Source organism: Schistocerca serialis, chromosome 9, assembly GCF_023864345.2.
Source record: "Schistocerca serialis cubense isolate TAMUIC-IGC-003099 chromosome 9, iqSchSeri2.2, whole genome shotgun sequence".
In the NCBI taxonomy this organism is placed as follows: Eukaryota; Metazoa; Arthropoda; class Insecta; order Orthoptera; family Acrididae; genus Schistocerca; species Schistocerca serialis.
This window is the reverse complement of record NC_064646.1, coordinates 349,559,942-349,694,290: the sequence shown is the minus strand read 5'-3', so window position 1 is coordinate 349,694,290 and position 134,349 is coordinate 349,559,942. Positions and strand designations below refer to the sequence as shown.

General features: G+C 40.3%; 1 protein-coding gene across 5 annotated transcripts; it reads right to left on the bottom strand.

The window, feature by feature from the left end:
• Nucleotides 1-20,750: 20,750 nt before the first annotated feature.
• LOC126418677 (testin) lies at nt 20,751-119,419 on the bottom strand. 5 transcript variants are annotated; one of them, XM_050085565.1, is made up of 15 exons: nt 119,296-119,419; nt 119,031-119,203; nt 118,828-118,916; nt 107,117-107,235; nt 97,772-97,869; nt 83,560-83,714; nt 71,864-71,924; nt 67,461-67,809; nt 67,177-67,386; nt 66,863-67,093; nt 66,147-66,785; nt 51,266-51,723; nt 50,221-50,325; nt 30,952-31,110; nt 20,751-22,726 (listed from the first exon to the last, which is right to left on the bottom strand). In XM_050085565.1, the coding sequence occupies exons 2-15, from the start codon at nt 119,091-119,093 to the stop codon at nt 22,532-22,534; spliced, it is 2,931 nt and encodes a 976-aa protein (XP_049941522.1). In that variant the 5' UTR covers nt 119,094-119,203; nt 119,296-119,419; the 3' UTR covers nt 20,751-22,531. The 5 variants fall into 5 exon arrangements, with proteins under 5 accessions (XP_049941522.1, XP_049941521.1, XP_049941524.1 ...); XM_050085564.1 differs by having other exon boundaries at nt 119,292-119,326; XM_050085567.1 differs by having other exon boundaries at nt 66,147-66,782; nt 119,292-119,326.
• Between the last annotated feature and the right edge of the window lie 14,930 nt (nt 119,420-134,349).

The following is a 134,349-nucleotide window of genomic DNA, read 5'->3' as shown; positions in this document are numbered from 1 at the left end:
CTGGAAACCACGATCTTGATTTTCATCATTGTAAAATCGAGGACATTAATTGGATTCCAAATTACTGTGAAACTGGAAGGAAAAAAAGGTAGTATTAGCAGGCATGTCTTACGAAAATATTAATTCAGCTTTATCTGTGTTGTCAATACTTACCAATACTGCAAAAAGCTATTTATAATTTGTAATAGATGTTACTTGAGTGGCTAATTCGAGAGAATAGTAACTGTGTACTGTAGTGTCAAACTATCAATGAACGGTAACCTGAAACGTCCGTTACAAATTACGATTATGGTTGTGTCATGTTTCCTGTTTACAAATTACCGCCGACCTCGGCTACGTGTGTGACCAGTTGCGCATGCGCAGTTGATGCTCATTTCTACCACCGCCAGGCGCGCTATGAATTTGGCAATTTTCAGCTATTTTTTTAATACTTACAGTGTCTCTTAGCAGCTAAAATTTTGACAGAGCATCTTCTCGTTGTCTTCTTCATGTGTCAAAACTTTTAGGGTAGGTTTCGGCATGTCTTATTGGACCATTCCGTTATTAGTCTGTAGTTTATGACTAATGTCACAACATGTTCTTTACATTTACATAAATGACGTTTACAATTGAAAAATAAATTCTAATTTTGATTTAAAAGTGATATTCGTTACAATAAACAAAAATGATGTAAATTTTGACATTAATATTATTCCTTGTTTATCAATTTGAATTAAAAATCCTTTGCAATAATAAATTTTGACATGAAATATTGTTTTTACTTTATCAAACTGAATTAAAAATCCTTTGCAATGATAAAAAGAAGAAACGATAATATATTAAAATGTTTCAGTTATATTTTTCAAAATCTTCAACTAAATATTTTTTTACAACATGACTTTCACACAAATTAGCGTTAATGTGGTATAGTGTTCTCAGTACTTGATTAGTAAGCATGTAAATGTATGATTAGTATGTGTTTTATTAGTTTAGTAGTGTATGCATTCTGCTGTCCACACTGCCACAGTTAGCTGAAATTAATAAGATGCATTGTTTAATCCCCTTTTTTGATATCCACCAATCATTTCAAGGATGTTGCTGCACTCAATGATGTGGTGGAAATATATTTTTATCACAAAACAACTGTGTCAAAGATGTACATGAATTTTCTGAAAGTAAGCCTTTTCAGTTTGTAGCTTCGATAATCATTCTCCAGCCCCATTTGATGATCGCCCTGTGTTCCTTGAATAATCTGAATAACCTGCGCTTGCACACAATGCATCGAATCTCTCGGCAAACAACACAAAACGTAGCTCTTGCACATATGGTAAACCCCCCTTCTTCTACATAAAATGGTCTTCTATGTCTATCTGACAGGGAGAAGGAATCAGAAAAACAAACAAGTTGCACTGACTTATCCAAGGAACACCAAACACGAAATATGCCAACCATTAAGTTGCGCAGCCATTTTCCTCTGTCGCAAGCACAAAATTTCCAGATGTGCAATGCTTCCTGACACCTTTCTTTGAAGATTTCATTGTTTTGAATGTTTATTACACATCTTTCTCTTCAATACGTGATGTTGTTCCACACCATTCTACAAGATGCATAACTGTTAGTACGTTGCTTCAGTTAATGCATCAAATATTGTGTTGGCAGTGTGTCTTGTTTATCATGATAATGTAAATATGACTACTTGCTAATTTTCTGGTTCTGTTTGTGGTTCTTATAGGTGACATTTCCACTTTGTTCTCAGATATCTTTTGCTACAAACGAACACTTTACTACATATCAACGCTGTCTTGAAAGAGATTATTGAACAGTTACTTTGACACTAATGTTTACTTTTTTTGTTTCTTTGTGATGTTGCAAATAACTTTTCTTTACATCCTACCCTATTCTAAAATTTACAAACCCTACACTACGAATACAATTTATTACTTCTATACATATCATTCTGTGAATACCTTTACGTGGCTTACATAGTGTACCGTCAAGGATTGTCTTGATTTAATCCTTTCTAACTCGACTGAGTTAAGAGATATGTGCTGCATGATGAGAAAAAATGTTCAGACATAAAAAAGTGAGGGTAGAACTCACAAAAATTCTGAAAATGAAATATTGGTTAAGGCAAATGCACGTTATTTATTCTATTCTTAAGAGTTTATTGCACATTGCACAAAACTAGTAACATCTAATTTTTATAATACTGAGCACCTTGTTGTCTTTAACTTGGTATCTACAAAATTGGGTCGATAGAACTAAGACCTAGACTTGATCAGAGGATTTCTGTTTTTGCAAGATCTTGGCAGAGGGATGCCGTTATGTAACATTGGGTAGTCATGGTTTTATTATGTTGATGCTGCGATCTGACTCGTGCTGCTATAGTTTACCCACCTTAGACATTACATAAAAGTTATTTAATTGATTCTAACTAATAAATGTTCTTAAATAACCTATTCAGCATCAGTGGAGTAGAGACTAATGCTAGTCAAGTGAGAATAGTAGGATGCCATCAAGACATTTATTGAAGTAATCAAGCAAATTGCAAAACAAGATCTCTAGAGTTACAGCATTTGATTAATCTGAATGGTTAGACTAAATTTAAAACTGGCATGACACCTATCTTCTATGCAAAAATCGCGCCCCCATTTTCATGACAGGAATGCTTAAATGGTTGACACTGTTTAGCCTCTTTGTTATTAGGAACTAAAGCTAGATTGACACATGCTGAAGTCTCGCCACAGCTAGTGGCACACCTCAGTTGCATAGCAGTTACATGTGTGAATTCCCAGTTTTTAAAGGGGCAAGTTAAGAGACAAACTTTTGCCTTGCCACAAAAAGTTCACTTTGGTTGCACCATCACTGCTATGTCACAGTTATCAGGGTGTAATTGCTTCTGTATGCCATTCGATTGCAGTGTTTTATTTTATTTTATTTCTGAAAACAGTGAAAGCAATAGTTGATAGGTACACTCCTAGAACTACAACAACAGCAACCTATGTTTCATTTTCTGCAGAAATGCATGTGTGTGTGTGTGTGTGTGTGTGTGTGTGTGTGTGTGTGTGTGTGTGTGTGTGTGTGTGTGTGCAATATCTGCAAAACAATGACGTATCCCACAGTCCAGATTTTTGAATAAGTCATCTTCACCATCATCATCGCCTTGGACAGTTTACAACCTCTGGCCAGGTCCATTTGGAACATAAGGCTCTCCATCTTCTTCTTTCAGGAATCTGTCTCTTGGTCTTCCTCTTGGTCTCTTTCCTTCCAGTTTCTTCTCGTGCATCCTCCTGGGTATCCTCTTCTCCTGCATTCGCTTAACATGCCCGTACCATCTCAGCTTTGATTTCTCTATCTCCTCCTGTAATGGTTCCACCTTCATTAACTCTCTGATCCTCTCATTTCTTAACCTGTCTATCTTTGTCGCTCCAATACTGTTCTTCAAGAATTTCATCTCACTAACTTGTAGCCTACTTTGCATTTCTCTCTTCCTTTCGTAACCCAGGTTTCAGGTGCATATGTCAGGATCGGAACATAATATGACCGGTACATAACCTTTTTAATGATTTGGTGTACATCCTTGCTCCATATCAGGCTTCTGACACTCTTCCGAAATGCTTCTGCTTTTCTCCCCCTCTAATTCATTTCTCTGTCGTTTTTTTCCATCTTCCTGTATCAGGCTTTCCATCTTCCTGCATCAGGCTTCCTAGGTACTTGAAACTCTCCACTCACCTCATCCGTTCCCCACCAATTGTTATTCCAGTTGTTCCTCTCTCCTTCGTCTTATTTTGATAAGCATCTCACTCTTACTTATACTAAATTTCATCCCCTATTTTTGTACTGTTCATCCCCATGTGTCCAACTGCTCTTGTACCTTCTCCTCGTTATTCTCCCAGGTCATCTGCAAACACTATAGCTTTGATCTTTCCATTATCAATTACTTGTGCTACGGTACTCATTTTATGACCCATCACTACAATGAAGGGTAATGGTGAAAGTGCACTCCCCTGCCTCAAGCCATTCTTCTGTTCAATCCAAGCTGATCTCTCTCCTCCCACTTTCACACAGTTCACACTTCCATGGTACATTTCCCTTATCCTCCATATAATGTGTCAGATTGTTGAATAAATAAAGAAGCTTAATATATTTAACCAAAAAGGCGAATCGAATAAACTTCGCAATTTTGAGACCAAGCATTGTGTAAATCGTGGATTATACCGAGGAAATTAGTTCAAGAGTGTGATACAGCAGCTCTGACACTAAATATTTGTTGTTCAAAACGTCTGTATCAACGAATATAATAAGATTTTAAAAACTTGAATGAGATTATCACTCTGCAGCGGAGTATGCGCTGGGATGAAACTTCCTGGCAGATTAAAAATGTGTGCCGGACCGAAACTCGAACTCGGGAGCTTTGTCTTTCATGGACAAGTGTTCTACCATCTGAGCAACCCAAGCACAACTCACGACCCGTCCCTACAGCTTCAATTCCACCAGCACCTCGTCTCCTATCTTCTAAAATCTTGTCTGCCGATGATATTTACATCCCAGCTGTTGGTTACTTTGCCAATGTAGACAGCATATTCGTCTCTAAGTATTGTCTCTTTTATAAATATGTTTGTTTGCCCTGATTTATCCCTGTGCGAAATCTATTTTTGGATCCAACATTTAGATTTCGTCTTCCTTGTATTTAACTTCTGTCACAGCTCTAAGGCCATAACCTGCACTATAACATTCATATCTTACTATATCGTTTCAATTCATGCCATACTGAAAGCTGTCCAACCCTGCAGAATTTGTGACATCCTGTGTTAACGGTAGCTCACGATGCCACCACAGCAAGACACAAGCTGTGGCCCCACGTTAGACGCATGTGTGAATTCGGCTCTTATTTCCTCAACCAAAAATAGATTCCTGTCCAAAGATGTAGCTCGACAGTGCAGTCACCCAACGAGAACGAAATTATCACGAACCCATAAAAACGTTCGGCGCGAATTCAGTGGAAACTAACTTCTGACATTTGCGTGTCAGTAGGTGATGGAGAAAAAAATATTCAGCATGAAACAGCTGGGAGTTTCAAAAGCCATAAATCATATCAGTCCGGCAAAACGTGAAACTTTTTGTGCTGGCACTGTTCATCCCCACAAAGCCATGATTCACCTTGACTTTTAATATTTAGTTTTCGTTAATGTTGTAATGTGGAATTAACTGAATCTGTGGATATAACGTCTATGGCAGCACAAGCACTGTGCACAGTGAAATACAAAACGGTTATTCATATTATCAGAAGACCAAGAATCGCCATGAAATTTTATATGTGTAGGCCTAATATGATTTTGTATTGTGAAAATCATCAAAACCTTGGATATAGATTGGTTGCAGTGTACCATGTGTTTTTTTGCTTAATTCATACTGAAACTTTGGAATTTGTGGCCTCTGTGTGGCCATGATGAATATACAAAAAAGCTATTGATAAAAAATTGTAGATAGACAGTTAATTACAGCTGGTGTTGAAAAATTGTGTTGTTAATGTTAGAAATTACCAGGTATTAGGTAAGTAATACCAATCTATTACTTAACACAATTCCGACAACAGTACACTATGATTTAATTTGATTTATTGACCCATCTTTAAGGATTTTCGATACAGTTGATGTAATCATTTTACATAGCTATATACATTTTACATAGCTACATACCAAGTCATACATTTTTAACTTGTTCAAGGACACACTGTAATCATTAAATATAAATGCATCATGCAGAATGATAAAAGGAGAAACAGTGTATGTAGCACAGTACACATGCTGAGAAAAACATTTTAACAATATAAATTAGATATGCTTGATACATGTTAATGAATAAATATAAATACATTACACAAATAAAACGCAATAGTATGATACAATAGCTCACATAATATAGTGGTCATATTGTTTAAGACACCCTTTTGTAATATACAGTGATACACTGTGTGCTGAGGTAGTAACATATTAAATAATTATATCCCTATGTAAAGTGTAACTACGAGGGCAGTTCAATAAGTAGTGCAACACATTTTTTTTGTGAAACAGGGGTTGTTTTATTCAGCATTGAAATACACCAGGTTATTCCCCAATCTTTTAGCTACACAACACTATTTTTCAACGTAATCTCCATTCAATGCTACGGTCTTACGCCACCTTGAAATGAGGGCCTGTATGCCTGCACGGTACCATTCCACTGGTCGATGTCGGAGCCAACGTCGTACTGCATCAATAACTTCTTCATCATCCGCGTAATGCCTCCCACGGATTGCGTCCTTCATTGGGCCAAACATATGGAAATCCGACGGTGCGAGATCGGGGCTGTAGGGTGCATGAGGAAGAACAGTCCACTGAAGTTTTGTGAGCTCCTCTCGGGTGCGAAGACTTGTGTGAGGTCTTGCGTTGTCATGAAGAAGGAGAAGTTCGTTCAGATTTTTGTGCCTATGAACACGCTGAAGTCGTTTCTTCAATTTCTGAAGAGTAGCACAATACACTTCAGAGTTGATCGTTTGACCATGGGGAAGGACATCGAACAGAATAACCCCTTCAGCGTCCCAGAAGACTGTAACCATGACTTTACCGGCTGAGGGTATGGCTTTAAACTTTTTCTTGGTAGGGGAGTGGGTGTGGCGCCACTCCATTGATTGCCGTTTCGTTTCAGGTTCGAAGTGATGAACCCATGTTTCATCGCCTGTAACAATCTTTGACAAGAAATTGTCACCCTCAGCCACATGACGAGCAAGCAATTCCGCACAGATGGTTCTCCTTTGCTCTTTATGGTGTTCGGTTAGACAACAAGGGACCCAGCGGGAACAAACCTTTGAATATCCCAACTGGTGAACAATTGTGACAGCACTACCAACAGAGATGTCAAGTTGAGCACTGAGTTGTTTGATGGTGATCCGTCGATCATCTCGAACGAGTGTGTTTGCACGCTCCGCCATTGCAGGAGTCACAGCTGTGCACGGCTGGCCCGCACGCGGGAGATCAGACAGTCTTGCTTGACCTTGCGGCGATGATGACACACGCTTTGCCCAACGACTCACGGTGCTTTTGTCCACTGCCAGATCACCGTAGACATTCTGCAAGCGCTTATGAATATCTGAGATGCCCTGGTTTTCCGCCAAAAGAAACTCGATCACTGCCCGTTGTTTGCAACGCACATCCATTACAGACGCCATTTTAACAGCTCCGTACATCGCTGCCACCTGTCGGAAGTCAATGAAACTATACGAGACGAAGCGGGAATGTTTGAAAATATTCCACAAGAAATTTCCGGTTTTTTCAACCAAAATTGGCTGAGAAAAAAAATGTGTTGCATTACTTATTGAACTGCCCTCGTATTTTGTGATTCCTTAAGTGCAGTGACTGGGATATCCATCATGTGCCTTTTAACATATGTCCCAGTTGTGAATAGACTCTCATAGTTTCTGGCTGTCTTCGTTTACCTGGATATGTACTAAGCAACTGAGAATAAACAGTAATGCAACCATCAGTATTTTGAGCTCTTTAAAGTATTCTGTACATGATAAATGGTTTCTTCCATCAGCAATGCACCTAATGGCCTTTTTCTGCCAAATGAAAATTTATTTTTCTTCACAGTAGTTGCCTCATAACAGCACTGCATTGTCAGATGTCTGTGAAAAAAGCACACTAGTCTTAAGTTGGATTAGCAGATAGATGATTTGCGCAAAACTTTACATACATAGTTAGTGTGAGTTTCCCAAGTTAATCTTGGGTCAAGACGAATGCCAAGAAGCTTAACTGAGCACTACAGTTGTTATGCAGACAGAAAGTAATATTTTCAGTTTTAGAGTGGTTATTTTGTAATTCATTATCTCTGAAACATATGCTGGATATTCTGAGTTGTTTTGCACTTTTCTGCTTGACTGTGTTGAAGGCACCATCAACTGTAAGAAAGATGTCGTCTGCATATAGCAGCAACTTATGTGGTATCTTATTGAACAAATCATTTATATAAATTATGAAATGCATGGAAGATGGTGGAACACCTCATGTTACACTCAGAGTGTCTGATCTGGTTTTGTTAAAATGTAAAATTTGTCCTCTCTCACTGAGATAAGATGTAATCAGAGACAGAACTTCGCCTTTAAAAGCATAAGATAGACCTTTTTTAATAGAATTGTGTGGTTGACAGAGTCGAAAGCTTTACTCATGTCTAGAAGTGTGAAATAGAAAATTTGGATTCGAATGCAGACAAAGGGAAAGAAACAATATTTTCCACTGCTTTCACAGTTGATATGCCAAGTATGAATCTATATTAAGAATCACTAAGAATGCTCTTGGCAGATAGATGTTTATGGATGTGGAGTTGTGTACAGTGCTCTAGAATGGGTACTAGAGAAATTGGTGGATGATTACTTGAACATCATCAATCTCTTTTTTTGTGTAGTGGTGTGACCACTGCCATTTTTAAATATACTGGGACACAACCACTAGTAAATACCCATTTTACAAGTAAACGTCTTCTATTTTTTGTTTTAACTGCAAAATGAGATAAACCATAAATGTCTTCTGCTTTTGAGCTGCCTTATTTTTCCATTGATTTCATGGTATCACTTAAATGAACCTCTTTCCACTTACATGAAGAAGAAATGTGTTCAGAATATTGTAGGAAAAAGATATCATCCTTTAGATCCAGTTCATATCTATTATTTGACTCAGTTGCAGCAGACGAACTGACGTCACAATCATTAACAAAATGAATTAATCTAGCGTGATATTAACATTACTGTTATCACTTTCATAATGTTTGCTTCCTCCTAGTATGGTGTTTACAACATTCCAAGCAGCTTTACATTAGTGGTGGGACTTACTAATGTAAGTATCATTTGCTAACCTGATTTCTGATCTGTATTTACTCTTTAACTCAATGTAACTAGCTTTGTCTGCATCTTAATCTTTATATTTATCATAGCAAATCATAACTAATATCCTAAGCCTCTGCAGAATAAGTGTGAACCACTTGAATGTAGAGTCGTGTTTTCAGGACGTTGCAGTATTTTTTTTCAGAACCTTTTGGGTAGCAGGTCTTAAAAACGTCTGTGAGCACATTGATAAAAACTGCAAACGCACCCTCAACATCTCACTTTCAAGCAGGGTGTCATACCATCTGATCATCTGCAAATGTATCCTGTAGTTGTCAATATTTGTATCATACATTAGCCTAATGTGCTTTGCTTTGACGCAGTGGTGACCAGTGGAGATAGTGCACTCAACAGGCGTGATCAGCTTATCGACAGTCAAGGAGGTTCGCATGCTAGCCACTTGGAGCACTGCCTCACATGCTTATTCCTTGCTACAGGAGTAGAGCATTCTTCGGACTTGATCTACATTATAGTTAAAAATTATTTGTCTCTTGTTGTTTGTGTTAAAGTTAGGATGTTCATTACATTTGAGACTCAATAAATGTTAATCTCTTTTTATTTACGTTTATTTCTATGGTAAGTGCACTTGTAGCCCTACAAGGCTCAGCTTCAGTGTTGATGCAGACATGATACATGGTCAAGGACTACAATTTTTTACAGAAGATATCGCCTCGCATCTCTAAAATGACAGATAATGACTCACACATCACGTCAAGACTGCCTGTGAGGTTCCCGCTGTTTTGGCCTACCAATCCTGCGTTCTGGTATGCGCAAGCTGAAGCAAATTTCTTATCTTCAGGAAAAACAATGGAATCATCAAAATTCGCGCTTGTGGTCAGCCGGTTCGATCATCGATTCACAGTGGAGATGCAGGACCTTATACCGACACCGCTGACAGTAGATGTGTACTTGAAGTCGAAGTCAGAACTCACATGCCGAGTGTCCGCTTCTTGAGAGGAGAGAGTACAAGTGATAATGCAGGAAGACATAGATGACAAGTTCCTAGGCCACTTACAGAGCAAGGTTAACGCACACACGGTGCTGGCCACATTGGTATGCACATTATGGAGCAGCAGGCACCAGCACAAGTTACAGGATGATCCCATCACCAACTGAAATGGCTTTAGATGATGTGGCTGCCCTGACTGATCGCATTCATGATCCCACTGTGCCCGCTTCCAGTTCTGACTTGGCAGTTGTGTGCAACAGTGTTTCGGCAGGGATGAAACCTGATTGTGACAGACTGTCAAGAAAGGTGACAACGCTTGAACAACAGTTGAATGATGACTTGTTAAACAGGACTGATGCTCTGGGTAAACAACTGAATGAACTTCTCGCCGATCGCGACGCTAAAAGCAAAATCCGACGTTGCTCAGGGAGCCCTTCCACATCCCACACTTCTCGCCGCGATGATAATATATAGCAGGTACCATCAGCGGTTCACCGACTAAGCTCACAAGTACAACCTCACATTCGAATATGTGAGCCTCAAGCAGAAGCCGATGCCTCTACTTGTGCCTCTACCCGCCTATTTCTGACGGACCACAAGTCAGGGAGGAGGTTTGTAATTGATGTGGGCTCCGACTCAAGTATTATGCCGCATGACAAGAAGCATGAGTACCACCAGTCCACTAGCTTCAAGTTGTTGGCAGCCAAAAGCTTGTGGACTTTCGTTGTTGCCGACATGGAGGATAATTGGAGAAGATCTGCTGGTCCGCTACCACCTGCTACTGGACATCAGGACGTTTTACAGGATGCTGTCACCAGGCTGACGACGGCCGGGTATTGTCGTCACACCGCCAGCTGCGACGTCAAGCTTATCCAGACAACAGAAGCTTATCCAGGCAGCAGAAGACCTGATCACCAGTCTAATCAGCCAGTTTTCTAAAATCACAAGGTCTCTGGGAGCCGCACAGCACATACGTCACGATACTATCTTTTACATTAACACCACAGCAGTCCCCCCCCCCCCCCCCTCCCCCAGTTTCGTGTATGCCCCCGCTGTTGGCGCCTGACAGGTATGCTGTAACAAAACCCAACTTCAAAATGGCTCTGAGCACTATGGGACTTAACTTCTGAGGTCATCAGTCCCCTTGAACTTAGAACAACTTAAGCCTAGCTAACCTTAGGACATCACACACATCCATGCCCGAGGCAGGATTCGAACCTGCGACCGTAGCGGTCGCGCAGTTCCAGACTGTAGCGCCTAGAACCGCTCGGCCACCCCGGCCGGCAAACCCGAGTTCGATACATCCATCCAACAGCGGCTTGTCGTCAACTCTGCACTTGGTACCCAGAAAGAACAGTGTGTAGTGGCCAATGCGGAGATTCAGTTTCTAGTTAGTAAATATACCAAACAGGTTTACGCAGAAATGTGGGAGAGGTTCGTCCAATTTCATGCATAGTACACTGTGATACTTTTACTGAAAAGTGGTGATATAGTAGACGAAATTTACCAAACATTGTTTCATTTTCACATGTTAAAAATACGTATTTGTCTGAATCACAGTTTCAAAGAATTAAGCGCGTAATTAAAAAATCGGAAAGTATGGGACTTACCAGGAGCTCTGTGGATAGTTGGGTTGCTGTAATCTCTGTGCAAAAACTTTAAAAATATCTGCTACCAATTTTTCAGGGAAATCTTAATGTTTCCCGTCTAATTCACGTCCGTTTTCGCCTTGATACGGGATTTCATGTTGTGCGGTTTCTTCATTATCTGCCCGTCCGTTATTTCTTTCCCGAAATTAACCATATAACGGTGTTGTATTTCTTTAATATAATCCGCTTTCTCTCTTCTTGCGGCCGGAGTTTGTGATTTACTGATGATTGCGGGGCAATCTTTAATAATGTTGACAAAGGCTAATTCTGAGTCTTCCATTTCGGCACAGAAATAACTTGAGAAAACTTTCGCTAACATACAACACACGGGTCTAGTGCAGCAGGGGATACAACCCGTCGGCTTTGAACAATGATGTCATTCCTTAGTCATAGATCGTAATGTCTTCACTTCGAGGCATAGATAATAAAGCAGTTCTGTGTTCTAATAAGCTTTTGCTGTTATGTTTCAATTTCGTTTTTTTACTGATTGCTTAATAAAGTAGGATCAGTTTATTCTATCTCGTGAGATTTTTTTTTTAAAAGCCAAAAAACACTTATCAGCTACTGAAGGCAGCTGCAACACTAGAAGAATCGCTTCTCGGCTTTTGACAAGATATTGCTTAATAAAGTAGGATCAGTTTATTCTATCTCGTGAGATTTTTTAAAAAAAAACCAAAAAAACACTATTGCTTATTAAAGTAGGATCAGTTTATTCTATCTCGTGAAATATTTTTAAAAAAACCAAAAAACACTTATTAGCTACTGAAGGGAGCTACAACACTAAGAAGAATCGCTTCTCGGTTTTTGACAAGATATTGCTTAATAAAGTAGGATCAGTTTATTCTATCTCGTGAGATTTTTTTTAAAAAAAGCCAAAAAGACACTATTGCTTAATAAAATAGGATCAGTTTATTCTATCTCGTGAGATTTTTTTTTTAAAAAGCCAAAAAAACACTATTGCTTAATAAAGTAGCATCAGTTTCTTCTATCTCGTGAAATTTTTTTTTTAAAAAGCCAAAAAACACTTATTAGCTACTGAAGGGAGCTACAACACTAAGAAGAATCGCTTCTCGGTTTGTGACAAGATATTGCTTAATAAAGTAGGATCAGTTTATTCTATCTCGTGAAATTTTTTTTAAAAAAGCCAAAAAAACACTATTGCTTAATAAAGTAGGATCAGTTTATTCTATCTCGTGAGATTTTTTTTTAAAGCCAAAAAAACACTATTGCTTAATAAAGTAGGATCAGTTTATTCTATCTCGTGAGATTTTTTTTTAAAGCCAAAAAACACTTATTAGGTACTGAAGGGAGCTGCTTAATAAAGTAGGATCAGTTTATTCTATCTCGTGAGATTTTTTTTAAAAAAGTCAAAAAACACCTATTACGTACTGAAGGGAGCTACAACATTAAGAACAATCGCTTCTCGGCTTTTGACAAGATATTGCTTAATAAAGTAGGATCAGTTTATTCTATCTCGTGAGATTTTTTTTTTTAAAAAGTCAAAAAACACTTATGCTTCTGACAAGATCAATGTTTATCTCTCTCGCATTCCTTTGTTTCTCAACATTCTCCTCAGCTCTTTCATCTCTGTAATACATCCTCTCTGGCGACTTGTGACGTCATTGTTCAAAGCCGACGGGTTGTATCCCCTGCTCCACTAGTCCCCAACACACGCAAACGAAACTGAGAACCAAAGATGTTGGATTTTAATCTCTTTGCTGAGAACATGGCTGAGAACTTACTCAGTAAGGAGGGGAGGTAGAGAGAAAGTACTCCAGGGTCAGAGATTATGCTTCCTAGTTTTTATTCATACTTCGACCATAGATACAATATCTATGGTCGAAGTATTCATACGAAACTGAGAACTTTCTTTGAGAACGTTCTTTTGCTCTGAGTATCAACTCTGGAGAATGTTCTCGTTTTTATTCATACAACCCATTGGCTGACTGCAATTTGCAGCAAATATCTTTGGAATTTGATGCATTTTAGGTTGGGGAAACAAAAAACTCGTGTAGCAACTAGGGCTGTTGATAGAATATCAATATCTTTTCTAAAATGTGTCGATATCTATCGGCGATAATTTTATCCCCAATACATCGATATCGAAACGGTAATTTCAAGTGCTGACATTTTAGTTTTATATTATATTTTCTCCCAGTTTTGGTAAATATAAGAAATTGTACTAGAACATAACTTTGCGTCAACTGAGTGAAAGCGTCTTACTGCTTTTTGAGCTTTCATTACGTCCAGTATTTTTCTTTGATTGTGTGAATCACTGGGGGGGGGGGATGGAATGACAAGATTTCCAGTGTGAAGAAATAGCATATCAGTTGCGTTAAAAAACAATTTGTAACAAATACTGTGCTATTTCTTCACATCGACAATCTTCAAAACAGTTGCTGAAATTGATGAACAAAAATCTAAATGACAAGATTGGTCTTTGCGGTGGACGGAGAAATGGTAACGTAATCGGCGCTACCAACAGAAAAAGCAGCGTTTAACGCAATTTTGACACTACAACTGCTAGGCAGCTGGCGTTTGTAGAACTGAAAAAAAACAAGGAAGTCGACATGAAATGTTCTGAATAAATCTGATACATGACGAAACCGAATGACAGACCCATCGGACGCCTTTTATTGTGCCACTCAAATGCTCTTACCATTGTTGGCAAACTGAATATCGTTAAGCGTGAATGTGCGTTGTTGTCCTTTCAATTTTTGCTCTAAGGGAGTATAATCAGTCTGTTAGCTTGTTGATGAACAGCATATCTAATAATAAATCCATACATAAATACACAACCCTAATGCCAGCAGTATATTAACAATATTGTTATATTAACATTATTGTTATAGGTCGGTACGTTGATATTTTTTCCTTCGATATATCGATACCTTTTTCGATATACAGAGGACTGATAATTGTATTGTTTTTAAATTTTGATATATTTGATTCCCAATAATAATTTTAAAATAGCATACAGTCCTTGTAGAAACCTCCACTGGCACTTACAACAGAGAACTCAGAGAACAATCTAGTGAAACTAAAAAATTTATCATTATGGTTCCGTATTTCTCAAGCCGTGGCGTGTATATCACTATAAATGATCTATTGGAGAGCACATTTAGCGCGCTGATATACGTGCAGATGTGAATTTAATTGGAAAGAGCAAGTGTCGTTGCGTCTGCAAACTCCTACATTCGAAGTTACTCAAGTACAGAGTCCATTCACTAATCAAGACATTCGGCTTGTACTGTTGACAGGCACCGACACTTGACTCAAGTGCAAGGTCGTAAGTGAGAACTTCTGAATGCTTAAGGCTCCACGGACAAGCACAGATTTAGCTCTCTGCTTACAGAGAAACAAATTGATCTGCTTCAAGTGACACCAGAGGTTGTAGAGAGTTTCAGGGAGAGCGTAAGGGAACAAATGCCAGGAATGGGGGAAAGAAATACAGTAGAAGAAGAATGGGTAGCTTTGAGGGATGAAGTAGTGAAGGCAGCAGGATCAAGTAGGTAAAAATACGAGAGCTAGTAGAAATCCTTGGGTAACAGAAGAAATATTGAATTTAATTGATGAAAGGAGCAAATATAAGAATGCAGTAAATGAAGCAGGCAAAAAGGAATACAAACGTCTCAAAATTGAGATCGACAGGAAGTGCCAAATGGCTAAGCAGGGATGGCTAGAGGATAAATTTAAGGATGTAGAGGCTTATCTCACTCGGAGTAAGATAGATACTGCCTACAGGAAAATTAAAGAGACGTTTGCAGAAAAGAGAACCACTTGTATGAATGTCAAGAGCTCAGATGGAAACCGAGTTCCAAGCAAATAAGGGAAAGCAGAAAGGTGGAAGAAGTATATAGAGGGTCTATACAAGGGCGATGTACTTGAGGACAAAATTATGGAAATGGAGGAGGATGAAGATGAAATGGGAGATATGATACTGCGTGAAGAGTTTGACAGAGCACTGAAAGACTCAAGTCGAAACTAGGCCCCGGGAGTAGGCAACATTCCATTAGAACTACTGACGGCCTTGGGAGAGCCAGTCCTGGCAAAACACTACCATCTGGTGAGCAAGATGTATGAGACAGGCGAAATTCCCTCAGACTTCAAGAAGAATACAATAATTCCAATCCCAAAGAAAGCAGGTGTTGACAGTTGTGAAAATTACCGAACTATCAGTTTAATAAGTCACGGCTGCAAAATACTAACACGAATTCTTTACAGATGAATGGAAAAACTAGTAGAAGACGACCTTGGGGAAGATCAGTTTGGATTCCGTAGAAATATGGAACACGTGAGGCAATACTGACCCTACGGCGTATGTTAGAAGCTAGATTAAGGAAAGGCAAACCTACGTTTCCAGCATTTGTAGATTTATAGAAAGCTTTTGACAATGTTGACTGGAATACTCTCTTTCAAATTCTGAAGGTGGCAGGGGTAAAATATAGGGAGCGAAAGGCTATTTACAATTTGTATAGAAACCAAATGGCAGTTATAAGAGTCGAGGGGCATGAAAGGGAAGCAGTGGTTGGGAAGGGAGTGAGACAGGGTTGTAGCCTCTCCCCAATGTTATTCAATCTGTATATTCAGCAAGCAGTAAAGGAAACAAAATAAAGATTCGGAGCAGGTATTAAAATCCATGGAGAAGAAATAAAAACATTGAGGTTCGCCGATGACATTGTAATTCTGTGAGAGACAGCAAAGGACTTGGAAGAGCAGTAGAACGGAATGGACAGTGTCTTGAAATGAGGATATAAGATGAACATCAACAAAAGCAAAATGAGGATAATGGAATGTAGTCGAATTAAGTCGGGTGATGTTGAGGGTATTAGATTAGGAAATGAGACAAAGTAGTAAAGGAGTTTTGCTATTTGGGGAGCAAAATAACTGATGATGGTCGAAGTAGAGAGGATATAAAATGTAGACTGGCAATGGGAAGGAAAGCGTTTCTGAAGAACAGAAATTTGATAACATTGAGTATTGATTTAAGTGTCAGGAAGTCGTATCTGAAAGTATTTGTATGGAGTGTAGCCACGTATGGAAGTGAAACATGGACGATAAATAGTTTAGACAAGAAGAGAATAGAAGCTTTCGAAATGTGGTGCTACAGAAGAATGCTGAAGATTAGATGGGTAGATCACATAACTAATGAGGAGGTGTTGAATAGGATTGGGGAGAAGAGAAGTTTGTGGCACAACTTGACTAGAAGAAGGGATCGGTTGGTAGGACATGTTCTGAGGCATCAAGGGATCACCAATTTAGTATTGGAGGGCAGCGTGGAGTGTAAAAATCGTAGAGGGAGACCAAGAGATGAATACACCAGGCAGATTCAGAAGGATGTGGGTTGCAGTAGGTACTGGGAGATGAAGCAGCTTGCGCAGGATAGAGTAGCATGGAGAGCTGCATCAACCCAGTCTCAGGACCTTCTGCCTTGATATTAGAAATCCTCGGTTCACTAATGTGGACTCTCGACTCAGCCAATGATGGTCTTCGTTACAACCTGATTTCCTCCCATTCTTTCTAGATAGGAAACGACTAGCCATCCCTGAGCAGCTCATGTAAAAAGCTCCTCAAACAGTTTAGAGTGATGTCTGCATGAAGGATTTTGCCAGTCACAGTGCCTCCTTATAACAGTGTCAGGAAAGTGCTATGTGTTGTGTGCGGGAAGAATTCTCAACCATTGATTCCCAAGCCCCTGTGTGGCAACAGGAGACACATTCTGACAAAGTGGAAAACAACTGCAGGCAATTAATGATAGATGGCTCTTTACTGCCTCCTATCAACTTTTGCCCGGGCCCCTGATAACAGAAGGTTGCACTTACTGGACTGTTCCACAGGATAGCTTTGTGGCCAGTTGTAAAATTTCTATCCTTTGCCTGCTGAGAAAAAAAAAAAAGAAACTCCAACTCGCCCCCAACTTGCTCGAAGTGCTTCGCTTCCTTGAGCCTGGAGCCCCTCTCACTATACTAGGCAGCACAAAAATTACTTTTGTAAAGCATGCTGTACTACAGTTGCCAGTGCGAAGCTGTCCAGTATCTACCAGTACAGTTAATAAACTGATAACCTTACCAAACATTTGAAACCAAATGATACAAATATGTTAATGTAATCAACCAAATTAATTGTTGTAATTGATTATGTAAGGAAGCAAAATACTGCTCCCTCACAATACGTGAAACTGATTGCTCTAACACTCCAGTGAGGTTCGTTGAAAATTGCTTTTACATTGATATGTCACAATACATCTTCCACATGTCATCTTTGCCTATACCGTAGGGTATGCCATTTTGATGTAAGCAAATGTCAGTGTGAGGAGTGAGTCAAATTGCAGCTAATGACGGAGCAGAAAAGGGCTCTTCAGGCACAGCATATTGTGATTTGGGCAATGCGATTTCTCTGTCAGGTGACTGGACTTTGGTATTCTGCTTGGGGTTGCGTATCCAAGAATAAGTTTTTATCTTGGCGGCTCCAGACGATACAAGGCAGCTGGAGATATTCCTGCTGTGGAAATCTGCAGCTGCCGTGCCTTGGTTAAGAGGGAAGCAAGTGTCTTAGAACTACGCAGAGGTACCTTACTTTTGTTCAGTGAATTTGAGGACAGCTTGAGATTCACAAAATGTTTCTTTCTACCGTCTTTCCTAGTGCCTCGCTGTCTGTTTACGTACCTTACCTGCTTTTAAGAGTATTATAACCCTAAAAATACCAGATCAGTCTTCCTGCTTGCTTAAGCCCTCATCGTGGGTACGTTGAGTGCGAGTTCAAGCCTGCATGTGTTTACATCATGTGTTTATACCAGTGTAACTTTGTAATTTTCTGCAATTAAGATACTGTGTTTTTACCTTCTTGTATGTGATATCTTTGTGGACTTGCTAGTTAACTTGTTAATTCAAGAAAAAAAAATCATGCCAGTTTCTTGGTATTTAAGGTACTTTCTGCTAATGTAGTTGAAGTTCAATTGCCAAGCATGTGCATCCATTCAAATCTTGTTGATTTTCCATCCAGCATGGTGGCCCCTTGCTACCATTAAACCATTGGGTGTTGTTTTGAAACTGAATTGCAGTTGGCGGTTATATCTTATCATCTCCTTGTAAAGATTTACGTGTGTGTTCTGTAGTAAAGCCCGACTGTTTTTCTTGCTATTAATACTGGAGGGCTTGGTTTCTGCCACTTTATTGATATGTGGGTGTGTAATTAAAATTGTAGCCATAATTTGTTCAGTTCCATGATTGAAGGGTTAAACATCATTTATGATTAGATTACTTGTTGAAATTGATCATTTTTATTGCCAGTTATTACTAGCAGTTACTCGTGCCATCCACAGAATTGCCTTGATTATCTGGGAGGCATCTCATTAAAGCTGAGTAACTACCTGTTGGCAGTTGGTTGAATTCTGAGGTCTCAAGTTGCGCTGCCTCTTGATCAACAGTATTCGCATGGCCAAAAAATTTACTTGATGGAACATTGTACCCATCTCTGTTTTTTTAAAAATTACATATTTTTTAAATGTGTGTGTGTGTGTGTGTGTGTGTGTGTGTGTGTGTGTGTGTCCTTTTTGGGGAACTGAATGTAAATTTTAAGGTCATTTTTAGTAAGTTTTCATTTCTTTGGTCAGTAAAAATAAATGTCATGTGACAAGGGCCTCCCATCGGGTAGACCGTTCACCAGGTGCAAATCTTTCGATTTGGCACCACTTTGGCAAGTTACGCGTCGATGGGGATGAAATGATGATGATTAGGACAACACAACACCCAGTTCCTGAGAACAGAAAATCTCCGACCCAGCCGGAAATCGAACCCGGGACCTTAGGTCTGACATTCTGTCGCACTAACCACTCAGCTACCAGGGGGGCAGGACGTTGGTCAGTAATGTTTTGTAAATCAGTAAACAGACTCTCAGAAAATATGACAAGGTGGATTGCCAAATTGTTTTAACACAAATTCTCGTTTAGCTGCTGTTTGAACTATAGATACTGTATTAAATTTTTGCATTGTTGTTCTGTCACATAAACATGTCCAAAAAAATTTTCTATGTCATAATGTTTACAAGGTATCTCATTATAGGAATTGAAACTTAGTGATAAGCGATTAACTCTCAAGGAACTGCCACAAATTTCTTTGTCCCTGTGATGTGGGTTGTTGAAAGTATTTGCTTCCATAACAGTAATACTTACGTGCAAGGCTCATTTGTTGTCTTTGAACATACATATTTTCATAACCATATATAACATTTTGGGTTTCCCATGTTTTGAATGGTACAGTGCGTGCCAGTGTAATAGTGTATTGAAGTCTTATTTGAATACAAAGTAAACACTGCAGTACATGTTCAGGGATGTGCACATTTATGAAATTTGATCACTGCTGAGACTTGTTACTGTTCTTAAAGTGTTTTTTAATTAACTGTTGAAAGCTTACACATAAATTTTTCTTAATTAGTTGAACTGATCTTCTAAGCATACATTGTTCAATAAATATTTGGTCATGAATGATTTTCAATCCTTACTTGGTCCTACTCCTCCCCTCCCTAGACAACCCCACGCAGTAGCTGTTTACCCACAATTTCTCTCCGTTAAGAATGACATGACATGCAATCTCAACAGAAAATGCAAGACAGCTGAACAATTACAAAACTGTTTGATTGAGCGAAATGTGATTTCTGGACATTCAATAGCACAGTTATTAACAACTAGACTGAACATTAATATAAAGTATCTCATAAATAGTATAAAATTGTGTGGTGGTGGTGGTGGTGGTTAGTGTTTAACGTCCCGTCGCCAACGAGGTCATTAGAGACGGAGCGCAAGCTCGGGTTAGGGAAGGATTGGGAAGGAAATCGGCCGTGCCCTTTCAAAGGAACCATCTCGGCATTCGCCTGAAACGATTTAGGGAAATCACGGAAAACCTAAATCAGGATGGCCGGAGACGGGATTGAACCGTCGTCCTCCCGAATGCGAGTCCAGTGTGCTAACCACTGCGCCACGTCGCTCGGTAAAAAATTGTGTCTCTCACAATATTACTATGATGACATCGTCTATACTACAGAATATTTCTGCAACACTGTACTACTAGCAGATGATGCAGACAGTTCACCCAAGGTTAATGATCCTACAAGGTGCACATTACCAAGTGTCTCCACTCAAAATATACTTCTGACATCATGAAATAAAGTAACAAAACCAGCCCTGTCTGACAAAACTATTCTCATTAACATGATGAATAAATTTCATGAACCATATTACATTTAAAAAATGAATCTGAAGTAGTATACTTCATCATTTAAATTTATTTCCAAAAAAAGGGTATATCAATATTTTGTGACATAAAATAGGAATGTAAATACATACTCTAAAATCTGAAATGCTTAAAAATGCATATAAAATATTAATCACTTATAAAAGTTCTAAAATTTACTCTTGTTTATCTTGAACAACAGTCTACAGTAGAACAACCTCACGCAAAATATAGGCTTATATATATAAAGTAACTAACAGTCTTTAATCTTAGTGAATTATACTTTTTGATTTTTAATACTATATTTCCTGAATTTGTGAAATCTTCTGAAAATTTAATTCACAGGAAGGAGATTGACAACTGACAATAGCTAAAACAAGTGAACACAAAAACATTCACAGTAATTCCCAATATTCAATCACAAATAAAATGATATGAGAGCAACGATGTTTAACAGTAAATGATGTAAAATTTTCTCTAGTCTTTACAAAGATGATTATCTTGGCCAGGCACACTGTGATATTCCTTAAGAAATACCCTAAAATGCCATCAAATTTACAATCTGTAAAGTATTTCTGTTTCTGAATACATTTAATTACTATGGCACCATATTTCAAGTAGAAATAAATGCATGACTGGGATAAGAAATAATACTGCAAAGCTGCTGCATGTACCTACAATACATGAAAAAGTTACCTCAACATATCACCTTTTATAAAACATCAGGCTGAGGAATACCATACTGAAAAATGAATCTAATGATCAATAACCCAACCCACAGAAAATAAGATGAATGTATGAGCACAATTATCAACTCACTAATTTTACAGTCTGCATAAATCATTTCTGCACTATGTTGAACAGACTGTTTTCTGCATAAAAAAGGCACATCATAATATTTTGCATAAGATATGCTCACATATTACAATGGCCATTGACAATCATTACTTACAGTTACACTAACACTTTGTCACAAACATCAGTGATATTAAAATGTATGTAAAAAGTATAGAAATCTGTCATTTCATAGGCTTCAAAATTAATTTTCACAGCCAAGGTACACTGCAGAAAATACTTTTAAGACAACATGTAAAAATACCTGTTAAGCATGTAGATGCAGATATTAAGTGTAAAGTTGATATAAAAACATAGATTTCTCTTCAATGATTAGTCAGACTGTTTTACAGGGACACAGTAAGAAGCAAATTAGGCCACTGAAAAATGTTGTGGACGAGTTCACACTGTTCATATCAAATGCAGTGTATCTAAACCTGTGTTAGGTGGCATCACACTAAGTACGAAAAGTACCTTATGAATGTTTCTTATCAAGAGAAAATAAGTTACAGTGAAAACGATTACTGTGTCGCACCTTTTTGAAACATACACTGTAAACCGAATGCATCACACTTGACTCTCATTCTCCTATTATTGTACACACAATACTCTGAATACTCATGACATTATCACTTAAGACTGTAATGAGTTAAACGTTGCTTCCTTAAAACAATACAATTTTGTCACAATTAATAAAATCAACAAATTATTGGAGAGAGAAAGCAAAATGAATAAACTGTGTTATTCACTTCATTATTCTCTTCTTTTTACTACTGTAGAAATGACTCCAAATGCACTATGCTTCTTTTCAAATGCTTGAATTATATGTCAAACATTTCCTAAATATAAATCTCATAACCAAGATGTGGTTGAATGGAAAATAAATGAATAACATATGGCACATATACCAAGTATTCTCCTTGGCTACATCCAATATACCCAAATGTAATACATAATTATGATTACATTTCATACAGTTCTATAAGATACCAGATGCCAAAACACACTCCTTGCTACAAAATGGCTGATTTTTCTTCACAGCAAAACGTCCTCCCAGAAGAGATTTATGGCATGAGAAGCAACTGAAACAGTCACCTGACACATGCCAGTGAAGCTCATTCCAACTAACTCTTTGGTCACTGGCACCAATTTTTTTTCCACATGCATGACAACTCTGTGAAACAAGTAAATTATTGTTATTAGTGTGAACAAAGATTTCAAACTGATTTAGCATAAAGAGAACGCATCATCAAACTAATGCTATGCATTGAAAATCAATGTTAAGGTACTACTCCAACAATTGTGAAAAGAACAAATTATTCCTAGGTAGCTATGTCTAACATCAAAATCAACTGAGCTCCAGCACTCTTAAAGTACTTGACTTTTGGTGATCTAGGTGTGAGAAAGAATAATGTTCTGTGGGTACACTGACTTCGAACTCACTGAACATGGTACACACAAGTTATTGTGACACTGTTCTCATTCCTTATGAGCATCTTTTCAGGGGTGCGTTTGCCCCGACTTCATTTTTATGGGTGACCATGTGAGGCCACATCAAACACAAGGGGAGGAGTTCTTGGAATGAGAGGATATTCAGTTAATGGGTTGGCCTGCCCGTTCCCTTGATTTAAATCGCATCAAGCGCATAAGTAGTATGTTAAAAACAAAGATGATGTGACTTACCATACGAAAGCGCTGGCAGGTCGATAGAAACACAAACAGACACATACATACACACAAGATTCTAGCTTTCGCAACCAATGGTTGCTTCGTCAGGAAAGAGGGAAGGAGAGAGAAAGACAAAAGAATGCGGCTTTTAAGGGAGAGGGTAAGGAGTCATTCCAATCCCGGAAGCGGAAAGACTTACCGCTTCCGGGATTGGAATGACTCCTTACCCTCTCCCTTAAAAGCCGCATCCTTTTTGTCTTTCCCTCTCCTTCCCTCTTTCCTGACGAAGCAACCATTGGTTGCGAAAGCTAGAATTTTGTGTATATGTATGTGTGTGTTTGTGTTTCTATCGACCTGCCAGCGCTTTCGTATGGTAAGTCACATCATCTTTGTTTTTAAATATATTTTTCCCACGTGGAATGTTTCCCTACTATATTCATATCATTAAGTAGTATGTTAATAAGACATACTGTGGCATGTCCACGTGCACCAATGACCATTCAGCAGTTGTAAACTGCACTGGAGGAGAAATGAAATACCCTGCCACAAGAACTCCTTACCCATCTTGTGGCCAGCATGGCAGCATGTTGAAGAGGATGCACTGACATTTGTGCCTATTAGGAACCATACCCTTCCTTTTATAACATCCAAAGGACCATCAAAAATCACAGTGACACCAATGTAATTACCTGCATTGTCTTTGAATAAAAGTGTTATTTCTGTTTGTCTCACTGTGTATTTGCTTCTGTCACATTCTGTACTATAGCAGTTCTTTCAATGTATGATGCAAGTTTCATCCAGGTGCATTACTTGGCAGTGACACATCATGCGAAAGTTACTTTCATCCTTAAGTTTTGCACACCATGGTATATATTCACAGTTTAAATGAAAAATTGAGTTCTGAAAGAAACATTTCTTTCTGTTTACAAACAATATTCCACATTAAAAACATGGTATCTTATTCACACAGTATCCTTATACAAACAATGATTCATGCATACCCCAAATTTAGTTGAAATTGTTCCAGATGTTCCTGAGTTACACTTTTATGTCACCCTTTTTCACTCCCACCCTTCGCCATAGGAGCGCTAGTGATGTCTAGTGCCATAGTAACTTATTTTTTCCAGATACGCTGATATGTTGCTGTCTTTGCATCCCCAAAACTGCCCCACTCCTAGAGGTAAAATGTCGTCAGTACTGTGATCAATGAGCATAGCAAAACTGGAAGCTATAGATTTGATACTAATATCAGTCATCATTTATAATTTTAATGTCTGGGCCTCTCAGTCTTCAGCACTTGGGGTGGTAAGGGTACATTAACTTCACAGTACTTTTACACAAATAACACAACTGATGAGTCAAGCACAAAATGTAGTTGAAACTATTCCAGGTTCCTGATTTATGGTTCTACATAATCCCCTTTCTGCCTGCACCCTTATATGAGACACGTAGTAGTTCTACTCATATTGCTTCACTTCAGATAGCACCAAAGTATACCAGTTGGTGGGAGGAGATGTGGTATATAAACACACACACACACACACACACACACACACACACACACACACACACACACACACTCTCTCTCTCTCTCTCTCTCTCTTCCCCTTCTCTCTGTCCGTCTTCCCCTCCTCCATCACTCTATCACCACCGTTCCCCATCTCTGTCCATGTCCTCCTCCCACCATTTCTTGGTTTCTTTCCCCCTCCCTCCTCTCTCTGTCCAACTCCTCCCCCTCCCTTTTCAACCTGCCCACTACCCTCTTCCGTCTTCCATCTGCCTCCTACACCTGCCCCCCCCCCTCCTCCCTCTCTCTATCCATCTTCTTTTCTCCTCTCTCGACCCATCTCCTACTCACCTCTACCCCTGTCCTCCTCCTTCTCCACCCCCCTCCTTCCTTTCCACATGCCATTCAACAATCTACCTACTTCCTCTGACCATTTTCTCCCCCTCCCCTATGTACATGACCTCCTCTCATTCTTTCTGTACATCTCCTTCTTCCCCCTCTCTCTGTCCAGCTCCTCCTCCTCCTCCTCCTCCTCCTCTTCTCTCCATCCATCTCCTCCTCCCCCATCTCTGTGTCTGTCTCCTCCTCCCCCATCTCTGTGTCCATCTTCTCCTCACCCTGTGTCCGTCTTCTCCTCACCCCCCTCTCTGTCTATCCATTTATTTCTCCTACCTCTCTTTGTACAGTACCTATGACACTCACCTCAGTGGGAACTAGGTGATTCTTGCCCCAACAAGGCTTCTTTCCTGAAAGTAAGAGTTATGTGTACCAAGTTTGGTTGAAAGCAATCCAGTGATTTAGGAGGAGATGTATATATGATGTAGATCCTACTTTTGAGCTAGCATCTATTAGTTCATAATGAATATGTATATTTCTCTGCTACCACAATAATTCTATGCTTTACTTGCCCTGCACTGCTATGCTCACTTTGTTGGAGGACAGAAGGCTATTCAAAAATTAAATAGAAACTAGAGTCCTTCAAATATTCTGCTTATTTAGTGAATACATAAATTTTATGCAAGCCTTTGTTTTCTATTATCAGATGTAAGAATGAGTGATTAAAAAATCTCATAACTATGTAACATTTTCATTGTGTGTGTGTGTGTGTGTGTGTGTGTGTGTGTGTGTGTGTGTGTGTACTCCCACACGATAAGTAAACGTTTTTATCTGTTTTACCTGTAATTCAGTCAAAATGACCAGTGCTGTCAGTAAAATGTACTTGTCAGAGAGGCTCCTGAAGTGAATTTCAGGCAATAACAAGCTGTGTTGTAGTGATCTAACATAAAAAAATTCAAAGGGCCATTGGTATATTCTTTGAAGTGTAAAGTCATATGCAACATACATGACATTTGGGATATTTTTGTTTGTATGTTTCAGCGGTAGACATCGGTTTGCCATTTATTTCCTCTGGGAGACAGTAAATTTGCTGAAAGATGATGTTCACTTTTCTAATACATTTGTCTGTACCTAGGTCAATCATGCCAAAATATACAGTGTTCCATAATACAAGAAAATTTCATTCCGTATGGGTCCCTAGCATATCACTATTACAGTCAAGAACAATCTTTACAAGCACTGTCACAAAACCATGTGGATGTAGTGTTGTCATTGTTAGTCAAATATTGGGCATTAAGGTAACACTCCCTATTCCAGAAAGAGCTTAGGCATTAAGCTAACACCCCTATTCCCACATCATAGAATGAATTGCTACTTGTATTATTACGTGAAGAGAGAGAACAACCAAATACAAATATCAAGACTTCGAAATCAAAATTAACAAGAAATGTCAGCACCAAATAAATGTGTTCTACATGTTAACACTATGAATGGCCACTTCACAGCCCATGCCATTTGTATCTTTCCAAACAACAGTTTCTGTCCACCGCCTACCCACACTCATGCTCATAAATTAAGGATAATGCTGATACATGGTGAAACAATGATCTGGTGGGTGGTTTGTAGGTTTAAATCACCTTGGGGTATGACCATGCGGTGCATTTGACCTGCGGTCATCGCACAGTGGCACTGGCAGCAGTCCACATTCACAGAGGTGTGTTGGTGCTTGTCAGAGTACGGTGCAGCGAGTAAGTGTGCAGATGTTTTCAGATGTGCTAATGGTGACTGTGTGTTGAAAATGGCTCAAAGAACACATATTGATGACGTTATGAAGAGCAGAATACTAGGGCGACTGGAGGCTGGTCAACCACAGCAGGTCATAGCACGTGCCCTCTGTGTGGCACAAAGTGTGATCTCAAGATTATGGCAATGATTCCAGCAGACAGGAAACGTGTCCACGCACTACAGCACGGGACGTCCACAGTGTACAACACCACAAGAGGACCGATATCTCACCAACAGTGCCCGCAGATGGCCATGGAGTACTGCAGGTGGCCTTGCTCGGGACCTTATCGCAGTCACTGAAACTGAACAGACATGGTTTATTCACCCAGAGACCTACAAGGTGCATTCCACTGACCTCTGGTCACAGGAGAGCCCGTAAAGCCTTGTGTCAAGAACACAGTACATGGTCATTTGAACAGTGGTCACAGGTTATGTTCACGGACGGGTCCAGGTATAGTCTGAACAGCGATTCTCGCCAGGTTTTCATCTGGCGTGAACCAAGAACCAGATACCAACCCTCAATGTCCTTGAAAGGGACCTGTATAGAGGTCGTGGTTTGATGGTGTGGGGTGGGATTATGATTAGTGCACGTACACCCCTGCATATCTTTGATGGAGAAACTGTAACAGGTCAGGCGTATCGGGACGCCATTTTGCACCAGTATGTCCGCCTTTTCAGGGGTGCAATGGGTCTCACCTTCCCCCTGACGGATGATAACGCACGGCCCCTCTGAGCTGCCATCGTGAAGAAGTACATTGAAACAGAAGATATCAGGAAAATGGAGTGGCCTGCTTGTTTTCCAGACCTAAACCCCATCGAGCATGTCTGGGATGCTCTCGGTTGACGTATCGCTGCACGTCTTCAAACCCCTACGACAATTCAGGAGCTACGACAGGCACTGGTGCAAGAATGGGAGGCTATACCCCAGCAGCTGCTCGACCACCTGATTCAGAGTATGTCAACCCATTGTGCGGCCTGTGTACATGTGCATGGTGATCATATACCATATTGATATCGGGGTACATGTGCAGGAAACAGTGGTGTTTTGTAGCACATGCAGTTTCGGGATCGTTTCCTCAACTTATCACCAATACTGTGGACTTACAGACCTGTGCCGTGTGTAGCGCCATGTGCCTATGCTATTGGCACCAGTTTTGTGTAGTGCCACATTGTGTGGCACCACATTCTGCAATTATCCTTAATTTATGAGCATGAGTGTATATCTCCTTGCCTACTACCAGTCCAACCTCTAACATGCTTTCTACTCCCTTTGGTTCATCTGCACAGTGTTGCCCTTTTACTGTCCCCCCTTCCCCCCTCACCCCCTTAGTTCCCAACACAGAACTCCCAATGGTACACCTAGCAGTCCACCATCCCATGGATCATCGCTGCACCTTCTTCTCCCACCCTTACCCAGCTAGTCCTCTCTGCCCTCCCTCCCCCATGGTTCTTCTGAAACCCCAATGCCCATGCCAGTTAAGAACGCTAATTGCCGCAGTGGCGCTGCAGTCCACAGAACCAACGGTGGCTGCGAATGTGTAAGCACTGTGTGTGTGTGTGTGTGTGTGTGTGTGTGTGTGTGTGTGTGTGTGTTTTGCTCCATCCAATAAAAGGTTTGTCCGATAGCTAAAATCTAAGTCAACATTTAAATATGCGTCTGCTATTCAACACCTATGTGGTAATTAGCAATCCATACTAATATTCATACTGTTATTTCGTCACAAACTTTCCATTCTTTGTCATACATTTTAAGCTTGACATTCAATTTTTTCCACAAACACTGTATGTACATTTGAAATATAAGTATCCAAATGATTATTATAATGTTAAAAAGGAGTGTGCTATTGTATGAAATGAAAACCACACATGAGAAAGCTATAAAATTACCAGGAGACAGAGTGGCTCATCAGAGCTCACCACCGGGAGGTGATATTACTGTACTGCCACCACACACATTTAAAAGTGAATAACCATTCCTCGCTTTTGGAACTAATAGTTCCTTTCTCAATGAGGAAATAGGAATACGATGGAAGGTTAGAAAGAAGGGCAGATCATTTGGACCCAAGGATGAGGAGCACCCACCTGTATTGAGGATAGCAAAAATGAAGGGGGAAGTGCTGTACCCGGACATGTAGCACACCAATTTAACAGGACACTCTAGCAGGTTGCCAAAGTACTGGGCTGGTGATGCTATACCTTTGAGAATGTAACAAACATTCCTGAATGACAGTATTAACACCAGCATGTATCCACAGGCATCTCTGGCAGCTTCCGCTGAAACCAGCAGTGCCTGCTTAGCCAACAGATCGCACCCATATTGCCAATAGGAGGCATGGCAATAATGACACTACTTGTGACCACAATGTCACATATCCACAAGTAGTGTACACCATATTCCTCTGCCAGCACAGCATTTAGGACACTGTATGGGCACAGCATGGAAATTCAGACACCAAAACCGATCTGGTGGATTCAGCCATCAAACCAAGATGCAGTTCTTCCAGCTGTCAAACCACAACTGAGTTCAAGTTGCCAATACTGGATGACTTTGCCTGCACCATCACTAAAAGGAACCAGCTGGACAACAACAAGCTTCCGCCTCACTGACCTGGGCCCCCGTGGACAACAGCATCCACACTTGGTCTCTTTAACAGTTCGCTGACATTATTCTGGGCACTACAGCCTTCATAGAGTCTATAAGCAGCCACTTGTTCTACAATGAGCCATGTTTACTGACCTCAACATCACAGGACCCAGGGAGCACGACTTTAGTGTTCACCAGTTCATTGACTTTTGTGGTCATATTTATGGACAGCCTGATTTTGTTCATCTGAACTTCGAATTTGTTCTGTTCAAACTCTACACTAACAGTGTGACTACTTGTCATTAAATTCTAGAAACAATTGTTCAGAATAAAGTGATTCTTGTTTTACATCTATTTCAAGCCTTTTTGTACTGAGGGAGCTTGTGGAAAGACACTTCAGGAGATACCAAAGAGAGCTGGAGGTCAGTGGAGGTACTCACTGTTCCAGTTTCAGTCAAGAGAGGATATAAGGATAGAGTGAAAAATAAAGATGGACAGAGGAAGAGCTATGAGTACTGCAGTTAAGAACTAAGTACAAAGCAGAAAAGGAAACAGGGACAAATCAGAGAGAGTGGGGAGGGGATGGCGGTAGGGAGGAAACCTGGATATTTTCTTTATTCCTTTTTCATCTTCTTCCCCCCACGTGGATGCAAGATCCCTCTTCCCCACCCCCATCAACACACACATGCACAACTAATTTCACTACTAATTTATCTTCCAATATCCATATTCATTCTCTATCCTTGTGTTACCACTGGGATGAAGTGGGAAAGTGCTTACCAACACACTGCCTTTGGCTCCAGCTCTCTCTTACTCATTCCCATTAATAATTGTTTTCCCTTGATCTCAGTGTAAGTGGGTCCCTCTCATCCTGGGGGCTCCGTGATATGGTCCTCCACTCTAACCTTCCCCAATCTATCCTCTTTTCTCCCTGATGAAGGAACTAATAGTTCTGAAAGCTAGAAATAATTATTTCTCTTAAATTTTATATACTGACAGTACTGGTATTTCATCCCATGGCAGTAAGAATTGCTGTATGCAATGTTAAGAAGTATGAACATCAAATCAAATTTCAGCACAGGAGTGAAAAGCCTAGATTCTATAGAAAAAGAAAACAGTGTTTAAACTGTGGAATGTTAATGTGAGACTGAATACTGAATAAAACAGCTGAAGTGAACAAAGATGTAGGATTTGGAAGGTAGGGAGATCATACTGCAGCAAGAGGATTGTGTCATGTAAAGTAGGATTTATGTCAAAAGGAAGTCAGGGCGAAGGGTTGTACACAGAAACCAGGAATTGATGATGATTTTGGTGGTGGTGGTGGTGACTACAAAATGACATGAGATAGTCATAATGGAGAATGATTTTATAATTAATGTAGTATATTTTAGAACTAAGACCCCAGTTATTCCACATAATAATGTTAACCAACTCTGAGATTTGATAGTTGGTGATGTTTCTGAAAGTATCTTGCAATAAAAAACTAATTTACAATATACAACAAGGTTTTATGTCTTACCTTTCCATATTTTTCTTGGAAACAATCAAGACACACTGGTTGACCATCTACTGGAACATATTTCATGCCTCCGAGGGGAATGTCACATTCATAGCAACAGAAATGTTTTACATGGAAAGCCTGTCCCTCTGCCATTGTGTATTCATTGACAAATATCAGCTGAAACACAAATGCAAATTAATACAACTATAATGCCACAGTGATTGTAATTATAATGCTTAAGTCAACAAACAGAAATAACAAATGCTGACTTCATATTCAAAAACTAAAAAACACTCCTAGGGTGTGATACTAAAAACCAATGAATGAAGGGGAGAGGTTAGAGCTAAACATCATGTTGATGGCATTGTCATTAGAGATGAAACACAAGCATGTAATGGACAAGGATGGGTTAAAGAAGCTGGAAGCATCAATTTCAAACAAACCATCCTGTCATTCATCTTCGACAGTCTAGGAAACCTAAATACCATACTGCTCAGTAAGGCATGAAGGACGATGTACACACAAACCCCCGAGCATTCACGTAAAATTTTCATTCATTTAGTTTAATCTTCCTCTTATGAGCTCTGCTCAATTGTAATATGTTAAATTGCATGCAGTGATGTCAATGTTGCACAAAATTTAAACAATGGAAAATCCAGGGTGGAATGTAACAATATTAGGGAAAGGAAAGTTGCTCCTCATCATATAGCACAGATGCTGAATCGCAGATAGGCACAACAAAAAGACTCACAAATCAGCTTTCAGCCAGTATGGCCTTCGTCAAAAATAGACGACACACACACACACACACACACACACACACACACACACACACACACACACACACACACACACACACACATTATCTTGTTTTGTTCTACAGGAATTTTTGTACTGTTTCACATCTCTTACTAAAATTACAGTATTTTGTAATGGCGTCAGTACCTCTATTGAAGAATGCCAACCAAGAAATCTGACATTTGTTCAAAAGCATAATTTTTGACAACAATTTACATGCTTAACTTTATCTTTAATCTGGATCTTTCTATGTATTACCAGTCCAAAATTGTGTCCGATTAGGCGTAATTTGTATGTTGCTGTTTGCAAGCTTGTTCTCAGTGCTTCACATAATAATCATATCACCAGCAGTGGTTATCATCGTATCAGTGTTAAGATGCAATGTTTCTGTTATTGTGTTTCTACTCCCTCAAAATGTCATCCATGTCAATATTAAAATGTTGTATGGGATGCACAGTAACCTCGTCTTACTTCTTTGTTGTAAATTCTCTGTTAGCTGACCATTCGCATCTTAAATTATCAATGTGCTATGATGTGAGATTTTTAAGTGCTGCAAACAGATATCTGGCATAATTTTTCTTTTCTATTCTTGTGCAAAGTTTAGTTCTTTTAACTGTACCAAAAGCATTTTTCCATTTCTTCTTATTATTGTTAATCAACAACTGCAACATTGGATGCATTAATGTTTATGTACTAAACATTCCAAAACAAAGCAAGGCAGTCATCAACCTGAAGACTGGTCTGAATTCCTCTACTAAGCATGCTTCTACTGGATGGGGGGTATGCCCTTGCCTTCCTTCAAGTTTGGAACTGACTTACTCCGTCTCTTATAGGGGTCCTACAGTTTAGTGTGGATTTGGAAACTCAAAATTTTTCACATTAATGAACTTCATCAGAGGTGAAAGAAGTGATATGTCACAGGTAAAAAAAAACCTAGTACTGACCAGCAATCAAACTCAAGATCTTTCCATCCACAGTCCTGCACTTCACCATTGAGCCGTTATGATTCCAAAGTAACAACTGCATTTAAGCACAATTTTATTACTCTAAATTCCATCTATTCTTCGACAATTTAACTCTTTGTCATTGTGTTCAGTGTAGTTTTTAAACCTGTAGCGCACAATGTGCAGATACTGTTTGCGGAAAGGGTTGATTCTTTCTCCTTTTTGAAAACAGAGACTACTTATGTTTTCCTGGACTTACGGAACTCCATGGGTGCAGCACATTTGTATGAGGAGAAAACCCACAAGTCCAGTTGCTTTGGATTTTCAGCTTTTCTTACAACTTCTTCCAATTATTTCATGGATACTTCATGGATATAAAATGTACTTGTCATTGGGAACTTTTATTCTGCTACTTTATAGTCCAGCAAAAGCTTTTCACAATAGTTAATGCATTCTTCAACTTTGATACAATTCAATTTCATTCATTCTTATCGTGTTGCATTCATACAACATTTTCATGGCCTTATATCCTACCCTCTCCACTCTTCAAGTATACTAGAAGTCCAACGTTCACTCAGTGTGCTTGCCAGGGGCCTTGTCCAGGATGTGGAAGAGGCTCTTCCAGCAGCTATTGAGAGTGCGGGGTGCAGCCAGCTCCAAACTGTTGCACATGTCGGCACCAAAAATGCGTCATTGGGGCTCCGAGGAAATCCTTGGGTCCTTTGACGGATGGCTAAATTGGCGAAGGCAGCCTCCATCTCTCGAGAAGTGGAAGCCAAGCTGATGACTTGCATCATCGTACCCTGGGTGGACCGGGGTCCTCTGGTTTCGAGTTGAGTGGAGAATCTACACCAGAGGCTATGTCGACTCTGTGATGAAAATGGTTGTAGATTTCTCGACCTACATTATGCAGTGGAAGGTTGTAGGACACCCCCGATAGATCAGGGGTGCACTACACAAAGGAAGCAGCTACATGGGTAGCACAGTACTCATGGTGTGCACATGGGTTTTTTTTTTTTTTTTTTTTTTTTTTTTTTAAAAAAGATTAAGTTCCTCTGCACGGGAAACAAACCGTTGGCCTGAAAAATTACTAGTTCATGACAATGATGTGTGTGTGCCAACTGTAAAAATTATTAGTTCGCCTAAACAGGTCATTCCAAAGGATTTAAATATGTTAAATCTCATGCTAGTAAATTGTCTAAGAGTGTGTAGCAAGATCCCCGAGTTACTATCCAAAATAAACGGTAGTAATGCCAATACTGTATTAGGTACTGAAAGCTGGTTGAAACCAGACATAAATAGCAGTCAAATTTTGAACTCTGATTGCACAATGTTTAAGGAGGATAGGACTGATGCTATGGAAGGTAGTGTGCTCATTGCAGTTAAAAGCTGTTTAAACGCAGTTGAGATTGATACTGAGTCAGAATGTGAAATAATTTGGATAAAGCTGTCAATCAGAGAAGAAGTGACCATTGTATTGGGATATTTTTATAGACCACCAGCATCCACAACAAATGTCACAGAACATTTCAGGGAAAGTCTTGAGTACACAGGAAATAAATATCCAAGTTGTCCATTAGTTATAAGTGGAGACTTTAATCTGGCATCCATTGACTCGGAAAATTACATGTTTATCACAGGGGGCAGAGGCAAAGTCTTGTGTGAAGTTATTCTAGGAGTGCTCTCAACATAAAACCTTGAGCAATTGGTTATAACAGCAACTCGAAATGGGAACATGTTAGATATCTTGGTGACAAACAGACCTGATCTTCTGGAGGAAGTTAATCTAGAAGAAAGTATTAGCGACCATAATGTCATTGTGGCTTCTATGTCAGTGGAAGTCGGGAGGGGGGAGATAGAGTTTTCTTGTTTGGCAAAGCAAATAAAAGTGTCATTAATGAATATCTTCATAGTCATTCATAGTCGGCTCCAAGCATTCACCGTGAGACACAAAGATATTCAGCATCTTTGGCCGGAATTTAAAGGTATTGTCCACCATGTGCTAGAGTAATATGTGCCTAGCAAGAATATAGGAGGGAAAGGATCCACCTTGGTTCAACACACATATTACGAAGTTGCTGAGAAAGTGGAGAATTTTGCACAGTCTTTTAATCATAGTCACTGTCCTGCTGAAAAACAGAAATTATGCAAAATGAAGGCAGCTGTCAAAAGGTCACAGAGATATTCTTTTAACGAATTTGAAAGCAATCTTTTACCTGCAGATTCCAAAAATAACCCCAAAAAATTTTGGTCGTACGTAAAATCTATGAACGCCACAAATAATTCAATACCTTCTCTTGCTGACAGTATGGATAATGCAACAGATGATGATAAACAGAAGGCTGAAATTCTAAACCTAGCTTTCAAAAACTTATTTACAGCAGAGGACAGCAGCACCATTCCCCCTTTCAATTGTCGAACAAACGCAAGGATGGCTGACATAGTGTTTAGTGTACCTGGGATTGTAAAACAGTTAAGATCCTTAGATGACAGGAAGGCATCTGGCCCAGATTGTATCCCCATAAGATTTTATATCGACTATGGTACAAATATAGCATCATTCTTGTCCATCATCTATCAGAGATCATTGGAACAGCAGAAAGTTCCACGGGACTGGAAAAACGCCCAGGTCAGAGCAATCTATAAAAAGGGCAGAAAATCGCATGCACATAACGACTTTTCTAGACTCTGAGAAGCTAATCTGCAGAAACCAGCATGGTTTTAGGAAACAGCACTCATGCAAGACACAGCTGGTCCTCTTTGTGCATGATATACAACAAGCTCTAGATACCGGCTCCCAGGCTGATATGCAATATTTCTCGACTTTTGAAAGGCATTCGACTCAGTTCCGCACTGTCGCTTGCTCCAGAAAGTGCACGCTTACAGTCTATCTGATGACAAATGAGGTTGGATAGAAAGTTTCCTAAGAGACAGAGAGCAGTATGTCATCCTGAATGGGGTGACTTCAACAGACACAAGAGTAACTTCAGGTGTGCCCCAGGGCAAGATAAAAGGTCCACTGCTTTTTACGATTTACATAAACAATCTGGTTGATTGTACTGACAGTGGCATTAGACTGTTTGCTGATGATGCTGTAGTCTACAGGGAAGTAGTGAAGTTGTGAACAAATCAATGAGGATTTGCTGAAAATAAAAGCGTGGTGTAACGACTGGCAGCTATCTCTCAATATTAGTAAGTGTAACGTACTGCATATAACAAGGCAAAAATCCCCATTAATGTACGAGTACAGAATAAATGCCCAGTCTTTGGGAGCAGTAACATCCGTCAAGTGTCTGGGTGTGACTATTTGAAATTATCTCAAATGGAACGATCAGATTACACAAGTAACGGGCAAGACAAACTCTAGATTGTGGTTTATTGGTAGAGTCCTGAAACGATGCAGTCCTTCAACAAAGGAAATTGCTTACAATACTTTAGTTTGTCCAGTCTTAGAGTATTGTTCACCTGTATGGGAACCTCACCAGTTGGGTCTCATTCAAGAGATTGAGAAGGTCCGAAGAAGAGCGGGTAAGACTCACGACTGGTACATTTAGCCATTGCGAGAGTGTTACAAATCTCATAGAAAGTTTGAAGTGGGACACACTTGCAGATAGATGACACGCTAAACGGAGGGGGCTGCTCGCTAAATTCCAAAATCCGATCTTTGCCGAGGATGTAGAGCATATATTATTACCACCAGCTTTCAAATCGTGCAACAATCACCATTCAAAGATAAAGAAAATTAAAGCTCGTACTGAGGCATTCAGACCGACAGTCGTTTCTTCCTCACGTGATCCACAAGTGGAACAGAGGGGGGAAATATGACTTTGGCGTGATAGTACCCTCCGCCACACACTGCTTGGTGGCTAGCGGAGTATAGATGTAGATATCACATGGTCCAGTCACATTATTGGGACTGTGCTGAAGTAAGCTGTTGCCAGCACACCAGTTGGCAGAGATGTAGCAAGAAGATCGATAGAAGGCACTGGATCAAGCATGCCTATCAGGAGAGAGGCCACAGATAGGCTTGCGAGCAACACACCACCAACACCCTCTTGATCATAAGTATTTAGATCCCCGCCACAGACCAGAGAGCCCAGTCTCAGTCTGTCACTACTTCAGTCCGTCTCACACTCCAGTTTGGCACCTGTCATTCATCGCATAGCAGGGCCTGTACTTCACCAGCGGTGAGGCTGTGGACTGTTAGTGAAGAGTTTGTACCACAATACATGGACTCAAAGTTAAGTACTTTGTGTAAATAAAGAACCCTGTCAATACGCGTGTGCAGTTGTGTTGTAGAAAGAGGATACCGACCACCAGACAACATCCTCTCCCTTGATCCCTATGGTACAGGACTCTACAGTGGCATTAAGGATACAACAGTGTCAACGAGAACACTAAAGAGGTGACGAGGATGGGATTCAGTGCAGATCAAAGATAATCAACTTGGCTGAAGATTTTGCTTGCTTCTCTTATGTTTTAGCTTGCAGAGGTTTCTAATTGCTAATTTGTTGTTGTGTTCTTGCATGTATTCCAGGAGGGGAGCCGCAAAACTAATTAAATTTCTCTTTTCAGAGGCTTTGCTTCCTTTTTTGACAAAGTATTTGGATACCCCATCCCTGAGCCTCAGCCACAGACAGCCAGTGTGATGGATCTAACAAATTTCAGAACCAACAAATTGCTGCCTTACTGATGACAGTACAACTACTGGCTGCACAAGCCATGTCATCTGCACAACCAACCAACCAGCCAGCCCAAAAAGTACCGCTGACTAGCATACCAGTGTTCTGGCAATTTAACGACACAGAAGAGGAATAGTTTGAACACTTGATTCAGTTCCAAGCACATTGTCAAGTTCATCATGTTGAAGGTACTGTAAAGTTACAATACCTCCTTTCTATTGCAGGGTCCCCAGTGTTCTGGTTAATACAAAAACTATTTCCAACCGCGTCCCCTGATGAACTCATCTATGACGAAATAATCACTGCTTTAACTCAATATTATGACCAGCAAGTCCATGTAGCTGCAGCCAGACAGTTTCTTTGCTTGCAGAAAAAGCTGGAACAGACATACTGACAGTGGTACACGAATAACATTCAGTGTCCCAGATAATAGAAAACGGGAATGAATCTTAAAGTACTCTGATCCACCACTTCCCCAAGTACTGCAAATATTAGAGTAATATGGTTCGTGTGCCACAGCGGCCGATAAGTTTGATTAGGCCCTGATTTGTTGGGTCAAGTCGCCCCTTGCATGTGACTGCCCCAAACAGACATAACAAGTGTGTACACAGCCGTGTAGGCAGCCACATAGACATGTAAACAAGCCTGTGAATTTTGTGAAGTCTTGCCCTAGATGTTTTGCTAGCCATAAAAGACAGGACTGCCCATCACGTAATGCAAGGGGTCACACGTGACGAAAAGGCGGCCATGTCCAAGTAGTTTGTTTGCAACAACACAAAAATGCCAATTCTGCCTGCTCCCAGAAAAAAATACAGGCTCATGCATATGGAGTGAATGCTGTGTTTTCAAAACCTGTAACAGGTTTTGACAAAAGTAAGATTAAGGTTGTTTCTACTCATTGCTCTAGTGCTGTGCAACGACGTCCTAACAAACTATTTGTCTCATTACGAATTGCTGGCCCTCATGTGAACTTTCAGTTAGACAGAGGTGCCCCAGTAACTTTGCTTAATCATGCCACGTCTGTTTAAGTCTAGAAAGCACTTCACTGCTTACAATAGACAGGAAATTCTAGTGCTTGGACGTTGTAGTTTGCCCATCACTTACAAATCTCACACTAGGATGGTGAATTTTACTGTTTTGAAATCAAGAGACAGTGAGACCATATTCAGTTTAGATGCCTTTGAATTGCTTGGCCTTAGCATCAAAGACAATGTACTTTCAGTAGCGGCCTGAGCAACAAAAGACAGTGTTGCTAGCAAGCTAGCGACACTGTCTTGCTTAAAGAATTTCCTGAAATATTGTCAGAAGGAATGGGAAAACCTAATAACTTTGTAGCACATGTTACATTGAAAGACAATGCACAGCCTAAGTTTTTCCAGGCCTGCCCTGTTCCAATAGCTTTAAGAGAGAAAGTAGCCAGTGAATTGAAAGAATTACAATATAATGGTTTAATTGCTTCCATTCAAGCTAGTCAATGGGCAAGTCCTCTCGTTTTGTTGCGCAAGTCTTCTGGTAGCATTCATTCAGATTTGTGTTTATTAAGTCTAAAGTCAACCCCACAGACAATAGTTGACACTTATCCATTACCACGCCGTGAGGAATTCATGGACAGGCTTGATGCGGGACATTACTTTTCTAAAGATAGATTTGCATGAGGCCTACTTGCAAATTCCATTGGATGAAGAATCACAGAAAGTGTCTGTTGTAAATACGCACTTAGGACTGTTCACGTATTTGCATTTGCCCTTCGGCAGTGCTTCCACACCTGCCATTTTTCAACTTTATTTGGAACAGCTGACAGCAAAAGTGCCATTTTGTCCAAACTACCTTGATGATATTGTTGTCTCACGTTTGTACACCAGAAGAACATATTGCCAATTTGCATACTCTCTTGAGTGTTGTCAGAAGCAGGACTCAAGTGTCATCTCAAAAAGTGTGACTTTTTTCAAACAGAACTACAGTACTTAGGTCATGCGATAAACGGTTATGATGTGCATCCCCTCCAGTCTCATTTGCTTGCAATCTGTGACCTGCCTGTTCCTCGCAATGAGTCTGAACTGCAGTCGATACTAGGAAAGATAACGTACTACATTCGGTTCATACCAAAAGCTGCTCAGATCATGGCTTCATTGTATTGCTTGCATCACAAAAATATACCTTTTGTGTGGACTGAGAACTGTCAAGATGCATTTGAGAAACTCAAAAATGCTTTGCTTAGTGACAGATGTTTACCGCATTTTGACCCTGCCAAGCCAGTAGTTTTACAAGTCGACGCTTCGTCCGACGGAATCGGCACTGTGCTTTCACACAGAATTGGTGCACAAGACAGACCTATTGCTTTTGCCTGAAAGTTGTTAAACTCAGTGCAATTATTCTCAAATTGAAAAAGAAGCTCTCGGTACTGTGTATGGAGTAATGAAATTCCATCAGTATTTGTGTGGTCACAAGTTCTACTTAGTGATAAATCACAAGCTTTTGCAGTCCTTGTTTCATCCATCATAGCCGGTTCCTATATGCACTCCTAAAAAATTGTGATGTTGGCCTTTATTGCTTTCACAGTATCAGTATGAAATTGTATACCGACCTATGGCAAAGCATGGCAATGCAGAAACCATATCTCAGCTTCAGATTGGCCCAGCCTCTGATTCTGATGCATCTTGTTGCCAAATCGATGTGCAGGACTCTGGATTGCTGGAATCTTTTCTCATGCAGTACAGAAAAATAGCACAGGCCATGGAAGCAGACCCAAATCTGAAGATTTTATTGCATTACATTCACAATCTTGGCTTCCTTCATTGAACAGTATACAGAACTCAGTTGTGTGCTGATATTTTGCACATCAGCACAACCTTTCAGTTCAACAGAATGTGACTATTTTAAAATGACAGTGGAGAGTTGCATGTGCTTATTCCCTAAGTGTTGCAAAAGGATGTGTTGTGAGTGTTGCTCCACCAAGGAATTGTTTGCACTAAACAGTTTGTGCAACGGCACTGTAATTGGCAGGGCGTGGATGCCCACATTGAACAGATGACGGCACAGTGTCACACATGCGCGGGCAACCAATCTGCTCCGCCACAGACATTTGAAGCTTGGCCTAAGACTCAATCGCCATGGCAAATAGTGCACACTGACTTTGCTGGATCATTTTGGAACACTCGTTGGCTCATAGTGGCAGATTCTATTAGCAAGTTTCCATTTGCAGTGCCTATGAACTCTACTACATCATGTGGCAATTTCCGAAATCGTTAAGTGTGTGGACTGTATGCATGCCACCATGGTTACAGAATACCGTGCATGCCAAAATAATGCTATCCAAAACTGGCACCAAGGCAACTCTAGTGCACCACAGACCATAGACGACACGAGTGAACAAAGGCTGTGGAGATGTAGTGCACCACAGACCATAGACGACACGAGTGAACAAAGGCTGTGGAGATGTGTATACGCAAATAGATGTGCAACTGCTGAGCAACTGACAGCCCAGGTGAATCTAGGGGCTACCAACAGTGTCTTCTCAATGATCATTCAGCAAATGATGTTGCGTATAGGCTTTTGCACAACTATGAGTCTACCCATGAAGATCATGTCCATCTCTACATGCAGTTTGTTTTTCCTTGGCACAACGGCATGTACCATCAGGACAAAGCAACATGAAACAAAGCTAGCAGTATGTGTTTGAGTGGTTCAAAGGGGGCCAGGAGGAGTTTACCGTACTCTGTTGACCACTCAACCCCCAGATTTAAACCCGATTGAGAATCTGTGGGTCAACCTCAGTCATACTGTTTGCACCATGGATACTCAACTGAGAAACCTAGCTTAGCTGGCCACAACAATGAGTCAGCATGGCTTCACATCTCTGTCAGTACCCCCCAGGCCCTCACTGACTGTGTTCCTGCACATCCGCACTACAAAAGGTGGTTATTCAGGCTTTTTGAAACTTGGCCACATTAATGGGACCAGGCCGTGTGTCATTTGTTTTATTTCCGTTTTACTTACAAGCCTGCCTTTGATTCTTGTTGAGTTTGACATAAAGTGCTTTGAGCCACTTCTTGCTTTTCTGGTGTGGCTTGATGACTCTGCGATAAGTCCCAGACTAGGAATGTAAAGGTCCAGGGTTTCAGCTCCAGTCAGTCTTAAGATCGTTTCTGTTACTTATCACTTCTCTCACTTCTGGCAACTGTTTCTTAATGTAAAAAGTGTCAAGTTGTGCCTTGGTTTGGAGACCATTTGAAACTGTAGATCCCTCTATGACTGAGTAAGTTCCAAGGTTGGGGGAAACCAAGAGTATACCACCTCCAACAGTAAAGCACCACAGTAATGGAACAAGCCTTTGGGTTGAGGATGTAATGCGCCAAAATTCGTTTGTCTTTTGTCATGAGCAGGGTTGATTTTCAGGTGCAAATTTCAGATGAAAAAAGAAAAGGAAAAGATGCACAAATAAAGTAAAAGGGGGAACAAAAAGTGCTGGCTTATTCTACTAATTCAGTGATTTCTCTTTCTTCTATTCTACTATTGAATTACAAACAAGTACATCAAATTTCCACTCATCAAAAGTAGCAAAAAACACTAAGCTGTTGTACTTCAAGACATTAAGCATCTCTACATTTTTGAATGTAAGTCTGTTTCTATTAGGAGATAGAATGTCTTTGTAGATGTTAAAGCTTCTTCCCACATCCACAGAAAGCAGTGGGGCAAACCTTGTATTCACTTGGAATGACAACTCTACAGATGTGGCGAATTCCTCAATGTCTGGATTCTTCTGAAGACTACATTCACGTTTGTCTTTGGCATAGCCATCTAACTGCTCCCCCACAGAAGTAATAATATCCCATTGATTTCTCTTTTCCAGACCTTGTTCTTCTAATTGTATAATAGTTGCAGTCAGGTACTTGTAACTATGGACATGGTATAGTTCTCTCTGCAAATTATGTATTTTCTCTGGTAACAGAAGTTGCTGTGCCTTGGACATAGCACCTGGGTTGGCTGGAGTCAAAGAAAACATAAACACACTAATTATGTCAAAATTCTCACACAACATACCAGCACACTCAATCCAAGATCCCCAACAAGCAATGATCAGGAAATCTGAAAGCGGCAGGCCAGTGGTATCCCCGTAGGAAACAACACGATTTGGAGCTTTCCGTAGAATCTTTTTCAGGGAAGAGATGAACTGATTTGCGATGTTGTATTCTTCCTTATGGATTCACAACCCCTATGAAGGGCATGAACCAAGCATGTCACATGCTTCAATTTAGGAAATAAAGGTTTCAATTGGTTAACAGATGACCCATAACCACAAGCAGTAGTTTTCTGAACTCGATACCATTAGGCCAGAGTTTCTGGCAGAAGTCCACAATTGATTGCATCACTGTACTGGCATTGGCTTTCTGCAGCTCATACATTTTTTTTTTTTAACAAGATGGGCTTAACTTACTCCCCTGCTAAGGAAAAAACCAAAAATATTCAAAACATTCTATTGAGTATATGGTTTCATCCACAATGCTTCCCACATCATATTCAGACACTTTCTTCTTGTTTCTTTATATGGTTTCTTGGTAAGCAGAGTCCATGTAGTTTTTTCTTAAAGTATTGTCATAAGGCATTGACAGCTTTGTATATTTTTCAAGAAATCTATTGACGGCTGGGTAGTTCACTTTACTGAGTGGAATTCCTGTTTGTGTACGAACCGCACACAAATCAATGTTTAATTCCTGCAAATTTTGGCTTTTTGAGGCACTCTGTTGAAATGAATTTTGTAATAGAAGTTGCTGATTTGTTTGCTTGAAGAGCCTTATTCACTTGACACCTAGAGCTGGAAATGTGTTGTTTGATGCAATCTCGCTGGTGTTTTTCATCTAATAAAATTCCTGGATCGCAAATAGTACATCGCACAACAGTTCCACCAGTGTCTATGAAATTTTGTTTGAATTCCTGACCCGGAACAATAAATTGGGCTCTGGACACCTTTGGCATGGCAAAATCGAGTAGTACACTCATTTAGTAATGTAAAAAAAAGAGAGAAGAAGAAGCTAACACCAGCTCACTTGCTAACTCAATGTGCCTGTCATACATCACTCTTGCACCCACTCGCTCACTTGCTGTCCACACTCTCTTTTGTAATACTGCAACAATTCCCAGAATATTCTCATTCATCTGTCTCTGCGATTTCTAGTAGCTTCTACCAGAGCCCTGTCTCAATTCCTGGAACTATGTAGGTGCGGTTACTGCTGTCCCTGTGTAATCAGACTCTGCCTATATGTGAACAGATGAGGTCTCCCCAGTAACAAACTCACATTCGTGAACAGCAGGCTACTGGTTCTGGTGGGGTAGACTCACTCATTGTCAATTGCATTACTGTGGGCCACTTTATAGCGGTGAAGCATGAAAAAGAGGTTTTGTCAAGCACAGAATTATTTTCCATTGTTGCAGGTGTGCTCTTGGGCTAGACTCACTCATTGTCAATTGCGTTACTGTGGGCCACTTTATAGCGGTAAAGCAAGAAAAAGAGGTTTTGCCGAGCACAGAATTATTTTCCATTGTTGCAGGTGTGCTCTTAACTCCTGTACAGCATTTACTGAAGGAGGTAGGGTTACTATTCACATGTACAAAGCAAGGTGAGGAGACTTTAATTAAAGTTAAATATTTTAAATTGATTAGAAATCTCGTACAATAAATTGGAATGAAACTTCGAAGAAAATGGAGAATTATGGGCATTGTTGGGAGAAAAAGGGATAGAGGTCTCAACAAAGGGAAAAAGGTGCATTTGGTTGGTAAAACCTTAAATGATCATAACCCAATCACTAGCTGATAACAAATCAAACGCAATTTTGTGGATGTGTAAAGCGTGATATTTGGATCGGCATTAGTTCCAACTAGTTCCAGCTTGTAGTTATGGTCCTGCACAGAAGCATTTCGATGGAGAGTGATTTCTGTTTTCATGGTGTAGAAAGGATGTGTTGATTTGCATTACGTATATGTGTGATACTTAAGACCAGATTCTTGTTGTAGTTGACACTATATTATTAGTATTTCTTTCTTTTCTCAGACGTTATGTCTGGTCAAAAATGGAAAGTGGTGTGGACCTTGATAAAGCGTGACTTCCTTTTAACTGTACAGTATATGTTATATTGCATTTAGGAACTTTCGGATAATTGAACATGCATCAATAATTACGGATTTCTGTAGTTGTATATATAAGTTTGGATGTAGCTGTATTGCATTGATGTACTGGTGGATATTGTGTGGTATGACTCCTGTAGTTGATAGTATAATCGGTATAATGTCAACTTTATCCTGATGCCACATGTCCTTGACTTCCTCAGCCAGTTGGATGTATTTTTCAATTTTTTCTCCTGTTTTCTTTTGTATATTTGTTGTATTGGGTATGGATATTTCGATTAGTTGTGTTAATTTCTTCTTTTTATTGGTGTGTATGATGTCAGGTTTGTTATGTGGTGTTGTTTTATCTGTTATAATGGTTCTGTTCCAGTATAATTTGTATTCATCATTCTCCAGTACATTTTGTGGTGCATACTTGTATGTGGGAACGTGTTGTTTTATAAGTTTTGTTGTAAGGCAAGCTGTTGATGTATTATTTTTGCTACATTGTCATGTCTTCTGGGGTATTCTGTATTTGCTAGTATTGTACATCCGCTTGTGATGTGATCTACTGTTTCTATTTGTTGTTTGCAAAGTCTGCATTTATCTGTTGTGGTATTGGGATCTTTAATAATATGCTTGCTGTAATATCTGGTGTTTATGGTTTGATCCTGTATTGCAATCATGAATCCTTCCGTCTCACTGTATATATTGCCTTTTCTTAGCCATGTGTTGGATGCGCCTCGATCGATGTGTGGCTGTGTTAGATGATACGGGTGCTTGCCATGTAGTGTTTTCTTTTTCCAATTTACTTTCTTCGTATCTGTTGATGTTATGTGATCTAAAGGGTCGTAGAGGTGGTTATGAAATTGTAGTTGTGTAGCCGAAGTATTTATATGAGTGATTGCTTTGTGTATTTTGCTAGTTTCTGCTCGTTCTATAAAGAATTTTCTTAAATTGTCTACCTGTCCATAATGTAGGGTTTTTTATGTTGATAAATCCCCTTCCTCCTTCCTTTCTGCTTAATGAGAATCTTTCTGTTGCTGAATGTATGTGATGTATTCTATATTTGTGGCATTGTGATCGTGTAAGTGTGTTCAGTGCTTCTAGGTCTGTGTTACTCCATTTCACTACTCCAAATGAGTAGGTCAATATTGGTATAGCATAAGTATTTATAGCTTTTGTCTTGTTTCTTGCTGTCAATTCTGTTTTCAGTATTTTTGTTAGTCTTTGTCTATATTTTTCATTTAGTTTTTCTTTAATATTTGTATTATCTATTCCTATTTTTGGAAAATGAGCAACTACTATATAAAAATCAACATGGATTCTGCAAACAGAGATCCTGCGAAACGGAGCTCGCTCTGTTCCTCCATGAGATCTACAGCGGAGTGGACAAAAGCACTCAGGTTGATGCCGTATTCCTTGATTTCAGTAAGGCATTTGACACCGTCCCGCATTGCTGTCTAATGAAAAAAAAAGTGAGCTTATGGAGTATCAGAGCAGACCTGCGATTGGTTCAAGACTTTCTTGCAGATAGAACTCAACACGTCACTCATAACGGAACTAAATCGACAGATGTAAAGGTAATACCCGGAGTACCACAGGGAAGTGTGATAGGACCGTTGCTATTTACATGATATATAAACGAAACAGTACAAATCATTGGATGCTCTTTAAGGCTATTCACAGATGATTCAGCTGTCTACACCAAAGTAGCAATGCCAGAAGATAGTGAGAATTTGTAGAACGACCTGCAGAGAATTGACGAATGGTCCAGGCTCTGGCAGTTGACCCTGAACGTAAACAAATGCAACATATTGTGCATACATAGGAAAAGAAATCCGCTACTGTACAGCTACACTATTGATGACAAACAGCTGGAGACAGCATCTGCCATAAAATATCTGGCATAACTATCCAGAACGACCTTAAGTGGAATGACCATATAATACAGATAGTGGGAAAAGCACACACCAGACTCAGATTCATCATAAGAGTTTTAAGGAAATGTAACTCATACATGAAAGAAGTGGCTTATAAGGCACTTGGTCACCTGATTCTTGAGTAATTTTCACCTATTTGGGATTCCTATCAGGTGGGACTGATAGAGGAGATAGAGAAGATCCAATGAAGAATGGTGAGTTTCGTCACGGGATTGTTTAGCTGGCGAGAGAGCCTTACGGAGATGCTAAACAAACTCCACTGGCAGACGTTATAAGATAGGCGCTGTGCATCACGGAGATATTTACTACTGAAATTTGGGGACAGCACTTTTCAGGAGTTGGATAACATACTACTGCCCCGCACATACATCTCGCGTATTGACCACGAGGAGAAAATTCCAGAAATTAGAGCCAATACAGAGGCTTACCAACAATCATTCTTCCCACGCACTATTCATGACTGAAACAGTGTTGGAGGGATCAGAGAGTGGTGCCGAAAGTGCCCTCCGCCACACACCATTAGGTGGCGTGCGGAGTATGACATAGATGTAGATGTTGATGTCATTAACTGGATAGTTTACTTCTTTTGGTACATATATTTAATTCCACATCCATCTTGCAATTAGGCTTTGAGGGCATTTCTCTCTTTTTGATCACATCAGGTGCTAGTTTTTTCCTATCATTTGAGGAGTGACACCTTCATTGAATAAATATTGTTCACAATGGCATATAATCGTAGACAAATGCAATAAAACCTGCAGAGGATCAACATTTGGTGCAGCACAAACAAATTTAATCTATGACGTGTAAAACAATAAAGATCCATTATTGTATCATTGCACCATCGGCAGTCAATCGATGGGAACAGCCAAAACTGCAAATTTCTAAAGAGAATTCTACCAGAGCAGCTTAAGGTGGGATGATCACACAAAACCAGATGCAGCAAAAGTAGACATGAGTCTGCAATTCATTGGAAGAATCCTAATGTAATTCACCCACAAACGAGGTAACCAACAACACAATGGTATGACCAATTACTGTTTTCCTACTATAAAATGTGAATAAGGAATAACATAAACCAACCAGAATAAGAGGATATGGGGAGTATTACATTGTCAGCAGAGAAGCAACAGCAGCTTGAATTGGCCAGGAGAGTTCTGTGACTTCAAACGTGGATTAGTCATTGGATGTCACCTGAGCAACAAACCCACCAGACACATTTCAACTCTTCTACAACTACCCAAGTCGACTGTCGGTGATATGTTTATGAAGCACAAATGTAAAGGAACAACCACAGTTGAACCAAGACTAGACAGATCTCATTTACTGACAGACATGGGCCATCGAATATTGTGGAAGGTGGTAGTAAAATATCACACAAAATCAACACAATGAATCACTCATGAGATACAAAGTGCTACTGGCAGTACAGTTAGTGACTCTGCACATGAACTTAAAATTAATGGGATGCAATGGTCGAGCAGCTCTTCATAAGCCACACATTTCTACACTCAGTGCTAAGTGACTATTGAGGTGGTGTAAAAAGAGTGATGCCACTGGGTAGTGGGCGACTGGAAACCAGTCACTTGGGAGTGATGAATCGTACTAGACCCTGTGACAATCCAATGTAAAGGTTTGGATTTGCGAATGCCTGGAAAACTTTACCTGTCATCATGTGAACAGTGATGTAAAGGGAAGGTGCTGTTACAGTATGGGTTTACCTTCATGGTTAGTATGTGGTCCTCTCACAATATTGTGCTTAAAAAAACACAAAATGCAGACGGATACGACCAAATTTTACAGTATAGTGTACTGTGTACAGTAGAGGAATAGTCTGCTGATGATGACTGACTGTACTGGTATGACAATGTGCCCTGTCAGAAAGTAGCATCTCTGAGGCAATGGTTTGTGGACAACAACATTATAGAAATGGACTAGCCAGCCCATGGTCACAAACTGAACCCAACAGAACAACTTTGGAACGAGTTACATAGCCAATTTCATTCCAGACTCCAGCATCTAACATTACTATCTTCTCTGGTTTTGGCTCTTGTGGAAGAATGGGATCCCATTCCACAACAGACAATCAGACACCTCACTGAAAGTTTCCCCAACAGAGTTCAAGCTGTCACAGAGGTGAAGGGTTGGACACACCCTTGGATCAATCTTCAGTAGTAGGGGTCTGTCTGCAGCTCATGGTCTTGCGGTAGCATTCTCGCTTCCCATGCACGGGGTCCCGGCTTCGATTCCTGGCGGGGTCAGGGATTTTCCTTGCCTCGAGATGACTGGGTGTTGTGTCATCTTCATCATCATCATTCATCCCCATTATGATTGGAGAAAGGCAACGGCAAACCACCTCCATTAGGACCTTGTCTAGTCGGCGGTGCGCGTCTCCCGCATCGTCCCCTACGCTCCTCGGAGTATGGGCCCTCATCATCATCATCATCATCATCATCATCATCATCATCATCATCTGTAGGGCCCCAAATACTTTGGATCTAATAAACCATTTAGCAACACGATATGGTCTCTTAATCATGAGAAGCAGTGAGTAGGTTACACAAACAGAACTACGGCAAATGCTAGACCATTACTTTTGTAACCTATGAGGGGAAATCACGTAGCTTATGATACTCTTACTGGATTGATTCTTGCTTGTAACTCATCAGTCTGGGATCCTTATTATGGAAGATTTATAGAGGGAAGATTTATGGAGAAGTCACAAAAAAAAGTTGTATGTGTCAGTGGGCTTGTGGAGCATCATTGAGGTACTCCAATGGCACCAGTGACATTCCAAGAAGAATCACAGTTCCTCCCACATATATCGAAAAAAATGACAATACAGTAAAATCAGAGAAGTTTGAACTTACACAGAGGCTAAAGATAGTCTTCGTTTCTATGCACCATTCACAAATGGAACAGAAAAGGAGAAAAATGATGGTAGCACATAAGGTACCTTCTACCATACACCATACGACGGCTTGCAGAGTACATATTTTACGCAACAATGATTTGTATTCCCATCCATGCCACAGCATATGTCATATACTGTGGATGACAAGTAGGCACAGTTCTTCACTGCTCCTCAGACTATGCAATGAGCACAGTTTTGAGATGAAATACAAGCACTCAGTTGTGTACTGCCGTTTGTGGCCTTCAGATCACATCATCTGATACAGTGTGTTGACTATTGCTTGTTTCGGAGTTCTCTCTCTTTCAGTATTCACTCTGAACTGATCTTGAACACTTGTGGAGACAGTGTTGTTGTCTTTTGATCTGTGTTTCTAACTAATCATTCAATACATGAACTTACTTACATTACTGATCGTCTAGAACTACTGTTCATTTCATGGCTTAGTGCACCACAGTGTGCCAAGTGATGCAGAACGCCAAGGAGGATATAAAGTATAAATGTATATGTAGAGCAGTTTACAATGTAAGCTAATATTTTGCAATAATTTACAGCTTTATAACTTAGTTTATATTGCTTGGGCTTAAAAAAAAAAAAAAAAAAAAAAAAAAAAAAAAAAAAAAATCTCAGAATACCATTTCAGCTTCCAGTTCCCCCAAGTTTACTGTGCATATTTCTCCAGTACAATGAGAACTGGTAATAAGAGCAATGCAAAAAACAGTTTGTAGTACTGTAACATAAGCAAACTTTTGTCTCAGTATTATGTAAATCACAGCAATATGCTGGAGGGGAGATACACTGGTTAACATAAGCAGGCAGGCAGGCAGGCAGGCAGGCAGAATAATGAGACAACATAATATATTGTGGTAGTTGTCTACTGGTGTTTAACTAGAACTGCTGATCAAGCTTACTTCATCACAGGCAAAGCATCGAGGAATCTTCAGGAGCTCTGCATAATGACGGCCACAGTAAACTTGTCCCTTATTGAAGAAGTAAATGAGGTCCACCAGAAGCTCCTGAAACAGACAGTAGTTTCTGAATGCTAAAAATGATGGTGACAAAATTTTAAAAATTAATCTTAATCAAATGAATGTGACTATTTAAAACAGAAAACTATCAAGATTTGGTTTTTTAAAGCCTTTTTTATCAAAGCACTGTTGATATTAATTTGTGTAGACACGTGATTTGTCCTCTTTTACAATGACTTCAAATGCACATCTAAAATTGTTCCACTTGAAGTTCCTTGCAACCCAGAACTGAAGTTTTCAATATTTCACTTTCATAAAGTTGAAGAGTGAATCGTTTCCTGAGCTGCAAGGAGAGGTAGTCTACAGTGGGTGCAAGGTCACGGCTGCAAGGAGGTTGGGGCATATACAAAAGATTCCCACCTTAAGTACTAAAATGTATGGACAAGGTAAGCATCCACTGTTGAAAATCAAAATAACTCTAATCTCATCTTTACATATTGTCACTGTTAGTTTGATACGAAAATGCAACCATCAGAATTTTGGCTTCAGTAAGTTTGAGTGATACCACTGCACAGACTGCTGTTTAAGACTCCGGGCTCCATAACTATTCCATGATCTTCTGCAGTGACTAATTCATTTGTGGTAGTACTGTTTATTTTTACAGTCATTTTGATTTACTGTCACACAAAAAGCTATTCCTAACAGATGATCAGTGCAGTCTACTGCACACATGCAAGCTGACCCTAGCAGCCAGTTAAATTTTTCAGCCAATCAGCCACTACTTATAATGCATGCCTTGTACCTCACACTAAATCCTGACCGCATGGTCCAATTGTGCTTATATACTGCTGTCACTGATCACCTTCAAGCTGTATTACTTAAAATAAAGGACAATTGGATGGTGTGTTGCATAAAAACAAAAAAAGTTGCTGAAAACGAATAAATTACATTTCTGCAAGAGCATGAAAATCAGAAAATCAGCTCTTACCTTGCAAGTAGTGCAGACAAAGCAGGACGGGTGCCATGCTACATCTTGTCCTGCTCGGTCAGCGAACACAGCTACGTCACCAGCCTGAATTGCACCTTTGCACTCCTTGCAATTAAACTGTGGCTGCTGCACAGCTGGGGTATCATCAGTTTTCATTTCTGCCATGTGACTTGACAACTCTCCAAGTTCCGCATCATGTCTGTGCTGCTGCATTGCTAGAGCTGACTTAGGCAGTGCATCAGTAGGAACACCTTCAGAAAAGACAGTCTCTCCGTGAGGACCCAATGAAGAATAAATGGAACTCTTGGCTGGAAGGGCTTCTGGCATTCCAAAAGGATCATGCCCAGTACCAACAGTGTCAGCAAACCTTCCTTTCTGTTGCCTATGGGCATCATCATGTGATTCACCTGGAATATGCTTTGTTGGAACTGTCTTCCCAGGTGACAAGTTGTGGACTCCTGTCAAAGGTAGAACAGTTTTGTGAGGATAAGTGACTATCAAGATCCACATTTATATCCAAGTTCTGCATGTCATTGCACTTGATTTATAAGAACATGAGGTTCTAAGAAGCTTAGGTTGCAAAAAACACACAAAACAGGATGAATACCAAGACTACTTACTTACTTAATTATTCTACAGTTTAACTGTGTAGAGTAGACAATGAACCAATACTTTTAGTGCTGCATACATTTCTTATACTAAAACACAATAATTTTTCAGCTGGAAATAATAATATCTAATTTGTATTATTGAGTACATATGTAACAAGCATGAGTACATATAACAAGCATCAAAGGTTTTTTTTTTACACGCCCTCATGGATCGGGACTAGGGCTCAGTCAGATAATATTTTACTGATGATTTGAGTTCATTCTGGTCCATTATTACTTTTGTGTGTCTCAGTAGTGTATCATGCAGTTTTTGCTAGGCTGGGGTAAACCTCTTTAGAATAGTGCTGTATTTGTCCACTGAACATGTAAATTATTTGTATTCATTACAAGAATGCGAGGATTACTACTGTTCAGTTTTCCTTTTATAATAATTACATAATCTAATATGTGCATACAGACTGCATGTTACTCTTCCATTTACTTTTAACATTAACCTAATTACCTTTTTCTGTGCTCTGAAATATTTTGGGCTTGCTCTGAAGTTGCCCCAAAATACTATCCCATATTTCAATACCGAGTGAGCATGTCAAATATAGTTCTGACTATTATATGAGATGTAATTTCTTAGAATTTTGGAGTTTGTTGAACATCCCTATAATGTTCTTGTGCAGACTAAATGATCCCATAATGCAACGCACCACTCTTCATCACATCTTCTCTATTTAATCTATTAATCCCACATGGTAAGGGCCGCAGACTGATAAACAATAATCATGAGGCAGTCAAATGAGAGTTTTTTAAGCCCTTTCTTTCATGGATGAAATATATTTCCTTAAGCTACTCCCAATGAATTTCAGTCTAGCATCTGATTTTCCTATTAATTGTTTTATGTGGCCATTTCACAGCAGGTCCTTTCAGTAGTAACTCCTAGGTATTTTACAATCATTTGTTTTTCCAGTGATTTGCAATTAATAGTGTAACCACGCAGTAATTAATCTATTTTGGCTACTTACATAAATTTATTTACATTCAGGGTCAACAGCCCATTCCTGCACCAATTGTTGACCCTCTGCAGGTCTTCCTGCATTTTGCTACTATCTTCTGGTGTTGCAATCTTGTTATAGACAATAGCATCATCTACAAATAGTCTCATGGAGCCTCCAATGCCATTCACCAGACCATTAATATAAATTGTAAATAGTTATAGATCTTCAACACTCCATTAGGGTAGTCACAAGATTACTTTTGCACGTTTTGGTTAATTCCATTAAGAATGACGTGGTGAGTTAAATCTACAAGGAAGTCTTGAATACAATTTGGCTTGCTACTCAATGAGCTCATATTTTATTCGTTAAATGACAGTGTGGAATTGTAGTGAATGTATTCCATTAAGTCAAGGAAAATGACATCAACTAGTCTAAGGCACTTCGGGTCTCATGGACAAACAGAGAAAGCTGAGTTTCACAAGACCTATATTTGAGGAGGCTATATTGATTTTTGTAGAGATTTTTGTTCTCCAAGAACATCATAATGAATGAGTGTAAAACATGTCACATAATTCTATGACAATGGTATCAGTGATAGAGGATTATAATTATGCAGAACTGTCTGATGATTCTTCTTGAAAACAGAAATGGCTTGCACTTTTTTCCAGTCAGTAGGTACACTCTGTCACTCCAGCAGCCTGTTAGAAGGTTTGTGAGTTCTTTCACACTATCTCTGGAGAACCTCACAGGAGTCTCATCCAGTCCAGTTGGCTTTTCACTGCTGAGCAGTTGCTTTTCTTTTCTGTGATTGCTTATCTCAACAACTGTCATTTTGATATTTGTGTGATGATTGAAAGGGGAAATGATATTCTGTGGTGAAACAATTTCTGAAGACTAAATTTACTACTGTGGCCTTCTCCTGTAATCTTCTGTTTTGGTCCCAGTATGGTCACCCAGAAACTAAATAGACGATTTTGATCTGCTTGCCAATTTTACATAAGAATAACACCTATTAGGACTTTTAGTCAATTAGTTTGGCAAAATTTTACTTGTAAATTCATTAAATACTTCTTGCATTACACCCCTCATGCTCATTTTGGCTTCAGTCAGTTCCTGCTTGTCCACTAGGTTTTGACTTCACTTAAATCAGAGATGAACCTCACTTTGCTTTTGCAGAAACTTTCTAACCTGACTATTGAACCAAAGTGGGTCTAAGCCATCTCTCACAACCTTGTTGGCACATACTTGGCTGAGGCATGTTTTACAATGATTCAGAGTTTCATCTATTTGTCATCCACACCTTTATTCTCAGAGCTGAATATTTCATGATGACTACTTAGATACTCTGCAGTTTGTATCGTGTCACTAATGCTACCAAAAAAATTTTCCTAGTGTTTTTTAAACATTCCTTGTAATACCTATAATAATTGATGCTATCACAGCCTTATGATCGCCGATTTCCTCATTGACATTAATAAGATTCAATAGGTTCGGCCTGTTAGTTACTAGGAGGTCTAGGACAGTGTCCTCACATGCTGGTTCTTTAACTATCTGCTCGACGTAATTTTCAGATGAGACATTCAGAAATATTTTACTCAAATCCATTTCTCTGACACCACTTTCATTTCCTGACTCTCCCTTTCTACACCAGACAACCTGATTCCTCCCACTACTAAAACAGCACACGATAATAAAACTTATTTGTGATTTCTCCAAGACGTCTCTGAAGTGCTCTGCCACTACAACTCCTGACACAGGGGGTCAACTAAAGCATGCATTATATTCTTTTACCCACCTTTAATGTAACGCTTTACCCGCATTATTTCACATTTAAAATCTGTAATAACCTCATTATATACTACTGAGTTCTTTATGGCATTAAACATGCTACCACCACCACTTGTGTCTAGCCTACCCTTCCATAAATTAAAATCTTCACTGCTGCACACTTCTATTCCTAGTAATGTGTGGGCATTATTATCTTTAATAAGCAAGACTAATTATGAAACTTTACCATGTCTACTTTTGCAGTATACCAATAATAAATTAACATTCTCTCTTTTCGATCTACAAGATGAAGAATTCTCCTTTCAGAGTAATCTGGCTATTCTATCTTTGAATGTGACTGGCATTTTACAATTTCCCCTAAGAAGGGGTACCTCTAACCCAAAAACCCTCATGTGCAAGCCATACATACCCTGCTATCCGAGCAACCACTTCCTTTGTGTGATACTCTTGTGACCTGCCAATGTGGACACTACAATTCTTCCCTCAATAGCGGAAATCAAGAATAGCACTTTTGAAATCACTGCAGAACCATCTGAGCCTCTGGGTATGATGATGGAAATGATGAGCTGTGCTTCCACTCCACATATGATGCTAGATTCAGAGATTGTAAAGTTCTGTTAACTGCATGTCAAGTAGCATTGTTTGCTACAAATCTTCATGAAAAATAATAATGTACAGGAAAAATAACTTCATTTCTACAGATGTAGGTAACTTTTGTTTTTGAAAAGTATCACTGTAATCAATTAACTATTAAGCTACTAGCAGCATACATACAGTAAAACTGAGGAAGTTCCCCGTTTTTAAAATTTTTGTTGAGCTGCTGCATTCCAATTCCAGCCACACACTGATGTTGCAGTTTGGGACAGTAATATTTTTCAGGAACAATTGTAATTTAACTTTCTTGCCTTTTCTTTCTCTGTATGTCACCATCTTCCACTGATATACAGGGTGATTATAATTTAAGTTAAACTATCAAAACACTGTAGAAATAACACCACTTGTCAGAATGACGTCAAATTGCAACGGAGTATTATCGGAGAAGAGGGAAAATGTAAGGCAGAAGAAAAAAGATAGTGTGAAAATTGATCAACAGACGGCGCTGTATGTGTCAGAATATGTAAATGAAAACACCTGTCATGCGCACGACACATGGCTTTTCCTTCTTTCACGTCTGCGACGTTCGCCATGACTGTCTCAATGCAGGATCACACTCTGCTTGTAAAGTTGTATTACAAGAATGATGACTGTGCATACGTTGCTCTGCATGAGTACCGAACACTTAAGGGTTTGAAAAAAGCCGTTCGTCCGATGACTGCTATGGGTCTGGAGAAAATGATTCGGAAATTTGAAAAGACAGGTTCTTTTGGTGTGCAACCTGGTAGATGAAGGAAACAAATTGATTCGACATCAATGGAAGCAGTGGTCACAGCAAGGAAGGAGGAGATGAGTGGTGGTGGTGTGCAAATGTGTAGTGCACGGAGAACTGCCCGAACACTGGACATACCCGTGCGAGCATGGTGCATAAAATCATACGAAACATCCTTCTTTGCTATCTATTCAAAGTTAACCATGTGCATGAGTTGTTTCCTGCTGACCTGCTAGCATGGGAGACCTTTGCTTCAGAATCTCTTGCTCGGATGGAAGAGGACAATGATTGGCCGTGGAAGATTTTGTGGACAGATGAAGCCCACTTCCATCTGACAGGATATGTCAATACACAGAATTGTCAAATATGGGCAATGGAAAATCCACACGCAAATCAACCAGTACCACTTAATCCTGAAAAGGTCACTGTGTAGTGCGGGCTTACGGCATCATTTGTCATAGGGCCATATTTTTTCGAAGAGACAGGTGCTTCCGGTCCTGTTACCTGTACTGTCCCTCGTAAGTGCTACGAGTGTCTTTTGAGCACACGTCATTCCAGCTCTCCAACAGTGTGGATGTGTGGATGGGATCATTTTTATGCAAGATGCTCCACCTCCGCACACTGCAAATCCAGTTAAGCAGCTGCTGAAGTGCCATTTCGGAAATGCTACAATCATCAGCTGCCATTTCCCTAAAGCCTGGCCATCCCAATCACCTGATCTTAATCCGTGTGACTCCTGGCTGTGGGGCTATCTGAAATATGTAGTGTTCAGTGTTCCGAATGCAAACTTAGCTGCACTGAAGGCATGCACTGTGCAACACATTCTGAATGTGAACCCAGAAACACTTTGATCAGTTGTGGAACACACTGTTTCTCATTTTCAACTCATTGCAGAAGATGGTGGACAGCATACTGAAAATGTTTTGTACCAGTCACATGGAAATTAATAATCTGATTTGATTTTTTATGCGTTTTTGACCTCAGAACAAATAAAAACCGATGTGATTGATGCTTTTTATGCAGTTTTTGGACTAAGGACAATTAAAAACCAATGTGAGTGATACTTTTTGTGCGGTTTTTGGCTTCAGGACAATTAAAAACTGATTTTTGCCATCCAATGTGATATGACCTTGCTGTGGTGGATGGGCTTACGTAATTAACAGTATCACACCTGTACACCCATGCACACTGAGTAGGCCTAGTACAGTTTGTTAAACGTCAAACGTACACCTTCGGCATTGTTGTATGATTCATTGGTCATTTGAAGTCGACGACTATTAAATTATGATGCTTACAGCGCCATCTATTGCTATATTTTGTAACTATTTATTTTTCTTGTGCCATACATTTCCCCACTTCTCCAATAATATTCTGTTGCAATTTGACGTCATTATGACCAATGGTGTTATTTATACAGTGGTTTGAAAGTTTAACTTTAATTATAATCATCCCGTACATTTGCAGATTTTGGTTTGTGCATAATTGTCGGAAACAACAGATATGTTAATGTTTAACATGTGTGCACAAGCATTTTCACAGTGTCGTTTGATTTTTATTTGTTGGTTGTCACACACAAACTGGATAGTTTCTCTCATATTAAACCACCACTTTCTCTCTGTACAGTCAATATTTCATTTTCTGACACCTCACTTTCATTTTGTAATAACTTAATAATTTTGTTTTCGGAGTCAATTTTAATTGGCAGTTCCTAAGTTTCAACACACAAAAAGTCATGGCATGTCCGCAGAAAACTATTACTTAGGAATTCTAGGTATATTTTTGCATCCTTTTCATGTAACCAAAAAATAAATTTACTTGATACTTAAGATGAATTTTATCAGTGTAATATACGAGTGTAATCCCAAAAGTAAGGTATCCTATTTTTTTATAAGTGCAGAACTCTGTTCGTGTGGCAGTTGGTCACACTGTTATGAAGAGTGCTTCACGTGCTATGTGTAAACATGCGCACGCCGTGCTGAGGCGCTCAGTGTTGGCTTGGCAGCCATTGAGAGTGGAGCTCCCATTGGGTGTTACAGCCAAGTACGAATTGCACGCAGTTATTTGGTTTTTGAATGCAAAGGGCACTGTGCCGATCGAAATCCATCACCAATTGACGGAAGTGTATGGCGAGTCGTGCATGGATGTCAAAAATATTCTTAAGTGGCGTAGAGAGTTTGCAGCTGGTTGGACCAAAATTCACGACGAACAAAGTAGCGGGAAACCGTCAATTTCTGAGGAGACAGTGTTGAAAGTTGAGCAAAGCATGCGTGAAGGTCAGCGGATCACCCTGGATGATCTCTGCACATTGGTTCCTGAGGTTTCCCGAAGCAACGCTCACAGAATTTTAACTGAAACATTGAACTACTGGAAGGTGTGCGCAAGATGGGTGCCACACAAGCTGACTGAGGACCACATGCAGCAACGAGTTGATGCTTCCCGCGCATTTCTTCACCACCAGGACAACTTTCTGGACTCAATTGTCACAGGTGATGAAACCTGGGCATACCACTCTACACCTGAGACCAAGCAACAATCACACCAGTTCATAACTTTCTGAACAGCATGGCAGCGAGCTGGTATGACATGGGCATACAAAAACTGCCACAGTGTCTACAAATAAGCATTGACAGAAATGGTGATTATGTCAAAAAATAGCTAAATTTTCAAGCTGTAAATCGATGTAAACCATTGTACAAATAAACAGATCTATGTACTTATAAACAAATAAGAGACCTTACTTTTGGGATGACCCTCGTATATTGGGATTCAAATTAGTGATTAAGAAAGTGATCAAATAATATGTTCACACAAGGAACTTAAAAGCATGAAATATGTATGTATATACAAGAATGAGGTATGAATCACATTCTCTATGAAACGAATTGTTTAATTTTTTGTCTTTTTGATGACTGGGAGGTGTCACTGCACTTTTCTATTGGCTACATCTTATTTTGCTAAATTACCAGACTGAATAGTAAACTAGTACTTAATAGATTTCAGAATGTCCACAATATGTATTACTAGAATCCCAGCCTATTAGAAGATTACATGTTACTTCCCTCTGTGGCTTTCTGATACGAGGCTGTTCAGGTTTTCGTTGCGAGGCTGTTCAGGTTTTCGTTGCAATTAACAAAGATAAAGAAAAGCTGTTGAGATCTTAGACTCTGTGAAACAAGAACCTTGAAATCCACCTCATAGCAGCAGAAGGATGGGGTAGGGTGGGGTGGGGTGTACGATTTGCTCAGCAAGCAGCTAACAGATGCAGGACCTGAATGTCTCCCGGGATATAAAGACACATTTTATCAAGAACGTAGAAGGACAGAAGAGTATTTTATGAATTATAAGATGCTATGGACTAGAAGATGCACTTTAATTTTTAAGCAAGTTTTTAAAAAACATAACATTTTTACCATTTTTTATTATTAGATTGTGAAGGCAGACTAAAAAAAAGTTTTAATTTATAAAACTGAATTGACCTTTAAAATCCTTGAAAATTGTCATCTGATCTCTCACTCTACACCACGACTGTTTTATCCACTGACACACTTGTTTCATTGTGGGTCGTTTTAAAGCTCCATTCACCATGAATTCATGCTGGGTTTCATCCATCATCCATTTGTGCCACTCCTCCCTCATATACACTTTAAATGGTGTATTTACTGAGACATCAAGAGGTTGCAATTGTGACATAAGTCTTCCCAGAATAACAGCAAGCTCTGTATTTCCCTGTCTCAATTTCTCCTTCACAGAATTTTTCAAATGACTACTACACCGATCTAGCCAAGAAGAGAACTTTTCTTCAATAAAGCACCTTGGCTTCTCTCCCACACTCTGTTAACCCATAATTTCACACCAATCTCGTCCATCCAGTCCCTGACATGTACATGAACAACACCACAAGACAGTATTTCAGAAGGTTTTGGCATTTTTTTGAGCTTGAAGGTGATCACTGGATTAAGTTTAATACTTTCAGCACAAGATGAAAAGACAACAGTGTAGTGCATGTTTTTTTGCATGTACACTTGTTTTTATGTCCGCATCTTGCGGTCTCGTGGTAGCGTTCTTGCTTCCCGAGCATGGGTCCCGGGTTCGATTCCTGGCGGGGTCAGGGATTTTCACCTGCCTTGAGATGACTGGGTGTTGTTGTGTCGTTTTCATCATCATCATCATTCATCCCCATTACAGTCGGAGGAAGGCAATGGCAAACCACCTCCACCAGGACCTTGCCTACAGCAGTGTCGGTCTCCCACATCGTTCCCCTACGCTCTGTTAAGGAGTATGGGACATCATCATCAGTTGTTTTTATGGTTACAGTTTTAGCACCTTTTATGGCAACAACTCTGTTACTCGGCACATCAAATGCAAGAGTTTCGTCCATATTCACTATTTGGCTTAGTTCCACAATGGTTTTCTTTTGATATTGAATAACAAAGTGATGGAAAGATAATACAAAGGGTGTTCAAAAAGTTTTGCACAGTCTTATCTAATTTTTTTATTTTTTGCAAGAGGAGAATGAAATTTTTTGTGAACATACTTGGAACTTTTAGCTATAAGTTGGTATATAAAAGTATTTTCTTTTATTTACAGGTGAGCCATAATGGACCGTGAAGTAGATGTCAGGTTGCAACAACGGTCAGTGATAGAGTTCCTCTTCAACATCTCAAGACCTGCAATGACTCTGCCACATCGATTCACAGGAAGTTGTTCCCCGTTTATGGGGAGGACACAGAGGATCACAGCAGTATCCAGTGGTAGTTGCAGAGGTTTAAAGAAGGTGATTTCTCTCTACTGGACAATCCACCATGCAGTAGACCATTGACGGCAGTGAGTGGTGTGAATAAGGAGACCATTGATTAAATCATCCAAAATGATAGATGTGTGACGACACGACAGCTTGCTGAAATGACTTGTTTGTCATGGGGTAGTGTGGTACCACTGCTACAGTCACTAGGGTGCAGAAAACTATGTGCATGTTGGGTGCCTAGATTACTGACAAGAGAAATGAAAACGATGAGGAAGAACGTGTGTGAGGGTCTCATAAAGACCTTTACCGAAGAGTGGAAACAGTGTTTTGATGATGTCCTTACCCATGATGAAACATGGTTGTTTTTGTCCGAACCTGAGAGCAAAACCCAATCCATGAAGTGGCGTCATCCGGGTTCCGCTTGGAAAAAGAAACCAAGACTTTCATGAACAGCAGGCTGAAAGGTGATGGCCTCCTCCTTCTGGGATCAGTGTGGTGTCATTTTCATTGACTTTTTGGAAACTGGCTCCACAATTAACCGGGACCGTTACTGTTTGTCACTGGACAAGCTGTGATGTGTCATCAAGACCCACAGACCACAGCTTCAGGGTCAGCTCATCAGACTATACCATGACAATGCCAAACACCATTACAGCCCTTATGACACAGGAGAAAATCGTCAAAATGGGTTGGAAAATTGTTCCTCAACCTCCCTACAGTCCGGACTTGGCTCCATCTCTTTGGTTGTTTGGGGGCCCACCTGCGTGGTAAAACATTTGATAGCGAGAAAGACCTTATTTCCTGTGACAAGTAATGGTGTAAAAGTCAATCCCCAAGAATTTTACCAAAGTGCATTTACATCAAGAAAAGAACGTTAAGCCAGATGCGTCACAACTGATGCAGGCTCAAAGTATAGCTAAATGTTCCAAGTATGTTCACAAAAAATTCATTCTCCTCCTGCAAAAAATAAAAAAATTAGAGACAACTGTGCAAAACTTTTTGAACACCCTTTGTATTTTCTCTTCATACTCTTCTGGCATTTTCTGAGATATTTTGGTTTTGGTTCGCATGCTAAGTCTATGACACTTCACAAACTTGACAAACATGTAGCACTAACCAACACTCCTCTTAAAGTCTGTTAAGTTCCACTGTGGCACTAGGTTATGAGCAAGTATTTCACTCACTTCTGTATTAATTCCAATGCCATTGTGACAGTCCTCAAATCCATTTCAATATGTAATCATCTATTTTTGGCCATTTTGCCTTCAGTCCTCTTGAAGTGTTGGCAGAAGAGCCAACACAGTGTTGCTAGAGGAGGCCGAAATCCACGCGCAGACTGGCGTGAGGTCTGGAACAATTAAAGGAGTGAGGCTAATAAGAAAAGGACGTAGTTCTTGGAATACTTAACTTTAATCCATAATTGGTGTACATCGCTCTTGACAGTACATGTTTTACAATCTCAATATAAACTGGTAATGACGCCTTGCTAGGTCATAGCAAATGACGTAGCTGAAGGCTATGCTAACTATCGTCTCGGCAAATGAGAGCGTATTTGTCAGTGTAGCATCGCTAGCAAAGTCTGCTGTACAACTGGGGCGAGTGCTAGTAAGTCTCTCTAGACCTGCTGTGTGGCGGCGCTCGGTCTGCAATCACTGACAGTGGCGACACGCGGGTCCGACGTATACTAACGGACCGCGGCCGATTTGTCCTCATTTTTTTTCAATTCTTGTTTGCAAGCCTGCCAACCGTGAATGGTTTTTGCTGTTGGTGTAGAGAGGGGGGAGGGGGAATGCCACTCCACTGTTCTGTTTCCATGTCCTTCTGCATATGCTATTACTTTCAATTCATAGCCCACATCATATGAATAACCATCAGGTTACCTTCCATTAGGAATGTGGGTGTACTCAATGCAGGAATGTGGGTGCACTCAGTAACTGTGATCTGATTTAAAAATTATAGATCACAGCAATCAGTCTTCCTCTTTTGCAGGTTTTATTTGGCAAATCCAGATTTCAGCTAGTGTTTGAGCATCAGTCACAGTTCTTTGAAAAAATATTCAAAGAACTGTGACGGATGTCCGAACAACAGGGAACTGACATGCACTGAGACTAGAAAATAGTGCACTGATAATGGCTAGGCACTAGGTGAAATCTGGAGTTGCCAAATAAAACCTGCAAAAAAGGATGACTGATTGCTGTGCTCTATAATTTATAAATCATATGGATACTTTTTATTTTTTCCCATTATGAAACTAGCTACTAACAAAAATATTGCACTGTTATTGATAACACAAATCACTTTCAATTCATGTTCACTGGAACCATAGACAGCAATGATGCATCATAGGCTAGACAATGCTCTAGATTTGCGAGAGGTGGGAGGGAGACAGTGCTAGCAAGCTTGTGAATCCCTGCAAATCATGTTCGCCACATCGGTGCACTGCTGCTGCCAGTTGAATCCAATGTTGCCAGAGATAGGTTTCCCACAGCATCAAATATATGGCTATCTTTAAGACTGGTGCGAATTTTACATCAAAGACTGGTCATTTTTATATTAATTTCGAGTAGAAGACATACCTGAATTTTCGAGGCAATTTTTCAAAGAAAAAAGTGAGTCTTATAGTCTGTAAAATACAGTATAGTGCAAGGCAGTCTCTTATCCTTGGAGTGGTAAACTGCTCCTAATGCTGCATGAAGTAGCGTAATCTATGCCACAGGGTGGAGAAGGCCACACAGAAACCACTCCATTGAAGACCCACTGGATATGCCTTGCTTCGCAGAAATGATGATGGGCTTTGAAAATCTCTGCTCCCGACGGTATAGAAAAGAAAAAACTCAATTGATTGATCCACATCTATCAACACAACAGCTTACTAGTTAATGTGATGAAACGATGACTCAAGGCAAGGGAGGAAGAGTAAGACCTAGATAGCAGTCTATACCTACATAAATACTTCGCAAGACATCATATGGTGCTTGCGAGGAGGGTGGGGTGGGTGGGGGGGAGGGGTGGTACGATGTATGATAATTAGTCATTCTCTTTTCTGTTCCATCTGCAAATGGAGTGAGGGAAAAGCGATGTCTATACGCTTCCATATGAGCCTAGATTTCTCTTATCTTGCCCTCAGGGTCCTTATGTCAGGTGTGTGTTGTGGAAATAGGAGCAGATCAAGTATGGCATTCAGGGAAGTTCATATGAAGAAATGAAGAGACTAACAGGGAACAGAGAGGAATGGAGAAAAGAACTCCTGCCAACCAATCTTCAGGGCACAGGATAGGTATATCTGAAACAGAAAATAGATAAACAAGCACCAGAATGGTTGAACTGCAATGACCATAAAACAAACTAGTACCAGTCAGAGAGAGATTTTGGAGCAAATCTCACCACAAGATTACCATGGTAAAACAAACTTCAAAAGTGGTTACAGGAACAACTCATTCTAAGTTCCCCACACAGATGCATTTATGTACCTAAAAATCCTCCATACCACATGATGCAAGAAAATAGGACTCCTGCTACTGCTTCTGCAAAGGCAATACACTGCCATGGTTGTGAGAAATTGACACATCAGTGATAAAAGACATTATTGAGAGAGAGTTGCTAGACATTGTTAAGGTAAGCACACTTAATCCTGTAAGCACCATGGACAAGATTTAAAAATATAGTTTTTCTGTTTAATGGTCACTTCCCTTCTATAACAAACTAAATTCAATGGAACTGATGTAGAACATAATTCGACAAAAAAGTCAGCAAGCAGTAAAAACAGTCTTATGTTAAAGACTTTCAAAGAACAAATACAAAGTTGCATAAGAAAAGTAACTGCATAAGAAAAGTAATTTCAGAAGACTGAACCAGAGCATGTATACATGTCATCAATATCGACATTCTGGTGCCTTTACGGAACGTGAACATTAAATATTTGTAATATATATTGGGATTCAAAGTAGCGATCAAGAAAGTGATCGAGTAATATGCTCAAACAAGCAACTTACAAGCATGAAATATGTATGCATATACAAGAATGTCCCACATTAAACATGTATGCCACACATATCAGTTAATCATCTCTAGTCGAATTGCTTTCAAGCACAGTATCCTGGAACGAAACTCCCCACAACCAGCACTATTCAAGATCTGTACAAGAAATAAAGGGCTGTAGGAATATGCAGAGGAATAGGCAACCAACAATGAGGACCCTGAAATTACAGACAAAATTCACATGGATATTATGAGAAGTCCACAAGTTGGTAAGTTTGTGTACCTTGGCCACTGTGTCATTATGTACTAAAATATATGAAATTAAAAGCCTACTCTTTGAGTATAGTGCAAGAGCTGAAATTTGAGGACTTGGAAACTTCATTACTGTAATTGGCTGTTAGTATCAAATGCAGATGGTTACTTGGACCCTTGCTTTACTTCATGTCAGATGAGGCCTGATTTCATTTGTCAGGTTATGTAAACTCCTAAAAATGCAGATACTGGTCACAAGATAACCTATGTATTCTCCATGAAGAACACTACCACTCAGAGAAGATAGGTGTCTGGCATGCATTGTCCGGTGTACCCCATATTTTTCAATTACACCTTAAACAATGCAAGATATGTAGAGATCTTTGACTCCTGTATGCATTGATCACCACTTCCAGCATCTATTATAGACAAGTAACTACATAATTTTTAACATTACTATTATCTATTCTCTTTTAGTTAGTTCACAGTTTCTCAAATCTTGGGTGTGAGGCATACTGAGGTTTTATGTGGGACACACTGTATTTCCCCAATGTCAATAATGTTTGCAAACAGAGTACACCAGCTGTCTCTTCTGTTTCAGTGGTGGTGCCATTTCTAGGTCAACAAACAACCATGTTCTTGCTGGTGAGAAATAAAGATTCATCAAATAAGCTATACTTATATAAACAAAACAGTCTGGATGAAGTGGACAGTCAATCATATTACAGCAAAGAAATCAATATAGCAACCAAAGTCAATTGAATGGGCTCTTGCTGGTAGCAGTGAGACATTTGATAGTGAACTATGAAATCCCACAAAATACTTTCTGAAGTTCATATGATCAATTCTTGCCTTGCCCATTTTGCAACAATATGGAGGCCAACCACTGTATATGGTATTCTGCAGATCTGTTGAATACAACTTAGATTTTTGTATAAATAATTCTTACTCAGTTTTCTCCTTTAATGGCTGTGTCAGCAAATACTAACGAAGTTGAAAATTAAAGTATATACAGAATCCAAACAAGGACGGACAGACAAATGGAAGGACATACCAATAAGACAGATGGACAAACATATACACAGAATAACGAATGGACGAACACAGAGGACATGCACAAATCGACAACAAAGACATGGACACACAGAAGACTTACCAACTTCCCAATGACTTGAACCAGCATTTCTGGCAGCTATTGGCTCACAAGATGTGCTTTCCACAGGATGGGACATATAATATGGTTTATGGCCTAATAAAGAGCTTGTTCCTTCATAATTTCTTAACTGAGTTCTGGAGACAGGGCTTTTAATGTTCACTGTATCAGACTGTAAAAGTGCTCCTGGCTGTTGACTGTAAATGTCTTCTTTTTCTGCTGGATGCATTGAATATCCCAAATTTCCCTCTTGAGGGATATCTTTCCCTACCCATTGCTTTACAGGCTCATTATATGGCAGTTTGTCTGGACAGGCATTCTGGTAGCATTCCTGCCCACTAGGATATCTTGAGCCAGCAACTGCACCAGCACGTAATGTACCAGTATTTTTATTGTGAGGAACAGACTCATTCTTAAATCCTTCACGTGCACCACAACTTTGAGATAAAAACGTAGCTATCATTGGAGGTGAGACACCTGGCACATTAGTAGAAACAGACATAATCATTGGATGCGTTGCAAGTGAAACAGTTGCATCAGCTGGTGAGCTCAATACGTTATATCCAGGAATTGATTCACTATGTTTAGTGCTCATGCCTTCCATCCATTCACTTTGCTGTTTTGGAGACACAGGGTCTACTACTGGAAAAATGAACGTCATCTCAACTACTGTAAATTTCACAGAGCAAAGGATGATATTTTTCACTTTGTAGAGTTACCTTGTAAACCAGTTCTGTGGTATTCAGGCGATAGGGCTGAATGTTTTCCTGGGACAGATTCTGAATACACAGTGTGGGAGTCAGGATGCATTGTGTGAGCGAACGTGGCATCTGCTGGCAAAGTTGCAGCAGTGTTTTCAGGCATTAGCCCATAGTGTTGATGCTCAACATCATACCACTGATGCCCAACATCTCCTTGTTGCTGACCTCTCTGTGAAACAGGATCTGCTACTGGAAAAAATGTGATATTACTTTAAAAACCATCAGCTTTTCAAAGACATCTAGTAATCTTGTCTTTTGCTATAAACAGTTACCTCCTGAACCAGACCTATGATGCTCGGCTGAGGCAAATGAAGGTTTTCCTGGAACAACTTCTGAGTAGGCAGTATGAGATTCAGGATGCAGTGTATGTGATACACTGGCATCTGCTGGCAAGCTTGAGACACACTCACCAGGCAACGTACCAAACTGCTGATGACCCACACTTGCCAATTGTTGGCTATTATTTTTCTGTGACAGACGATCTGCAAAAAAAGTATTTTATTTCCAATATTTTCTTAGAAAAGAAAACTACTTTTCGATTTCATTGTGTAATTACCCGTTGGACCAGCCCTTTCAAATCCTGATGATGTATATGGTTTTCCTGGAAGAGCTTCTGAATATGAAGTTTGGGATTCAGGATTATGGTAAGGCTTCCAACTTGGTGCAAAGTTACTTGGTTTCTTCAGATTTGGTGGCATGGTGTTAGGAAGTGGTGGGGGAGGTGGTGGAAAATCTTCATCTTCTGTGCCAGCTGGCATACGAGGCACTGCTGGGTGGAATGGACGAGGAGCAGAGAAGGCAGATGGTGGAATGCCACGTATGGAATCTGCCGAGTGCGATGCCGGAAGAGATTTTTGGCCAAATGCTTCTGATGCCCACCTCACATCTGCGTGGAGTAATGGCACCTGCAAAAATTCAGACATATTACACTTCTTATATACTGTTTCCACTCTAACTTCTGCTACAACTAATTATAAATCAAACACAAAAATATACTGAACACTGATTGAAGTATTTCCTTCAACTAATTCCAATACAATCCAAAGCAGAAGCCTGTTATCTTAGATATACAGGAATTCCAATTGGCAATACATAACTGCAAGTTACCGTTCAACACATAACGACACCTGAAACAAGTATCCACAATTACGTAACTACGAGGGCCGTTCAGAAAGTAACCTCCGGTTGATTTAAAAAAATACACCAAGTTAAATAAAAATATTTTAATATATACATCTTACAACTACATCTTTGCACTATTTTTCTACATAGTCTCCATAGCGATTGAGGCACTTATCGTATCTCTTCACAAGCTTTGAAATTCCTTCTGCATAAAAATCACCCGCTTGTGCCTGGAGCCAGCCTGTGACCGCATCTTTGAGCTCTTCGTCGTCATCAAACCGCTGTGACCCGAGCCATTTCTTCAAATGCATGAAGAGGTGATAATCACTTGGCGCCAGGTCTGGGCTGTAAGGTGGATGGTTGATAACGTCCCACTTGAAGGACTCAAGAAGGGCCGTTGTTCTGCGAGCAGAGTGAGGACGGGCGTTATCATGCAAAAAAACGATACCGGAAGTCAGCATACCACGGCGTTTGTTCTGTATAGCCCGTCGTAACTTTTTTATTGTTTCACAGTACACGTCTTGATTAATGGTCGTACCACGTTCCATGAATTCAACCAACAACACCTCTTTGGTATCCCAAAACAACGTTGCCATCAGTTTTCTGGCAGAAAAATCTTGCGAGGCTTTTCTTGGTTTGGTAGGCGAATTTGAATGTGCCCACATCTTTGATTGTTGTTTTGTCTCAGGGTTCACGTACTTAATCCAGGTTTCGTCACCGGTCACGATTCTGTTTAACAATGGTTCTCCTTCGTCCTCATAACGTGACAGAAAGTCTAATGCAGAGGCCATTCTTTGAGTTTTGTGGTGGTCGGTAAGAATTTTGGGCACCCATCGTGCACAGAACTTACGGTAACCCAATCTTGCTGTCACTATCTCGTACAAGAAAGTCTTAGAAATCTGTGGAAAACCAGTAGACAACTCCAACATTGAGAAACGTCGATTTTCACGAACTTTTGCATCAACTGTCTGAACGAGTTCGTCAGTCACCAATGATGGTCTACCACTCCTCTCTTCATCATAAACGTTTTCTCGTCCACTTTTAAATAAACGTACCCATTCACGGACAACTCCTTCACTCATAACTCTTGGTCCGTACACGGCACAAAGCTCACAATGAATAGCTGCTGCAGAATATCCTTTGGCTGTAAAAAACCTTATGACAGCACGCACTTCACATTTGGCGGGGTTTTCTATTGCAGCACACATTTCAAACTGCCACAAAAACTAAACTAGCGCAGATACGACGTTCACTCGACCACGGCTTGATGCCGACTGACCTGTTGAGTGCGTGAACGCACAGATGGCGTCGCTACTCCCCCCACAACCCGCACTGTGACCAATCGGAGGTTACTTTCTGAACCGCCCTCGTATTTATAGTTTCTCAGGAAGACAAGTCAACATTACAGAGGTGGCAAGAATGATCTAGAAATCTTGGTGTGTCAGAGACTGGTGCATCCACGATCACATGTGAGGAAGCAGTACTGCCCACTCACTATTATTTTATTTATTCTTTTCATGCTAACAAGCTATGATTTTTCCTCTCCACCCACAAGACCAGATTTTGAGATGCAGGTATTCTCTATTTTCGTTCATGAACTGCATGATTTATGTCAGCTATATGATGAAACACATTCTGGTGGTGTCTTGTGTTGGAAAAGATTGTGGTTGTGACAATAATCTTTGAGGACTAAGTGTACCCATTGGTCGATATGTGGCAGTTTATGAATAGTAATGTATGCCACCAAAATAATGAAGACTTTAAAATGAATAAACAGTGATAAAAAGTATAATACATCTATAATGCGTAGAAATCTGTGATGAAAAAATGACTGTATGTAAAGTAATGGAAAAAATCTTGCTTTGCTGCTTGTTAATGCAAAAGAGAGGTTTTAAAACAAAAAAAGAAAAGAAAAACAACTGCTTGCTTTTGTATCTGGCTCTTCCATTTAACATTATGCATGGAAGGAATGGTATGTGATTATATTAATTATGTTTTGGTAGAAACAAACATAAAAGATGTAGTTGAACAGTATCATTTTTGTGACTCGAACATCCTTCTGCTATTTAACGTTTGTTACACTTTGTGAGCATAAAGTGTAATACACTGAGAAGAAATTATGCTTCCGAAATTTGTTAATTGTAATGTTCTTGCAGACGTAATTTGAATAGTTATATAACACAAAATTATATCATGGCAGTACACAGCTGTTTCATACTCATTGTCTTTATTAACCAAAAGATAAAAGCATTGAGGCCTATGCCATACTGGTGGTGAAATGAATATGCAATTGCAGAAAAAAGATCTGGCCACTGGCAATACTTTTCTCTTTGTGTAACTGGATAAAACCTCACAAAAAAGTAAACACAGAAGAAATTCATTATTTTGTTTTTACTATACTATTACACACATGATGTTGTGGACTGCAGCCGAGAATCAAATATAAAAATGCAGGGTATCATCTCACAGAATTCTTAAACATTTTTCTTCCAGTGAAAGACAATAGATGAAAGTTTATAATTACAAATTGGCAGTGCTGTTTCCAGATGTCCAAAAGGAACTCGCATACCCCACCAATTACAGAAGTTGTGGTGGAGACTGTGGAGTAGATCCAACGTGTTGGAAGTGTGTTGTATTACATGTAATAAGCAGAACGTCCTCTAATTGTCCAGAAAAAAGCTAGTCGTCGTGTTCTGACATTGTTCCTTCAAAATAACAGCACAATTATCAAAAATGTACATTAAATGTATTGTATGTTGGAAATCACTTGGGACAGGACATAAACTTTTAATTTTTTTTTCCCAAATGAGAATTTCTGTAGCCTCACAGAATCTTGATCTTTCTTGTTAAGATGCCTTGTATATTGGTTTAGTTTGTTCAATGACTTCTGAAACTAGAGTAGCAGTCTGTAATCTGAGTATCACTCTTACTAAAACTATGTATCCATTTTCTCTCTGCCTTCTTTCTAATACAATTTTTATTATTGGCTCCTGCCCCACCCTCTCCAGCTATATAACCTATTTTTCACTGTAATGAAGCTTTACATTTTTTTCGAAAACTGACTTACGTCTTTGAGCTAGTGGTTGCTAGCATCTCATGCTGGCAGTTCAGAATGTTAGTCACAAATTCTATCTCACTGTTACTTCCAGCATTCTTCCTACATTTCATCTCTCTCATAATCTGTGGTTTGGTGTGACATTTCACCTTTTTTAAATCTGAGATATTTCTATTTTAGTGGCTGGTGAGAAAACACTCTTCCTCCTTGTCCAGCATTCTTAATACTCAATTCTGACTTTATTCTTGAATTAGATATTTGTTTTATTTTTTAAATTCCAATAACCAAAAGTAAAATTGCACTATTTATCTTATAAATTTATACACAATCTTTAGCTATAGTTATCTACTGCAAGGAGCAGAGCATAGACTGGATAATGGGCACACAGTATGAACAATCTCCCACCTGTGATTCTGGTAGAACTCTTCCATTATGCGTCAAATCGTCACATTTTATACGAAAATTAAGGTATCGTGGCATTACAATTTTCTTGCAAAAAACACAATTACAGTGCAGAAATCAATCTGTGGATTTATACATTAATCAATACCAGTGCATTTTTATGTAAAATGAATTGCAACAGTTACAGAATATACACAAACACACAAACTTAATAACAATAATATGCTAAAGCACCACAAAATATGAGTGTGATTCATTACACTTATTTTGCCATGCTTACTAACCCATTTCCAGGATAATATTAGTACTTCACCACTACAAATATTATGTAAATCTTGTTGTTAAAGATGAATGAATGAATACGAAATGAATTCACTCACCTTGGTGACACGTCCTTGTCCAACAACATTGCTCTTTAGATTGTCAAGATATTTCTTCAGCCTATGCATGGAAAATAAATATCATGCAAAAAATGTAATTAAGTGACATTTCTATAGGAAAAAAACTTTGACAAAACAAAAAATTAAAAGAATATAATAACATAAAAACATATATATAATAAAATTTGCAGTAAAAAGAAAAGCCCTTCAACAGGTAAACTGTAAAAGATACAGGCAACACATAATTGCAATTGAAATACAACTTTATGGAAAAAGGCACTAAATACTGAGATATGACACCAAAATAAGTAATTGTTACTTCAATCGGTGTAAGAGAGTTACAATGGGAATATAGGTAGACAAAAAATGGATATGGTTGGGACGTAGTGAAAGGATGGTATGCAAGAGAGGACTGCATTTTCCCCCAGAAATGTTAAGTGGTGAGTTCCTGTGCAGCTTCGTAGAAAATAGCAATAAGAAATATTTAAAACAGTGGAAGGAATGATTTTGACATCTGTGGATTTCAGTGTGTCCTAGCATGAACGTGCCACCCACTAACTGAACATATGTAGCAAATACATGGATTTTTCAGGATAAGTGTTAATTCTTTTGTGTCAGACATTGTACATGCGTAATAATCTCCTTATCTACTGTCACTTAGCTGACTGATTTTGATAAAACCTGGCACAGTATAAAGATAAACTTCTGGGGCAAAAACCAGTCACTGATTAATATTTATCTGAGCAATCGTATTTCTTTTGTGTTGAGGCTGTATGTCCACAGTATATTCTGGCTAACAAACTTCAAACCACACGCTAATCAAAAAAGAACCTATAATGACAACAAATAAACCCCTTATCCTTCAGGGTTCTCCAGAAAGAGGGAAGATGACTTTCTTTTTGCAGAACACTATTGAAAAATTAGAGAACCAACATATGAAGTTGACTACAGAACAATTCTACTGTTGTCAACACACATTTCACATAAGGACTGCGAAGATAACATAAGAGCAATTAGGGCTTGTATGGAGGCACAGAGACAGTTGTTTTTCTCTCGCTCTATTTGCAAGTGGAACAGGAAAGGCATCCTCCACCTTGCACCAGATTGTGGAGTATGTAATTAAGTATGTATGTACGTATGTATGTAGATGTACACAAAGAAATCTTCAAGTATTGATTCTTTATTCCTGAAATCCTTCATATGACTTCCTGAGGCTATCAGTTATGCTAATCTCTAGACAGTAGAGATTAGGCACCCATACTACAAGGGCTCGTCAAAAGAAAACAAGACAGACTACATAACAAGCATTGTGCAGGTGCTGGTAGCACAGGTAGGTGTGCGTATAGAAGTGCCCTCTATTAGGAAAGAACAGCGTGAATGTTCACCACTGAGCCATTTGTCTGTTAGACACAACATGAGCAACAAGTCGTGTGTGTGTGTGGGCGAGGGGTAGTGTGGGTTTTGACTACAGAAGGATTGTCAGGAAGGGAAATTCATGCCCAAATGTCTGCTGTGTATGATGGACAAAGTATATCAAGTGCACCTGTGTCTGTATGGAATAAACGATTCGGAGAAAGTTGAGCGTCATTGAAATACAGAAGTCGGTCAGGACAGAGTCACTGTGCCACAATTCTTTCAGTCATTGTTGTGGAAATGCTGCCATCAGAAACAGCCAAAAGCAGACAATGGAAGATATTCGGCTATGTTGGGAATTGGTCATGGTGCCACTCATGCTTTTTTGACAGAGCATCTGAAAATCTGTGTGCATTGGATTGCCCACAGGGCGATGGAGGAGAAGAATTTGAATGGAATGTCAATATCACTGCAGCACTTAGAATGGTATCATGATGTAGAATATTGTGTCCTGTCCTGTATTGTCACAAGAGATGAAACATGGTGTGAGCATTTTGACCCAGAGACGAAGCATCAGAGCCAACAATGGAAGCACATGGATTCAGCCTCATTCAAAAAATCTAAAGCTGTGCCTGCAAGCTCTAAGCAAGTTATGATGACATTTTTGTTTGGCTGCATGGGCCCGCTGCTGATTTTCTGGAACATGATACTAAAATTAACACACAGCAATAAGTGGACACAATGCAACAATTCAAGCATATGATCACGTCCAAACACATAGGATATTGACAGATGGCACCATTCTCTTGCAGGGTAATGCCTACCTGCCTGCTGCAAAACACTTAACACTTCCTAGATGCAGTCCCTATCTCTCCCTAGGCGATTTCCATATTTTCAGAGCCCTGAAGAAAGACATCAGTGGCTGTCAATTTGCTTCAGATGAAGAGATGCATACTTGGGTACAATTATAGTTCTTATGCCAACCGAAAACATTTTTGTATGGAGGCATTGCCCATTTTGCCTTACAGTGGGGTAAAAGTATTGACAGCTTTGAAACAATAACAGTTTACCCTTTGTTTACATCTGTCTTTTTTCACTTTTAGGTAGCTCGCTATGCGTGCCTGCTGCTACTATGCCTCCCTCCTTCCACACAAAGCAGAAATCTGACATAGGAAACCTATTTCCATTTAATAAATGAAAATTTATGTAATATATTTTGCACAGGCTATCTACAATGAAATATATCAATTTCGGAGTTTGGATGAGAAAAAAATTCTCTACTTGATTTCTGAAGCTTTCACAGCCTGACTGATAGATTATATCTTTCTGGATACTACCCATGTAAATAGCTCCCTTCTCCCACATTCCACAGAGTTTCAAATATCTACAAGAATTGCCAGACACTGCAAATATAATACCAGCATTTTATGCAAAGATACATGTCCAAGAAAAAGGAAGTTGTTATGTAATTGTTTGGATTTTGCATTTACGGTGAAGGTGCTAACTGGCTATCAACTTCTTTCAGAGAACAATGCGTAGAGAGACCTGAGAATAAGAACAGCAACAAGGGCTATGTGGCAGGCCTAAGTTGAAAATATGATGACCTCATAAATCCAATTAATTACCTTACCGTTCACCTTTACATAAGAAAACTGATATATATTGTTCATTTATGGACATACTGTTGTTCTAAACCTTTTCACAGCTGCATGGCCTACAGCCACAGATGCTTTTTGTTATAACGTCAAGTTTAACAAATATATTCCAGAACGACACAACACATATAAGTCACAGAGTAAGTTGACAAGCAGGACATGTGTACACATTATCATTCGAATGAGCACCGAGTCCCAGTCTAGCAGCCGCTGCTCGGCTGGCTGCTTAGGTGGCGCAGCTGCTGCATGGCTGGCAGACAGCGCCGCACGTAGAGGACGCGCGTAATTGCGCGGCGGCGCTTTCAATGATCAGCGAGTCACAACACTTTTCCCCCCTTTGAAATTGTTGCACTGGTCTTGATGGAGGTGTCCTGGAGATGGCTAACGTCCATAGGCGTTGTTTGACTCGCCGTAAAGTCTCGAGGAGGAGGCTTCCCGTATGGACGGAAGTGTCCCCGATGATAACGGGTCGAGATGACAGGAGACGTAGGGGTCGAATCTGCTGGGGCCCCCTGCACCAATCTGCCCGTTGCGGCAAGTCCAGTTGATATAACAGGAGACATGGGCAATGTGTCGGCGTCCGTTGGAGGAGGAGGCAAGTAGATTTGCTCTGACAGAGGATGGTCATCCGGTTCCTGCATGAGCACGTCTCCTGGTGGTGTCCGTTCTTGCGCTGGCATCGCGATGACGGTGAGAGGGCTACGTTGTGAGTATTGAGAGATGACAAGATCCCGAGCGTCAGGTAGGGCCAAAAGTGGTGTAGCGGCATTCGGTACAGGCGGTGCTGGCACACAAGGCCGAAGCTGGTTCGAATGACGCACTGCAACACCCGTGTCCGTCTGGATTTCATACAGGCGTCTGCCACGGTGTCTTAAGGTGCGGCTCGGGCTCCATTTTGGCCGTCTGCCATATCCCTGTACCCAGACGAGGTCGTCGGCGGTGAACCGGCCAAGTGAAGGCACCCGCGGCCATGAGGTGAAAGACTGCAGAAGATGAAGTAGCATGCGGGGCTGTCGGCCATGTAAGAGCTCAGCCGGGCTGTGGTCACCCATGAGGGTGAAACGGTAAGACCCCAGAAACTGGATAAGCGCATCATCAGCAGCAGAAGAAGTCAGAGTTTCCGCACCTGAGCCTTAAATGTGCGGACCAGTCGTTCAGCCTCACCGTTGGATTGTGGATGGAACGGCGGGGCCGTGACATGCATAACGCTGTGACGAGCACAAAAATCCGCAAATTCGGAAGAGGCAAATTGCAGACCATTATCAGTAACAAGAGTAGAGGGGAGGCCTTCCAAAGAAAAAATGTGGGCGAGAGCACTGGTGGTTGCCGCGGTGGTAGGCGACGTGCAACGGACAATGAAAGGAAAGTTAGAGTAGGTGTCAATTACGAGGAGCCAATAAGTACCTAAAAAGGGTCCTGCAAAGTCAGCATGAATGCGCTCCCAGGGCTTCTCAGGCGAAGGCCACAGTGGCAAAGATGACTTCGGGGCAGCGGCCTGTGACGCACAAGGGCTGCAGGCAGCGACCATGTGTGCTATTTCAGAGTCAATGCCAGGCCAGTACACATGACGGCGTGCCAGAGATTTTGTGCGAGACACACCCCAGTGCCCTTGGTGAAGGAGGCGCAAGACCGAAGCACACAAAGCTGCAGGTACCACAACACGCGGCGAAGCATTGTCAGTGGAGAGGAGGATAACACCATCCCTAGCCGTGAGGCGGTAGCGCAAAGCGAAGTAGTTCCGCAACGGATCAGAAGTCTTAGCGGTCGGGCGATCTGGCCAACCCTTCTGAATACAGCGTAAAACCCGGGAGAGGGTAGGGTCAGAACCCGTAGCAGCCGCCAGCCTGCCCCAGCGATGGGGAACCCGTCCACAACCCACTGCTTGGCAACATCCAGGTGGAAACACAAAAGTTTGTCCCTATCGAATGCCTGATCAGGACCCATGGGAAGGCGAGACAGAGCATCAGCATTTGCATGTTGAGCTGTTGGCCGGAAATGAATCTCATAATTGAAACGAGACAAGTAAAGAGCCCAACGCTGGAGGCAGTGTGCAGCCTTGTCGGAAAGTGACGTTGATGGATGAAGCAAGGAAACAAGTGGTTTGTGATCCGTAACAAGATGAAATTTTGAGCCATAGAGAAAAACACCAAACTTATGAAGAGCATAAATAATGGCCAAAGCTTCTTTTTCAATTTGAGAATACTTTTGTTGGGCATCCGTGAGCGTTTTGGAGGCATAAGCAATGGGTTGTTCCGAACCGTCAGAAAAACGGTGCGCAAGGACTGCACCGACCCCGTATTAAGAGGCGTCTGTGGCCAGGTCGATAAGTAGCCAGGCATGGGACCTGTTTCAGCATAGTCTTCAATTTCTGGAAAGCCGCATCGCATGACGCAGACCAGCAACAAGGCACGTTTTTATGCAACAGGCGATGCAACGGCTGAGCCACTGAAGCCGCAGACGGTAAAAACTTGTGATAGTATGCTATTTTCCCCAAGAAGGCCTGCAGTTCCTTAACAGATGTAGGGCGAGGACGGGCATCGATCGCAGCAACAGTTTGCTGAAGCGGACGAATACCATCTCGAGTGAGTTGAAACCCCAAGCACGTGATAGATGCCTGAAAAAATTGTGATTTCTGAAGATTACACTTAAGACCGGCAGTCTGTAAGACATGAAAAAGTGTGTGGAGATTTTGAAGATGTTCTTGAATGGTGGAGCCAGTGACAACAATGTTGTCCATGTAATTGATACACCCAGGGACAGGGAGCAATAATTGTTCCAAGAATCGCTGAAAGAGAGCAGGGGCGCTAGCAACCCCGAATGGCAAGCGTTGGTATTGATAGAGGCCGAAAGGCGTGTTAAGGACCAGAAACTGCCGGGAAGCAGCGTCGAGAGGAAGTTGATGATAAGCTTCTGACAGGTCAATTTTAGAAAAATACTGGCCTCCAGCAAGTTTAGTGAACAGTCCTTCAGTTCAGAACGGGGCATAGGGTAAGTGTCGATGAGGCATTGAGCATTTACAGTGGCTTTGAAATCGCCGCAGAGACGAATATCACCATTTGGCTTAGCAACGACAACGACAGGAGAGGACCACTCACTGGAAGTGACAGAAAGCCAGACCCCGGAAGTAGTGAGACGATCCAACTGAAGATACATCTGAGAATTAATTATAGTGGCAGCAGAACCGGTATCCACTTGCATGCAAACATCTCGACCAAGGATTTAGACAGTGAGGAATAACTTCGCTGAAAGGGAAGAAGTGCAATTGACAGACAACACAGAATCAGAATCAGCGTCATGTTCATGAACATCATGTATGCGGTCAGATTTGCAAACGGAAGACACGTGACCTTTCTTTTTGCAATTGTGACACACAGCCCAACGTTGGGGACAATCTTCGTGTGAATGTTTCGTAAAACACTGCGCACATGAAGGAAGTTGCCGGGGGTTTTGCTGCAGTTTCTTAGTGGGTTATTTACGGCTAGGCTGAGGCTGCGCGTGGGAGCGCACTGCGGCCACGTCGGCCGGCGGGGACGCGCCGCACGCAGTGTCAACAGTGCACAGAGGTTGTATTTCCCCGACATCACCCTATGCCTCTATTTGTGCCCCAGCAGCATGAGAAATTTCAAAAGACTGCGCAATGGAGAGAACTTCATCTAGAGTCGGATTCGCCAACTGAAGGGCACGTTGCCGAACTTCTTTGTCGGGCGCCAACCGGATAATAGCATCCCGTACCATGGAATCGGCATAGGATTCTTAGTGAACATCAGTAATAAATTGACACTTTCGACTGAGGCCGTGAAGTTCAGCAGCCCAAGCGCGATAGGATTGATGGGACTGTTTTTGACAACGATAAAAGGCAACACGAGAGGCTACCACATGCGTTTGCTTTTGAAAATAGACAGACAGAAGTGAGCACATTTCAGCAAAGAACAAAGGCGCAGGATCCTTCAAAGGTGCCAATTGCGACAACAACCGATACATTTGAGGTGAAATCCAGGAAAGGAACAGAGACTTACATGGTTGTTCGTCCGTGACATGAAATGCCAAGAAGTGCTGTCGAAGACATTTTTCATAATCAGACCAGTCTTCCGTCGTCTCGTCGTAAGGAGGAAAAGGAGGTACAACCAACGACGAGAAACGCCCCGCATTTGACACTGCGATGAAATCGTGAATCGCCGCTGTTAGAAGCATTCGCTGTCCAAGGAGATTTTGCAATAGTTGCTCGACAGTAGCCACGGAACCCTGTGGGTCAACGGTGAAAAGGAAAAATCCACTACCTCGTCACCAATTGTTATAATGTCAAGTTTAACAAATATATTCCAGAACGACACAACACATATAAGTCAGAGAGTAAGTTGACAAGCAAGACATGTGTACATGTTAGCATTCGAATGAGCATTGAGTCCCGGTCTAGCGGCCACTGCTCGGCTGGCCGCTTAGGTGGCGCAGCTGCTGCATGGCTGGCAGACAGCGCCACACGTAGAGGACGCGCGTAATTGCGCGGCGGCGCTTTGAATGATCGGCGAGTCACAACACTTTTTCAACACGACTGATTTACACCCCTTGTTTACTACATGGGGGATAAACTCTAGTGGGTGATTTTTTTTTATTACAAAAGCATGAACTAAACTATTGATCTCTAATCTCGCCAGCTACTACATTGTTAGGTTTCTATTTTGAGTCAAGAGGAGAACATGTCCAGCTACATAAAGTATCCAGAATGTATTTGTTTGAATCGTTGATGTGTTGCAACAGCCCTGATGTACAAAGTGGACATTTTAAATGCCTCCAGAAGAACTCAGATACAAATTTCTTCATTTTCTGTTCAATTTCCTTTCCTCTTCCATCTTCTTCTGATAAAAACTCAAATGTTGTGCTTTTCAAACTTGACAATAAGTAGGTCATATTTTTATTTAGTAATCTGATATAACATCCAGAAATTGAGTACTGCAATGTAGATGCCTTGTAAATGAAAATACACTAATACAGTAAAGTGTCTATTATCTGAACAAGTTGAGAGACATGGTTTTTAGAAAAACTGGTTTATTTTGATAACTTAACTGTATAGTTTTATTTGCCGGTAAAGACTACATATATTTATAGTAACATGACTCTTTTCTTATTAGAAAGGCAAACATGGTACGAATGTATGTAGTACAACCTAGTAAGCAAAAAAATATGTATTTCATATGCATTTTGTATGTACAGTACATACTTACAGAATTAAAACTTAACAAAAAAAAAACCTTTAATTTTGGTGTCTTAAGCAGGCCTACCAACTTACGAGTAGCTAAGTCACACACTTTTTCCACCACAGGTATCTAATATTGCTTGCATCTTGTGTTTCCATCCATCACAGAGCAGTATCTAAAAATGTAAATTCTTCAAGCAGTATCTAAAAATGTAAATTCTTCAGAAGCAGCCAGTATATTTTCATCTTCATTTTCTGGATCACTAGTTGATGCGATATGGCACAGTCAGCCTTATCAGTGACAAGGTTCACAATGTTGTCATCCTGCATGATTTTGAGAATTTCGGACATATTAGTCTGTTGTAATTTTCAATTATACAGACTTTTCACCACACCCAAAATTTTATCCCAGGCTTCTCCACTCATGTAGGATACAGCTTTCAAATCAAATTTTTACGATTTTGAAACAGACTGACTTCTCTCTCCCCCCCCCCCCCCCCCCTCCCTCCCACCCCTCTCTCCTCACCCCACTCTTCTCTTTCTAACAATAACTTATGTATCAGTTCTTTCCTATAATACCATTTCAAACTCTAAAATAATGCTTTGAGCCACAGGCTGTAGTAAAGACTGCATAGTAGCTGATAAAACATCACTTTTATGAAGTTGCTCTTTTCATTTAAGGTCTCAGATGATGGACACGTTGGTACATTGCCAGGAGCAGTAATGTTTTCTCCCTTTTGCCATTCTTTAACCTATAAGCTTTTACAAAGGACACAAAAACTTCCTCAATCCATTGCATGAAAATCTTATTATACATTCAGGTGTTCTTTTGTGATGTGTTAACAACAGGCATCACAGACATATGAAAGCCTTTGAAGCAATGCAGTTTCTTACTTTTACCAATGAGAAGTCTATGCAATGGGTGGCTACCAGTAGCATTAGCACAAGTGAAAGCATTAATATGATCCTTGCTTATTTTAAGACTAAGTGCTGCTAATTCACAAAACAATGCAAAAACTTTTCTAGGTAAGCTTTCCAATTGGGCCCAGTTTTGTCAGTATTGTAAATGTTTTCAAGAGCATAATCTTTTTCCCTTAACATGCCCCTTAGTTTGATTTTGAAAGAATCAGCTGCTGAAGAATCGGCACACAGTTTTCCTCCTTGTATAGTTGGTTCAAGTGATTGTAGCAGGCTGAAACAGTTTCTATCATCAGTAACTCGGCAATAGTGGGGGGAAGGAGGGGGCTGGGGGACGAAGGGGAGGCAAGGCCATAGTGAGAAAGGCAGCATGCCCAAGCGAATAATGGTTCAGTGAAGCTGTAGTGTGGTTGACTAACATTCAGATAATTGATGCTCAATTGTAATAGTTCGAGTGAAATACAGAAGGGTCATGCAGTCAAATCATTAACATTTCTGGAATGAATGAAAATCAGTTGAATATAATGAATGGTATCTAGGGACAGGAAAATTTAATGAAAATGATAAATTGGAAAAAAACACAAATTATTGTTTTGTTGCAAAATAATAGGAAATTTGCAATTTTTATGTGATATCACAGAATCTGAGATTTTGCTGTATAAAAAAGTTATAATTCTGAGGACACAAATGATAAATTGCATTTTGTCATCTAGTCTCCTCAAAGACAAAGTTCATGTATATTCTTAAAATAACAGCATATGTCCGGTGTAATTAAGTTTTGTTTGATAATGAAAATAGTGCCAAATTTGGTATGGAGTACCACTGAATTTGGCAAAGAGCATCACAGATTTTAGCAAAATAAATACACAGAATATGGTAAAGAACATGAAAGTTGACAAACAATTTTGAGTTTGACAAAAAAATCATCAGATTTGGCAGAACCAACACCGAATTTGGCAGAACCAACACTGAGTTTGGCAGAACACACCAAATTTTGTGAAACACATCGAATTTGGCAAAACAACACAAAATAAAGCAACACCGAATCTGGCAAAAGAAGCCACTGAATTTGGCAAAAAATATCACAAAATTTAGCAAAACACCAAATTTGGCAAAAACAAAATCATTTTTTTCCGTCCCTAAAGATATCTATCTCATGCAAGTAAATGGTTGTTATAAATTTAACAACTGTATCAGAACAGATAATACCATGCAAATACAAGCAAGCAATGAATTGTGAACTTAATCTTTAGCAATTTATTATCCACATCAATCACAAAAAAGTGTACTTCAGACTTTTATGTTAATATTTTACGAGCACATACCTCTAAAACATTACAAGGAACTCAGCAGCCGAGATTTATTGACAGTTATGTTAACTAATGGGCTCAATTTCATGCTCAAAATTGAAATATCATGTGGTAGCAAACGGTTTGTGGCCATTCAATAAAATGCAGTGTAAAACTGGCTAACTAAAATGTCTAACTCGCACTCATTAGAATGCACTGCCAAACAGAAATATACAAGATGATACTCAAAATTTTTGGAAGTGTGTCAAGCAGAGGCATGCTATACTTTGAAAGAATAGCTCCTAACTTACCCAGAATTTATTTTCTACAATCATTGCAGTTGATGAGTCCTGGTGCTATGAAGAGGCATGAAATGAAACTGATTTGATGATGTAGAAATGGTTGAGAGGGGAAGAAACAACTAGAGGAAACAGCCAATACTGCAGATCAGCATAAAAATTATTCCCACAATGAATTCACTGACTGAAAAAAATGTATTACGTGTAATGAAGAGCACTCTGAAGTTAATAACGTTGTTTCGTATGAAAAAAACTAAATCCATAACTTTAAAAAAAAATCTTATTGTTTCCATTTCCCCTAATATGCTCAATGAAAAGTGTCTAGGGAAGAGGAATCAATACTGAAGCAACTACCTAAGAATGGGAAATAGTACCACAACAAAATATCTACCTCTGACAAGACGTGTGTTGCCTGCTTTCAAGTAGGATTGTACCGACGTCCTTCCTAACACAGTAGTGCAACAATAATGCACAAACTGGAGTGTCCACATACTAAATTGAGTCAGGCTGCAACAACTAACTGCCCTTACTGCCTGTTCCTTCTTCAACAAAACTCTGGAGAATGGCATGGCAAATGGATATTCCATTACAAAGTGAGCACATGGCCTCTTACTCTTCCATGCTGCAACTATTTTCATGTCAGTAACTAATTAATACATACACACGTGTGCATTAAGCACTATCATCTCTAACAACCACTTACAGTACAGTTTTTGATCCAAGGCCACCAAATTAGCTTTAGCTGAGTGTCAACACTGCTGCATATCAGAACTGTTTAATTCTGCAGCATAATAAAATTCATAGTCCTGAGTGCAGCAGGAAATGTGAAATAGAAAAAACACATACACACACACACTCTAGCAACATAACTACAGAATAGACATAAAAGCTTTCCATTTACAGACAAAAGTGTAACAGAGGAGTTTAATTTATAGATACTTCTTAAAACACACTGTTTGTTTATAAAGTTTAATTATAATCTGTAACAAACCCTTCCACCTCCTGTGGAGTCAAATTGTGACAACGGCTGGCATCCAAGTCATGTATTGGTACTTGTCGTTCAAGTTGTTGACGTCGATACAAGGCACCATCGCTACCACTGATTGGCAACTTTGCTGTTGGCAGCTGTTTCATGTATTCCACTGCCTGCACACAATGATCAAAATAAATACTACAATGAGGAAGAAAAACTGTTTCAGTAGCATGATGACAAAATACATGCACTTTTATAACAACTGGGCTATTTGCAGTTACAATGCAAGAAGCAGTTACAGACATAAAAAGCAGGTCTTCAACCACAAGTCTATTTTCACTCCCAATTCACTCACTGCCACTCAAAATCATCTTTGACTGCAAGAGAACACGATCAATAAAATAAGTTGTCATGCATAGCAGCCTTGATCCAAATTTTATTAAAAACAATGCTCTGCCAATATACGAGAGTTGCATAGTTCATTGATATATTGCTAATTATTTACTCTATAGAAAATTTTAAATTGTAAAATTTGTTATCCATCGCCAATGAACACATCATGATGGCACACAAAACATCATTTAGGCACACACAAACTGTTGATAATGAGTAAAGCTAACAACTCACCAAATAAATGCAGTGCCAAGATGTCGACAGGCACATAAACAACACTGAGAACTTAGCTGGCTTTCTACTGGTCCAAAAGTTAACCAAAACCTTTTATTCTCTTATTGTGTGACATGTTTATCATCCCTGTTTCGCTTTCATAAATAGTTACAAGCCATGCAAATACCTTTAGAAAAGACTTCCTAACACTTAAATCTATATTCGATGTTAACAAATTCCTCTTCTTCAGAAACATTTTTCTTGCCATTGGCAGTTTATCAATGAACATGATCAGGTCCATATAAGCAGTTTTTGCATTTAACTATATTCAGCACCAGTGATCTATGTGTAGTGTCTTTGATTAGTAATCAAAACTTTCTCAGTTCTGGGTTCAAACACCACCACTGGCTAAACTTTGAATAAATATTTTTAGCAACAGCAGCTGAAGACTTCTGGCATAAGAAGTCACTCTTATTCTACCAACGGACTTGTGAAAAAGGATGGAGGAGCGGACAGAAGTTCAGGGCACTCTCTTGCTCTTGTGGTGTGAAACTGCTCCAAAATGCAGAAGAATCAGCAGTGATCAATAACATGAGGATGCAGAAGGCAATGGAAACCACTGCATTAAAGGCACACAATGTGTATTCACAGGACATGTGGTGTGAAACTGAAAAAAGTTTCATGATTATCTCAGTGGCAGAAGAGTCTGGACTAGACCCCATCCTACTATCATCTGGGGTGGAAGCAACACTCTAGAGGGGGTGGGGAAGTGGAAGAGAGGAATGCTTTCTGGTTGAATGTGCAGGGGCTGAAATGTGAACAGGCACAGTGTCAGGAGGTTGGGGGAGGGGGAGGGGGGGGGGGGGCAGGGAGGTGGGAAAAAAAGGAGTGAAAGGAGCTTAGGAGCGAGGAAAGATGGGTGACTGCATTGGCAGAGGGTGGCAAACAAATAGGGTGGCAGATGGGAAGGGGGACAAGTGATACAACAGAGGGGTGGAAACTGTCTGGTGGTATGTTACCATAGGCTGAGGATGAGATAATTACGGGAGAGTGTGTTGTAAGGATAACTACCATCTGTGCAGTCCAGAAAAGCTGGTGTTGGAGGGGAGGATCCTGATTGGTAGGGCACTGAAGCAGCCACTGAAATCCAGCATGTTATGTTCAGCTGCATGTTGTGCCACAGGGTGGTCTACTTTTTGTGTGTGTGTGTGTGTGTGTGGTTTTAGGGCACACAACTACAATGGTCATTAGCGCCCAGACTAAGTTAGGAATGCACCGCGAGGCACAAGGTTAAAACAGCAACTAAAAAGGACAATACAGGGTGGTCTACTGTGCTCTTGGTCACAGTTTGGCAATAGCTGTTCATCCTGGTGGACAGCTCTTTGGTTGTCATACCAATATAAAAAGCTGTGCAATGATTGTAGCAGAGCTGGTAAATGACAAAGGTGCTTTCACAGATGGCCCAGTCCCCTATGGGCTAGGATAAATCTGTGACAGGGCTGGAATAAGAAGTGCTGGGAGGATTAGTTTGGCATGTCTAGCACATGGGTCTTCCACAGGGATATGATCCTTGTGGCAAGGGTTGGGATTGAGAGTGGCACAGGGATGGACTAGGAGACTGCAGAGGTTAGGTGGGTGACGGAACACCACTTTAGGCTGGGTGGAAAGAATGTCGGGTATGATGTCCCTCATTTCAGGATATGATCACAGGTAATCAAAGCCCTGGTGAAGGATATGGTTCAGTTGTTCCAGTTTGGGGTAATACTGGAACCTTTGTCTGCAGGTAGGATGATTAGGTCAGGATTTGTTTTCAAGTGTGTATGACTATTCTTTCTTCTACTGAAAGGCAGTTATTCCAAGGAAGGAGCCAGGGAAAGGATGGCGGGGCTAGGTTAGAGGTAAGAAATTCCTGGAAGGTGACCAATGGGTGGTTAGGTGGAAAGAGGAGAGGATCATGCTTGTAATAAACTGGAAGAGGCAGGGTTCAGTATTGGAATTTGGTTGGGTTTCCTTGAAGGGATTAGCTGCAAATAAGTGTTCACTGCAGGGATTGGAAGGAGGAGATGAGGTAATTGCCAAGTCCAGCAAGGTTAAATTTGGGTGTAGGGCTAAAGGTGGGGTCTTTGGGTAGGAGTGAAACTGCTGTAGAACTGAGGGTTTTGGTGGAAAGTTTAACAACAGTGTTACACGAATGTTTTGGCTCTGTATTTGGAGGAGCGTTGGTGGGGAGTTTTGTGGGATGTGGCAAGTTGAAAAGGTCAACTAGGCAGGGATTAGGTGCTATGAGGGGTGGATGAGAAAGAACACTGCAGATGTGGACACTGGTACACTGAGGCAGCAGTAGAATGTCAGCAGGTTGGATAACTTATGGAGGTGGTGTCTGGAATGCTCCTTCAGGTGCTGGAGAGCAAGGGATTCAGTTTCAGAGATGTGATGTATGCAGCAGGGATTGAACAATAGTAGTATCTTGTGGACAGAGCAGAGGTAGTTCTGAGATGTCTGTGCCATGGAGATTTGTTTGTGCAGCACCAGGTTTGTGAGGGCCGAGGACTGCAGGAATCTGAAAAGGTGAAGGTCCCTCTGAAAGGAGGGATGTGATCCAGAGAAAGGGATTTTTATGGTTAGGCCATTTGCAGGGATTCCATGGTTTAGGCAGCATTTGAGAAATAGGATGTGGGACTGGGTTTTAGCCAGTGAAAGGGATACTTCTCTGAACTGGTGCCAAAAGATGGAGCAGGAGACCATTGTGGCAGGAGCCCACTGTGGCAGGAATGGTGTAAAGAAAATAGGAATGATGCAGAAATGGATAAAATAGTTGTTGATATTTGTGACAGGAGTTGGATAAGAGAAAAGATGTGTAAAAATGTGTAAAGACATGTAAAAATACTTAAAGACACGCTGAAAAACACACAGACATGCAAAAATATGCACACATATATAAAAATGAACACAAATATGTAAAAAAAGTGAGAATGCACGAAACCATTATGAACCACATGAAAATACAAACAAATACATTAGAAACCTACTCAAATGTGGGAGAAATGGAACAGATGAGGTAGGGAGTGTGTGGGTTCCAAGAAGGGAAGAGAGAGGGAGAGAGGGTGCGTTAGGTTGAAGATCACAAATACATGTGAGATGGGCAGGTATAGAAAATAAATGCTAAAGTACATCAGGATGAGGGATGAAGGAGATCAGTGGTAATAGATAAAATTGTAACCATCAAAGGAAAAAATCTGGAGCATGAGATGCTACATCAACAACTCATGTAGTCACGATGCCTCTGTTGTGCATGGACGATCGTTGATACAGTGTGTCTCGGAAGTAGATGTGGTTAGGGAGGCAATGAATAAGCACACACTGAGAAGAGTAATGCTATAGGCAAGAGCGATAAAGGGAAGCATCACATGGTTGTAGGATGGAAGAAAAGCAATTCAGCAAAATCAAACAATGGAAATCAGTAGGAATATCAATAAAGTGGGAAAAGATAGATTGCTATTCACCATAAAGGAGATTTGCAAATTTGCAGATAAGCACAATTAAAAGACAATTACACAAACCTTTCCACCACAGCTATCATCAGCAAAACAGAAACGCACACCGTTCATACATACAAGAAAGCACACCACAAAGACACATGACTGACTCTGGCCAGAATGCTACTATCACATGGGATGGAAACGGCAATTTGGAGGGGGTGAGGAAGGGGAAAGGACAGTAGCGTACAGGTGGGGAAAGAGAGGAACACTTTCTTGCAGAGAGTGCAGGAACTAGAATGCAAACAGCTGCAGCATCAGGAGGTGGCAAAGAAAAAGAGTGAGAAAGGAGATGAGAATGGGAAAGACGGGCAGGAGCCAAACAGAGAGGGTGGGAGATGAGAATGGGGAGGATGATATGACAGAGGGGGTAGAAACTGTTAGTAGGAGGGTGTGGAGACAGTATGTTACCATAGGTTGAGCCGGGATAATTCTGGGAGCAGAGAATGTGATGTAAGTGTAACTCCCATCTGCGCAGTTCAGAAAAGCTGGTGATGGAGAGAAGGATCCAGATGGCTCTGGTAGTGAAGCAGTCACTGAAATCAAGCATGTTATGTTCAACAGCATGCTGCACCACAAGGTGGTCTACTTTGCTCTCTGCTCAGTGGCTATTCATCCTGGTGGACAGCTGGTTGTTAATCATACCAATATAAAAAGCTGTGCTATGATTGCAGCAGAGTTCGTAAATGGCATGACTACTTTCACAGGTGGCCCAACCCCCGATGGGCAAGGATAAATCAGTGACAAGACTGGAATAGGAAGTGCTCATGATGTCGATTGGGCAGGTCTTACAACTAGGTCTTCCACAAAGATATGATCCTTGTGGCAAGGGGTTGGGATTAGGAGTGACATAGGGATGGACTAGGATGTTGCAGAGTTTGGATGAGTGAGGGGTGGGAAGTATATTGGGCAGCGTGCCCTCATTTCACGGCATTACGATACGTAATCAAAGCCCTGGGAGCATGTGGTTCAGTTGTTCCAGTCCGGGTTGGTACTAGGTAATGAAGGGACACTCCTTTGTGGCTGGTTCCTTGTGGTAGCGGGAGGATTGGGGTGTGAGAGGAAATGGCATGAGAGATCTGTTTGTGGATTAGGTCTGGGATAGTGCCTGTCTGTGAAGGCCTTGGTGAGACCCTCAGCATACTGAGCAAGTGAGTTCCTTTCACTGCAGGAATATAGTCCCCGCATGGCCAGGCTGTATGGGACATACCTTTTGGTGTGAAAGGTGTGACAGCTGTCAATATGCAGGTTCTGTTTGTTGTCAGTGGGTTCAATGTGGACAGAGGTGTGGAAGAAGTCATCAGAGAGGAGGTGGTCAATGTCTAGGAAGGTGGCACACTGAGTTGAGGAAGACCAGGTGAAATGGATGGGAGAGAAGATGTTGAGACTGTGAAGGAATAATGTTTGTTTATGTTTTGCTGATGAAGGCTGTGGCTGAAAGCTTTGTGTAAGTATTTTTTTAATTGTGCCTGTCTGCAACTTAGTGTGTCTTCTTTACAGGAAGTAGCAGTCTATCTTTTCACACATTTCTGACATTCCTACCTGAGTTTCCACTGTCTGATTTTGCTGAATGGCTTTTCTTCCATCCTACAACCCTGTGATCTTTTCCTTGCTACTCTTCTCTACAGCATTACTCTTCTCAGTCTGTTCTCTCTCTTCCTTCCTCTGTTTATTCACTGCCTTTCGAAACCATGTATCAACAATCATTCGGGAGCAGCACAGACATCATGACTGCGTGGACTGTTGATGCAGTATCTTATACTCCAGTTTCTATAGTTATGTTTATTCCTATTGATATTCCTCACCCTGGTGACATTAGCATTTCAGTTTCCACACCTGCCCATGCCACAGGAACTTGTTATCCTCTACCTAACCTATGCCCCTCTCTTCCCTTAGTGCAATTCCAGTGTGTGCCCCCCCCCCCCACCCCCTCCCCCACCCCGCACACACGCACACACACACACACACACACACACCTCATCCATTACTTTTCTCTCACCTTTCTGTGCATTTTTATTGTAACTGTACACATTTTGATGTGGTTTCATGTCTTTAAATGTATTTTTGCATATTTTTAGATATTTGTGTGTATATTTGAATATCTGTGCATATTTTAGCGCATCTGTGACTGCTTCTGTGTGTCTTTATGTATTTCTTGTGTGTCTTTTCCCTTATTCAGCTCCTCTCACAAACATCAACACCTGTTTTGCTGATTTCTGCATCATTCCCATTTCTTGCCACAATGGATCCCAGCTTCATCTTTCTGCACCAGCTCAGAAAAGAATGCTAAAACTCAGCATTCTTCAAATGCTGCCTAAACCATGAAATCCTGGCAAATGGCGTAACCAACAAAATTGCTTTCTCAGGATCCCACCCTTCCTTTCAGAATGACCACCTTTTCAGATTCCACCGGTCACTGGCCTACACAAACCTGGTACTGCAAAAATACATTTCCATGACACAGGGCACCCCAGAACCACCTCCACTTCCTCTGTGAGATACTACTACTTTACAATCCCTGCTCCATACATCACAACTCGCATGACCTCTAAGTTACCCAAGCTGCTGACATCCTACTGCTGCCTCAGGGAACCACAATCCAACTCCTATCCCCACAGTGTTCCTCCTCATCCACCCCACACAGCAACTAATCACTGCCTACTTGACCTTTTCAACTTGCCACATCCTCCAAAACTCCCTACCAACACTCCACCAAATACAGAGGCAACACATACACATAACACTGTTGTTTACCTTTCCCCCAAAACCCTAAGTTTGAAAGAAGTTTCAGTCCTATCCAATGCCTCACATTTAACCCTACACCCAAATTTCACCATGTGGAACTTGTCAACTACCTACTCTCCTTCTCCAACCCTTGCAATGGAAGCACTTCTTTGCTGCCAATACCTCCAACAAAAACCAAGCTAATTCCAACACTGAACCCTCCCTCTCCCAGTTCATAAGACCATCCAACTGTGACCCTCTCCCCTCACACGTAATTAATTGCTGAATACCTTCCAGGAAGTCCTTACCTCCAACTTAGCCTCACCACCCTTTCCCAGGTGCCTTCCTCAGAACACCAATCTTTTAGCAGAAGAAATAAAGGCCATACACAACCTCAAAACACTGCTGACCTAATCATCCTACATCCTGACAAAGGTTCCACTACTGTTTTTATGAATTGCAGTGACCACCTGACAGAAGGCCTCTGCCAATTATGAGTATTCCACATATGGACTCTGCCTGAGTGATCCCATTCCAGAAGTCCAACACAACCTCCAACCCCTACTTAATGCCTCAGGCCCTTCCCAGAACCTCACCCTGAATCCATTTCCCTTCTCACTTCTATAACAGCCCACACATCAACTTTCTATATGCTCCCCAAAATCCACAATCCAACAATCCTTGATGTCCCATTGTGCTGGTTATTGCGTCCCCTCTGAAAAAATTTCGGCTCTCATTGATCAAAATCTCCAACCAATTGCTGGAACCAAGCCTTCTGCAATGAAGATACCAACTACTTCCTTCATCGACTCTCCACCATCCCCGACCTTTTACCTCCTAGATTCCTACTCGTCACTATTGATGACACCTCCCTATACAGCAACATCCCTCATTATCCACGGTCTTATCGCTATTGAACACCACCTTTCTCAATGACTTTCAGACTCCAAACTCACTACTTCATTTCCCATACATCTTATTAACCTTATCCTAACCCCCAATTACTACTCCTTTGAAGGTAACATACACAAACAAATCTGCAGCATAGTCATGGACACTTGCAAGACACCCTCCCATGCCACCCTGTTTACAGGCTACCTATAGGAGACCTTGGTAGCCCCACAAAATGCCAAGCCAAGACACCATATCTTCATTCCTTCACAATCCAACACCTTCTCCCCCATCTGCTTCACCCCATCCACCTCAACCCAGCATGCCTAGACATGGACCTACTAACCTCTGTTTACATGAAATCCACCAACCACCAGTGGTAGGTGCATTTTGACTGATGCCTTCCCCTTCACACCAAAAAAATCCACACCATACAGCCTGGCCACAAAGGGATGGGGAATCTGCAATGTCAAGAATTCCATTCCTCAGTGTGCTGAGGGTCTTACCCAGGCCTTCACAGACAGGCACTACCCCCAGACCTATTCCACAAAAAGATCTCCCGTGCCATATCCCCTCACACCCCTAATCCCTCCTCCTCCTCCTCCTCCTCCTCCTCCACCACCACCACCACCACCACCACCACCACCACCACCAACAACAACAACAACCATCCACAAAGGAATGCCCCTTTTATCACTCAACAGCATGTCCGACTGGAACCACATCATTCACCAGGCTTTGATTATCCATCAGCATGCTCTGAAATGAGGTGTATCCTACCCAAAATCCTTCCCATCCCTCCTAAAATGGTGTTCCATCACCCACCCAACCTCTACAATATCCTAGTCCATCCCTATTCCACTCCCAATCCCAACCCCTTGCCCAAGGATGATATTCCTGTGGAAGACCCAAGTGCAAAAGAAGCCCAATCAATGCACCGAAAACTTCCCATTACAATTCTGTCACAAGTTTATCATAGCCTATCAGGCATTGGGTCACCTGTGAAAGCATCCATGTCATTTGCCAGCTCCGCTGCAATCATTGCGCTGCTTTTTATATTGGTATGACTACCAATTAGCTGTCCACCAGGATCAGCAGCCATCGCTACTGTGGGCTAAAGCACAGTAGACCACCCTGTGGCACAACATGTAACTGAAGATAACATGCTTGATTTCAGTGGCTGCTTCACTGCCCCACCCATGTGGAGCCTCCTCTCCACCAACAGCTCTTCCGAATGGTGCAGATGGGAGTTATCCTTACAACATAATTCTCACCTCCCTAATTATCCCGGCCTCAACCTATGGAAACATACTATATCCACACCCTTCACCCAACAGTCTCCACCCCCCCCCTTCCCCCCCAGTCGTACCATCTCCTCACAATTCTTATCTACATCCTCTTTGTTTGAAACACTCTGCAACACACCGGCTCATCTTTCCCTGCTCCGCTCCTTTTTCACTACTTTTTTTCCCCACCTCCCTGCACTACAACCTCCTGATGCTGAGCCTGTTGGCATTCTAGTCCATGCACACTCTGCCAGAAAGTGTTCCTGTCTTCCCCCCACCTGTACACTACTATCCCTTCCCCTTCCCCACCTCCTCCAGGCTGCTGCTTCCATCCCATGGAATAGCTGCATAGTTACTCTAGCTGCTGGAGTTGGTGGTTATGTGTGCATGAGGTGTGCTTTCTTGTGTGTATCAATGGTGTGGGTTTCCCTTTTGTTGATGAAGGGAGTGGCCAAAAGGTTTGTGTAATTGTCTTTTAATCATGCCTGTCTGAAACTTAGCATATCTTACTGTGAATAGTTCAGAGATATGGTTATACTCATAAGAATCAACAGCAAACCAACACCAACGACAATAGCTTAGGTGTACACGCCAACATTGCAAGCAGAAGAGAGAGAGAGAGAGAGAGAGAGAGAGAGAGAGAGAGAGAGAGAGAGAGAGAGAGAGAGAGGGGGGGGGGGGAGAAAGTATAGGAGGATACTTAATGGGTAATTCAGTATGGAAAGGAAGATGAAATTGTAATAATAATTGGGGATTAGAGTAGAAGAAAGGGTTATGTGAGAATATGGGCTTCTTGGTAGTAGAAATTGGAGAGGAGAAAGACTAATTGACTTCTGCAATAAATTTCAGCTAGATGTCATAATTAAATTTTCCTCAAGATATCTTTATCTATGGTGATGACGGAAGCTGAAGAAATGAATTAAAACTTATGGCACAGCTGGGACTTGAACCCGGGTCTCCTTGCATACTAGGCAGGGATGTTGGCCATTACACTACTGCAGCACTACAGTTAGCATTGCTCCATGGACTACCTAAGTTCAACCCCCTCCCCAACAAAAACCTTGATTAACATTTTCAGCTTATTTCCCCTTCTTAGATTGCCACTATTGCTGAGGTTCTCCAGCACTGGAATAGTTCCACATCGTTTGATGAAATGGCGAAATCCTGTACCGCAGGAGTAGGTGATCTATGAATCTTACAATTATTACCATTTTTTAATTTAGGTATAGTGCTGTGGTTGTGTAATGGCTAGCATTTGTGCCTAGTAAGCAAGAAGACCTGGGTTCAAGTCCTGGCCTTGGCAAGAATTTTAATTCATTTCTTCAGCTTCCATCACTATTATAAATTTCACATAGTAATTACAAATATTCTGTTCAAGAATCACAAGAGAAGCAGGCATAATTGGGAAAGGCTGGGACATACAGGAAGATTCCAGTTAGATTACATCATGGTCAGGGAGTGTGTCCGAAATCAGATACTGGATTGTAAGACATACTCAGAAGCAGATATAGACCCAGGCCACAATTTGGTAATGATTAAGACTAGACTGAAGTATAAGAGAGTAGCCAGGAAGAATCAGTGTGCAAATACGTGGGATACCGAAATACTAAGGAATGAAGAAATACACTTAAAGTTCTCTGAGGCTATATAAACAGTGATGATGAATAGCTCAGTACGCATTTCAGTTGAAGAGGAATGTACATCTCTAGAAAGGGTAATCACAGAAGTTGGAAGGAAAATTGTAGGCACAAGAAATGTAGCTGCAGATAAACCATGCCTAATGGCAGAGTACAGGGTAACCAGGGCGAAATGGTTGTAAAAAAAAAAAGAGGCTGTTGGAAGGACTGACTCAGAATATGGAAAAGTAAAAACAATCTTTAGTGAAATTTTAAAAAAAGGATGGTAACATTAAGTGTGTCATGGAAATTCAGAGGACAGAGTGGATAGAGTACACTGAAGGAAGGCCTCTATGAGATGGGGGGGGGGGGGGCATGATAGAAGAAGAGAAGAAGAATCAAGAGCTGACAGGGAAGAGATGGGGGATCCAGTATTAGAATCAGAATTTAAATGAGCTTCGGAAGACATATTTGATATTACAGCAGAAGGGCACGATAAAATTATAGTGGAATTTCTAAAATCATTGAGGGAAGTAGCAACGAAACTACTACTCACATTGGCGTGTAAAATGTATGATACTTGTGATATACCATCACACTTTCTGAATAACATCACCCACACAATTTTGAAGATTGCAAGAGATGACAAGTATGAGAAATATCACACTATTTGCTTAACAGCTCACACATCCAAGTTGCTGACAAGAATAATATTCAGAAAAATGGAAAAGAAAATTGAGAATCTATCAGATGACGACAGTTTGGCTTTGTTGTTGTTGTGGTGGTCTTCAGTCCAGAGACTGGTTTGATGCAGCTTTCCATGCTATTCTATCCTGTGCAAGCTTCTTCATCTCCAAGTAACTACTGCAACATACATCCTCCTGAATTTGCTTGGTCTACCCATATCTTGGTCTCCCTCTACAATTTTTACCCTCCATGTTGCCCACCAATACTAAATTGGTGATCCTTGATGCCTCAGAAAATGCCTTACCAACTGATCCCTTCTTCTAGTCAAGTTGTGCCACAAATTCCTCTTTGCCCAATTTCTACTCAGTACCTCCTCAATAGTTATGTAATCTACCTGTCTAATCTTCAGCATACTTTTGTAGCACCACATTTTGAAAGCTTATCTAAACTACTTATCGTCCATGTTTCATTTCCATACATGGCTACACTCCATACAAATACTTTCAGAAAAGACTTTCTGACATTTAAGTCTATACTTGACGTTGACAAATTTCTCTTCCTCAGAAATGCTTTCCTTGCCACTGCCATTCTATATTTTATGTCCTCTCTACTTCAACCATAATCAGTTATTTTGCTCCCCAAATAGCAAAACTCCTTTACTACTTTAAGTGTTTCATTTCCTAATCTAATTCCCTCAGCATCACCTGATTTAATTAGACTACATTCCATTATCCTTGTTTTGCTTTTGTTGATGTTCATCTTATATCCTCCTTTCAAGACACTATCCATTCCGTTCAACTGCTCTTCCAAGTCCTTTGCTGTCTCTGACAGAATTACAATGACATTGGCAAACCTCAAAGTTTTTATTTCTTCTCCATGGATTTTAATTCCTACTCCAAATTTTTCTTTTGTTTTCTTTGCTGCCTGCTCAATATACAGATTGAATAACATAGAGGATAAACTACATCCTTGTCCCACTCCCTTCCCAACTACTGCTTCCTTTTCATGCCCATTGACTCTTATGACTGCCATCTGGTTTCTGTATAAATTGTAAATAGTGTTTCGCTCCCTCTATTTGATCCCCGTCACCTTCAGAATTTCCAGTCAACATTGTCAAAAGCTTTCTCTAAGTCTACAAATGCTATAAATGTAGGTTTGCCTTTCCTTAATCTATCTTCTAAGATAAGTCATAGGGTCAGTATTGCCTCACGTGTTCCAACATTTCTACGCAATTCAAACTGATCTTCCTCGAGGTCGGCTTCTACCAGTTTTTCCATTCATCTGTAAAGAATTCGTGTTAGTATTTTGCAGCCGTGACTTATTAAACTGATAGTTCGGTAATTTTCACTCCTGTCAACACCTGCTTTCTTTGGGATTGGAATTATTATATTCTTCTTTAAGTCTGAAGGTATTTCACCTGTCTCATACATCTTGCTCACCAGATGTTAGAGTTTTGTCAGGGCTGGCTCTCCCAAGGTTTTAGGAAAGATAAAAGCACCAGAGGTAGTTCTCATGTAGTGGCCGATAATGGAAGCAACTATGGAGAAGAATTAAGACATATTCACAGGATTTGTCAACCAAGGAAAAGTGTTCGATAATGTGAAATGGTGCAAGATGTTTGAAATTCTAAGAAAAATAAGGGTAAGCTGTGGGGAAACATGGGTGACACAATATGTACAAGAACTAAAAGGGAACAATAAGAATGGAAGGCGAAGAACAAAGTGCCCAGATTAACAAGACTGAAAAACAGGCATGTAGTCTTTTGCCCCTAATGTACAATCTGTAAATTGAAGACTCAATGATGGAATAAAACGAAAGATTCAAGAGTGGGATTTAAATTCAAGGTGAAATGTTATCAATGATAAGACTTGCTGATGACATTGTTCTCTTCAATGAAAGTAGAGGAAAATTATAGGATATGCTGAATGGAATGAACAGTCTAACGAGTACAGAAAATGGACTGAGAGTAAATTGATGACGGATGAAAATAATGAGAAGTAGCGAAACGACAACAGTGAGAAACTAAAGATCAGGATTGGTGATCACGATGTAGATGGAGTGAAGGAATTCTACTTCCAACGCAGCAAGATAACCCATGACAGACGAAGCAAGGAGGACCTAAGAAGCAGACTAGCACTGGCAGGAAGGGCATTTCTGGCCAAGAGAAGTCTACTGGTATCAAACAAAAGTCTTAATTTGAGGAAGAAATTTCTGAGAATGTATGTTTGGAGATCAGCATTGTATGGTAGTGAAACATGGGCTCCGGGAAAACTTGAACACTAGGGAATCAAAGCATCTGATATGAGGTACCACAGAAGAATGTTGAAAATAAGGTGGACTGATAAAGTAAGGAATGAAGAGGTACTCTGCAGAATCGACAAAGAAAGGAATATATTGAAAACAGTGACAAGAATAAGGGACAGGATGATAGGACATCTGTTAAGACATCAGGGTATAGCTTCCGTGGCACTAGAGGAAGCTGTAGAGGGTAAAAACTGTACCGGAAAACAGAGACTGAAATACATCCAGCCAATAATTGAGGATGTAGGTTGCAAGTGCTGCTGCGAGATGGAAAGGTTGGCAAAGGGGAGGAATTTGTGGTGGACCGCATGAAACCAGTCACAACATTGATGACTTAAAAAAAAGGGGGGGGGGAGGGGGAAGAAGAAGAAGAAGAAGAAGAAGAAGAAGACATCAAAGTTTATACTCAGTGAGCACTGGAGAGACACTATTTGCAAATAGAATATTACATGAAGTGTTACATGATCTACCCTCTGACATACACCACAGGGCAATAGCATAATATAAATGTAGATGTCTGGCACACAAAGTTTTATTTCTTTATCTTTAAAACATAGAATGCAAAACACATTATTTCACTTACCACATCATCAGAAACATTTGGGGGGACCCAATCGAATGCCACTTCAGCACTTTTAACAGTTTTTGCATTGTCGACACCTGGGACTTTGATATTCAGACCTGTAACCATACAATCAGAAATTTTTAGATGTGTCCCACATGAGATAACCACTTAAAATAAAATAAATTAGCTAGAGTTGAATAAATTATTCTGCCTGGAGTCCAGGAACCGTTGAAGATGACTTGGTCAGTTATTGAGATATTGATCAGAAGAATGTATTCATCAACTTGAATCGAAATTCAAAGACATATCACCATTCAGTCATTCTAAGAAGCCCGCCTGGCTAGCCGTGCGGTCTAACGCACTGCTTCCTGAGCAGGAAGGTGTGCCAGTCTCCGGCACTAGTCCGCCCGGCGGACTAGTGTCGAGGTCCAGTGTGCCAGCCAGCGTGTGGATGGTTTTTAAGGCGGTTTTCCATCTGTCTTGGCGAATGCTGGCTGGTTCCCCTTATTCCACCTCGGTTACACTATGTCAGTGATTGCTGCGCAAACACTGTCTCCATGTACGCATACACCATAATTACTCTACCACACAAACATTGGGGTTACACTTGGCTGGAATGAGACATTCGCGGGGGGTCCACTGGGGGCCGAACCATACAATAACCCAGAGTTCGGTGTGGGGTAGTGGTGGCGTAAGTGGACTGCTGTAGCCTGTTGTGGGGTTGTGAACCACTGAGGGCTATGGCAAGGATGAAGCCTCTCCATCGTTTCTAGGTCCCCAGTTCAATACATACATACATACATTCTAAAAAATCTACGAGGCTGGTATCTCTTCCTTATGAACAATGTCCTTTGTAATCCATGTCACCGATTTTCTCTTCAAGCCTTAATGACAATTCTGTGGTACAATCTGGATCAGAATGGCAAAGATTTCAGTACTACACACAAATTATGCTACTTCATAAAATAGCTTATCTGCTCATTAAGTAAGTTGTAGCTTGCATATTAATGGTGAAGACTGCACATCATACATAGTGATTGGCCATACTATTATCAACATATGACTAAAGTAATGTTATAGGCTGCACGGTCGATGAAGTGAGTGCCTGAATAATATTACGTAAGTGATTACCCTCCAAGGATCATGCAATGCATGTAGCAATACATTTTCTCACATTCACTGACTTGTATACACTATCACACAAAAATCACACTAAAAATAGAAGCAAGTAAGATTATACACTAATATCTGAAAGGTAAGCATAATCGAGAAAAAGAATACTCAAAGAGAAAAAGTGAAAAGTTACTATATATGACCAAGAACTCAACACATGCAGGAATAATTGTGCTCCACCTAAAAAAAATCTGTTTATCTGAATGTCCAAAATGGAGCTACATTTTTGCAGAGAAAATGCATCTTACTAGTAAAACTATTGAACCATTCCACATCATAACAAGTTATTGCAAATATGACCTGTGTAACACATAAAAAAGTAAGCAAACTGTACAGCAAAGGAAAGTACCTCTTTTGAATAGCATGCCATTCATAGACAATTAAGAGCAGTGACCTAGATCCATAATGCCTCAAACATGTTTGCACTTTCACTGAGAGGAGGCTTCAGTCTTTTGTTGAATTTTGCAATGTTATTCCAGTCAGATCTTATCTTGAAGCAGAGGATCCTTGGTTATCTTGAAGCAAATCAGACACAAACCAACATCGCAGAAGCACTAAATGTGTCATTATAAAGCTTTCATGATGATTCCCTGACATACGAAAGGCTCACTGTTGCACAGTGCAAGGTAACCAAGGGCAACTATACCAGAACAGGACAGATAGCTGGAATTGATCAATAAAAATAAATTATGTATCTAAAAGAGTTGTTGACAAACCTAGCATGTATTCATCAGTTTAAGGCTACTGACGACTTGTATATTTGAAGCACGGAGAGGCTGGTCACAGAACATTGCAGAAAAAGACTTGTCTGGTGAAGGTTGAGTCCTTGAGCTGGAACATTAATTGCAGCTGTGCCTCCCTCCCCCCTCCTCCATAACAAGCACCCTTTCAGACTTTGCACAGCTCTTTGTCAGGAAGAGACTATCCAACTCACTATCCGGCATGTGTGCCAATTATTAAAAGTCACCCTTTCTGCCATTAACCGATCACTTGCTGGGAAAGAGATTTTTATCTTTTTCTGAAATGTGCACATTCAGTTTGATTTTTTTCATCATTCATCCTTTGATCATTTAGTACAATGATATGGATAAGTCATTTCCAAAGAGGTACACAATGGCTAGTTCTGTAGCACTTAGCACATACCATTCATGTAACAAGCCCTTATTTCTTTATTATGCTTAATTTATAGCCATCAAATTTCTAGGTGTGATGACTATGTTTGCTTCAGAACTTGAATGGGAGAAATCAGTCTGAAACAGAACATAATCGCATAAGGAAATGATATTAAATTAAAACAATTAAAGAATCACAAAATCTTCTAACATCCTGGGGAGAAACCCATTTACAGCTTTAAACGTAACTACTTGGCACTCTTCAGTGAGTGGAAAAATTCATCTCCTCACCAAGACACACAAACAGACATGACTAGTAATTGTGTCACTTCTTAGGTGTTTGAGCTATAACCATTAATCTTTTCACTCCAAAACGAATAACAATGGTGCAATATCTCAGAAAATGCTTCAGAAAAACTTCTGATCTCACAAGCCACTAGTAAGATGATAACTGATAAGTCACAGTACGTCCCAAACTGTAGTTTCACAACTATGACCTATGCAACTATCAAATTACTCAAAACAGGTCAGGGCAACACTAAGCAAAAGAAACTACAGCTAAAGACAATTATTAATTTTTATTACGGACTGTTGGGATATGTGGCAGTATGTACTTTGATTCCACTGAGACTTGGAGACAGCGAAAGGAGGCAGAATATCATTCAAACTGTCTGCAGAAATGTTTTTAGTTGTGACTTATGAATAGGGGCTCCTTAAATACATGCCCCTAAGGAAAAAATTACTAACCTCACTCACTCAAATACATGCAGATACAAAGTAGTCTTGTCTGTTCATAAAATCACTTAAGACAAGGCGGCTGGTGTTACTTCACCTGTTTAAGTTTTCTATTGACAAAAAACTATTGTCCTCTCGTGAGTCTCTCTTGAACCATTCAGATAAGAATTACACAGAACCTACATCAGTATAAACCCTTATATTATTGTAGTGGAAAAGAAAATAAAGGATTTGTTCAATGATGATCAGTTTGGATTTCAGAGAGGCAAGGGCACCAGAAAGGCAATTCTGACATTGCAATTGGTACAGAAGCAATACTTAATAAAAATCAAGACACATTCACAAGATTTGTCAGTCTTGAAGAAGAAGTGTTTGACAATATAAAATAGAGCAAGATGTTCGAAATCCTGAGAAAAGAAGGAGCAAGCCGTAAAGAATTATGGATAATTTATAATGTATGCAAGGACCAAGAGAGAACAATAAGGACAGAAAAAAGATGAAGTTCTCATATCAAAATGGGTGTAAGATATCAATATCAACTCTTGTCCCAACTGTTCAATATACACTATGTGATCAAAAGTATCCAGACACCCCCAAAACCATACATTTTTGATCCTAGGTGCATTGTGCTGCCACCTACTGCCAGGTACTCCATATCAGCGACCTCAGTAATCATTAGACATCATGAGAGAGCACAATGGGACATTCCGTGTCACTTGTGTCATATGTCTGCAAGCGAGATTTCCACACTCCTAAACGTCCCTAAGTCCACTGTTTCTGATGTGATAGTGAAGTGGAAACGTGAAGGGACACGTACAGCACAAAAGCGTACAGGCCGACCTCATCTCTTGACTGACAGAGACTGCCGACAGATGAAGAGGGTCATAATGTGTAATAGGCAGACATCTATCCAGACCATCGCACAGGAATTCCAAACTGCATCAGGAACCACTGCAAGTACTATGACAGTTAGGCGGGAGGTGAGAAAACTTTGATTTCATGCTTGAGGGGCTGCTCATAAGACAAACATCACACCAGTAAATGCCAAACGATGACTCGCTGGGTGTAAGGAGCGTGAACATTGGATGATAGAACAGTGGAAAAATGTTATGTGGTGTGACAAATCACGGTAAGCGTTTGTAGTGCCAACAGTAAAATTTGGAGGTGGTGGTGTTACGATGTGGTCGTGTTTTTCATGGAGGGGGCTTGCACCCCTTGTTGTTTTGCGTGGCACTATCACAGCACAGGCCTACAGTGATGTTTTAAGCACCTTCTTGCTTCCCACTGTGGAAGAGCAATTCGGGGATGGCGATTGCATCTTTCAACACAATCAATCACCTGTTCCTAACGCGCCGCTTGTGGCGGAGTGGTTACATGACAATAACATCCCAGTAATAGACTGGCTTGCACAGAGTCCTGACATGAATCCTATAGAACACCTTTGAGATGTTTTGGAATGCCGATTTCGTGCCAGGCCTCACCGACATTGATATCTCTCCTCAGTGCAGCACTCCATGAATAATGGGCTGCCATCCACCAAGAAACCTGCGAGAGTGGAAGCTGTCATCAAGGCTAAGGGTGGGCCTACACCATGTTGAATTCCTGCAATACCGATGGAGGGCACCACGAACTTGTAAGTCATTTTAGCCAGTTGTCTGGATACTCTTGATCACATTGTGTATACATCAAAGCAGCAATAATGGAAATAAAAGAAAGGTTCAAGAGTGGGATTGAAATTTAGGGTGAAAGGATATTAATGGTAGCATTCACTGATGACACTGCTATCCTCAGTGAAAGTTAAGAATAGTTACGTGACCTGTTGAACAGAATGAACAGTCCACTGAGTAGAGAGTATGGATTCAGAGTACACAGAAGAAAGCTGCAAGTAATGAGCAGTAGCAGAAATGAGAACAACAAGAGACTTAACATAAAATCTCAGGACTGTGATGTAAATGAGTTCAGGAATCCTGATACTTCGGAATAAAACAACACATGGCGGATGAAGCGAGGAAGACATGAAAAGCAGATTAGCATACGCAAAACAGGCATTCTTGGCAAAGAGAAATCTGCTAGTTACAAACATGAGCCTCAGTCTGAAGAAAACATTTCTAAGAATGTATGTCAGAGCACACCATTGTGTGGGAACACCCCAAACGAAAATAACCAAAGCATTTGAGTTGTGGTGCTACAGAAGAATGTTCAAAATGCTGAGACACAAAATGAGGTTGTCTGTAGAATTGGTAAAGAATGGAATATGTCTAAAACACTGATAAGAATAAGGGACTGGATGATATGGCACGTGTTAAAACAGCAAGGACTTACTCCCATGGCACTAGGAGGAGTTGCACAGGGGTAAAAAGTGTAGGGAATGCCAGAGACGGGAATAACAAATAATTTAGGATGTAGGATGTAAGTGCTACTCTGAGATGGAGAGATTTGGCACAAGAGAGAAATTTGTGGCAGGACACACTGAATCAGTCAAAAAACTGTACTGTGTATGCGAGGGTTTGCAGGATGTTATCTCTGATAAACTTTTTCTGCATATGTGACTATACATTGTTTTATAGATGAACATTTCAAATACTGTTGCATGTGGTCTTCATCACTGAAGTGTCTTACGATTTTACTACTTTACTATTCCTGAAAGATTATCTGCCATGATAACACAATGAAATCTCTATGTTTATTAACTGTGTGAGATGTCTCATTGGATATGTTAATTGTTTTCATCGATGTACATTAATGATCATACACTAACTTCAGACAGGTAACGTAAGACACAATATACATACAACATTTTGCAGTTGCAGTAATTGGTGTCACTAATCTCCAAGACACCCATTTTGTTGCTGACATTGCTCACCACAAGGATAAAAAGGAAGTTCATTAGCTAGGTGCAAAGTTGACTGTCATGCAATCATTTCAGTCATGTGTCAATAAGGTTTTGTTCGTGTGTCATTTTAGGGTGTTCATGTTGTGTTTAATTAAAATTGATAAACTGGAATACTCTTTCATACTAAAATTCTTTGTTTTGCATCACCAACTGAAATGCATCCAAAGTTGCTTAAGTTTTATAAAGAGTATGCTCCTTTGTTTTCAATAGGTAAGAAATGTGTGACTCAATCCAGTTGTAGACATATTACCTTGAAGATGATCTCCCTGAAGGTTATCCCAAAATAGCAGTCACATATGAAAATACCGAAAAGTGCAAAATGTGCTATAGGGTGAACAGCGGAAAGGGAAAATAATGGCTAAGCCCCTTTACTGGATAAACTGAACAAGTAACTCATAAAAACATGAGCACTTTCGGTAAGAAAAAAGATAATTCATTTCACGAATCTGCAACTGTCATGCATAGAAATGATTAGCTGCACTAAAAACAGCTACTTCACTGATACTATTCTCTATAGCAACTGGCATATGTCACAACAGGGAGATGCTGCCCGAGTGGCCAAGGGCATCAAATGGTGAGTCGCTGAAAATCACTGATGACAAAAACTGTGGGCAAGCAACAAGACAACACTACAGTATGGTGGTAAGTTCGTATGGGACCAAACTGCTGAGGTCATCGGTCGCTAGGCTTCCACACTAATTAACCTAACGTATACTAAGAGGACACACACACACACACACACACACACACACACACACACACACACACACAGAGAGAGAGAGAGAGAGAGAGAGAGAGAGAGAGAGAGAGGGGCGCACACGGCATGACGATATGACAAGTCCGGCGTATAAACCAAAATGAGAACCAAGTCATAACTACATGATGCCTATCTAAAACATATCCGACCTTTGACCAGAAAAAATATTTCCAATACCTGCCTTGTGCTTGCACATACTTTGCCCACCGATACTTCCACTGCTGGAAATACCTCTGGAAGTCTTCTTTTGGAATGGTGTTCAGCTCCGTCATCATGTTCTGCATTCTCTCTTCTCTACTCTCAAAATGGGATCCTTTCAGTGGCGTCTTCAATTTTGGAAACAACCAGAAGTCGCAAGGAGCCACGTCTGGAGAGTAGGAAGGTTGAAAAATGGCTGTATTCCATGTTCGGCCAAGAAATTTTGGATAAAGTGGAATGAATGTGCGGGGATGTTGTCGTGATGCAGTTGCCAGTTTTTCGCCATTCACATGTCTGGTCTTTTGCACCGAACTGCATCACAGAGTCACCGGAGAACATGTTGATAGTACTCCTTTGTCACTGTTTGTCCTCCTGGTGCGTATTCGTGATGCAGAATTCCAGGGACATCAAAGAAGACAGTCAGCATCACCTCGATTTTGCTTCACACCTGCCGCACTTTCTTCAGCTTTGGAGACTCGGGATGCTGCCATTGCGATGACTATCTTTTTGTTTCTGGGTCATACCCTTACATCCATGACTCATGTCCACTTATCACGGTGTTCAGAAATCCAGGATCAGTGTTGGTGGTGTACACATGGTCCTGTGCAATGTCCACTTTTTGTTCCAGCGACAATTACTTGGGCACAAATTTTGCAGCCACTTGGTGCATGTTCAAATCATCACGCGAAATTGCATGTGCAGAATCTTTACTCACTCCAACCTCTTGGGCAATCTCTCGCACAGTCAAACGACAATCTGCCATCACCATTTGCATCCTCTCAATAACTGCTGCACTCCGAGCAATTTGGGGCCCAAAACGCTGGTCAATCTCCGCTGATGTGTGGCCACATTTGAATCAATTGAACCACTCCTTAATTTGTGTTACACCCATCTCATCTTCTCCAAACACCTGCTGAATGTTAAAAATTGTTTCACTTTGAGAATCACCAAGATTTTGACAAAATTTGATGCAGTATCTCTGCTCAATACTTTCAGTCATCTTGAGAGAATCGGTAATCCAACGAACACATTGTGCAGCACCTCACTCAACAACCGACAGGCAGCGACAGACGTGCTGGAAGGCGGGGACAAAATTCATGCATGCGCATGAAGGTCTCTTCCTTTACTGCGTACAGTGGGGCCGTGCTATCATCTCTATTTTGCACAGGAAAATCAAAGGTCGGATACTTTTTAGACAGACCTCGTATGTGAAGCCAAGCAACACTGCATACAAGGAACAATACGTAAGTGCAATTGGAACACGACTGAGGTCTGGATCGTGGTGTGGCAAGCTTTACAGCATGGCCACATGTACCAACAGTTTGGCACATGGGACATGGCCCACACCTAGCGTTGATGCAATGACAGCAGTGTCCGCAAATATCAGGAACATCGCCTAGCGTCTATCATCTAGGTCCACGTGTTCTGGCGGGCTTTCAAACTCATTGGGACAGGATACCAGATTTTTTGTACAAACTAGGAAAAATCTGAGAATAATTCTTGTTTGAAATAAAAAGATGATGATCGAAGCTAATTTCCATTTTGCAGATCTTGAGATACCACATTTTTGGGAAATTGGGAGAAGCTGAAATTACAGTTGACAACTTGCATTGCCGCAAGAGACATACTTGAAAAATAAATTACATTTGAGCATGATTAAAAGATATTTTATTTAATGGTTACTAACTATTCAATTGACCCTCGAACTGTCTCATGTCCAAGAATCAAAATATACTTAAGTGTGGTGTATCCACATGAACAATCATTTTCAGATTCTATGTGATCTCGCCTGGCATGCAGCAACTCATTTTCTTAAAATTAATTAACTCCGAAAGTGGTAATGTTGAACTGGAGTGTTTCTAATTTAGAACCATATGGCACAAATCACTCTCACAGATTCTCTGGTTAACCACTTAACAATAAGAACTTAAAATCTAGAATTTATTCGAGCAACTTACAAATAAACCTTACTTACATGTGTTCAGCACTAACAGTTTAGTGTTAGACCGCTAGAGAGTACCCATTCCAGCACCTGTAACCTCCCAGTTGGTGTTTACTGTAACGTCTCGAAACGACATTCAAAAGTTCGTGCACCCCAGATAGAGATATAACAATGAGAGTTTGATATTGTACGATGGCAGACTTGGCCATGTGCCTTTCGAACCACTGAGAAGGGCAAGATTTGGAATCAAAACGTTCATGCTACATAAGGCTAGAAGTATGTCCAAATGTAATTTCATTCACTAATGAATGTTTTCATTAATAAAAAAAAGTTATTCTTTGGAACTTACTTAGCAAACAATTAGACATGTTAAGGAGTCAACATATAAGCTCTAAAACTTAACATCCATGACTGATTTCATTTCCAACTCTTAATGCTATTAAAACATTGTGAAGAAAATGATAATGAAAGTGAAAACATAATCTCATTAACAGAGAAGTGATTACTGAATGGTTCCCAGATGTCTAACCACATGAAATCAAAGTAAACTTACAAGCACCACGTTTCCTCTTCTTACTAGCAGGTCCAAGTAGTATTTCAAATTGTTCATATCCTTCATCATCCTTCACATCATGTTCTTCCTTTTTGCACTTGCAATTACGACATAATTTCCTATGTGGCACAGAAAATACAGTATTATAAAATAATAAATGGTAGGTCAACAATACGGAAATTCCTGAATGGAACAGTAGATAAAATAAAGGAAAGGCAACCACTCACCTTTAGCATACTGATGTATGGTGCATACACTACATAACAAATGGCTCTGAGCACTATGGGACTTAACATCTATGGTCATCAGTCCCCTAGAACTTAGAACTACTTAAACCTAACTAACCTAAGGACATCACACAACACCCAGCCATCCACTACATAACAGAATACAGTACTAACAACAACTAACTTTTGAGTTCTGGCTTTCCTTCTGGCAGACAGTATACACAGATTCACACACACAGATACCCAAATGCACACCAGTGGTACAGTGTGAATGGGCATCTGTGTGGTCTTGCTTTTCCTTTATTTTACATAATGGTATACCATGCACTTTTAGTAAAGATTCAAATAATTTAATAACATCACAAATTAAATTATAGATGCCAACAATAACTTTCATGCAGAAAAAAAATGAACAAAACTTTTTAAAAACTCAGCATGTACCAGGTTATTCAAATATTAATATCACAAAATAATTTTATTTTGAAAACAAACAAGAAAGCCAGGCAAGAGGGCTTTTACTACATTGAAAGACAATCTAGAAACTGTGGATAGATGCAAGTTGATTAAAAACACGAGATTTCAAAATCTCACATTTACTCTTCAAAAGCTTCATTATTTATAAGGCTGATGTTTCACTTTTAACTACTACACAGACAAGATTGAGCCTGAATCTGGATTCTTAAAATTTCTTCTGGCACTGTAGGAAAAACGGGACAAATGGATGACATTAAAATACAATAAGTGGCCAATCCTACAATATAATAATAATACTTGAAGACAAATATCTATGCTTACCATACATAGCAAAGATCAAAAGGACCAACACCATTTGTGAGAGAGAAAAGAAAGGTGCTCAGGGATGGAAACAGGTAAATCTGAATGGTATCTTATTGAGAGTTGACATATTTAGAACCGTTACTATAGTGCAATTATAAGGTTTATAATTTACATGGCAATCAGCCATCCACAATAAACTTTTCAAGTTATGATTCACTGCTGTTTAAGTTATAAAGTTTATAATGTACATGCGAGTTCTGTAGGCCACAAAACAAAGTACGACAAATGATGTACAACTGGTTTACTTACTATATTAACAGATGTGCACCAAGTATCAGCATAATCTCTCACAATAACACGTTTATCGCAGAAAAAAATGTATTTCCAGATCCATGTACATTGGACTTATCTCAGAAAGTATGCCTTTCCAGATCCATGTTTAGTGGACTTATTTTTCTTGTTTCAATGAGTACTGCCACCTCTGAAAGTATTTGACACTTTATTTTTGAGCACCCTGTATTCCTTACGTGAGGGGTCCATCACAGTTTCACATCCTGGGTTACCCCAAGATACTTCACTACCGCCTCTGCAGGTAGAGATTCACTGAGAAGCTCAAGATTCCAGTACATGTCCTGGACATGTTTCCTTATGAATGGTAATGCAACTGTTTTCTTGCAGCTGACCCTTAGATCCTAGTTAAGACACCAGTTTTTCACAACGTTCAATGTCCATCGAGCCATTGTTCTCATAGTACTAATAAATTTGCTACATATTATGACGATTAAATCATCTTCGTATCCTTAGCAAAAGTAGCCTCTCATGTTTAGCTATCCAGGGAGTTCATTCACCACTAAGATTCCTCAGCAGTTCAGCCTAAACCCCTCCTTGTGGACATCCTCTAGTGGTGTTCATTATATTTTTCATTCATTGTGGTGGCTTCTACATCTACATCTACATGACTAATCTGCAATTCACATTTAAGTGCTTGGCAGAGGGTTCATTGAACCACAACATACTATATCTCTACCATTCCACTCCCGAACAGCGCGCGGGAAAAACGAACACCTAAACCTTTCTGTTCGAGCTCTGATTTCTCTTATTTTATTTTGATGATCACTCCTACCTATGTAGGTTGGGCTCAACAAAATATTTTCGCATTCGGAAGAGAAAGTTGGTGACCAAAATTTCGTAAATAGATCTCGCCGCGACGAAAAACGTCTTTGCTTTAACGACTTCCATCTCAATTCGCGTATCATATCTGCCACACTCTCTCCCCTATTACGTGATAATACAAAACGAGCTGCCCTTTTTTGCACCCTTTCGATGTCCTCCGTCAATCCCACCTGGTAAGGATCCCACACCGCGCAGCAATATTCTAACAGAGGATGAACGAGTGTAGTGTAAGCTGTCTCTTTAGTGGACGTGTTGCATCTTCTAAGTGTCCTGCCAATGAAACGCAACCTTTGGCTCGCCTTCCCCACAATATTATCTATGTGGTCTTTCCAACTGAAGTTGTTCGTAATTTTTACACCCAGGTACTTAGTTGAATTGACAGCCTTGAGAATTGTATTATTTATCGAGTAATCGAATTCCAACAGATTTCTTTTGGAACTCATGTGGATCACCTCACACTTTTCGTTATTTAGCATCAACTTCCACCTGTCACACCATACAGCAATCTTTTCAAAATCGCTTTGCAACTGATACTGGTCTTCGGTTGACCTTACTAGACGGTAAATTACAGCATCATCTGCAAACAACCTAAGAGAACTGCTCAGATTGTCACCCAGGTCATTTATATAGATCAGGAACAGCAGAGGTCTCAGGACGCTTCCCTGGGGAACACCTGATATCACTTCAGTTTTACTCGATGATTTGCCGTCTATTACTACGAACTGCGACCTTCCTGACAGGAAATCACGAATCCAGTCGCACAACTGAGACGATACCCCATAGGTCCGCAGCTTGATTAGAAGTCGCTTGTGAGGAACTGTGTCAAAAGCTTTCCAGAAATCTAGAAATACGGAATCAACTTGAGATCCCCTGTCGATAGCGACCATTACTTCGTGCGAATAAAGAGCTAGCCCCGTTGCACAAGAACGATGTTTTCTGAAACCATGCTGATTACGTATCAATAGATCGTTCCCTTCGAGGTGATTCATAATGTTTGAATACAGTATATGCTCCAAAACCCTACTGCAAACCGACGTCAATGATATAGGTCTGTAGTTCGATGGATTACTCCTACTACCCTTCTTAAACACTGGTGCGACCTGCGCAATTTTCCAATCTGTAGGTACAGATCTACCGGTGAGCGAGCGGTTGTATATGATTGCTAAGTAGGGAGCTATTGTATCAGCGTAATCTGAAAGGAACCTAATCGGTATACAATCTGGACCTGAAGACTTGCCCGTATCAAGCGATTTGAGTTGCTTCGCAACCCCTAAGGTATCTACTTCTAAGAAACTCATGGTGGCAGCTGTTCGTGTTTCAAATTCTGGAATATTCCATTCGTCTTCCCTGGTGAAGGAATTTCGGAAAACTGCATTTTCTCCAAAAATTATTTCGAGCAGTTAGTCCACGAACCCACGCGAATTGTAAATGGTTGCGAAAACACGCTTGACCTCTTAGCCACAAACAATCCAGAGCTGACAGAGAGCATCATGACTGATACAGGGATTAGTGATCACAAGATCGTTGTAGCTAGGCTCAATGCCGTTTCTTCCAAATCCACCGGAAACAAATGCAAAATAATTTTATTTAAAAAAGCGGATAAAGTGTCACTAGAAGCCTTCCTAAGAGACAATCTCCATTCCTTCTGAACTGACTATGCAAATGTAGACAAGATGTGGCACAAATTCAAAGATATAGCAGCAACAGCAATTGAGAGATTCATACCTCATAAATTGGTAAGAGATGGAACTGATCCCCCATGGTACACAAAACAGTTCCGAATGCTGTTGCAGAGGCAACGGAGAAAGCATGCGAAGTTCAGAAGAATACGAAATCCCGAAGATTCGCTAAAATTTACAGACGCGCGAAATTTGGCAGAGACTTCAATGCGAGATGCCTTTAATAGGTTCCACAACGAAACATTGTCTCGAAATTTCGTAGAAAATCCGAAGAAATTCTGGTCGTATGTAAAGTACACAAGCGGCAAGATGCAGTCAATACCTTCGCTGTGCAGTGCCGATGGTACTGTTACCGACGACTGTCGGTCGTTGTATGTGATGTGCTATCACCGGCGCTACTACTACAAGGCAATCTATGAGATGGAAATGCTTTGCTGTTGAGCACTCATTTTTGTGATACATTTAACATTTCCAAATGCAAGTCTTTAACACAATTAGTTTGTTTGAAATGAGGACAGCATATTCTAACATTTGCAACATTCACAGCGTTTTTTCTACATCATTTCAATAGCCAAATCTTTTGCGGATCTGCATCATGATGGAAAACATGAAGCATTACTTCGGACCCTTTCGTATTGCGATTGTGAGAATTACAACCAACACTAGCACAACTGTGCATTGCTTGCCCATACTCAAAACACTTTCACTTGAAAAATACCACTATGCAAAGTAATTAAGTGAAAACAATAATGCAAATGAATCTGCTCTGTCTCCAGCATACAAAACAGTTACGAACCGTTCCTCTCTGACATAATGCACACAATGGCAGAAAAGCATTAGCTTCTGTTCAGCACTTATTGCATCTCCCTGGATAAAATACGTCCTGACTCTTACTGACAACTGTATCATATTGAATGCCAATAATCAATTAGAGTGCCTCAAAATAATACAGCAACTGGTAAAGTCACTCCACATACGATCTTCAGTGCACCAGCCAGAAAATTACTCACTCCCAGGAAACATCATACTAATGGTGTATATAAGCACCTCTAACCAAGATAAAGGACTCAGTTTAACAAGGAAGATTGTCCACAAGTTTCTTCAGGCATGCCGTATTGTGCTGACACCATTCCTGTAGAGCTACCAAATTGCAGAGAGAGTGATTGCCATGTTTCATCTGCTGTTCCCAAATAACAGCAGCCATTTTCTATGGAATTAATATCATGATTGTTAAAGTGATAAAAGATGCCAGAGTATTTGTAACACCAGAAACATATGCCTGCAACTCTGTTATGCTGTTATACTGAAAGACAGGTGTGTGCAAATCATACTCTTCAAGAAGAAGGTGTAAAGGAAAGGACAATACTTGGTCACCAAGAATATCTAAGTAAATATCATGGTTCATGTTCACAATAACCTGGGGGTGTGGGCCCAAGTTATGGTACAAAAAATACCCTCAAAACATCATAGAACCATTTCCACAGATTACACACCTTGTTCGACCATTACTGCAATCAACCCTTGGATCATTTGAAAAGAGGCAAAATTGCTACTTGTTAAAACAACAACAAGCCTCCAATCCACATCTATTCTCTGCAAACCACTGTAAAGTAAATGTCAGAGGGTATACCCCATTGTACCAGTTATTATGGTTTCCTCCCATTCCATCCACTTGTGGAGCATGGGATGACTGGCTGTTTAAATGTCTGTTTGTGCTGTAATTAATCTAATCTTCTCCTGATGATTCCTATGTGGGCAATATGAAGGGGATTGTTGTATATCCCTAGAGTCATCACTTAAAGCCAGTTCTTGAAACTGTGTCAGTATGCTTTCTTAGGACAGTTTATGTGGGTCTTCAAGAATATAACAGTTCAGTTCCTTCATCATCTATGTGACACTCTCCTACAGGTCAAACAAACTTGTGACCGTTTGTGCTGCCCTTCTCTGTATACATACAACATCCCCTGTTAGTCCTATTTGGTATGGGTCCCACAAACTTGAGCAATATTCTAAAATGGACTGCATGACTAATTTGTAAACAATCTCCTTGTAGACTGATGGCACTTCTCATGTATTCTACCAACAAACTGAAATCTACCACTTGCTTTACCCACAACGGTGCCTATGTGATCATTCCATTCCATATCCCTACAAAGTATTACACCCAGGAATTTGTATGAGTTGGCCAATTCTAACTGTGACTCACTGACAATAGATTCTTAGCACACTATGTTTTTTTTTCTCCATTTTGTGAATTGCACAACTTTACATTTCTGGACATTTAAAGCAAGTTGTCAATGTTTGCACCACATTGAAATCTTAGCTTCTGACTGAACATTTATGCAGTTTCTGTCACATAGTATTTCATAACAGATAGCTGCATAATCTGTAAAAGGTCTAATATTACTATTAATATTGTCCGCAAAGTCATTAATACACAACATGAACAGCAAGGGACCTAACATACTTCCCTGGGGTACACTCAAAGTTACTTCTACATCTGTCAATGACTTGACATCCCAGATAACAAGCTGCCTCCCCCCTACCAAAAAATCATCAATCCAGTCACATATTTCATCTAATCAAAAATAAAGTTACACTGAACATAAAGAGAACAAATGCCATTTATTTCAGTTTGACAAGGGAAAATTATACTGTTACATTAAATGTAAATGAAATGGTAACAAACCCAATTTTTTTGAAAGATGATTGATTCTCAGTTGAAATGATGTGACCGTGCAATGATACTTTCAAACAGAATAGCATGTTGTGTCCTGCCATCAATATGTGACAGTCAGTGCTTTTTAGTTATCAGTAAACATTATTTATATGTGCTCTCAGTTCTCTGTTAAAGAATTCTTCTCTGAGGAAACAACTGCACAAAATATGTACACAGTTATCAGACTACAAAAAAGAGCCACAAGAATAATAACAAAAATTGGTAACCAAGCTCATCATAAAAATCTCTCCAAAATATGGTATATTTTAACTCCACCATGTGAATACATTTACCGATCTGTTACAACAAGATATAGACAGAAAGTTACCATAAAACAGCATTTTCTAATAAAGAATAAAATTACAAAATAATTTGTGCAAGGAGAGTAAAGAGATTAGTAAAATATATTTATTTAAAAAGCCAGTAAAAAGTACCTGTCAAGCAATACATCATATATAGTGAATTGTGATAACCAAAATATACTGCACTGTGAATCTTCTAAATTCCTGGGCATCCTAACTTATGCCAAGTTAAAATGATCTGGGCGTGGTGCCCCACGTGTAATTACCCCTGTTGGCGATGTGAATGTTATTAGAGCTGCTTATTTTGGCTTTTTTCACTCTATCGTGTCATAAGGTACAACTTTTTGGGGTAATTAATCTTTAACAACAAAAAAACACTTTATAGAAAAAAAGAGGGGAGTTTGAGTCATGAGTGGTATGCATCCAAAATATTCTTGCAGAAACCTTTTTTGTAAGCTCCAAAAATTAACCACCATATTTCTATTTTCTTAGACGATTTTTGCCTCTAAAAACCATTCTCTTTTTACGTCTAATAGTACATACCAAGACCACAATAAAAGGTCTAAAGACGATTTACACAGGGATCTAAAACAGCTAAGTCTTGAACAAAAAGGTGTTCACTAGTCTGCCACAAAAGCTTTCAATTCTCTTCCATCAGACATTAAAATTTGTCATTAATGTCCCAGCTTCATTTATATCTAAATTAATAAAATACCCAGTGGATAAGTCATTCTTCTCTCTTTATGAGTATATGAAGATTATTAAATGATTGTTTTTGTAAATTTCTACTGCCATTTGTATTTAAGTTTTGAAACTTTCAATTTCTTAAGAGTTAGTTATAATTCATTTCCTAGTGTATGATGGTCAATGTATAAATATTCCATTTTTCCTGTAACTTAACTTACTCTCAGTAATTTATGTCATATATACTTGAATCACATCTTAAGTTACTCTCATTAATTTGTGTCGTGTTCACTTTAACTATTCCTAATTTTTTTCTGCACTCAATCTCTCACATCTTACGGAGGGATTGTGTCTTGATTTTTTTTCAGGCAAGCAAACTGGATGTCTAAATACATAAAATGGAAACCAAACTCATGGTCCTGATGTTCCCAGTGATCCTGATGTTAGCTGATAGTATACACAGCGATAAACTATGCAATAATATGTGAGCCGGGTGGGGTAGCTGCGTGGGCCTTGCCATGGTTTGCGCGGCTACCCCCGTCAGAGGTTCAAGCGCTCCCTCGGGCATGAGTGTGTGTGTGTTGTCCTTAACGTAAGTTAGTTTAAGTTAGATTAAGTAGTCTGTAAGCCTAAGGTCCAATAACCTCAGCAGTTTGGCCTCATGGTAACTTACCACAAATTTCCAAAAATAACATCTGAACATTATGTGCAATGGGAAATGAACAAATTATTAAATAACAGTATTTTCCACTTGGGATCATAACTAAATGAGTTTCCACACTTTTAAACAGACTGGCCTTGTACTTGAGAGGATGGAGAGACTAACCCCATCTGGCAGACCTGACTTAGATTTCCATGGTTTCTCTAAATAACTCCAGGCAAATGGGGGGGATGATTCCTACTATAAGGCCCACCATTGTCAAACTACACCTAAGTATGCACATGCCTGTAAATGTGAATTATGTTCTTATTTGTTTGTTCTTAACCCATAACATCATGACTTGCCCAATATACTTGAAAACGTGATACACAGACAATGTACCACAGCTTTTAAACTTGGTTTTCAAACCCTGCGAATTACAAAGCATACTTGTACTGATGAAACTTAATTACAGAATACATGTATATCAGTATTTGAATGCCCATTACATATGTTGCTAGCATCGACAAAATTTTATGTCGCTCTGATACACATACAAATATGCATGAGAGTAGTCTAACACTTTAATATTTTTGTACTCAAGTAAAGTCATAAAAGTGACAAAATTATATTGCATTATACTGACAATGAAGTGTTATTACTCAGTGAATGAATTCATATGGGACAAACGGGAAATTTGAGCTGGATACAATGTGTCGCACATTCCAAGAAATATCATTATAGTGTTATCATTTATTATAGTGCTATTATTTATTAATGTAAACATCATTGTAACTGTTTTATAAATGTCTGACATTTCTCCTGTATGCAAACTGAATGGATTGCAATTGTATGTCATGAGATGAATAAAACACAAAACAATTCACTCTGAAGGAAATATGGATGCATGGACATCACAAATGGCATATGAAAGGAATCATGAAATACAAGCATTCTACATCTACACTTATTCTCTGTAGGCCATCATATGGTATCTAGTGGAGGGTACTTTATGTAAAACTATCACTGCCCACTTTTCCTATTCCAATCATGGATGGTCCAAAATGATCTTTTCATGAGATATAAGTAAGAGGAAGCAATAAATTGGTTAGCTTTTCTAGGAACGGTGCACACAATCCAATAGAGCTGGTCCCACAGAATCTCTATTAGGTTTAAATCTGGGGTGTTTGTTGGCCAGTGGAGTAAGGTAAATTCATCCTGGTGCTCTTCGAACCGCTTGCGTACACTGCAAACTGTGTGACACTTTACATTGTCCTGCTGATAGATGCCATCGTGCCGAGGAAAAAACAAACAGCATGAAGGGGTGGATATGATCCTCAAGCATAGGTACATACTTGTGTCCATCCATTGTGTCTTGCTGAATGACAAGATCAAACAGGGATTGCCACAAAAACATTCACCAGACCATAAAGCTATCTCCTCCGGCCTGTAAGACGATTGTTGCACATCCTTACACAGCCGTCCGTCCGATGGAGCATAAAACGTGATTTACCTGAAAAGGCCACCTGTTGCCACTCAGTGAATACCAGTTATGGTATTGGCATGAAAGTTCCAGCCTTCATTGCCAATGAACAGCAGTCAGCATGGATGCATGAACCAGGCGTCTGCTGTGGTGGCCGATACACAGCAACATTCGCTGAATGGCCATTGAGGAGATACTGGCGATAGCCCTTTTATTAATCTGTACAGTCAGTTGCTCAAAAGTTACACATCGATTTGCCCGTACAAATCTCGGCAGACATTGTTTACCCATCACCTACAGCATATGGTGCATCACAGTTGCCTCAGCATCAGTTTTGGATAGTGCCATTTTGCCATATGCAGTATACCTTAACCATGAAGGCAAGCAAACAGTTCGCAAACTTAACCATTTTGCAAATGCTTCCACTCTTGGCCAAAAAGCCAATGATCATGCCCTTTTGGATGTCAGATAAATCACTCTGCTTCCACACTATGATGACAAATACATTATTTTCTGCATCCCCCCCAACACGCTTTATATACCCTCCACTGCTACTGCTGCTACCTGTTTTTTATTAGTGTGCACTGACACTAAAGACAGGTGGTGGTCACATTAATGTGACCAGACTGTGTATATCAGTAAAGCATACAGTGATGCAGAACGCTTCTCTCACAGCATCTGCCACTGGAGTTGGATGAGCATCTCCATGACACTTTCGCGCTTATTAAATGAAGCTGTAACAAAATGTGCTGCTGGTTGCTAAATCTTCTCTGTTTCCTCTATCAATTCTATCTAGTATAAATCTCAGACTGACAACCTGTATTTAAATATTGATTCAACAAGGATTTTGTAAGCTACATCTTTGGTGGGTGGACTGATTTCCTGACAATTCTTCCAATGAAACTGCCTGTCATCCACTTTACCCGTGATTAGTTTTATGCGGCCACTCTGCTTTAAATTGCTCAATATGTGTATTCCTACATATTCTACTACAGGTAAGACTGCTTTCCACGATTGTTCTGCAATCATATAATAACACAACAACAGATCTTCCTGACTATTTACGTGCAATATACTGCTTCTTTTATTTTGAGGGCCAGTTGCCAATCTCTGCATGAAGGATGATCCACTGCAGATCTTCCTGCACTTCACGACCATTTGCTAGCATTCCGGCATCTCTGTACGCAACAGCATCAACAAAAAACAGACGTGGAACTTCTAATGTTGCCCAATAGGTGATCTATCTCTAATGGAATAATTAATAGTCCTACAACACTCCCTTGGGCAACATCTAAAATTACTTTTATATCTGAAGACCTCTCTCTGTTCAGAATGATATGCTGTTCTATTTGCTAGAAACACTTGAGTCCAATCACATGGCGGGTATCATATTTCATACAGTCTTACTTTGTTCATTAGGCTGTAGTGCGGATCTGTATTGAATGCCTTCCAGAAGTAAAGGAACATGGCAGCAACCAACTCACAGGTATCTGTTGCTGTCTTGGTCTCCTGGATGAAGAGAGTAAGCTGCGTTTCACACAGTCATTATGTTGGAATCCATTTTTCTAGGGAGGAGATTTTTGGTCTCCAGAAGGTTCATAATATGTGAACATAAAATATATTCTATCAAAGGAAATACTAAAACAATTCGAAAAATAAAGTTTAATTTAATGCTGGAATGTGTTCATTGTGTAACTAATACCCAAAGAACATTTCTATTTCCCTTAACAGTATAATAAATTGAGAAATCTTTCGTTGGTCAAACTTTTGTAGGACATGTTGTGACCCGTTAAGTTAAGCAATAGTTACTGGTAAACATCTAATATCTTCGAACATGTCGTTACTACCGGTAAAGGAAATATGTCTATGTTTTCCGTTAAATAACTAGCTTATTTTCGCAAAGAGTTGGCAGTTGAGCAGTATATTTAGAGCTTTATCATCTTCCATATGATTAGCGTGAAATTGATGAAGTCCAAACAAGTAAAAAAATAAATAAAAGGGAGAATAGAAAACAAGAAAACTGTTACCTCCAGAAATGTAAATCAAGCCCTGGACAAGAATCTCCGCAGCTAAGACATGGAGCACCGGCGCCGATTTCATGAGCCAACCGATTATGCTGGAAGACATGTTTACATTAATTTACAATTTTTTCGTAACGAACCATCCGCAGAGAACAGGTAAAATGAAACTAGTTTTCGAAGTGATATTTCTGAAAAGCACTTCTACTTACCCTCTTCTTCTTGTTTTCCAGCAACACCAACCACTCTGGCGTCTTTTCTGAAGTTTCAGACATTTTTAAACGACAAACCTCATTACGTTGTTATGCCACACCCGTTTACCTGTCGCTTTTATCGGTTATCGTTCACACTGAATGAGTCACACCTATGACTCAGTCGAACTCATCTGTCAATAATAATAGAGATTATTATGTCGATCAATGCTCTCTGTAGAACTACAAAAATTTCCCAAACGGATTCTGTAGAGCTCTCACCTACCTACCACCGGTGGTCAAACTGTCTGTAGTACTCCAGATGTCAACAAACACAAGCTGTAGCTGTCAACATTACTCACAGATACAATACACTCAACCCATTGCTTACACGGAAGGGAGCATATACCGAGAATGGGAAGACAAATTAGTACATCCCGATTTTCAAATGACACCGAGACATTTTTACACAATAATTGTGCTACATTATTTTAGAATAATTTATTACAAGAATTGTGAATTTATTTAAAAATTTAGATTCTTCTGCAGCGTTAAATTACAATTGAATACTGTTTACTAATCCGTGAATTGATGCTGCTAACGAGCATTATTTTTTTCACTACCACAATACTACAAGAAAAACTTTCAAGACATACTATAAATTACGCCCAGAGTTCAGAATGAAATTTTATACTCTGGTGCAAAAGTTGCTGGTAGGCTTCAGGCAGAGGACTGAAAATATCGACTTATAAGAAAATTGAACTATAGTTCATTGCCCGTGTATGTTAGTTCTGAGAATATACTCCATTTCAAACATGTCTAAAACCGTAAAAATAGGATCTGCAGCTTGTCAGAATTGAGGTCCAGTAGTTTACCTGCCTTCATGAAATCATCATTCAGGACAGCATAAACCGCTCACTTCCAATAGGCATGATTTCACTTACTGCTTGTTTGGAAATTACAGTTGCAAATTCTAGATCCTTGTAACTCCTATTGCCAGTGACCTTGACGTAATCATCAGTTGCTCATGTGGAAATATTTCTCTCATCATCCGATTTTTTTTTCCGTATTATACCTGAAGTTGGGGAAATGCTAAGGCTCGATCTAGATATAGTGGAGGGGTAGTGAAGTGAAATGGAGACAATACAAGGATTTCTAGTCAGATGAGTGGAGGATAATGTCAACAGCAGTAGAAAATAGTATAATGGACTTAGGACTAATTATGAATATGAAAGTAGGGCAGAGAGTAAGTTACTGTGAATAGCTCAGTGACAGGGCTGTTCTCATCAGAATCGACAGCAAACCATCACCAATAATAATAGTTCAGGTATACATGCCGACCTCGCAAGGACAGACAAGGTAAGGAATGAAGATGTTCCCCGGAGAATCGGCAGGAAAGAAATATATGAAAAAACATTGACAAGAAGAAGGGAGATGATGGCAGCACATCTGTTCAGAAATCACTGAAAAACTTCCATTGTACTAGAGAGAACATTAGAGAATAAAAACCATAGAGGAAAACAGAGACTGGATTGCACCCAGCAAATAATTGACGATGCGGAATGTAAGTGCTGCTCTGATATGAAAAGGTTGGCACAGGAGAGGAATTCATGACAGACCGCATCACACCAGTCAGAAGACTGACGACTCGAATAATTAAATAAATAAAAAAGGAGTTATGAGCGTTAGAAGATAATTATATGCCTCTAACTCCATCCTGTGCCCTACAACTCGTGAAGTAAATCTATGTGATAAAACTGCCTTTGCTTAAGCAGCCACTATGTAGATCATTTTGATCTGTCTGTTTATTCCTGACATTTTGTTTGCTTTTGTTTGTTGGAACACAAGTTGCAAATACAGACCGTAATAGAATTTCCAGCAGAAATAAAAAAAACCGTTGAGGTTACTGCACAAGAGTGATAATCGCTTGCCACTGAAATTTCTTTCCTACACCAACACATAGCGGGCGAGAAGCAGCATGGAACTTGTGTCATGTCAGCATGCCATATTTGCATAGAGTAAATATCTCTGGAGTGAGCATTGCGTTCTGCGCATGTTGTCAACATTAAACCAGGATTGTCACATGTTTCTGGGACTTCGCTGTGCGTGTGTGCTTTCCTCAGAGTTTGAAGTTTATAATATCAAGAGTTTTTCTTGTGTTTTCACCGTTCGTTGGTAGTGTAATAGCGATGGTGAATTACTTTTCTTGCTACGGATGCAAAGAAAAATACAGGGCTATTACAAATGATTGAAGCGATTTCATAAATTCACTGTAGCTCCATTCATTGACATATGGTCACGACACACTACAGATACGTAGAAAAACTTATAAAGTTTTGTTCGGCTGAAGCCGCACTTCAGGTTTCTGCCGCCAGAGCGCTCGAGAGTGCAGTGAGACAAAATGGCGACAGGAGCCGAGAAAGCGTATGTCGTGCTTGAAATGCACTCACATCAGTCAGTCATAACAGCGCAACGACACTTCAGGACGAAGTTCAACAAAGATCAACCAACTGCTAACTCCATTCGGCGATGGTATGCGCAGTTTAAAGCTTCTGGATGCCTCTGTAAGGGGAAATCAACGGGTCGGCCTGCAGTGAGCGAAGAAACGGCTGAACGCGTGCGGGCAAGTTTCACACGTAGCTCGCGGAAGTCGACGAATAAAGCAAGCAGGGAGCTAAACGTACCACAGCCGACGGTTTGGAAAATCTTACGGAAAAGGCTAAAGCAGAAGCCTTTCCGTTTACAATTGCTACAAGCCCTGACACCCGATGACAAAGTCAAACGCTTGAATTTTCGGCGCTGTTGCAACAGCTCATGGAAGAGGATGCGTTCAGTGCGAAACTTGTTTTCAGTGATGAAGCAACATTTTTTCTTAATGGTGAAGTGAACAGACACAATGTGCAAATCTGGGCGGTAGAGAATCCTTACGCATTCGTGCAGCAAATTCGCAATTCACCAAAAGTTAACGTGTTTTGTGCAATCTCACGGTTTAAAGTTTACAGCCCCTTATTCTTCTGCGAAAAAAACGTTACAGGACACGTGTATCTGGACATGCTGGAAAATTGGCTCATGCCACAACTGGAGACCGACAGCGCCGACTTCATCTTTCAACAGGATGGTGGTCCACCACACTTCCATCATGATGTCCGGCATTTTTTAAACAGGAGATTGGAAAACCGATGGATCGGTCCGAGTGGGGATCATGATCAGCAATTCATGTCATGGCCTCCACGCTCTCCCGACTTAACCCCATGCGATTTCTTTCTGTGGGGTTATGTGAAAGATTCAGTGTTTAAACCTCCTCCACCAAGAAACATGCCAGAACTGCGAGCTCGCATCAACGATGCTTTCGAACTCATTGATGGGGACATGGTGCGCCGAGTGTGGGAGGAACTTCATTATCGGCTTGATGTCTGCCGAATCACTAAAGGGGCACATATCGAACATTTGTGAATGCCTAAAAAAACTTTTTGAGTTTTTGTATGTGTGTGCAAAGCATTGTGAAAATATCTCAAATAATAAAGTTATTGTAGAGCTGTGAAATCGATTCAATCATTTGTAATAACCCTGTATATGAAAGGAGGGATAGTAACTTTTCATGGGTACTGTGTTTAAAAATTTCGAGACGCATTATAGTTAAGGCTTGATTCTGTAGACCTATTTTTCTACTATTTTATGACTATATAATAGATATTACGGCTAGTACAAAAACTTACAAACAATCGCTTCCTCTCGCAAATTTGTTGGTGGAACAGGAAAGGGAATAGTTAGTTGTTTCAGCAAATACTATCCTCCATGCATTTATCAGTGATTTGTCGATTGTGTATATAGATTTGAAAGATGGGGGACAGATAAATTCAATAGAGTGGGAGTCTGTAATTGTCTTAATATAATATATGTGTCTAAACCTTTTTATTTACTATAAAGTTACAGTAGGAGACCATGTTAAGTGTGTTTAGGACATGGAGAATGATTATGTGTGATTTATATTTTAGTTTCCCGAAGGATGAACAACGAGCAAAAATGTGGCTCCAGAAAATAAGGAGGAGTAATTTTGTCCCCACAAAATATTCCAAAGTATGTTCAAAACACTTTGAAGAGGAATGTTTAGAAAGAGAAAAATTTGGACGTGTGTGGCTGAAGGTAGATGCCATACCAACAATTTTTAATTTTCCACAGCACCTACTACCAATTTCTGCATTCAGCTTAAATACATTTCCTGCACAAATCAAACGAAAAACACAATAATGTAGCTAATCAAAGTACACATTCATCTTCTTTGGTGTATTTTGCCTTCAATTTATTTTCTTCACCATTTGATTAAGAAGCGTAAAATGTTAGTAAACATGTCCCCAAACTCTTTCATTTGTGCCACTTTCCACTTCCCTTAATGGTGTTATATGGGTTGACTGTTACTTGACCAAATGTATTTGCTGTATTACAGTACATTTGTTCTCCGATAGCCTTTTTCCCCCCTTCTTACTCAGTCTACTATTTATTTAATTAACAGGGAGCAAGTACGCAAAATTCGTTAAATAAAAACTTCAGAGTGTCACCAGTAAGGAAAATTGTGCTTTAGGATGCAAAAACGATGAAAATAAATACGCAGAAATATCAGAAAAAAGGACGAATTAGCAGGGATATAATCACTAATTCCGTTGGAATTTGACTTCATTCTGATCAATGGCGTTATTTCTACAGCGTTTTGAAAGTTTAACTTTAATTACAATCACTCTGTGTATTCAATTTATTACCGTTTCAGTTTGCAGAACCGCAAACGTGGCTTCACATTGCAGAATTAAGTCTGCAGAACTACATTATCATGAAAGACAATGATTAGTTCGTGACAGTGTTAAATGGTCTAACAGTAGTAGTAGTTTCATTATCAAAAAAGTTTGATGTGATAAAAAATGCTTATTATTCCGTTTATCAAAGTCGCTGGAACTACAGATGCCTCAGACACTTTACAAATTTACACTTGACAATAAGACACCATCACAATTATCGCGGCACTTTCAGCTATCTGTGGGAACTGCCTTCTTGCCCGATGGCACTTTAAGGAAGATCTGGATTCTGAAGATGCCATAGACTTTGGAAACAGTATTAGTCGCCAATCAGAGGGATTCTATCGACAACGAGTTTTGGATTTTGAAAGGAAGCAGAAACTGACGTATGACGCTCGTAGAGAGGCGGGAGCGGGAGTTTCAAAAATGATGCTGCCACGTTGTGCTACCTGACATCACTCGGTCCCACAGTGGGTCGGAGCTGCTAAGAGCTGTCCAACTCACCTTCCTCGCATGCTTCGTTTCTGCCCACTCTGTTTGGGGACAGACGCTGCAAAGGAAAACCGCGCCACCCACAGCAGTCAGCGATTTTTACTCCTGACAATGATGGTGGAATAGCCATCGAAGGCTAGAGAATTTTATTCGAACTGGCACAGCTTGAAAACCGAGAAGATTTCATTCAGATAACAAACTTTATTTAGGAGACATTATCTATCCAATTCAGCAGAAATGAGACGGTCCTATCACATTTCTCTGGGGCACTCCTGACTATACCCTTGCCTAAGATGAACACTCGCCATCGAGGACAACATACTGGGTTCTATTATTTCAGAAGTCTTTGAGCGACTCACATATCTATAATCTTATTCCATATGATCATACCTCCGTTAACAGCCTGCTGGGGCACCATGTCAAACGCTTTCTGAAAATCCAGAAACATGGAATCTGCCTGTTGCCCTTCGTCCATGGTTCTCAGTAAATCAAGTGAGAAAAGGGCAAGCTGAGTTTCGCACGAGTGATGCTTTCTAAAACCATGCTGGTTCGTGGACATAAGCTTCGCAGTCTACAGAAAGTTTATTGTGTTCGAAATGAGTATATGTTCAAGGATTCTTCAGCAAACAGAAGTTAGGGATATTTGTCTGTAATTTTGCGGGTCCTTTCCGTTACTTTCTTATATACTGGAGTCACCTGTGGTTTTTTTTCAGTCACTTGGGACTTTGTGTTGGCGAGAGATTCACGATAAATGCAAGCTAGGTATGGGGCCAGTGCCGTAGAGTACTCTCTGTATAACTGAACTGGGATTTCATCCGGACCCGGTGATATACGAGGGCAGTTCAATAAGTAATGCAACACATTTTTTTTCTCAGCCAATTTTGGTTGAAAAAACCGGAAATTTCTTGTGGAATATTTTCAAACATTCCCGCTTCGTCTCGTATAGTTTCATTGACCTCCAACAGGTGGCAGCGCTGTACGGAGCTGTTAAAATGGCGTCTGTAACGGATGTGCGTTGCAAACAATGGGTAGTGATCGAGTTTCTTTTGGTGGAAAACCAGGGCATCTCAGATATTCATAGGCGCTTGCAGAATGTCTACGGTGATCTGGCAGTGGACAAAAGCACGGTGAGTCGTTGGGCAAAGCGTGTGTCATCATCGCCGCAAGGTCAAGCAAGACTGTCTGATCTCCCGCGTGCGGGCCGGCCGTGCACAGCTGTGACTCCTGCAATGGCGGAGCGTGCGAACACACTCGTTCGAGATGATTGACGGATCACCATCAAACAACTCAGTGCTCAACTTGACATCTCTGTTGGTAGTACTGTCACAATTGTTCACCAGTTGGGATATTCAAAGGTTTGTTCCCTCGTTGTCTAACCAAACACCATAAAGAGCAAAGGAGAACCATCTGTGTGGAATTGCTTGCTCGTCATGTGGCTGAGGGTGACAATTTCTTGTCAAAGATTGTTACAGGCGATGAAACATGGGTTCATCACTTCGAACCTGAAACAAAACGGCAATCAATGGAGTGGCACCACACCCACTCCCCTACCAAGAAAAAGTTTAAAGCCATACCCTCAGCTGGTAAAGTCATGGTTACAGTCTTCTGGGACGCTGAAGGGGTTATTCTGTTCGATGTCCTTCCCCATGGTCAAACGATCAACTCTGAAGTGTATTGTGCTACTCTTCAGAAATTGAAGAAACGACTTCAGCGTGTTCGTAGGCCCAAAAACCTGAACGAACTTCTCCTTCTTCATGACAACGCAAGACCTCACACAAGTCTTCGCACCCGAGAGGAGCTCACAAAACTTCAGTGGACTGTTCTTCCTCATGCACCCTACAGCCCCGATCTCGCACCGTCGGATTTCCATATGTTTGGCCCAATGAAAGACGCAATCCGTGGGAGGCGCTACGCGGATGATGAAGTAATTATTGATGCAGTACGACGTTGGCTTCGACATCGACCAGTGGAATGGTACCATGCAGGCAAACAGGCCCTCATTTCAAGGTGGCGTAAGGCCGTAGCATTGAATGGAGATTACGTTGAAAAATAGTGTTGTGTAGCTAAAAGATTGGGGAATAACCTGGTGTATTTCAATGCTGAATAAAACAACCCCTGTTTCAGAAAAAAAATGTGTTGCATTACTTATTGAACTGCCCTTGTATTTGTTTTCATATCTTTAGATTGTTTCTCTATGCCAGGTACGCTTATTTGTATGTCGTCCATACGAGATTCTGTCCGATCGGCAAATGACAGTACGTTTGTATGGTTTTCCTGAGTGAACAATTTCTTGAAAGTGAAATTTAAAATTTCGGCTTTCGTTTAGCTGCCTTCAACTGCCACACTACACTGGTCAACAAGGGACTGAATGGAACCCTTAGACCCGCTTAGCGATTTCATATACGATCAAAATTTTCTCGGGTTCTCTGCCAAATCTTCCACTAAGGTGTGACTGTCGTAGTTGTTGTCTGCTTCGGCATATATCTTTTCACAAACGCCTCTAATCTGTGTTTCCGATATACGTTCCATGACTCGCTAACTATCTCAGAGCTTTCCACTTCGGGTTTCAGCCAGTTCTCGGTCCCAAGAATAAAATGAGCACGAGAACTTTTCTGGAGGGCAGTAAAATCGGGAACTTTATTACGAATACCTCGACAGCTTACTGATAAAATTGTGACAGTCGAAATGTCTTTATTCTGAATGCCGTTTAACTTCCCTTGCTGTGTATCGACTGGCGAGTGTCCATCAGAGCAAGTCAGACTACTATCTAGCCCAAAAGAATTCTCATATGCACTCTGCAAGTACTCTGCTACCTGAGTAGCTGCTTCCTTTGTGTAGTTCACCCCTGACCTATCAAGGGGAGTCCTACAAATCCATGCACGATAACGCAGGTCTAGAAATTTGCAGCCAAGACCATCACCGAGTCGACGAAGCCTTTGGTTGAGGCCCTCCACTCGTATCCAAACCAAAGGACCCCAATGAACTCTGGGAACGATGCTGCAAACTGCAAGCCATGCTTGCGCCCCACGCACGAGGCCAGCACTACCTCTTCCAGCCGCCTGTACAAACTGAATAGCCACTCCACATGGAGTGCACATTGACTTTCTTACTAGTCCTGAATGCTATTTGCCTGAGGGGCTCCATAATGGGCCTTACATTGTAGCTCCCAACAACCAGTAAATCACTCCATCCGTATGCCTGCTTGGACCCTGTTGAAGAAGCGGCCACCTGTCCCCTCACGCCGGGCAGAGTGGTCTTGCGGTTGTAGGCGTTACAGTCTGGAATCGAGCGACTGCTACTGTCGCAGGTTCGAATCCTGCCTCGGGCATGGATGTGTGTGATGTCCTTAGGTTAGTTAGGCTTAATTAGTTCTGAGTTCTAGGCGACTGATGACCTCAGAAGTTAAGTCACACAGTGCTCAGAGCCATTTTTTTGTCCCCTCCAGGACGAATGTGCGAGGCCAGGCAGCCAGTCCTCACATTGGTCCTCTGCCTCGAGCAATGCGAACACGTTACCACCCACCACTCATCCTGCTGTGAGGGAGGGTCCACCACTCAGAAGCAGAATCTGTGGGCAAAACAAGTGACACCTGAGGTGTCCCATGCAATGCGCCAGATTCTCCACAACCGCTACACCCTTAACCAGCAGCCTGAAGGTAACTGATCATAACCAACAGCACATTCAGCTGTACGCAAACTGCGGCCAGCTGCTCCTGCAATTGCACACATCAGGCACACATCCTATCTATCCTAGCAACATTAACTGAAGAAATGAACTATGAAAACAGACAGTCCTGATATGTCACCAATGGATGCTGATGCATTAAAGAGCTACGTAGCTGTTTGGTGAGCAACAACTGCGATGAAGACGGAATGAATTTACACTTACAAACACGCGAGATTAACCCTCTTAAATCGAGAAACGTGCACGAAATTTAATAAGTATACTACGTGGGAAACACAGGAAAGGATAAACACCTAACTTGTCACTCTGTAGACGCATTTGTATCACAGCCAAGAGCTGGAGCCTGACATCAGGATCATCACACCAATCATCAGCAACTTACCCACCAACAATCACAAGATGAAGAGTAAGGCATCCAGCAACAACTTTTTCCATCAACCCCAACAGAAACATCAATCATCATCACAGCAGTGTGAGAGGCAACAGTTCCCATGACCCCTACGAACACATCGCAATTTTTCCTGGTGGGTGTGAGCTCCATATCATGTAGCAGCGGCTGTGACGCTGCTGCTGGCACCGCAATCACGTAGCCACAAATGGCAGCTTACTCTACTACCGCAGCAACAGACATTTCAGCAGGGCCAGTGGGATTCTCTATCACATCAACGACCAAGACAGAAGCTACTAGAAACGGAGGTGCCAGAAGTGATGCACCCACAGAACATTCAAGGCTAGGACAAACCAAAAGAGGTAGGGCACAGTTTTACACAACGCAAAGTGTCACAGTCAGACAGTGGACGAGCACCCAGTTTTCGCAAGAGTGCACTGACTGGCGGTGGACAGACTTTGAAAGGCTAAGAAAATTGTGGAAGATCTGTTAAATTTAAGAATTATGAGCCCTTCCTCTAGTGCATGGTCTTCCGCAATCCATTTAATCTCAAAGAAGGATGAATCGCTCAGGCTTTGCGCGAATTACTTTGCACTCATTTCCTGTACGGTACCAGATAGGCACCCGATACCGAATCTGCTTGATTTCTCCCTCGCCTTAGCAGGTGCAAAAAAAGGTAGTGTAATAGATAGTACAAAAACATGTCACTAGATTTCTATGTTCCTACCCAACATAGATAAGACAGAAATCATTACGCCCTGCAGGGTGTTTGAATTTGTTTGAATGCCATATGGACTTACAAATATTGCCCAAATACGGCAGCATTCCGTTGATTCGATGTTCAGAGGCATGCCATCCTGTTTCTGTTACATAGATGACATTCTGTTTTTGTCCAAATTTCCAGAAGAAAATGTACTTTTACTCTAGACTAACATGGTATTCTAGTGAATAAAACGTAATTTACATAAGGAGCAGGTAACATTTTTAGTCCACTTCGTTAGTAGTTAGGGAATCAGACCAACTACAGAGAGGATAGAAATTATCCATAAAATATCACGTCCCACGAATTTCCTGTGTATAACAAATTTTTACAGAAAACAGTTACCCCCAGCCACGCAAGTACAAGTGCCGCTAACAGATGCATTGGCTGGTAAGGTCACAGAAAAAAAGAGGGTTTTAAATGGACGGAGGAAATGTAACAGGCATTTACAGACATTAAATGCAGCCTTGAAAGTGCTGTCACACTTAGTGGACGCTTCAAAGACACTCAAAGCTGATGCAAGTGACAAGGTGGTAGGTGAAGATCTGCGTCAGATTGTTGTTGTTGTTGTGGTCTTCAGTCCAGAGACTGGTTTGATGCAGCTCTCCACGCTACTCTATCCTGTGCAAGCTTCTTCATTCCCAGTACCTACTGCAACCTACACCCTTCTGAATCTGTTTAGCGTATTCATCTCTTGGTCTCCCTCTACAATTTACCCTCCACGCTGTCCTCTAATACTAAATTGGTGAACCGTTGATGCTTCGGAATAGGCCTTACCAACCGATCCCTTCTTCTAGTCAAGTTGTGCCACAAGCTCCTCTTCTCCCCAATTCTATTCAATACCTCCTCATTAGTTAAGTGATCTACCCATCTAATCTTCAGCATTCTTCTGTAGCACCACATTTCGAGATCTTCTATTCTCTTCTTGTCTTAACTATTTATCGTCCATGTTTCACTTCCATACATGGCTACACTCCATACGAATACTTTCAGAAACGACTTCCTGACACTTAAATCTATACCCGATGTTAACAAATTTCTCTTCTTCAGAAGCGCTTTCCTTGCCATTGCCAGTCTACATTTTATATCCTCTCTACTTCGACCATCATTAGTTATTTTGCTCCCCAAATAGCAAAACTCCTTTACAACTTTAAGTATGTCATTTCCTAATCTAATTCCCTCAGCATAACCTGATTTAATTCGATTACATTTCATTATCCTCGTTTTGCTTTTGTTGATGTTCATCTTATATCCTCCTTTCAAGACACTGTCCATTCCGTTCAACTGCTCTCCCAGGTCCTTTGCTGTCTCTGACAGAGTTACTATGCCGTCGGCGAACCTCAAAGTTTTTATTTCTTCTCCATGGATTTTAATTCCTACTCCGAATTTTTCTTTTGTTTACTTTACTGCTTGCTCAATATACAGATTGAATAACATCGGGGATGGGCTACAACCCTGTCTCACTCCCTTCCCAACCACTATTTCCCTTTCATGTCCCTCGACTCTTTTAACTGCCATCTGGTTTCTGTACAAATTGTAAATAGCCTTTCGCTCCCTGTTATTTGCCCCTGCCACCCTCAGAATTTTAAAGAGAGTATTCCAGTCAACATTTTCAAAAGCTTTTTCTAAGTCTACAAATGCTAGAAACGTAAGTTTGTCTTTCCTTAATCTATTTTCTAAGATAAGTCGTAGGATCAGTATTGCCACACGTCTTCCAATATTTCTACAGAATCCAAACTGATCTTCCCCGAGGTCGGCTTCTATCCAGATTATACAGGGACAATGACACCCCTTAGATTTTTTTCCATTAAGTAGTGAGCTTCCTAGCAAAAATGGTCGGCCTTTGATCGAGAGTTGTTAGTTGTGTATGAATCAATTCAGTATCTCAAACCAAACATAGAAAGGCGGGAATTCACTGTCTATATGGGTTACCGCCCACTGGTGGAGGTAATTAGAAACCCGAGCAGACTGTCCTCCCCACCATTTCAGATGTCTAGATTTTACTGGACAGCTTTTAACAACTTTGAAATATATTAAGGAGGTTGAAGATTTAGTTGCGGACTTCCTGTCAAAGATTAAACACGTATAAAACCGCACTGAAATAGCGCAAATCGCGGAAGGACAATGATGACGAACTACGACAGACGATACAATTAGTGTTAAGTTTGTTTCCAAATACCTGCTATGAATTGTAAATAGTGGTGCGACGCATCCTAGGGCCACACGCGACCATTTATTCACAAGCTGTGAAGACTGACTATATTCAAACATGTTGGAATTATGTAATACATTTATATCGGATATGAGAAAGTTCCAGAACATCGTTCTAGAATAAGTTATATCGAGTATGTTCGAGAAGTATCGATTGTGATGACAGCTATGTTTGTGTATATATGCGTGAGTGATGAGGCGCAATAGATAATCTTCGTGTGTCTTTTGTAAAGTGAACATATGTATATTTTAATAAAGTATTTTATAAGCAAAAGTGTGAACGTGATTCAAAACATGGTAGCAAAGCGTGGTTATTGAAAAGAAAAGTAGAAGTTAAATATTATATTGTGCCCATCACGTGTTATTCAGAAAGTTCGACATGGCTGATATAACTATTCCTGTATTTGATGGTGAGGACTATGGGAACTGGAAGCAGCGGATAATCATGTACCTAAAACTGAAGAAATGCCATACAGTGACTACGAGGGCAAAACTGAGCTCAGACAACGAAACGTGGGATGAAGAGGACTTGAAGGCTATCAACTATATTTATGGTGCAATCACAAATAAGCAACTAGAATTCGTGAGTGACAGAGAAAGTGCTTTCGAGATCATGAAGAAATTTGATGAATTATATTCGAAAGAGTCTACAGCCCTTCAAATATTATGCAGAAACAAGTTGGACAAATTGAAGTTAAGTGATTACAGTGATACGGGGACATTTTTCAGTGCATTTGAAAAAACTGTAAATGAGCTGAAATCTGCAGGCGCTAAAGTAACGGAAAATGAGAAGTTAATTTATATGCTGCAAACGTTACCAGAGTCAATGAGCTATATTGGGGACTTAGTGGACGTCTTGAAGGAAGAGGACCAGACAGCTGAATACGTTAAAAGTAAGATTCAATTATTGAATGCAAAAACTGGAAATGAAGAGGTAAAATCAAATGCATTTCACACAGAAAGAAAATTGAATTCAAGAAATCAGGAGCAAGTATGTTATCGATGCGGCAAAGCAGGTCACTTCAAACGTGATTGTAACCAGGGAAGAACAAGTAACAGAGGCACATGGCATCGTGGAGTACATTTTCAAAGTAGCGACAGAGGTAATGGAAATATGCAGCGTGGAGGCTATAGCAATGTACAGCGTGGAAATTACGGCAACATGCAGCAAGCAATGTGGTCGAGGAGAGCAGCTTGGTTTTAGCAGTGGTCGGCATCACAGCAAGCAAGGTTACCATCAGAGTAATCATGGTATGAGTAGTTTTATAACAGAGGTTAATTCTATGATAGGTCAAAATAGAACAGTAGAGGCAAGTAACAACAATCAAATTCAAATCAATTGGTTATTAGACAGTGGCTGTACTGATCATGTTATTAATAATGAGGAATATTTTTCTAAGAGTATAACTTTAAAACAACCTATAAACGTAAAAATTGCTGATGGAAAAATTTTGCAAGCTACTAAAGTTGATAATGTAATTAGTAATTTTCCTGTCTATGATCAAATGGTTCCAATTAATATGCGAGTTGTTTTCTTTGTAAAAGACATAGACAAAAACTTGATCAGTTATGCCAAAATTACAGATAATCACAAAATTGTATCGGTAGGGAATAATGCTAAAATTTTTGATAAAGCTAATGGATTGATTGCGATTGCATGGAAAGAGAGTCGGTTATATAAAATGAGTAGTATTAATATTAATAAAGGAGAAGTTAATGTTAATGTTATGAGTAAAGACAATAATATGACAACAAAGGAAAAATGGCACCGCATTTTGGGACATGTTAATTTCAATTATCTAAATACTTTATGTAAACATCAATTGTTAGATGGCGTTCCTTCAGAACTAGAATCAGAATTTATGAAATTTAAAATCTGTATCGAAAACAAAATGCATAATGTTCCTTTTAAAAATAATACAACGAAAGCAAAAGAAATCTTAGAAATTGTTCACACAGATCTAAATGGGCCTCACTCAACTACTGGAATGCATGGGGAAAGATATTTTCTTTCTTTCATTGATGATTACAGTAAGGCAGCTCGTGTTTACACCATAAAATCTAAAGATCAAGTATACAATTGTTTTGTAGAGTATATTAATGAAGTTGAGAATCTCACTGGGAAAACTGTTAAAAAGATAAGATGTGACAATGGGAAGGAATATTTAAATGAAAATGTCTATGAATTTGTGAGACAAAAAGGAATTGTATTGAATGCTTGTCCACTTTATGTGCATGAGCTTAATGGTACTGCTGAAAGGTATAACAGATCCATCATGGACATGTCTCGGTGTCTGCTAGCCAAAGCGCGAGTAGACACAAGATTTTGGCCTGAAGTGGTTTGTGCAGCAGCGTACCTCAAAAACAGAACTTTAGCTAACACCATTGAAAAGAAAACTCCTTATGGGATATTACTGGGGAAAAGACCTAATTTTAATCATTTGAAGTTGTATGGGAGTAGAGTTTTTGTAAGAGTACCTGAGCAACTGAGGAAGTCGAAATGGGATAGGAAAGCCGATTTGGGGGTTTTAATGGGTTATTGTGAAGTAGGCTACAGAGTGCTAATAAATAATAAGATAGTTGTTGCTCGACATGTGGACATTGTTGAAAGTGGTGTTAAATGTATTGGGTTTAAAGATTATGATTCAGTAAGTGAATATTCTAGTGATTCTGAACACGAAAGTATAGAAAATGAAACTGAACTAATAGAAAAACAGAAGGAAATTGAGAAAAATGAAAAGCTTTCTGATAATCATGAACCAGAGAAAGTACTTGAGTTGAGGAGATCATCTAGAGAAAGAAAACCAAAAATATTAAATGATTATGTTTACAGCAATTTTATTTATGTAAACTTTTGCAGTGCAAATAGTCCGGAAAGCTTTGAGGAGGCGATTAACAGCGCCAAATCAAATTATTGGGAAAAAGCGATGAATAAGGAAATTGATTGTTTGAACAAAAACAATACATGGGAATTAGTAGATAAACCAGTTGATAAAGAAGCCATTGATGTAAAGTGGGTTT

Coding starts and splice junctions, on each gene's coding strand:
- LOC126418677 (XM_050085565.1), bottom strand. CDS start 119,093: ATGTCTGAAACTTCAGAAAAGACGCCAGAGTGGTTGGTGTTGCTGGAA. Junction 71,925..83,559: donor ACTCCACAGGAGGTGGAAGG/GTTTGTTACAGA, acceptor TTCCATGCATAG/GCTGAAGAAATATCTTGACA. Junction 67,094..67,176: donor TCATAGGTCTGGTTCAGGAG/GTAACTGTTTAT, acceptor CATTTTTTCCAG/TAGCAGATCCTGTTTCACAG.